Source organism: Dermacentor albipictus, chromosome 3 (genome assembly GCF_038994185.2).
Source record: "Dermacentor albipictus isolate Rhodes 1998 colony chromosome 3, USDA_Dalb.pri_finalv2, whole genome shotgun sequence".
Lineage (NCBI taxonomy): Eukaryota > Metazoa > Arthropoda > Arachnida > Ixodida > Ixodidae > Dermacentor > Dermacentor albipictus.
The window spans coordinates 38,106,688-38,217,628 of record NC_091823.1 but is presented as its reverse complement, the minus strand read 5'-3'; the positions used below and the strand labels follow the sequence as shown (position 1 = coordinate 38,217,628).

Below are 110,941 nucleotides of genomic sequence, written 5' to 3'. Positions count from 1 at the left end.
TTGCATTTTCTTGCCTGAGTTTTGAATCTATTTGTAAATTTAGAGTTACTTGCGCTGCCGCGCAGCCCTGGCGCTTCGAAGTTTGCGCGGGCGTCTTGTGGTTTGTTCAGAGCCTGAGATTTGGCGTCTCTGCATGTATTTCGGAAGACGCAGCAAGCAATAGTTAACCGGACGAAGGAGGATTTGCGCTTGAAGAAACGTCAGTAGCCGCTGTGCATGAGAGCTTGTTCCCGCCGCAGTAAACAATTTCACAACTGGAAGGATCGGTATAATATGCTGTCTTTTTTGTTTTTTCCGGTTTAGTTCACGGTTTGTCTACGTGGCACTCGCATATGCTGACAGGAAAACCTCGCGACATAATGCGGACGTTCACGTCTGCATTGTGCGATAGGTTTCAGAAAAAAATCATTAATGCGAACCGGCAGGCTCAATTTCAGAGACAGATAACCTTAGTTAAGGCTTTGTTACTACGTACACCACTGAACTACCGCTGAATTACCACTAAACCTGCTGATTATGTGCATTATAACTTCATTTGACAGATCACATCGTATTGGAAACCTCACCAAGCCCCTAGCAGACCGTCTGCTTGTCTGCAGGTAGCTGCGACAGCAGAACTAATGTTCTTGAGAGAGAAGGAACAAAAAAAGATTATGCAGAAACTATCGACGATACAGTTGCCAATTTAAGTGAATAGCATAGCCGTTCTAGAAATCTGTTCGCTTTATTAAAGGAGCGATGCGCTTGAAGGTAAATATGTGTTGCAGTGATGATATTTAGATACCATTCCTTTGATTCATAGCATAATTCCGTAGAGAACAAAGCCGTTAACCAACACCCACACGTGTTCATATATACGGCCGCGTCGGGGCTGCGTTGCAGGCTGCGTTGTTGGCGGCTCCTTGATTAACATTTGATGCCCACAACGCCGTCAAGTTTGGCCACCGAAACCTTAAAACGGTATCTATCTCATCTCTACCACGGGAGACAATAAAACGCGACGGGACAAAAGAAAATTGCGGATTACTGCCTAAAATGAACCGCTCAAGGAAGTTCTTTCTTTATGCGAGTAAGGTATACGCGAGGTAACTTTTTATTATTCGTGGCTCCGACTGCACGTCGCCGTAGGCCGGCCTTTACCAGCAGATTTCGGCGCACGAGAACATCAGACTTTTGCGGTTTTCGTGCATCTGTTTTTGCGTATATTATACATATACCTTTACGTATATTTTACAGATTCGCTGTGAAATATATGTAACTACTGAAAGGTTGATAGTTATTAGGCGACGGTGTCTGCGTAGCGATGCTCGAGAACTATGACGTATATGTTACAACGCAGTTGCGCAAGAAGTGAATAACTCAGCGCCATCCTCATTTGTAGTTATCAGATGAACGCCAGCTGCTCTCGCAAAGAATAATTATTGAAAGCGCATTATCATCTTCAGCGAAAACATCGAGGATGACAGAATTGTTATGAAGTGTTGTGCATCAAAGGGTCTATTTTTTGACGTTGTAACAACATGATATCCAGTTCCTCGCGTTATCCGCCGCGAAATCTCAGTAGCCATGGTGCCGCACTGCTATGATCTCGAGGTAGCAGGTTTGATGCCGGCTGCGGTAGGCGCACTTCAACGGAGGAGAAATGCGAAAACGCTCGGAAGGTCGGTTTTAGGAAAAGTCACGCTATATGTAAAGAAAACTGAACGACAGGATGTGGTGTTGGCCCCTCACCTACCCGAGATCCGCGTACCGCGAAAGCCCACACGGCTAGGAGCCGGCCGTGGACTGCCTTTCTCTCGATGAACTCGACCATCTTACAATTAAGCCCACGCTCATTCTCAACACGAAAGTGCACGTGATCCCGTGCAACAGGGGCCACACTTTGACCTGCCCGGAGTAAGTCCCACCACCTCCCAGAAGCCAGGGCGCGAGCATTCGCCACACGACCAGTCTTGCGGTGATTGCAAGAGGTGTGATGAGAGGCTAAGCATGTGCAGGTACTCTGAGGCAAAAAGAAAACGAAAAAAAACTGGCTGTGGCTTAGCTAAGGTTAAGCCCAGGATGCGAAGCATGCTAGCCTTTATTTTAACGCGACAGCGTTAAGGAGCTCGTGTCGCAGAAAAGCCGGTGTCGTCGGCGTCGGCTCAGGCGTGCGGCGCTTGCTCAGGCGCACATTTCGTTGTCGCGCCGAACGCTGCGTTGCTCGACGCTCACCGCGTCCGATGCGGGGCGCGTAGTCGCTGCGTCGTAGCAAAGCCACCTAGAAACAGTCTCTGTAGCACGCCGCAACCTTCGCTTCTCATTCCAACGAGCAGCTCTGTCTCCAGGAGGCATCTCACCTCGTGAGTGTCTAGCAGAGGCAAGCGCAGCTGCTTATATACCGCCGCGACGCCGCGAGCGACGGCGTGAGTTGGAGCCCCGTTTCTCCTCTGTCGTGACGTCACGGTGTCACGTGGTATTGAAGGCGACACCGCCGCGCCTGAGGAGCTGGGTTGAGCTCTAGTAATATGCTTCGCATAAAAAGAATATTGCGACAGAATCACGATGACTGTAGACGGCAATGCGCTTAGCATTGAATCAATACAGCGACACAACACATTGCCAGCGTCGGAAACTAGTTATGTATGATGCGTCTACTGCAGTGGGATTACTCTTTCGCGCTTCTCTAAGAACACTCGGCGCCATCTAGAGCCGCCACCGCGAAGCCTGCGCGTGGCCTCCCAAATGCATGGCGCTTCGGTGCGTGGAGAACGCTGCGAAACGCGCCATGCGGCAACCGGGCTCCACTCTCGCGCGCTTCTCTCTGTGCACACGGCGCCATTAGGGGACTGCCAGTGCCTTCGAACGCTAAGAATATTTTCCTCGGTTGCAGCGCACTCAGTGGCACATAATCAGTGACCCAAGTTGTCGACAGGTTTATTGGAGAACGGCACACACCCAGTGAATTCATGGCACAGCTCGCTAAAGCGTTAACGTGAAATGCGTTCATTGAAGAGTGGCATATCCCCAGTGAAATTTTGGAGCATCCTGCTACTGCGTTGCGTTGCTGCCCTTGAGCAGCCCTTGTCCTAAAATAACGTTTTCTTGAGTTAGCACAGCTCACAATGGGGGCAAAGAAACAAGATACATAGAAAAGGACTCATAAGAAACAAATTCACGCAGAAACTCCTCTGGTAGTTTGGCTAAGCTAAGTATGGCTAAATATTGTACTACTTCTTCATCGCCACGCAACCCGGTGTCATTATTAATGTTACGAAACTTGATACGATCGGTATAAACGGCAGTGCTGCGGCAACACGAACTGCTGTGGATGGCGGCGCAAGGTGAATTGATGAGGCAAGCAAACTACTGCAGGTTGTGGCGCCAGGCGTATACTGATTATCATTATGCGCTGGTATCGCTCTTTAGCGCCTCATCCATTCGCATCGAACCATTTCGCGCCGCACGGACCATATCTTGAGCGCAATTTGCGAAGCAAACTGAGAGTGCTGACTGCTGTTAACTTCGCACGCTGTGTTTTAGCCACTTCGTGTTGAAGAAAGATGCGCGGGCCCATTTGTTGAAAGCGATCTGCGAAATGAGCAGGGTGCGGTGCATGTTGAAAGATTTGTGAGCGCTTTGTTCTCACCGTTTAGTTCGCGCGGAAGCGACAGGCAGCACGAACGTAAAGCCACTCGCCTCTGCGGGCTCTATCCATATCTTATGCATGATTCCAAAGAATGTACGCACTTTTCACTTCACTTTGCTGAGTGCTTGAAGCCTGCTTCATCTCCGCTGCGAGTGGGCCCGGTATTTCACAATCTCCGAGATCGACCCACATTTTTGTCTTACTTGACGGACGGCTTTCTCGTTGGATAAGCAAAGAAATGCCTGCGCATTTAAAACAGGAGACAGGCAGACGCTGTCTCCTGTTTTTCTTATGTATAATTACTAATGTATCGCCCGTATCTCTCATGTATCGCAGGTCAATGGGTGTTAACAGTGGTCAGCTACTGGTTTCTAGGACTTCTTTTCTTGGCGGCCGACACGAGCAAAGCACTTTCGTGGATGAGGAGGTACAAGGTACAAGCTATGGAGACTAAGGTGAGTTCTGCGTTTACAGATAATTTTAGCCATTGGGGATCAGGTACGTGGAAAGTTTGGAAGTTCAATCTTTCTGCTACACTGTTTCACTTATACATGGGCTAAGGAGTCAGGAGTGATGAAAGTTACTTACAAAGAAATTCTGATTAGCAGAATAAAAAAGAAAGTAAATTAAGAAGAAACAAGAAATAAACAAATAGTGGGTGGCGCCATGTAACAATTAAGCGAGAGGTTGAAAATAAAAATAAAAAAAGTCGCAGTTCCATCCGAAAGGCGAAGCATCAATTGCGATGCCATCTAGACTGCTATGCGAACAACGCATAGTAGTGTAATCGGCCGTGAAACCTCGTAAACTTTCGCTTACTAACTAAATTAAGAGGCATGGTGTCACGCAGGCAGAGTCACACGTGAAACATTACCCTCAATGACCGCGGACACTCGCTGTCAAAACGCTGGCTTGAGGAATAGCGGCAGCAGCAGTGGGCGAATCGACCTTCGTGTTTGCCTCTCGCTTCAACGCGAACTAAGAAGCGAGAAAACAGCGCACGTGAAGCTATCATCCCTCGTCACTGCTAGGCTCTTTATCCATCGGAGATCACCTTCGAGATGGGGCCGGCGCGGCCACGCTCTGCCGTGCCATACGCAGCCGCCGCCGTAGTAGACCACATGCACCTTCGGTGCTTTGAGCGCGAATGAAGATGGCGGGTTTCCTCTCCGCCTTCCTTACTTGCGCACAAGAACGAGCCACCATCCTCGGCTCACCCTCGCAAGCTTTCACTCGCGCCCATACCCTACGGCGCGCGACCACGATGTTATCCCCCCAACTGAACTTTATATGGAACATCACGGCGACGGCGGAAATACACTTGGGGCGTCCACATTGCAAAAAAAATTAAGTTGGAAAAAATGCGCGTTGTCCGTACATTCAAGCAAGGTTGCGCAATATATATATATATATATATATATATATATATATATATATATATATATATATATATATATATATATATATATATATATATATATATATATATATATATATATATGTATATATATATATATATATATATATGTGTGTGTGTGTGTGTGTGTGTGTGTATGACGTAATAGTTCTGCGGGAGCCCGCAAGGCGGAGAGGTGTAATTAATTAAGGGACACTACGACATCCACCCATTCGTAGCAATTGTTACGAAGGAAACATACGGGTTCCTCGAAAGAAAAGCCTCGCAGTTGAAGAAAAATTCGTCCTGGTCCGAGCCGAGGGAGTAAGGGAAGTTATCATATTTGACTATGCCTCCGCCCTGTTGTCAGACTAAACGCTGCACGCAACGGCCGCGTCACATCAGGGAAAAGATTTGCGCAGATCCAAGAGAGAGAGAGACAAAGAGGAGGAAAGACAGGGAGGTTAGCCAGTGTAAGTACTGGCTGGCTACCCTGTGCTGGGGAAAGGGGTAAAGGGAGTAAAAGGAGAAAGAAGAAGAAGAGGAGAAAAAAAAATTAAGGAAATTCACGCAGTACCGCGATACTACACGATACAACACTCAAAGGCGATCGCACAATTCGCAAGTCCTTAGATACTTCAGCAAAGCCTTTAAGGCCTTGAGTGCCGAAGCCCGTCTGGACCAGTGTCCTAGAGCCTTCTCCTCTGTAAAGGGGCGATTGTCCAGTTTTTCGAGCGCGGTTACGAGCACTGTTCTTGGCACTTTGTAGCTGGGACAGTCACAAAGGAGGTGCTGAATCGTCTCCTCGCAGTCGCAGGTTCCGCAAGTAGGGCTGTCGGCCATTCCAATACGGAATGAATAGGAGTTCGTGAAAGCGACGCCGAGCCACAGGCGGCACAGAAGTGTTGCTTCCGCTCGTGGTAACCCTGGTGGTAGCCGGAGTTGCAGACATGGATCCAGTCTGTGGAGACGTTCGTTCGTGAACTCACTGGTGTTCCACAGATTCTGCGTAAGCTCGCGGGCGAGAGAGCGAAGACTTGTGGCTGCGTCTGTTCGTGACAGTGGTAGTGGTACAACGCGGGCACCGTCGTGGGCCGATCGGGCGGCGTCATCCGCATGATGATTGCCCGCAATTCCGCAATGACCCGGTATCCACTGGTAGATGACGTTGTGCCCTTTGTTGATTGCTTGATGGTGGAGTAGTCGGATGTCTGCCACTAGTTGCATATTTGGTCCGTGGTTGAAAGGGGACATCAGACACTGGAGAGCTGCCTTCGAGTCACATAAGAGGGACCATGACTGTGACGATTTGTGACTAATAAACTCTAAAGCAGCACGGATAGCTGCGAGTTCTGCAGCCGTCGATGATGTTACGTGAGACGTCTTGAACTTGAGGGTGACAGACTCTGCGGGAATAACCACTGCTCCAGCTGAGCTATTAGAGCAGACAGAACCATCCGTGTAAACGTGGATGCGTTCTTTGTGTTTGTCATGAAGGAATGAAAGCACGGTTTGTTTGAGGGCAAAAGATGACATCTCCGTTTTCTTTTTGATACCGGGAATATGAAGAAGAGCCTGGAGTGGATGAAGGCACCACAGCGGTAAAGATGGTCGTGCTGCAGGCGTGAAGCTTGATGGTAAAGTTCCGTGGTTGGCGGCAATAATCCTGCTAAACGCTGAACGAGGTCGAGTGGCAGGAAGGGAGGCGAGATGATGCGATGGAAGTCGCGCGAAGTGTCTGATATGCATCCTTAAAGCGTCGACTTGAAGATACGTATCGATGGGGTGGTCGTGCGCGATGGCTATTGTTGCTGCCGTGGATGCACATCTGGGAAGTCCAAGGCAAATTCGCAGAGCTTGAGCTTGTACAGACTGGAGGGCACGGAGGTTGGTCTTACTGGTCCCACCCAGTACAGGTAAGCTATAGCGCAGGAAACCGAGGAACAGTGCATTATAGAGTTGGAGCATCGCACTCACAGACGCACCCCACGACTTTCCTGCAAGAAATCTGAGCACGTGAGTCATCATGAGTAATTTCCTTTTTAGGTACGAGACATGAGGACTCCAGGAGAGGTCTCGATCTATTATCACCCCTAGAAAGCGGTGCGTCTTCTCGTAGGCAATCGGATGTCCATTAATTTTGACAACGTACGGTTTCATTGCTTTGCGCGTGAAAGCGACCATAGAGCACTTCTCGGAGCACACCTCCAGGCCTCGCGCTCGAAGATAGCCTGATGTTAGTGTGGCCGCTTTTTGAAGTCTGGCGCGCACCTGGGGACGCGTCGCTCCTGATGACCAAATGCATATATCGTCTGCATAGATCGACACATGGACGGACTGCGGAAGGATGTGAACCAGGTCGATGAGCACGAGGTTAAATAGAGTGGGGCTCAAGACTCCACCTTGTGGTACGCCACGGCAGGTGTTGTGTTGTGATGACGCACCATCCTCTGTTTGCACAAAGAAAGACCTGTCCTTCAAGAAGCTGAGTATCCACCGAAAAACAAGGCCGCCTAGGCCGACATTGCCCAGAGCGTCTAGGATGGCTCGATGGGTTACGTTATCATAAGCGCCTTTAACATCCAGGAACATTGCCGCTGACAGCCTCCTTAGGCTTTTTTCGTGCTGAACAGACGTGACAAGGTCGATGACGTTGTCTATAGAAGAGCGTCCGCGTCGAAAGCCTGCCATAGCGTCAGGGTATAACCGGTAGTGTTCTAGATACCACTCTAGCCGCGTCAGCACCATCCTCTCCATCACCTTTCCGAGACAACTGGCCAGAGCAATGGGACGATAAGACGCCACGTCTAGGGGTGATTTACCTGGTTTGAGCAGAGGCACAAGGCGGCTGGACTTCCATGCAGCAGGAACCAGTCCTTCACGCCATGAATTATTGTACACGCCTAGAAGAGCATGCCGGGCTGTTTGACCGAGGTGTCCGAGAGCTGCGTATGTCACCCCGTCAGGCCCAGGCGATGAGGAACGTCTGCACGCTGCCAACGCCGCCTGCAATTCCTCGATGGTAAACGGATTGTCCATACGTGAATCCCGCGAGATTGGAACATCACCGGGATCACGTGTAACGAACGATGGCGGCAGACCAGCAACCTTGACACAGAAGTCCTCCGCTACGTCGATCTCTCGGCGACCTTGGTAGAGAGCCAGACATTTGAAGGGGTGGCGTTGTTGCGGTGACGTTCGAAGACCACGCACCGTTCTCCAGATATGTGACAGGGGTTTATGCGGATCAAGGGAATCGCAGAAGGTTTTCCATCTGAGAGACTGCAGGGAGTTGATCCGACGCTGGATCTTCTTCTGTATTCGTCTCGCCTCCCTTAGGTCGTAGATGGACTTGGTGCGCCTGTACCTTCGTTCCGCGCGACGGCGGATTGCTCGAAGCCGCTCCAATTCTGCTTCGAAATGAGAAAACATGGGAATAGGCCTAGAAGCTCTGGTGGCTTCTTGAGCAGCGGCGTTAATTAGCTTTTCGATGTTGCCAGGTAGACAGTCCTGAATCTCTTGGCAATTCTTCTCCATGAGCAGCGTGTATTGAGGCCAGTCAATGTGACGAAGAACTGTGGTCGACTGTGTCTTGCGTATGCCGTCAATTTTAACATATGTTGGGACGTGGTCACTACCATGCGTTTCGTTGTCCGTGAACCATTTCACACTGGCGCTGAGGCATCTTGAAACAAAAGTCAAGTCCAGGCAGCTGCTGTATGTCAATCCCCGCAGAAAAGTAGGACTGCCATCATTTAGGCAGCAGAGCTCATGGTCCGACGCGAAGGATAGTAGGCGTCTTCCTCGGCAATCCATCTTTAAGCTTCCCCATAGCGGATGATGCGCATTGAAGTCGCCGGTAATAATCCATGGTCCAGCTGTCGCTGTTAAAATTGCACTTAGTCTCGCGTTGTCAAATCGACTCGAAGGTGAAATGTAGGCACCTACGAGCGTGAGTGCGACGTTCTTGCATTTTATCGTCAAACATACGTACTGATTGTCGTCATCAGGTGCGACTGGGTGTGAAACATACGTCAAATCGCATCTGATATAAACGATGACTTTGCTGCGTTCGCTACAGGTAGCAGACATGAAAGCTTCATATCCTGATAGGCGGATGGCGTTGTCAATGTTTGGTTCACAAATGACGATTATTGGAAATTTGTACTTAAAGACAAACGGACGAAAGTCCGAGATGCGCAGATCCAAACTCTCTTGCATACGTAATCATGCGAACGACAATTAAATATCCGACGATTACGATACTCCCTAATGCGAAATTTGAGCGCAGCTCTATACGTGTTTCCATTTCGCGATATTTTGAAGCAAAGAATTTGAGAGAGACATGTAGCAGAGTCGGTAATGGTCGAAAATCTGATCTGCGGATCAAGCGAGCCGGCGTTTATACATGACTCGTCAAAGGTTCCAGTGCGATCGCTGGTGCCGCATGGCTTCCAGAAAGTACTATACAATTCGCATAGCGCATACAATCAGATTAAGAAACAATCTCACACAATAACAACCAAAACAAGCGCGAACGAGACCGACCCAACAGAACCAAACAGGCGCGGGCGAGAGCTGTGGCGCGAGCAGACGATAGTACGAAACGAGCGGATCGGCTGAGACCAGACACGAGTGCGCATCGAGCCGTAAGGAGGGTCCGCATGACACCAGCATCGCGCGCGCACGTCACTGAAGGGGCCGCTCTCATTGGTCTCCGCCATTCGCGGCTCGCGTCCTTCGTCTCCCACTCCAGCGAAGGGGGGCGGAGCTGGTTACGAGGCCGACGACAACGCCGACGACGACGCGAAACCCAGGAACGGACGCCAAAGAGCTGCGCTCTAAAATTGGAGTCGGATGTCACGGAGCACCGACACGCCGGAAGAATTACTCCAACTGATACTGTGTAGAAACACGACTGCTTCTAACCTTTCACGACAAATATACCCGTTTACTGCAGTCAAGAAAAAAATTATTTTTCAATCTTGGTTAATTGGGCTGCTGACAGCGATAATTATCATTTCACTTTGCCCCCCTGACCACATAACTTATTTGCACAGGTGGTCTTCGCGTGTCTCCCAGTGCCTAATTTTAAGAAAACCATAAAGCTCAATTTTGAACACACAGGTTATATACGCTCAGCTCAGCTCCAGCGTCTACAAGAGCAGGGAGCTGTCCTATTTCGTCGACGCGGAGCCGCAGCATTGGAAGCGACCGTGTTGGATCGCGAATGGCCTGGGATCGAGCTTGCGGGCTGTTTTCCTACCCATGTCCCAGGCGCCCGCACGAGAAGCATCCACGGACTGAGGGAGTAAGCTCCTGCGCAGTAAGGGCCGCACGCCGCCTTGCGGTATCCAGCAACCCCACCGCTCACCAAATAAAAGGCTGGAAATCATGGTCGACAGGCTGCACAGACTGTATGACTGCGTGCGTCGAGTCATGCATGCCGTCGACGACATGTTCCGTCGTATGAATGCCGTCGAGTCATGCATGCCGTCTGGCGTCGGGATGAACCCACGCCAGGCAGCGTGCTCCCAGAAGTCGTACTTTTCCGCAGTTGTAGATTGCGACGACCTCGCTCTTGTCCTGCCGGCGCGGCCTCATTTCCATGAAACGAGCGTCATAAGCCCCCGGTAGCGCTGCAAATGCAGATGTCAGCCCGGCACTCCAGTTTAGCCATATTTAGCCATAGTAACGATGCCAGGCTTGAGCTGCTCTTCGGAGGCTCTTTTGCTTGAGGCACTTTTTGAGAGTCTTTGGCCATGATTGTGGAAGGGCAACAGAATCCACGATGCGGACTCCAATGTTAGGGTCTTCCGGGAAACCGTGGAACTCGGGAAGCTCTGTCTCGGCATAAGGTGTAAGTGCGGCGCACCTGATGCCGGAGGTGGAGCGGCTTGCCATATTCCGTAGCTGTTGTGAAAGCATGGCGATGACCCAAGCAAGATCGCCGGTGTTGATAGGCCCTCAAGCCACCATGGAGTCCTGGACGCCGTCCACGGATGGTGCGATGTGTACTTGCGTCTCTGGTCGGGCAGCGGGACTGCGGGTGGCATTTCTTCGCAACTCGGATGTTGAGGCAGTCCCAGGTAACGTACCCTTGACAAGGGAAGCTTGGAAAGCGCTCCCTGGCAGGAGGGACCCGGGGCGGCGAGGACTCATGAGGACTGCACTCAAGGATGTATCACCTTAAGGCTCGTTCTTTGTAGACTACGCCATCGAAAAGAAATAGACAGCCGGCCATCAGCCAGAACGTTCATGATGATAATGATGATCCCTTATTTTATGACACAAACCAATGCGGGGGGATAGGCCACGAAATGGGTAGTAGTATAATGAAACAAGAGGAAAAGTAATGGAAGATGTGAAAGAAACCTGAACGTCTGTTTGTTTATTTACTTCGTCTTCTTTCATTTTAGTCACAGTCGCAGTTATTTGGTAGTTTAATGATGAAATAGGCTGAACGATGCTGTATTGTTTCTAGGGACTGTATGAGGGTATCATGTCCAGGGTCCCATACTGATGATGCGTATTCAAGCTGTGGACGAATGTAAGCTGCATACAATAATAGTTTTAGTGACGATGGCGCTAGGGAAATTTTACGGCAAAAGTATCCTACTGCACGAGTAGCATTAGAGGTTATGCGGTCAGTACAAGTTTTTCAGGATAGGTTACTGGCAATGTGAACCCCCAGGTATCGGTATGATGTGGCACGTTCTGGCGGAGTGTTATTAAGAAAATATATCTTCCTTCCCACTGAAATGTGCGGTGTACTCTCTGAAGGAAGCGTCCTGCGGTTAATATACACATTTAGTGAACATCTAACGGCACGAAACCGGACAAGACGAGCGAAACGCGCGAACACATGGCTGTGTTCCTGGGTAGTTACAAGAAGTTGTACTGTCGCGAGGCACTTTTGAAACCTTTACGCCCTAGTTACGATACAGAGCTGTGAACTGTAAAAAGCAGCGTGTGCAGTAAGTTCTGCTGACCGGGTGGCATACCGGTCTCCGCACACCTGTTTAGAAAGTTTAGGGGATGTACTGCAGAACAAGGACTCAAAATGTCAGGAACTAACTGCTCAGTTGGGCTTGCGAGGTTCAGGGTAATGCGGCTTGTAGGACCATGTGGCTGCGACTGCGCAGATAGATAGATAGATAGATAGATAGATAGATAGATAGATAGATAGATAGATAGATAGATAGATAGATAGATAGATAGATAGATAGATAGATAGATAGATAGATAGATAGATAGATAGATAGAGAGAGAGAGAGAGAGAGAGAGAGGGAGGGAAATACAGCGTGGTTAGTCAAACGTAGGCCCGGTTTTCAACTTCGCAGCGGAAAAATCGCGCAATTACATCTGAAACCTAGCACCTGCATTCAAATATCGCCTTTCTTGCTCTGCAGCACCGCGCAAGCTGAAGTGCTCCGTGCAGAGTTGGGGACCTCCACACTCCATGCTCTGTCTGTTTTGATAGTTCAAGTTTTTGCGTGATTTTCCTAAAAAAGGCACACAGGAAGTAAATAAAGTTACCCTGGTGTGGCGCACATATTACTAGACACAACTACTTGCGGCAGCTGCGCAGTTTCGCGAATTCGAAAAGGTAACCTATAAAGGAACGTGCTGCTCGGATAGTTCTATTCATTTTTGCAGCTTTAAACAAGCGTTCGCCTTGAACGAAGACAAAATAAAGACTGAGGTCTTCATTTTGCCATCTTTATTTGTCGTCGTTTAAGGTGTGCGCTTATTTAAACCTGCAATACGCAAAAGTAACATATTACCGGCAGAAGAGGGACGAATAATTTAAAGCTCTCCGTAGCTTTTCAGAGTTGGTATATAGCCCTCTTTAAGCGCGACAGAGAACGCATTCAAATCACGTCTCTTTCTTTTTTTCGCGTCTTTTCTTTCAGCCAACCGCTCAAAGTTTGGTTCCAGTGGTGCGGCAGGTGGTGTTCAATCAAGTCTTCGTTCAGCTGCCCATTAACGTCCTCTTCTACTGGGTGAAGGACTTGCGCGGCTTCGACCAAAGCCTGAGCCTGCCACCCTTGTCTCGAGCCGTGGCACACTTCGCCTGTTTTGTCGCGATCGAAGAGGCGCTGTTCTACTACTCGCACAGGTGGGGAACACGGTTCCTTTCGACGAAATTGATCGTTGTTTTAATAGCGAAACTTTCTCTGGCTGCGGACGCGAAACCGGGGTGATTGGGCAAAGAAAGGTTAGCTCTAAAGAAAGGCGCAGAAAAAGGGCAGTCCTGCGACTGAGTGCCGTAAAAACACGCGGCATGAATATATTCACGATAAAGGACAATATGAGGTCTAGCAAAGGCACCGAAAAGTAGTGATGCAATAGGTAAAGGCAGTGTGCACTACGTGAACGCGCTAACACAGATGCTTCATTAGGTAGCAAACATCAAGCAACCGTGCTTATGTGGCGGGTAATATCCCAGGATCTTGGTGAATGAATAAGTTCCTGTGCACAAGAAGCGCCAAACAAGCAGTAAGGTTTACGGATAAAGTTTACGCTTATTAAATATACATCATTTCATTTTTGCCGCACATATATACATAAAGAATATCACAAATAAACAGACAGGTAGAAGAAGAAAACGACACATCCGCTATCTTCAACAAATTATGACATTCAAAAAGCATATATAACATTCGCACACCAACGGATATTCAGAATTATAGTTTCTTTTTCTGTAAAAGAAAGGAGGGAATATTCAAAACTGCAAACCCAGGCATTCAACCTCTATAGCTTCAGTTTTCGATCTTGTAGGCTGATCTTCGTTTTTAGACAAAGCGGAACATGTCTGTGAAAGAGCAGCTGCATCCGCACGTGTTGCAGTGCACAGAAGCTAAACATCGCGTCCACTTTTTAAACTTTTACTAAACTCTCTGTCACTTAGACAACATCCCACTTGACCCGCGAAATATTTACCACAGAAAAGAAAAGAATTTCATGCACGGCACCTTCTCTGCAGTCTACAAAGCTATTCTTGTGCCCTTTCAGGCCACCTTGCCTATTCTAGCCAATAAGCCTGCCGACTTGCATAGCCTGGAAAATTTGCGGGAATCTGGGAACGCCGCATTTACATTAGCACGTTCCGCGGCCTTCATAGAGGTGTGCGAAATTTTGTGCACGTATGGTTATAACAGCCATTCTTTTCCGTCCACTGAGAAGACTGAAAACGTTGACATGGTTACGAACAAGCGGATGTCTCGGCAAAATATTATTCGGTAAACGACAGTTGAATGTACAGGTGGTAACCAGTACGCAAGAGGCGATTTGATTGTGCAAACAAACTATCTGTCGCACCGTGGCAGCAACATTTTCTCACAACATTATCTAAGCACACTCTGACAGATTTCTTCCTTAATCTGCTGACTTGAAGGGTAGAGGGTACTTGTTCTCTCGCAGAGTGGGTGGACCGAATGAGTGCACCAGCGACGTAGTCTTATCTCTTTCAAGAAAGTAGGGTGGGCTGCTGGTCACTGGAAGAAAGACTGCACAGGCTTCTGGGTCAGCAGCTGCTCGAGAGAGTCTCGAGGAAACAGCAGAGCGGCGGCCTGCCAGCCATTTAGCACGTGGCTCAATCAAGGCAGCAGAGCAATCTCGAACACGAGTTCTGCTCCGAACCATTCCTTCCAGCCTCGGTGCCACTGTACGACGAGGCGAAATGGGAGTCCGCCGCCGCTGATGGAGCACTTCGAGGACCATTACACAGCCGACTCTCCTGCAGCGCCGGGCCGGGATTAAGAAGGCTGACGTCCCGCGAAGAAAAAACGAACCTTCGCAGGGAAAACTTACGAACAGCGTCCATCTGGAGTGTGAGAGGCTCGCATCAGTGGTGCGCCGGTCTTTGCGCGTCGCGTAATGAGCGCACGAGGACGAAAAGGGGCGCACAATCAGGGCGGCTTCTTCGCGCGATGAAGTACTTTGCAAATCGTGGGAAGCTGTCGGTAAGGGCTTTGACTAATCGCGCGACAAATAGAAACGCAGGAGTCGGCCAGTGCTTTTACTTTCCGGCGTCCGTATGTCGGCGAAGCGCGTGGAAACTATTTTGATTTGTGTGTGAATGTCACCTTGCTGTTATTACAGTGGCTTGGCCTATTATACGCGCTTTACCTTGTAAAGTGGAGAATGTACTGTGTCGTTGTCGCACAAGCACAAAAGTGACAGAACGGGACACACAGTATGCTGTGGTGTATGCAAAAAAAGAGGACCCATCCCCCCCCCCCCCCCACCTCCTTCGCTCCCCCCACACGCAGAAAGCGAAAGAAAGAAAAGAAAGGCAAGAGAAAGGACCAGCTTCATGGAGCTCTTCGTAATTGCATTGCTCTGCTCACCTTCTAGGTGGATGTAGGTGGACGATTTACAAGTCAGTAGCCAAGCTGACGTCGACGGAAAATGTCTTGCAGGTTTATGGGGACGGTTATCCCAACTGTTCTCAGGCTGCCGTTGCGAAATTTGGAGGTCTGTATCTGTACATAACGGACATCAAAGAAACACCGAAGAAATGTTTGAAATGCTTTGAACGAGGTTTATGGAGGAGGCACTGAACAAGTTTTTTGAGTCGTACACAAGTTTTTGAGTGGATTGGGCGGTTCGAAGAGGATGAATGAGTGTAAATTACATTATCATCTCCGCCAACCTTCAACCAGTCGTACACAATTGCAAAGATTCAACACAAACCCAGCGAGAGTTGCCGCTACAGAATTGAAATGATTTCAGACGCTGCTAAAATGAGGTGAACTCTTGTGAGTAGATTTTAAGTGTGGAAATAGGCATGACGTGGGTTATCCGCTATGTTTGTTTCCCAGTGCTCACAAAGAAAAAAATATAAAAAAGCATAACTTGTTTGATTTTGTGCCAGAATATAAAAAAAAACGAAACAGAAAAAGACCCACACCTATTTCGATGATAATCATAGATCACGAAAGCTGGTGCTATGTGTATGAACCCGAAGCCAAGCAAGGTTTGAATCTGTTGAACAGTACGCTCGTGTGCGGATGATGATCATGGTTTCCTCCTTTTCTTTTCATCGTTTTCGGTATTGCGCAGGCAATATTTGCGTCTCCTGGATAGAGTGCTATACAGCTATTTTTTAAAGAAAATATCAAGGTGACTAAGAATGAACGTGCTAGGGAAACGGGAAAAATTGTGGAATGCGTGCGATTGGTTTATCCATCACGACAGCGCCACAGTCCACGCTGCTTTGGTAATGATATGCTATTTAGCCCGCGAGTTTTTGGTCAGTGTTCGTCATGTGCTCTATTTATCAAGCTCTGCTCCCTGTGATTTTTTTATCTTTCTTTAAGAAAAGGAAGAAACGTCCATGAAGAAAGACATGACGCTATGCATGAGGTGAAGACAACTTCGCAGGGGCCACTCTACAGTATTGAGCTTGAGCAGCTCCAGAGCTGCTTCGAACAGTGGGAGGAAAGGTTTGACGTGTGTATTGACTTCAATGGGAAATATTTTGAAGGCAGTTAAGAATTCTTTGTCATAAATTAAAGCAATTTTTCTTTTCTTTTGGAGACAGTCCGCTTCATTTTGGGTTCACCTTTCTACACAAAAGTGATATCTTGTATACACCGCAGCATGTTGTGTGTCCTGGTCATATCAAAAGTACACTTTGTATACTTTTGATCTGTACACTTCGAAGTGCACTTTGTATATTTTTCGCTCGCTCGCTCGCTCGCTCATTTACTCGCTCGCTCGCTCACTCACTCACTCACTCACTCACTCACTCACTCACTCACTCACTCACTCACTCACTCACTCACTCACTCACTCACTCACTCACTCACTCACTCACTCACTCACTCACTCACTCACTCACTCACTCACTCACTCACTCACTCACTCACTCACTCACTCACTCACTCACTCACTCACTCACTCACTCACCTACTCACTCACTCACTTAAATAAATAAATAAGTATATATATATATATATATATATATATATGTATATATATATATATATGAGATAGAATAAGATAGATATAAGAGATAAGATAGAATTCGCGGAGCTGTCCAAACTGATCACCAAGGCGAAAATGAGTGATAGTTGAAATTATAACGTGAGGACGACTGAAGAAGCCGTAAGAAATGGATGCAGCCTGAAATCACTGAAAAAGAAACTTGGCATAGGACAAACCAAGATGTATGCACTGAAAGATAAGCAGGGTAATATCATCAGCAATCTCGAACGTATAGTAAAAAGAGCGGAAGAATTTCATACTGACATGTACACTACCCAGAGGACTCAGGATAACCCCATTCGAAACAGCAATGAACAGGATACATAATCTACTCCTATAACTAGCAATGAGGTCAGAAGGGCCTTGCAAAACATGAAACGGGGAAGAGCGGCAGGAGAAAATGGAGCAACGGTCGATTTAATTAAAAAAAATGAAGGATATATAATGCTTAGAAAACTGGTGACTCTTTATGCGAAGTGTCTATTGACTGCAAGCGTCCCCCCCCCCCCCCACCCTAAAAAAAATATACGTGAGAAATGCAAAACATTATACTAATCCACAAAAAGGGAGACCTTAAAAAAATTGAAATATTATTTGCCTGTTAGCTTACTCCCAGTATTATATAAAATATTCACAAGATTATCTCCAATAGAATAAGGGCAACACTGAACTTTAGTCAACCAAGAGAACAGGCATGTTTCAAGAACGGATGCTCTACAATGGATCATATGTCATCATTCAGGTAATCGAGAAATCCGCAGAGTATAATCAGCCTCTATATATGGCTTTCATAGGTTATGAAAAGGCATTTGATTCCCTTGAGATACCAGCAGTCATAGATGCATTACGTAATCAAGGAGTACAGACCACTTACGTAAATATTCTGGAAAATATCTATAGAGATTCCAAAGCTACCTTAATTCTCCACAAGAAATGTTGGAACATACCTATAATGAAATGGGTCAGACAAGGAGACACATTCTCCCCAATGCTATTCACTGCGTGCCTGGAAGAAATATTCAAGCTATTAAACTGGGAGGGCTTAGGAGTAAGGATTGACGGTGAATACCTCGGCAACCTTCGGTTTGCCGATGACATAGTTCTATTCAGCAACACTGCAGATGAGTTAAAACAAATGATTGAGGACATTAACAGAGATAGTGTAAGAGTGGGGCTGAAGATTAATATGCAGAAGACAAAGATAATGATTAATAACCGGGCAAAGGAAAAAGAGTTCAAGATCGCCAGTCAGCCTCTAGAGTATGTGTAGGAGTGCGTTTACCTAGGTCAATTAGTCACGGAGAACCATGATCATAAGAAGGAAATTCATAAAAGAATAAAAATGGGTTGGATCGCATACGGCAGACATTGTCAGCTCCTGACTGGAAGCTTACCATTATCGTTGAAAAGGAAGGTGTATAATTAGTGCATTTTACCGTTGCTCGCATATGGGGCAGAGACTTGGAGACTGACAAAGAAGCATGAGAACAAGTTAAGGACCGCACAAAGAGCGATGGAACGAAGAATGCTATGCCTAACTTTGAGAGACAGTAAGAAAGCGGTTTGGAGCAGAGAGCAAACGGGTATAGCCGATACTCTAATTGACATTAAGAGAAAAAAAATGGCACTGGGCAGGTCATGTCATGCGCAGATTAGATAAGCGTTAGACCACCAAGGCTACAGAATGGGTACCAAGAGAAGGGAAGCGCAGTAGAGGAAGGCAGGAGACTAGGTGGTGCGATGAAATTAGGAAATTCGCGTGTGCTGGTTGGGATAGGTTGGCGCAGGACAAGGGTAATTGAAGATCGCAGGTAGAGGCCTTCATCCTGCAGTGAAGATAAAATAGGCTGATGATGATGATTATCACGACAGGGTGTCCCACATAACTTGAGCCATTAATTTAAAAATGAAAGGGGCGTGAGAAGCGAATCGAAGCGAACGCATACTATTCGCAATAGCCTATAGTAACTCAGACAGTTTTTTGTTTTCCCCATAACTTCCTAATTAATTATGCCTAATTACCCATCTTTTTAATTATTGGCTGAGGACCCCAAGTATGACGCAGATTTGTAGAGCACCTACAGAAACAACCGATCGAGCTGTTTCCTTCACGATACGTCTCACGTAGTCTTTTCTTCCGGGTTGCAAAGAAAGCCCGCGAAATATGAAAAAAATCCACGTGACGGAGTGCTTGCGCAGTGTTGTCGTGCTTCTCTCAAGCGTGCGTTCAGTGAACGAGGTCGGCTTCCGTCGGATGACGGTGAAAATGCATGCTGCTGGCCGATCGCTGCCGATGAGATACGGAACGCCTTGTCGCTTCCGCGTCGCCAGTCACGATGCATCCGATCTTGTTCACCGTCCATCAGCCTATCTTATGTCCACTTCAGGACGAAGGCATCTCCCTGCGATCTCCAATCAGCCCTGTCCTGCGCCAACTGATTATAGGAATCACGAGGGAAGTAGTGGACGTATACTGCAACAGGGACGTCAATTCCTGTTCTGGTTGTTGAAGCTTAGTGGGCCTCCCTAATTTGGTTTTACCTGGATTGATTAGTATAGCCCCACTCGCTTTCGGCATCTTATGCCGGTGACAGGCGCCACTCCAAGCCTGGATATATATATAGCGCAGCCGGACAAGTGTGCATCGATTAACGATACCGGGAACCAAACGTTCTCGGTATAGGTCGCGTGATGGGCCGATACTGGTACGGAAACTGCGAGGGAAATAAATGGCTTCACGGAAAGACTTCACTTGCCTATAGGTTGGCTGCGTGACGCAATGCTCTCTCCTAATTTATTTCGTGCCTCTATGTCGCTCGGTGCGTTGATGCGTCGTTCCCACAGTTGCAACACCTCGCCCCATGCCTGCGCGATAACTTCATCATCATCATCATCATCATCATCATCATCATCATCATCATCATCATCATCATCATCATCATCATCATCAGCCTGGTTACGCCCACTGCAGGGCAAAGGCCTCTCCTATATTTCTCCAACAACCCCGGTCATGTACTAATTGTGGCCATGCCGTCCCTGCAAATTTCTTAATCTCATCCGCCCACCTAACTTTCTGCCGTCCCCTGCTACGCTTCCCTTCCCTTGGAATCCAGTCCGTCACCCTTAATGACCATCGGTTATCTTCCCTCCTCATTACATGTCCTGCCCATGCCCATTTCCTTTTCTTGATTTCAACTAAGATGTCATTAACTCTCGTTTGTTCCCTCACCCAATCTGCTCTTTTCTTATCCCTTAACGTTACACCTATCATTCTTCTTTCCATAGCTCGTTGCGTCGTCCTCAATTTGAGTAGAACCCTTTTCGTAAGCCTCCAGGTTTCTGCCCCGTAGGTGAGTACTGGTAAGACACAGCTATTATACACTTTTCTCTTGAGGGATAATGGCAACCTGCTGTTCATGATCTGAGAATGCCTGCCAAACGCACCCCAGCCCATTCTTATTCTTCTGATTATTTCTGTCTCATGATCCGGATCCGCAGTCACTACCTGCCCTAAGTAGATGTATTCCCTTACGACTTCCAGTGCCTCGCTGCCTATTGTAAACTGCTGTTCTCGTCCGACACTGTTAAACATTACTTTAGTTTTCTGCAGATTAATTTTTAGACCCACTCTTCTGCTTTGCCTCTCCAGGTCAGTGAGCATGCATTGCAATTGGTCCCCTGAGTTACTAAGCAAGGCAATATCATCAGCGAATCGCAAGTTACTAAGGTATTCTCCATTAACTTTTATCCCCAATTCTTCCCAATCCAGGTCTCTGAATACCTCCTGTAAACACGCTGTGAATAGCATTGGAGAGATCGTATCTCCCTGCCTGACGCCTTTCCTTATTGGGATTTTGTTGCTTTCTTTATGGAGGACTATGGTGGTTGTGGAGGCGCTATATATATTTTCCAGTATTTTTACATATGGCTCGTCTACACCCTGATTCCGTAATGCCTCCATGACTGCTGAGGTTTCGACAGAATCAAACGCTTTCTCGTAATCAATGAAAGCTATATATAAGGGTTGGTTATATTCCGCACATTTCTCTATCACCTGATTGATAGCGTGAATATGATCTATTGTTGAGTAGCCTTTACGGAATCCTGCCTGGTCCTTTGCTTGAGAGAAGTCTAAGGTGTTCCTGATTCTATTTGCGATTACCTTAGTAAATAGTTTGTAGGCAACGGACAATCCGTTTAACGCTAGAACGTTATCTAGTGAGGCGAGTCTAGCAGTGCTATTGGAGGAATTAGAGGGAAGTAAATGGGATATAATAGGGCTCAGTGAAGTTAGGAGGCCAAAAGAAGCATATACAGTGTTGAAAAGCGGGCACGTCCTGTGCTACCGGGGCTTAGCGGAGAGAAGAGAACTAGGAGTCGGATTCCTGTTTAATAAGAATATAGCTGGTAACATACAGGAATTCTATAGCATTAACGAGAGGGTGGCAGGTCTTGTTGTGAAACTTAATAAGAGGTACAAAATGAAGATTGTACAGGTTTACGCCCCTACATCCAATCATGATGACCAGGAAGTCGAAAGCTTCTATGAAGACGTGGAATCGGCGATGGGTGGAGTGAAAACTAAATACACTATACTAATGGGCGACTTTAATGCCAAGGTAGGCAAGAAGCAGGCTGGAGACAAGGCAGTGGGCGAATATGGCATAGGCACTAGGAATAGCAGGGGAGAGTTATTAGTAGAGTTTGCGGAACAGAATAATATGAGGATAATGAATACCTTCTTCCGCAAGCGGGGTAGCCGAAAGTGGACGTGGAGGAGCCCGAACGGAGAGACTAGAAATGAAATAGACTTCATACTCTGCGCTAACCCTGGCATCATACAAGATGTGGACGTTCTCGGCAAGGTGCGCTGCAGTGACCACAGGATGGTAAGAACTCGAATTAGCCTAGACCTGAGGAGGGAACGGAAGAAACTGATACATAAGAAGCCGATTAATGAGTTAGCGGTAAGAGGGAAAATAGAGGAATTCCAGATCAAGCTACAGAACAGGTATTCGGCTTTAACTCAGGAAGAGGACCTTAGTGTTGAAGCAATGAACGACAATCTTGTGGGCATCATTAAGGAGTGTGCAATGGAAGTCGGTGGTAACTCCGTTAGGCAGGATACCAGCAAACTATCGCAGGAGACCAAAGATCTGATCAAGAAACGCCAATGTATGAAAGCATCTAACCCTACAGCTAGAATAGAACTGGCAGAACTTTCGAAGTTGATCAACAAGCGTAAGACAGCTGACATAAGGAAGTATAATATGGATAGAATTGAACATGCTCTCAGGAATGGAGGAAGCCTAAAAACAGTGAAGAAGAAACTAGGAATTGGCAAGAATCAGATGTATGCGTTAAGAGACAAAGCCGGCAATATCATTACGAATATGGATGAGATAGTTCAAGTGGCTGAGGAGTTCTATAGAGATTTATACAGTACCAGTGGCACCCCACGACGATAATGGAAGAGAAAATAGTCTACAGGAATTCGAAATACCGAAGGTAACGCCGGAAGAAGTAAAGAAAGCCTTAGGAGATATGCAAAGGGGGAAGGCAGCTGGGGAGGATCAGGTAACAGCAGATTTCTTGAAGGATGGTGGACAGATTGTTCTAGAGAAACTGGCCACCCTGTATACGCAATGCCTCATGACCTCGAGCGTACCGGAATCATGGAAGAACGCGAACATAATCCTAATCTATAAGAAAGGGGACGCCAAAGACTTGAAAAATTATAGACCGATCAGCTTACTGTCCGTTGCCTACAAAGTATTTACTAAGGTAATTGCGAATAGAATCAGGAACACCTTAGACTTCTGTCAACCAAAGGACCAGGCAGGATTCCGTAAAGGCTACTCAACAATAGACCATATTCACACTATCAATCAAGTGATAGAGAAATGTGCAGAATATAACCAACCCTTATATATAGCTTTCATTGATTACGAGAAAGCGTTTGATTCAGTCGAAACCTCAGCAGTCATGGAGGCATTAAGGAATCAGGGTGTAGATGAGCCATATGTAAAAATACTGGAAGATATCTATAGCGGCTCCACAGCCGCCGTGGTCCTCCATAAAGCAAGCAACAAAATCCCAATAAATAAAGGCATCAGGCAGGGAGATACGATATCTCCAATGCTATTCACAGCGTGTTTACAGGAGGTATTCAGAGACCTGGATTGGGAAGAATTGGGGATAAAAGTTAATGGAGAATACCTTAGTAACTTGCGATTCGCTGATGATATTGCCTTGCTTAGTAACTCAGGGGACCAATTGCAATGCATGCTCACTGACCTGGAGAGGCAAAGCAGAAGAGTGGGTCTGCAGAAAACTAAGTAATTAATCTGCAGAAAACTAAAGTAATGCTTAACAGTCTCGGGAGAGAACAGCAATGTACAATAGGCAGCAAGGCACTGGAAGTCGTAAGGGAATACATCTACTTAGGGCAGGTAGTGACGGCGGATCCGGATCATGAGACGGAAATAATCAGAAGAATAAGAATGGGCTGGGGTGCGTTTGGCAGGCATTCCCAAATCATGAACAGCAGGTTGCCATTATCCCTCAAGAGAAAAGTATATAATAGCTGTGTCTTACCAGTACTCACCTACGGGGCAGAAACCTGGAGGCTTACGAAAAGAGTTCTACTCAAATTGAGGACGACACAACGAGCTATGGAAAGAAGAATGATAGGTGTAACGTTAAGGGATAAGAAAAGAGCAGATTGGGTGAGGGAACAAACGCGAGTTAATGACATCTTAGTTTAAATCAAGAAAAAGAAATGGGCATGGGCAGGACATGTAATGAGGAGGGAAGATAACCGATGGTCATTAAGGGTTACGGACTGGATCCCGAGGGAAGGGAAGCGTAGCAGGGGGCGGCAGGAAGTTAGGTGGGCGGATGAGATTAAGAAGTTTGCAGGCACGGCATGGCCACAATTAGTACATGACCGGGGTTGTTGGAGAAGCATGGGAGAGGCCTTTGCCCTGCAGTGGGCGCAACCAGGCTGATGATGATGATGATGATGATGATGAGGCAACGGACAGTAAGCTGATCGGTCTATAATTTTTCAAGTCTTTGGCGTCCCCTTTCTTATGGATTAGCATTATGTTAGCGTTTTTACAAGATTCCGGTACGCTCGACGTTATGAGGCATTGCGTATACAGGGTGGACAGTTTCTCTAGAGGAGGAGGAGGAGGAAGTAAACTTTATTACTCTAGAAAGAGTAATTCAGCGGTCGTGCCGGATGTCTTGATCTTCTTGGTTGATGAAGATCTCCGGCCTGAATGGTTGGCGCCCCTATTCCAGGGCACCACTGAGCGTGGCTGCTCGTCGGGCATGATCCACCAGCTTCCGTTGGAGGCTAGGGTCGCCGCTGGAGAGCACGCTCTCCCACTGCTCCGCACTCGGATTTTCTATTTTGTGGAATTCCTTATTTGTATTGCACTCCCATGTGATGTGATAAAGTGTGGGTATTGCACCACACCACGGGCATTTGTCCCTGTATTGACTTGGGAACATTTTGCATAGTATATGTAAATTTGGGAAAGTTCCTGTCTGCAGCTGTCGCCAGTAAACTGCCTGTTGTTGAGTGAGTGTATTGTGGGGCGGGGGATATCTGATTCTCGTCCCTCTATGGTAATTTAGTATGTCAGAGTACGTTGGGATCACTGTCATGAAATCCTCAGGATCTCTATTTAGGTCCGCTCGGTTTGCATGCTCGCGAGCGATCCTATCAACCCTTTGGTTGCCCTCAATCTCAGTGTGCCCAGGTACCCAAAAGATGGTGTGTCTGATACGTTTATTCTGTTGGCCAGCGCGGAGGAAGATTTGGAGCGCTTTTTGACCGATTCTGCCATTAATGTAGTTTCGGCATGCTTCCTTGGAGTCGGTTAGTATTATAAGGGATCTATTTGTGCGGTAGCCCTCCACAGCTGCTAGAGCAACAGCCATTTCCTCTCCCTCGGTTACCGTACAATCCCGTGCCGACGCGCAAGCGATTTCCCTATAGTCCGAGTCTATTACTGCCGCGACAACTCTTTGTTGTGTTTCCCGTCGTTCTCGAGGATACACCGCGGCGTCCGTGTATACCGTGTTCGCTTTTGTTGCTAGGTTTTTTTCCACATATTCTGCCCTAGCGTTCCGCCTGGCTGTGTGTAAATTTGGGTCCATGTTTCTTGGTAGGGACCCTACCTTGATGGTGCTGCGATACACATCGGGTAGGTTTGCCGTTCTTTGTTCTTGCCTTTCAATTTCTTTGTGCCCCAGTTTTTTTAGGAGCTTTCTGCCCGTGGTAGTCTGCTGGAGTCTGAGTAGCTGCGACCCTAATTGTGCTTCTCTGAGCTCCTCGAACGTGTTGTGGAGTCCGAGGGCCAGGAGCTTCTCTGTCGAGGTGTTGGCCGGCAGGTGAAGCGCTGTTTTGAATGCTTTTCTTATGATGGCGTCGGCCTGATCCCGTTCGCCTTTGTTTGTGTTGTAATATGGGAGGGCGTACGTAATCCGGCTGATTATGAGGCTTTTAACCAGCTTGACTGTATCTTCCTCCTTCATTCCGCTTCTTTTTTGCGAGACGCGGGTGATCATACGTGCCACCTGTGTCGTCGCTTGCTTGAGTAGGTTTATGGCGTGTGTGCAGCGTTGATTGCTCTGCACCCACATTCCCAGAATCCTGACGGCTTCTTTTTCTGGTATCTTTTGTCCTTGTAGGGTGACGCTGATTTGTTCTTCCGAGCGTTTTCCTCTTCTGACTCTCAGGAGCTCTGATTTCTCCGTGGAGCAGGCGAGGCCTCTTTCCCTAACACATTCTTCCACGCATGTTGCTGCGGCTTGTAGTCGTTCTTCTTTTTGGCTGAGCGAGCCTTGGTTAGTCCAGACGGTGATATCGTCGGCATAAATGGCGTGATGTATGCCGTCGATTTCTTCCAGCTTCCGGGCTATCCCTATCATGGCAATGTTGAAAAGGATCGGTGAGATCACGGATCCCTGCGGGGTTCCTTTGTTAGGCGTGTGGAACTTGTCTGTCCGCAGGTCTCCTAACCCCACCGTGGCTGTTCTGTTTGATAGAAACGCTGTCACGTAGCCGTGGATTCTTCTTCCGCTGTTGAGATCACCCAGTCCCTTGAGGATGGACGCGTGGCTGACGTTGTCGAACGCCCCTTTGACATCGAGTGCCATTATTATGTTTTCTCCGTTGTAGGGGATGTTGCTTAGAACCCCCTCTTTAATTTGTAGTAGGACGTCTTGGGTTGATAATTTGGTGCGAAAGCCGAACATACTGTGGGGATACAGATCTTCATCTTCCATGTATTGTTGTAGCCTCCTTGTCACGATTCGCTCGAACAACTTGCCAAGGCACGAAGTGAGTGATATCGGCCGTAGGTTTTCTACTAGTAGCTTTTTCCCTGGCTTGGGGATCATAACTACTTCTGCATGTTTCCATTCCTCTGGCAGTGTCCCCGCTTCCCAATGTGTATTGAGGAAGTTCGTCAGCTGTGTGACCGCCTCATCACTTAGGTTTCGGATTAGGGCATTTCTAATCTTGTCCGCGCCTGCTGCTGTGTTCCGGGTCGATGCCTTAACTGCTGCGAAAACTTCCTCCTTGGTGATGGGTCTGTCTAGGTCGGGGTTTTCTTCGCCTCGGTATCTCTCCGTGTACGCTTCGGGTTTATCTTGTCCGTAGCACTTTACACGGACTTTTTCTAGTAGCTCTTCTTCTGTCCCTTCAAATTGGTGTACTAGTCTTTGGATGGCCTTGTTACTTTCTGACTTGGTCTTGGTTGGGTCCATTAGAGCCTTGAGGATACGCCAGGTCTTTGCGGTGCTGAGGGTTCTATTCAGCGAGTCGCTAAACTTTTGCCAACTTTGTCGTGTGAGTTGGGCTGCGTATTCCTCTGCCTCCTTGGTAACCTCTGCTATCTTCTTCTTTAGCTTCTTATTTAGCCGTTGTTTTTTCCACCGTTTGGTTAGTCCACGCCTTGCCTCCCATAACCTGAGGAGTCGCGAGTCCACCTCCGGTGTTTGCTCTGACCTTTCGACCTCCTGGGTGTAATGTTGTTGTATTTCCTTAAGTTGTTTGCACCATTCCTCTATGGAAGTTATCCCACCCTCCATGTGCTTGCATTCTTTGCGAAAAGCGTTCCAGTCCGTTATTTTGGCTGTTCCTATCTTGCGCTTGACGTTCTCTGCTGACACTTGCGTTCTTATAATGAAATGGTCGCTACCAAGGTTCTCCAGCAGGTTCTCCCACGTGGCTTGCCTAGCTCCCCTGACGTATGTCAGGTCTGGGCATGTGTCGGGACTAACGCTGTTGCCTAGGCGCGTTGGTTGGTTTGCGTCCGTTAAGAGGGTGCAGGTTGTGATTTCTGCTGCGTCGCTAACTTGCGTACCCTTCTTAGTGTCTTTTTTATATCCCCAGCTCTGTCCCCTGGCATTAAAGTCGCCCATTATAAGCAGAGTGTTGGATTTTGCTAGCTTGCTGGCTCCTATGAAAAGTTTCTGAAAATCCCCATCATTTTGTCGTGGTGGACTGTATAAGTTTATGATAAAAGTGCTTTTTTGTTTTCCCTTTTTCTTTGGAATTATCTCTGTCACGATGTGTTCTATCCGCGTGTCCGGAATTTCATCGTGTGCTATGGCGACTAGATTTTTACTAATTAAGGTGGCTGTGCGATCTTTTTCTTGGCACGTGTATCCCTTGAGTGTCGGCACGGTGTTTGTCTCCTGCAGCGCGATTATGTCAGGAGGATTTAACTGTGAATTTATGAATTGCTGCAGCGGGCCTTGCTTTTTGCGGTAGCCCCTGCAGTTCCACTGCCATATATCTAATGTGTTGTGTCTAGCCATGTTGGTTTATCGTTGGTTGTTGTTATACTTTGGTTTTCGGTGCCGAATCTTTTTTCGTGATAGAGTCTATCTCTAGCCTCATTTGTTATCTTTTGCGTATTTTGATTTTTTATGTAGTTGCGAAAACTTTGATCTTGCATTGCGATTTTTTGTTGTATCAAATTCATTTGCTCCTGCATTTTTTGCATAAAGGATTGCATTTGCATTTCTACGGTTCCCTTTTCCGGCTGCTGTGGCTGTTGCTCCATAGCTAAAGGTGGAGTCTGTTGTCGCGGCAGGCTACCCACCCTTTGCTCTCGCAGTTCCCTGATTAGTTCTTTGATTCTCTCCTCTAGTTGTTCTGTTTTCTTCGTACTCTGCTCTAGTTCTCGCCTTAGAGCCTTATTTTCTTCCCTTAGTTGTTTAAGTTCGTTGTCGTTATTGTTATTATCCGAGTGCGGAAACAGTGATTTGGGAGGGCCTGCCCCCCAGCTTACCTTAACTCCGCCCTTCTTTTGTTGTTGTTGTTCTTGTGGTGGTTTTGGCTGCTGTTTCCCCTGCCCTTGGGCTGCAGGTGGTGGCCTCAGCGGTGGGAAGGAGCTGTCCCTGGACTGGCTCCGGTCCCGGCTCCGCGTTTGGCTGCGGCCCCGGCTCCGCGAGCGGCTCTGCTCTCCTTCCGAGCTCAGCCACCTGGGACGGCGCCTACGGCTCCGGCTCCGCCCTCGGCTTTTCTGCGGGGCTCGTCCTCGCAGCTCGTCCATGTTCTTGAGGCGCATCCGACAGTCCCTGGTACCGGCGGCGTGTTCGCCTCCACATACCAGGCACTTTGGTTGGCACTGGTGTCCTTCAATTGGGTTGTTTGCTCCGCACTGCCTGCAGGTTCTCGCTCCCGGCGTTGGGCAGACGTCCGAGCGGTGTCCTTGCGTGCCGCATACGTAGCAAAACTGTCTGGTTGGTCTATAGGGGTATGTCTTGTATTCTACTGCGCTGAAGATGACCCACTTGGGAATGATGGGGCCGTCGAAGGTGATTAGCGCCGTCTCTGACTTGCCCAGCATCCTTGCCGCTAGGATCTCCACCCCTTGAGTGCGTAGTCGCAGCTTGGATTCCAGTATTTCAGATGGTAGTCCTATCGGTAGCCCGTGGATTACCGCCCGCTTTACGTCCCCAGGCATGGCCACGTAAGCGTTTACTTCGTAATTGATGCCGCTGTATGGGAGGTACTTGATCTTCCTGATGACGTCCGCAACTTCTTCCTTCGAAGCGCTTGCGATGACGATGTTGGACCCTGGTCGGAGCCTGACCAGAAAGTCTTCTTCCTTGAATTTCATTCCGCAGGCCTCTATGATGGCTTGCGTTGCTTGGTATGGTTTCATGTCCTTGATTTTCAGCCCCCCCCTGGGCCGGATGATGATCTTCGCGTCGTCCGTCGGTAGCGGTGGCAGCCTCTGCCTCGGCTGCCGCGGCGCTCCCCCCTTTTGTTGTTGTTGTTGCGCCGGTGCTCCCGTCGCGCCGTCTTGCGTGATGCCGCTGCCAGCTGTGGCTGCCGGCGTCATCTTGCTATTCTCCGTGGCTTGGGGTCCTCTAGACTTCAAAATGACGTCGCTCCGTGTAGCGCGCTTGAGATTCTTTTTCTGGCGCCTGGAATGGTAGATTTGCCAGTTTTTTTCCCCGTCTTGCTGCCGGCTCGCCTCGCCCGTGGCGTCCTGTTGCATGAGGTGCTCTTCTGCGGCTCCGGTGCCTGCTTCCTCCATGCTCGAGTGCGTGGTGACGGGCGCCTCCTCCATATCTTGGAATTCTGCCGGGTTTTGGGCTGGCCCGGCCATAAAAGTGCTTGTCGCAGGGTTGGTAGCGCCCCGGGGATCCATTTCGGTCGATTCCTTGTCGCTCCGACCTACTCGGTGCCCGCCCGGGTGTCGGGTGTGGCTAAGCCTAGCGCGAGACTTAGCTCCCCGGCCACGTCGGAGATCTTCGAAGTCCGATAAAAAGTCCAAAAATGGGCCTACCGGCTCGAAGGTGGTATCCTCGTGGTCCTGACGATCAGCTGCGTTGATGTTGCCAAAAAATTTGGTGGCCCAATGAAATTGTCCTGCCGAAAACTTCGTAAATTTGCTGAGCCCATGCGACGTGCGTCCGCTCGCTTCGGCACTTCTTCTTCTCCGTTTCTCTAGAACAATCTGCCCACCATCCTTCAATAAATCTGCTGTTACCTGATCCTCCCCAGCTGCCTTCCCCCTTTGCATATCTCCCAAGGCTTTCTTTACTTCTTGGGGCGCTTTCTTTACTTCGCGATAACTTAAAATGGTTTTAAAACGTAATGCCGTAGTTTTGCCGCAGTACTCGCCTTATGGTGCGAATGTAAATCGCTGATGACACATTCAACCAGTGATGGTAGCGCCACTCTGCTGTGTCGCGTTCTGCTGATGAAGTACACGATATCGTCACACCGAGGCGCAATGCCATCGATGCCGCTCAACAGGCTCACCCTGGCACGTTACAATGCCTCTTTAAGAATGTCCCTCGTGCAAGCCAGTGCTTGAGACGCTGGGCGCGTGAGGCGCATCGCATAGCAACAAGTTATTGTAAAAAGTGAGCGCGAGCATGGCACCCATAGCACACTGCTTCTAGCTGACGACGAAGAAAAAAGTTACGGGACCCGCTCGGCCCCCCGAAATTCACACTGCGTCTCTGTCGTGGCACTGTGGTGCGTTTCTACGAAGCGAGGTACGTCGTGTCTCGTTATTCGACACTTTTTGATGCTTAATAAAAGTGCCGCTTTCTCTGCAAGGTCCGTCGTGGCGGCTGAGGAACACGTTCGTCACCGTAATATGCGGCGCGTCCCTTGTCGTAATGTGCGAGCCATTGTTTACAAAGATAACCCAAGGTTGGTGTCTGCCAGAAATTTTTCTTTTTCGATTTCCGCTGCTCTGTCGCCTTCATCTCTCTTTTCTCTTTCTTTCTTTCTTTGGATCCATTAACGACCTTTCCCCCGCGTAGGGTAGCAAACCGGAGGCGTGTCAGGTTGACCTCCGTACCTTTTCTTTCTGTCCTCCCACATTTCTTCCTATGCTGCTCTAGGAAGCGTGTGCTTGGATGCCCCTCTCGTGGACGACATTGTGCTTCTAGGCCGACAAAATAAATACCCCTTCTTCCTCCAAACAGACGCAGACGCACACACAAGCGACGCGACGCATTACGGCGGTGTTGTGTATAGTCTGACGGGACGAACTGGGCGACGGCTTCTTCTATTCGGGGCACGTGCATCTTTCGTCCGCCGCGTTCCCCCCCATCGAATCTTCCGCGTCATCAATAATGAGTCACTGTCGCCTGGAGCAGCAGGACAGACCAAAATATTAGCGGGGAACGGAGCGAGATTAGGACATCAACATGAATAACGTTAGCGCGGCGTCGTATCGGCGCGCCCGGTCCTAAGAAAGACGCTAACATCAATCGTCATCGTCAGTCGCGCAGCCCTTTTAGTTCACTGTGGCCTAGAAGGCTTGTACGTGCTCGGAATGAGAAGTAAGAACCACAACGAATGAAGGCTTCTCTGAGAATGTCGCGTTCGGTAGAGTTCTTTTACCCCTCTGTGTGGTGCCCATCGCGGCAGTGGAGTTCACATGTCTCCTTGAGTGTGAGACCCCCTCCCTAGGAAGAGAAACCATTCTTGCTTTGCGGGGTAAGGTCTCTGTGGCTCTCCATCAAACGACGCATTTTGTTCCTCGCGTTTTCCTAACGCTGCAGTTCGGTGATCTGGTTTTGATCCGCCTGACGATGGCACCCTTCCAAGCCAATCAAAGGAACATTAAGCTTTAACAGCAAGATGACCTAAGCGTCCCAATGGTTCGAAGTGGCTTTGGAAAAGATGTCACTGCGCCTAAAGTCAGCCCAGTCAATGAAGTTAAGAACACTACAGCAGGCGCCGAAATGGAAGCCGTGTGGGTCAGCGCTACGGAGGTGCCTTTTGCCGAGGCGACCGACGCGAGTAGGCACATCTCAAAATTTTGTCAGACGCTCTTTTGTCTCCAAAATTTATTTTCTAGGCTGAGTGCAAATGCGTAAAATAACAAATCGCGTCGAAATAGGTTGATTCTTAATGGTCTCCAAGGAGCGTCTATAATTTCAAGGCGGAAGCTAGTGTTCTTCCTGCAGCTTGGAAGTGTGCAGCTAAGGTCCCTGCTGCCACCCTCCTTCTGCGAGAAAAAGAATAATAAAAGAAGAAGAAAAAAGAAAAAGAAGTAGGCTTTAGGAGACTGTGTGACGTCGTATCTGCCTGTGTATTTCGCGCACATACAGCATACACAATAAAATGGGCATGTGTATTTTTACAGTATATGTGGCACAGCTTCGTATACACGCCGAACCGCCCGACCCCTTAGAGCCTTCGCATTCAGTCCTTTTAGTTATGCGACGTTGTCGCAGTAGTGCACAATGCTTTCACTCGGCATTGAACGAATGACGCTGAAATATATCATTATTGAAGACAGATGATGATGATATTCGCGGGCATTTGTAGAACGTGCTACATTAAATTTCCGCTAAAAGCGACAAATAAAAAAAATGGCTGTGGCTTAGGTAAGGTTAAGCCCAGGATGCGAAGCATACTAGCCTTTATTTTAGTTGTTGAACCACTGTTTAGCCTGGTGAACTGCTGTTGCTTGGCTATATTTGGTTCGGCTAGACGAAGAAACAACTCATGCATTACTTCTTCGCCTTCAAGAGTGGAACGCGACAGCGTTCCCGTCGACCCGCCAAGGGGTGTAAGACAATGGGCTACAGGGCAGCGACTACGCGCCCCGCATTGGACGCGGTGAGCGTCGAGCAAAGCAGCGTTCGGCGCGGCAACGAAATGTGCGCCTGAGCAAGAGACGCACGCCTTAGAAACAGCGCGTTTCTAAGGCAACACCGCATTCACTAGAGGCGCTTTTGTACCGCTTTGAAGCGTTGTACTCGTGGCTCAGTGGTAGCGTCTCCGTCCCACACTCCGGAGACCCTGGTTCGATTCCCACCCAGCCCGTCTTGCAAGAGTTGAGCCAAAGCCACTTCTCCTCTGTCGTGACGTCACGGTGTCACGTGATTTCATGGTCACCGCCGCGCCTGAGGAGCTGGGTTGAGCCCTCGTAATATGCTTCGCATAAAAAAAAATTGGAGGACGCTTAAGCTTCGCCTTCAAGAGTGGAACGCGACAGCGTTCCTGTCGACCCGCCAAGGGGTGTTAGACAATGGGCCACAGGGCAGCCATCATTTACGAGGCGCCCTGCATCGGACGCGGTGAGCGTCGAGCCATATGGTCGAGCAACGCGGCGTGCGACGCAGCAACGAAACGTGCGCCTGAGCAAGCGGAACGAACCAAAGAACTCGGTATCTCGGAGGGGGAAATGATGCACGCCAGCCAAACGTTGTGATCGGCACCAGAGAGATAGACAGATAGTGATCTAAAGAAAGGAAGGACGCTTGATTCTGTAGAGGGAGCAAGGCGAAGCGTTGTCAGGGGAGAGAGAGTCCGGGAGCGACCCGCCTCGCACAGCTGCAATGCGCGCGTGGCGCGCCATCTGTCGGGGCAGCGCCGTACATGGAGAGGAGGGGGTCTTCTGTGTTTGCCGCAAGATGGCTCTGCGTGTGCGGAAAGCGCAGAAGAAATGCAGCGGAAACGCACTTCGCTACTCGTGTAATTGCGACTTCTGTAAGTTACATGGTCATAATTTCCGATATACACCACAGTATAACCTTCCACGGCTCGTTTCGAAGGCAACACCGCATTCACTAGAGGCGCGTTTGTACTGCTTGGAAGCATCGAACTCGTGGCTGAGTGGTAGCGTCTCCGTCTCACACTCCGGAGACCCTGGTTCGATTCCCACCCAGCCCCTCTTGGAAGTTGCTTTTTATTTATGACGTGCCTGCCGTGATTTATCGCTCACGGTCAACGCCGCGGACGCCGACACCGACGCCGACGACACCGGCTTTTCTGCGACACGAGCTCCTTAACGCTATCGCGTTAAAATTATATTCGAACGCATCCCCAGGCGTTACCATATGCGGTTAGCCATACGCTCTCATGTCGCACATTCGTATACGCTTGAATCCTGCTCTGTTCCTCTGATCTTCCTAAGGAAGCAATGCAAGCTGCATAAGCCGCAGTTTGAGAGCCGCATGCTTCATCTACCAGTTTTTTTTTACGCTTTAGATGGTCGTTTTGGCGGCCAGGACTGCGCACTGATTTCCCGTGGATCTTGAATGATCCCGCGTAGCGAAGCGAACTCTGACAGTTGGCTAGCCTTACTTCGAAATGTTGCACGTTCTGCCGACGTTATGTGAGTGTAGACGCCGGATCACATAAGTCGGAGAGGAGGAAAGCGGCTCCACAGCGCACGTGACGGCGTTCAGCGCGCGGAGTTCGCGAGCAATTCCCTCATCGCTGTGAAAAAGCCTACATACTCAACATTCTGTGGCTACGAAGGGAAAGCCGTGGACGCACAGCTGCTGCACGTGTGTTACCGCGCCGAGTAGTCCGTCAGCGTTCGACAGCGCCTTTGGTTGCTCGGAACAGACGCTGGATCGACGCAGCTTCCATGTGCGACTGTTTCGCGCTTGCCCAGACGCGGAAGGGAAATGCCGTAGAACAAGCAAACCTTTACACTCAACCGTGTGTTCGGTCTTATTAAACTGTTGCCAAAAGGTGTTTAGGTTTTCTCTTCCCCAGCCTATAAACTAACGTGTATTAAAACGTGAGACTCTTTTCAGAAGCGCTCTCTTTTGTGCGACTTTGCCTCCGTAGCTTTCCCTTCATAGCCACAGAAAGTTGTCCGCGAGTGTAGTAAACGTAACAAGAGGCACATCGTATCTGATGTTTTGAAACCTTGTGTAGCGAACATAGTGCGCTCGCGCGTAGTGCTTGTTGAGACAGTTAAAAAAAATGTGGGACCTACCGTTCCAAAATTTTCCGGCACTCGGGTGAAAGGGACGCCGTTGATGGAGCGCTCCGGATTGACTTTGCCCACCTACCGGGTTTTCTCAACGTGCACCTAAATCCAAGTACACGAGCGTTTTCGCATTTCGCTCTCATCAATATGCAGCCATGCAAATGACACCCAAATATCTCAAAATGGATCCCGGCATATGTATGGGGGAAGTAACCACAGAAGACACGAGGAGTCCTCCCAACCTCAACGGGAAGGCCCACCGAGCCGCGCGAGAACTAACCCACCGCGGTTCGGACAGTGACGGCCCAACACCCCGCACCACCCGCGGAAAGAGTGGCGGAGGCAATGGAGAACACGGAGGAGGCGACGACGACGAAGTAGCGATACAAAACGACAGGGACAGATTGGTCGCGTACCACGACATATTGACACACTATACGAAACAAAGAGAAACATGCCCACAACCGCACAAACAACTCCACAGGTCTCAAGATACAGATTGGAGAAGGTTGCAAAGCAGAACCGTCTGAAACCCAGCACACTTAAACAGAGCACATTCTAAACAATACTCAGACGCGAGCGGCAAGCTTTGCAAGCACGAACACGCAGACATGGCGCACATCTTATCGAAATGCACGTAGATCAGAGCGATATACGTAGAGGACAACATGAAACCGGACTTTGTCGAGGAGCGATGGCTAAGCACTCTGACTAGCTCTGATCTACACGACCAACTATGCGCAATCCAGCGGGCGCGGGACGCGGTGGAAAGGCTATGCCTCACCGCACATAATGATGGGGTGGGCTGAACCCGGGCTGGCAACCTCGCAGGTGCTTTTCCCAATAACGTTTTTTCCGCTTGTTCTGTTCAGCAGCACTGGGGATGAATTTCAACAAAAGAATGAGGACCTTATCCGAGAAACTGTGAGTAGGGTTGAAGATTAATATGGAGGAGACGAAGGTAATGTCCAATAGCCCGGCAAGGAAATAGGAATTCACGATCGCCAGTCAGGCTCTGCAGCCTGTGTAGGAGTAAGTTTATCTAGATCAATTACTCACTTAGGACAGTGATCATGAGTAGAAAACTTACAAAGGAATAAAATGGGTTGCGCATGGTAGGCATTGCCAAACGCTGACTGGACCTTAGCACTGTCGTTGAAAGAAAAAAGAAACGTGTCCAATGATTGCATTTTACCAGTGCTAATATGTGAAGCAGAAACTTGGAAGTTAACAAGGAAGCTCCAACACAAGTTAAATACCACGCAAAGAGCGATGGAACGAAGAATGTTAGGCGTGAAATTAAGAGACAGGAAGAGAGCGGTGTGGATCAGAGAGCGAACGGGGATAGCCGATATACTAGTTGGCATTAAGAGTAAAAAAATGGTGCTGGGCAGGTCATGCAGTGCGCCCGGCAGATAACCGGTGTACCATTAGAGTTACAGAATGGGTGCCCAGGGAAGGGGAGCGCAGTCGAGGATGGCAGAAAACTATGGGGGGTGATGAAAGTAGGCAATTTGCAGGCCCAAGTTGGAATTGGCTAGCGCAAGACAGGGGTAACTGGATATCGCTGGGAGAGGCCTTCATCGTGTGGAGGACATGCCAATATGCTGATGATGACGAATATGCGGACCCCGCAGCAGGTAATCTAACCTGCGGTCTCGGTAATCAGGAGCAGAACACCATAGCCACTAAACCACTGCGACGGGTCGTTGAGACACACCGGATGGAGATGCAGCGTCCAAATTTGGCCGGTAGGTTCGAGGCACGCGATCTAAACGATCTCGTCTCCGTGCGCCGTCTTTTCTATCCCAGGCTGCTGCACCACCGGTTGCTGTACCAACGCTTCCACAAGAAGCACCACGAGTGGACCGCTCCGGTGGCCATCACGGCGGTGTACTGCACGCCGCTCGAGCACCTGCTCTCCAACGTTCTGCCCGTGGTGGTGGGGCCCGTGGTTCTCGGCTCGCACCTTAGCGTGCACTGGCTCTGGGCCGTGCTCACGGCGCCCTACGGCGTCATCGTGCACTCGGGATACCACCTGCCACTGCTTCCGTCGCCGCAGATGCACGACTTTCACCACCTAACGTGAGTTTCATTAGTGATCACTGGAGAGGTCACTAAGTAAAGGGGGAGGGAGGGATGCAATGACATCATCGAGACCACTGTATTGTTGTACAGCCAGGGCGGTGAAAAGCTGCGCCTTATCTCGATACGCTTAGGTGCAGCAGCACAGTGTACGCTGCGAATAGGATTACAAAATGGCGTACTCTGTTATATGGAGTCTATACGTTGCGTCGCCGTATGCCATATTGTAGAGGGAGCATTTTTCGTGGCGTCACCATAGCCTTACGTCAAGAGAGGCTAATTTCATACGCAGAAATCAGTTAGAATAAAACCTGGCTTTTACGCGATAATAGCTTGTCTCAATTTTTGATTTTCTCAGAACCTACATTTTTTCGCAATTCTTCCATATGCCAACAGGCATAACCCTTTTTCTAATAAAGATTTTGAAGTGAAACATTGCAAACCTATTTCTTAATAGTAGGGAGTGCGATGAACTTCCAGAACTAGGATCATACGACAACATTTGATATGTCTTTATGTTATAGTAAAGATATCTGTGAGAAGAGCATGCGTTCTTGGTCATTTCACCATTACACTCTCAGTATATTTTGGATATCGATGGTTTTGGTTCATTGCACAGATAAACGTCTCTTCTAGTGGACTACCAGCCGTCATTTCGTTATTGTAAGCTAACCTCAAGTTAGAAGTGCTAGCGCGAGGCTCACATTTACAACAATTTCTAAAATAAAATTTTTAGAAAAATTTACAGGTTAGATAGCACTTTGATTTGCCCCAAAAAATGTTGCTCTATAAAATATACCTATAACATGTATTCTTACACTTGTCCAAAAGCTTTTGTCTGAACTTAGCGTCATCGCTTAAATTAGAAATTATAGTTGATGGGTTTACTTGAAGTAGAACAGGAGTTATCTGAGGCAGGCTTTTGTAGTGTACCGGAATCGACCAAGACAATGACTACAGGGGACGTGTCGACATATGTTCTCTAACCTACTCTCTGACTATAATATCAAAATATTGATAACAGCTCTCTTCGTTCAGGGTGCATCACTGCAGTTACGACACACGAGCAGAAATGAACTGCTCTGCCAAATGTACTCACTGTCTCGGGCCTGGCGTTGCTGTCAAGCTGCGACAATGCTGCTCGAACTCCTGCCTTGATTAAACCTCGCGGATATATTTAGACGCTAGCTATGCCGTACGAGCGTTCCACCACGTCCCCCCAAGAGAACAAAGCTTAATGGAAACCCTGATGCCACATTGCACGGCTATCCATTTGTATTGCCGCCTTGCGAGGTTGTTTACGCAATCATCGCTGCGATTTCTTCACCTCCGGCGAAACGGGAATGAAGGCCGACGTTGTAGGGAACAGGCTGATCGCAGAACGGTGCCTGTCTGCCTTGCCAGATAGAACGTACGTGAGGCTAGTGGAAAAGTAGCCCTGCACTACTATAGTATCGCCGCTTTCCTTCGTAGACAGGAAAGATTCATCTATAGTGAGATGCATCGGGCGTTGCTTCGAAGGCTGCATTTGTTACCGGCGATGGAGGCAAGACTCTTCTCCTGCGAGGCAGCTACGAGTTCGTATCCGCTTCAGTGCGCGACTTCTCCGAGCGGGGTAATCTCTCGGGCACGAAGAGCCAACCAGACGGAATGTTGGTTCTAAAGGCACTCCTGGAGCAGACGAAGTTGACGTCTGCATCCGGAAGGGCCGTTGTAGCAGAGGAGTGCTTGCTTTTTGTCAGATGTGTTTGTGAATTTGTCTGCGGTGAACACGAGCCAAGGTTACTTTGAGCGATATTTTCCAGAGCACTTTGAGTCTTCCGTTCCTTGGTTCCCGTGGGACTTCTGCTTCACAGATTGCCACGCGCGACTTAGGCGATCTCGTATGCGCGTCAACTTTGCTGTGCCATTGAAATGGATGGAAAGCCCCGGAAGTCGAGTATTTCGTGAACGCTGTATATACTGACAGTGATCAAAATGGTAAAAGCAGAATGGCAATGCTTCCGTTGGTTCATTATCGTAACGTTCTTCTTTCGCAGCAAATATCTGAACGCTGTTGCCGTATCGTATATACACATCCGTTAATCTCCCTGACGATTTTTTCATCACCTTCTATCGAATGGCAAAGCAATGTGAACAGAACTTCAAACGTCCACCATAGCTCATCATAAATTAGAACCAGCCAAGGCGTACTCTGTAAAAAACCTCGCTCTTTTATATTGTGTGTGGTTGGCTACATAAGAAAGGAACGAGCAAGCTTTCGTCCGATGCCGTCTCGCGCAGAGGAGTATGCTACTAATGTAAAATAACAGCTTAATTATATTTAGCGTGTTATGTTAGTTTACTGGACATATGTAAAGCGTACTTATTGTATAAAGAGCGCTTATAAGTAGCGAACGGTCAAATTGTATGGCGTAATGACACTCAGATGCAGATTCCGGTAAGATACTGCCGTTCCTCAAGCGCTTGCCAAGTTGAACTAAAATTGAAAAAAAAAAATACGCCGTGAGCAACTAGCTCGTGAGCGTCGCTATATGCTGTGTTTGATACTGCACGCTTGCACAGTCAATTGACCAACAGAAAAAGCAAATTGCTTGCTTTTTTCAAATCTCTTTAATATGTAACTGGGATGTTTCAAAATATTGTTGCAATGCAGAACATGACGTGCAGACAAGAGAGGATGCCGAAGAAGTGTTCGTTCCGTTTGCTGCGCAATACTATTTTACAAAGGACAAAAAAGACAGATACACAGTGCGACACACAGACATACAGAACGATGCCATACCAACTAGCCCAAGTCGAAGCTTTATGGAAGAAGTGTTGTTGTTGCTGGCACGCTTTGACCGCCATGTTCTACGGTCAGCTGGTGCCTCCAGCATTCGCCTTGCATAGACAACATTCGTGCTTGTCTCCGCATCGCAGCAATATATATAGCCATGGAACAAATAATGCGCGAGTATAGCGTTTATTTGTTTGTATTTCTAAACTATTGCATCAAATAAATGTTAAAATGCGCTTAAAACAAAGTGGAAACTTATACGGAAGCTGTAGAACATCACCATCAAATATGCCGATGTACCAGTTTAGTGAGGTGGGGCATAGATAATCTTTGTGATCGGTGCATTCTGTAACGGGCGAGATATGCTGTTTTGTGAGTTCAATAGAAATACGTATACCGTGAGAACAATTCCAAGAATATGCATAAATCATTTTCTCTCTGTACAGCCATTGCATTCTAGAAAATTGGAGGTTTAACAAAGAAGCTCGAGAAGAAGATAAGGACGATGGAACGAAAAATGTTAGGCGTAACGTTAAGAGGCAGGAAAAGAGCGGTGTGGATCAGAAAGTAAACGGGGATAGCCAATATTGTAGTTTACATTAAGAGAAAAAGCTAGAACTGGGCAGGCTATATGTAATGCCTAAGGTAGACAATCGGTGGGCCATTAGATTTACAGAGTGGTTGCCAAGGGAAGGGAAGCGCAGTTGAGGACGGCAGAAAATTAGGCGGGGGGATCAAATTAAACAATTTTCAGGCGCAAGTTGGAATCAGCTAGCGCAAGACAGGAGTAATTTGAGATCGCTGGCAGAGGCCGTCCTCCTGCCGTGGACATAAAGATAGAATGATGATTATGATTTTCTGCTGGACTTGTCGAAGAGTGAAGGAAAAGAAGGCAGCGTATTCTTAAAGCGCCACTATTATTCTGCCCTTCCAGAATGGAATTGAAGTTGCCGGAGTAAACCACCATGTGTAGGCTAGAAAAACTAAATATAGAGATACATATTCAAATGTATAAGGTTACATGTTGCGTCTTTGTTTCTAGAGCATAGGAAAAAAACAAGTGGAAGGTAGAGAGGCTAACCAGACTAATTGTTCGCTTGGCTACCCTCCACTGGGCGTAGAGGAAAGGGCAGTAAAGATGAGAAACGATGTGAAAAGAATCTGAAAAGATTGTGCTTCATAGGATTATTATTGCTTCTACAAGTTTCTACAATGTTGCTGAGGCGCCGATTGAAGGGTAACAGCACTTGTTTATACGTGTATTTGTCACGCACGGTTATGTTTGTTTGGAACTGCCTGTTGTGTAAGTTGGAACGACTACTGGAGCGACGCATTACATGTAGTAAACAGGCGTAACATTCGGGGAAACACAGACCCAAGCCTAGAATAGGATTATTAGGCCGTTACCCTTATACGGCTCCCGCTGTAATTATCCTCCGAGTCGCCAAAGCCTCATTGGTTCCCGGCGCTACACATTGTTCCCTTCCACCGACGCGTGCACCCAGCGGGTGGGCGGCCAATGAGGCGCTCAAAAGACATCCGCTCCGATTAGTCACCACGTGGGGAAAGAAAAAAAAAAACAACTAGAGGTAGAACCCAAAGCGAAGCCACGAAAAAAAAAAAGAGAAAAAAAAGAACCGTACTTTTCCGGCTTTTCTCCCGAGGCACGCAGGTTCCGCGGAAACTACGGCATTCTGGGAATCCTGGACTGGCTGCATGGCACGGACCGGGCCTTCAGACAGAGCGAAGCCTTCCCGAGGCATCGGGTGCTGCTGTCATTGAGGCCCGTCCACGAGCTGTATCCGGACACAGGGGCAGCCAGACGCGACTCCCGGGCTGAAGGGCGATCAACGACGCAGCCGCGCGGCTGACGCAGAAGCGAGCTCGTGTATATATTTTCTCTTTCTTTGTCCATTTGTGATACCACTGCATCTCGTACCCATGAGAGTGGCTCGAAGACCTGGTAGGACAGCCTGCGGCATGATGCTTGAGATGGCTTTTTGATAAGAGAAAAGAGAAGGAGGAGAAAGAGAAAGGGATCGCTGGGTGCGATAGAACACAGGGTGTTCGCTCGTGGTCACCACTCTCATTTGTGTGTTGATGCACTTTCATTTGAGCTCGTTCATGTGCGTTAAATTACTGTTAAGGTACCAGAACTAGTCAAGCAATCAGGAATGCCAGCAACTGTTAAAATCAATCAATCAATCAATCAATCAATCAATCAATCAATCAATCAATCAATCAATCAATCAATCAATCAATCAATCAATCAATCAATCAATCACCACGACGGCCATGGGTTTGTTTACTGTCAAAAGTGTGGCTGCACATGTTTGTTTAATGACTATGATTTTTGTCAGACAGAGAAAGGACGCACGTGAAATTATGGTGGCACAATCTATCAGGCGCACTGCTTAAAGATGCGTTAGCACTGCTTCTGTCAATATTTTTTTTTATAAAGAAACGGCCTCTTTTGTAAGGGGCAGCACGACGTTTTGAGCAGGAGTGGCGCGGTTGCGCATCTTGTATACATGTATAAGTTCTCCCTGGTATAAACTGTGCAAATCAGCGCATCGTGGTCTATACTTCTCTATTTTGTGCTTGTCTGCTGGCGTTATAAAAGAAAGAGAGAGAGAGCCTGAAGAAGGCAGGAAGGTTAACCAGAAGGCAAAATCTGGTTTACTGCCCTAAACTGAGGAAGGGGGATGGGGAGGCAAATTGATAGGAAAGTAGAAATGCTACCCAAGTTCGTATATACCAAAGAGCCCAATACGCAGCAGTGCTACAAGTCTTCACTTGCTTACACCACCCTAGTAAATAGGTTTAGATTTGCAACGCCTTCGCTGTAAGGAACACATCATACGAGGACAAATCAGAAAGTCTTTGCCCCTATTTTTCTTTGCCGGATCACGGCTGCAAATGCCAAATCAACATATTCATTCCCAGCGGTGGACTTTTCTTGGATCCGCCCGGCCTTAGCTCCGCGGCATGGCGCTGCTATAAGTTGTTGAAGATGGCGGTTATGCTTCACACGTCCAAGGTGAACGAGCAACAAAGTGTGATTCGTTTTCTATGGAGCAAGGGACGAATGCCCATTGCAGTTCACAGCGAAATGCAGTCCACGTATGGGGAAAGGTGTCTCGCTTTCAGAAGTGTGAGGTGTTGTTGTTGTTAGTTCGTAAAAGGCCGTGAAGACTTGCACGACAATGAGCGTTCGGGGAGGCCACGTCTGACTGACAACAATATTTACCGTGTGGATGCAATGGTGAAAGCGGATCGGCGTGTGTGCCTCAAGGACATTACCCGGGAACTTGGCATTTCGTGTCGGAGTGTTTACGGCATCGTTCACGAGTACTCAGGGTACCGGAAGGTTTCATGCCGGTGAGCACCTAAGCAGTTGGATTACACGATGAAAGGCAATCGAATGATTGTTTCACTGAATCATCGCAACGGTATGCCGGGTAGGATGGAAGTTTAGTGTACCGTATTGTTACTGGCGATGAAATGTGGATACTGCATTCCATGCCGGAATCCAGGCAGCAGAGTATTGTTGCGTCTCATCACGGCCATAGGCGTTTGCCACGAGCAACCCGCACCTATCCTACAGCGACTACGAAAAAGTCAACGCCACGTTGACACCGACGGCTGACGAGTCCACAAAAGGCACCCACCCCCACCACTACCTGACAGACCGAACTAACGATGGAAAGGGCCAATGTCAAATGCCACCAAAGCCCGGCGTCGACCGTGGATTCCCAGGTTACTATCCTGTCCCCTATTCTATGCTTCGGGTGAGAACGCTACCGAAGCTCGGCGCCGAAGGTGGATTCCCAGGTTACTATCATGTCCCCTATGCTATGCTGCGGGTGAGCATGCTACTGAACCCCGCTGCCGACAGGGAATTCCCACGTTGCTGTCCTGTCCCCTATACTATGCTTCAGGTGAGCATGCTACCAAGCCCCGTGCCAACCGTGGATTCCCAGGTTGCTATCCTGTCCCCTATTCTATGCTTCGGGTGAGCATGCTACCGAAGCCCGGCTCCGACCGTGGATTCCCAGGTTGCTATCCTGTCCCCTATTCTATACTTCGGGTGAGAATGCTACAAAGCCCCGTGCCGATCGTGGATTCCCAGGTTGCTATCCTGTCCCCTATTCTATGCTTCTAGTGAGCATGCTACCGAAGCCCGGTGCCGACCGTGGATTTCTTGGTTGCAAGGGTGCCGACCGTGGATTGTCAGGTTGCTGTCCTGCCCCCTATTGTATGCTTCGAGTGAGCATGCTACCAAAGCCTGGTGCAGACCATGGATTTCTTGGTTGCTATTCTGTCCCCAATTCTGTGCGTCGGGTGAGCGGAAGCTTCGGAGAGGGGGATGCTGCGGAACGATGTAATAGCATGGGCGTCGTATCGCAGCCGATTCGACGATTGAGATTGGCTGCGATACAGTCCTCAAACTACTCAGTCAACTGGTCTAGGATATTAGGGGCCTAGAGACGATGGTGTTAAACGCGGAGACTTTTCATGTAGTAGCGCCGCCTTGTCCTGGTGTGAACTCGGACATTTAACATGCTCCGGCATGGAGAGGGCTTCCTTAACTGGAGCTGTGTAACTAACGTCAAACAAATCCTTGTTCCTTCATTCCTACAACTGGACGTATTCATCGATGGGCTTAGTGGATTTCTTGCCCTAGCGCCACCTCGAGCCGCAACAGTATGGCGTGAAAACATTCGGGTTCGCCTGTGAGAAAAAAAAATTCCATTCACTACCATCTGTTGGGAGAGTGATGTTAATGGTCTTCTTGGATCGCCGAGGACCGCTCCTGCTGGATTTCATGCCACAAAATGCAGCCATCAATTCCAACAGTTGTTGTTCCGCGCTTTCACGTCTGATGGTTGCTATCAGGCGAAAATGCTGAGGGATTCTCAATGTGGGCAACGCGGTTATACTCCACGACAATGCGAGGCCACATGTGGCAATCAGAACCGCCAACAAGCTCCGGTCATTTCACTGGGAGAGTTTGGACCATCCACCATGCAGTCCGGACCTCGCCCCTAGTGATTTCTATGATTTCGGTCCGCTGAAGAAGTTCCTGGTGGGACAGTGATTCAAATGCAACGATTAAGCCAAGACAGCAGTTCATCGGTGGTTCCACAGTCAGCAGGACGAATTCTACCGCAGAGTCATCTGAAATTAATTGCTGCCATGGGACAAATGTCTGAACCGGTGTGGGGACTGTGCGGAAAAATAGTGCGAAGTACGTAGAATAGTACGTATATTTCTAAGTACCTCTATGTACCTTATCTTGGCTAATCAAAAATAGGGGTAAAGAGTTTCTAATTCGTTTTCGTATTTTGCGATTTAGATATGTATGAGACAATGGTATATCGAATTTCATGACTCATTCCTATATCTTTCTTTTATATGCGATGCATGTTTTTTTGGTCGCGAATGCAATCAGTGAGAATACTCTCGTTAGCTTTTGCAGAATTACATGTTATGCATGAAACAAAGTGTATGTACAATACTCATGCGCGTCCTTAGTCAATACTGTAATAAAAAGTTGAAACCAGTAAGTCTATGGAGTGCCCAAGAAGCCAATGGACGTAGTACGAGCTTATAGACTTGTATAACGAACAGAATGCCTCTATACAGATCACGTACGGTATATATAAAAGACTATTGTACTTCGACTTGATGCAGCCTGGTTATAAATTAGATGTTGACAGAATGCGAACATCAGGGTTCGTGCCAAATGTGTTTTTCACAAAATTTCCGCCACCTTGCGGATTCCTGCTTCCCTATTGGCTTGATCAATGCGCATCGCTTCGAGTAACTTGTTGATTCTAATGATCCTGTATATGCTCCCGCAGAGAGCAGAGTTGCGCAGAACTTTTCCGGCGCCACACGCACCACTATTCGCCGAGCGCTATCACGTGGTACAAAAATGACGTCGTATGTTCAACTGCACCGCTGCGAAGCCAACTTTACGGGCGCGGCGCCGACTCGTTTCTGTCAGTGCCATCGAAATTGCAGTCAGCGGACCGTCGAGCGTGCGTTGCACCGATCGGCTCCGTGTTGCAGGTACGGTGGTCGACGATATTAAGTTAATGACTTTGGCGAAGTGGTACTAAACACATCATTTTGAAACTTGCATTTCAGTATGACGGGGTGCAGCGCACCAAACTCTACAAATCGCATGGAAGGTGGCAAAGCTTTTAACGCGGTGCCGTGCGGACGGACGAGACCGGCCAGCTACGGAAGGGACCAGGATATGCGAGGTGCGTTCGCCTTGTTTACACAGCTCAGTTCGGCTTGTTTACACTGAAGCAGCATTTATCTCGAGTAACACTCCTGTAAACGCTGAAACGCCTACGTCTGGCATGAGAGGTTGTTCACTTGTGCAATTTTTGGAATGTATATGCAGCACGACACAGACGCGGGACAAAGAATGGACGACACGCCTGTGTCGCGCTGCACATATACGCGAAGAATGTTAACTTATCAACTCGCCCTTGTTGTGATTGGCGCCTTGTTGTGTCGCTTGTGGTTGGGAGTGGCGTTCACGAACGCATACTCCTACCGTATAGGAATGGCCGAGAGCATGATGTGCGACTCCTGTGGGTGCGAGGAGTCCATCGAGCACCTATTGTGTACCTGCCCTCGCTACGATGTCCAGCGCCTCTCTCTGCGGGCAACTTTACACAGACTAGACTCGAGACCGTTCACCGAGTCAAAGATACTCGGACCGTGGCCACAACCGTCACTGGCTCGAAAAGCGATTCGTGCACTAGTGCGGTACTTGATGTGCACGGGCTTAAGAGACCGCTTATAGTGTCATTGTGTAAGGTGTCCCTACCACATGTACTCAGTGCTGACTCTCTCCCTTTCTTCCCCTTTCTATTCCCCTTTCCCCCACCCCCAGTGTAGGGTAGCAAACCGGATGTTGTTCTGGTTGACCTCCCTGCCTTCCCTACCCTTGCTTTCTCTTCTCTCTTCTCTCTTCTCTATCAACTCGCCCAATTCGCTGTGTAGCTTGCACGATTGTTCTGACTACGCGGCTCTATAACAGTGTGTTCAAAACAGAGTAAATACTCTACTTTTTCTACTGTTTCCTTTCTCTACTGTTTCTTTTTTTGTTTTAAGTTCTGATTTTTTATGTAAGGTCAATTAATGTACTCGTGTTCATTGTTTTGTAGTATGCGAAGACATCGTGCGCTCCCGCTGATGAGACAGCTGTTATAGCTTCAGCATTTACCGCCCGGCATATATGTTGCTTGTTCGATCAGCCTTAGTCGACGTGAGGAATGTGAAATTATTTTTTTATGTTTAATAAGTGCTATGTTATACTGAATTGACCTGAATAGTATGAAGAGATAAAGAAAAATGTGTTGTCATATTACAGTCTGCAATGTGTGAATAATTACTTTGCAAGTTTGCCATCTTATGTGATTAGTGCAATAAAAATAACCTGTTGTTATTCTTAATAACTTGTTGCCTTTCCAGTGGCTTTGAATTCTGCCCCCAAGGCTCCAAGAACCAGCACTCATCCCCTGCTGCTACCAGTCATTGCTCATCCATTCCCTTGTACGAAATAAATTTGATCTAGAAGCTCGTGCATCTTTAATCTTTTTCCACTCGCAGATTTGCTGCTACGAAGCAGCTGTCAAGTTTGCGGTAGGAATCGTAAAAGTAAGCTTTACATATAATGTGCGTATGTGAACATTTGAAATTAGTTTAAATCTACGTGTCTGTACCGCATATATCAAAAACGTGCAGCACCTGTGAATGACGGTTAGTGATCAATGACGGTCACGGATAACGGTCACTGACATAACTGCAGGCACGATAGTTCTCTTGGCCACGATCATTATTCGTCTGGTTTCGGTAGCCAAAATTTGCTCACAAAATTGTCCACCACACATGTGCAAAATTTTCTTTAAACACCCTTTAAAAGATTTCTTGCCTTCCGGCCTCCACGAGAAAACTTCAAATGCCGCTGAAAAACATTGCACGACTTTTTGTTGCAAGATAATGTGCGTTTGCACGCGAACTTTTGAGCGGTTCGAGCCACGGGCGTAGTCAGGCTTTCATTTCGAGGGATCGAGGAGGGTTCTACTCCTTATATGTACCTTCGTGCATGTGTTTGTATATGTGCGTGTATATATGTACATGCAAACTAAAAAGTTCAGAAGGTTGGCACCCCTCTGGCTACGTCAATCGTTGGAGCGTAGCCTGCAATAAAAAGTGTCATCTGGCTCAGCGCTCGCGAACAATTGTTATGTGTTGCTCGCGACCAGCAAACAAAAAAGCAATTGGAACGCCGTGCGGCATTTGCCTCCTGCGCGCTCGAGGAGTTGCTTCACTGCAGAGCTGGAACACAACGGCGGACCTATGCGCAACTCAGCTCCCTGCGGGAGCATACACAGGGACACTAGTTAATTAGTCATTGTCGTGCCGTCTGCTGGCCTTGGGCTGGGATAAGTCGGTATACAGACTGCAACTGAAAAATGATGGGGCAGGTTTCTTCCCTGTACCAGGACAAATTGTGCTTCAACTCCGAAACTTTCCTTTCTGTGGAACCCGTGTAGGTTTCTTTTGTTGTTTCATATTACTTGCAGTCCACTTGCTTCCAACATTGACACCTGATCCCACGGCTAAATAAAATAAATAAATAAATAAATAAAATAAATAAATACGAGGAAAATAAACAAACAAAAAATAAATAAATACCGTTATAAGGCCGGTAAACAGGCATAACGATGTTCTTACACGCCCTTCGTTTTAGCACGCGTGCTTTAAACGTAGCAAAGCATTGATGCAGAAAAACAACTTTTTAGTTTTTGCTATCTATCTATCTATCTATCTATCTATCTATCTATCTATCTATCTATCTATCTATCTATCTATCTATCTATCTATCTATCTATCTATCTATCTATCTATCTATCTATCTATCTATCTATCTATCTATCTATCTATCTATCTATCTATCTATGTCAAAAAGAATATATTCTAAGGGCCATATATAACGTACACGATGCTAAAGGATAATTTTATTTACTTACTGCAGAGAAAATGTCGCCTCGCACAAATACTCGGGCTTCTGAAGCAAGGTGGGAGCAGCTCATTTAAAGTGGCACGTCCCCCTCGCGAGTGGTTCCGTTCGTTATTTCCCTCTTACGTGTGCTGAATTGCGAACGCTTGGGTGACGACAGCCGGGAAATGCGCTACCCGCTGTACAGTCCTCCATGCCGATGGTCACGTACGGCCCTGGGGTGCTGAAGGGAAAAGGACGAGGAGGAAAACAACGTACAAGAAAGGCGAATACCGCCGGGAGCGTTTAGCGAAAGTTCTCGAGCTGCTGCAGACGGCTTCTGTGGTCGCTCCAGTGCTTCGCATCGGAAACTCTGTATGTGATTCAGTCGGCGTGCTTTGGGCGGGCAGTCGACTGAGATAATTATAGAATGTAAAGGGCGCAATTAATACTTGTTACTTTAATGAGTGAGTGTGCGTTGAACAAGCCAATTTTGAGACATGCAGAACTTCCGCACGTGCTTTGTTGTGACAGCTGCGGCTTTGTTTTGGTTCTATATACATTCATTTAAAATGATCGTGAATATGTCTTATATGTTAAAGTGCAGTAAAACATCAAAGGAATGTTTTGCTTAAGTTTCTGCAAGCGGTCGACGGTTAAATCACCTGAATTTTTATTGACGTTGATGCTTGTTCTTGTTCCATCGGTGTAACAAGAAACCCGTACGGGTGGGTCTGGACATCATGGTTATATACATTACAACTAATAACAACTGGTCAATGACTAAGTATTACTTTAAACAGCGCTTCTGTGTTAATTTACATAGGAGTTTGCTGCACGCTGTGTTTTAAACCATCCTGAAAGACGCTGGTTTTATAATGACACTTCAATTACTCTTGTTCTGTGTTGGGGTGAATTTTGCGTATGCTGTGTGTTTGTGAGGTGACCGATGCGCATTATTGAAATTGTCATTTCTCTCTCAGCATAAAATGTAGATAGGCTAGCAACCATGCACGTTTATGAATGTGAGTGACAGCGCGCTTCGGAGTTGCGCGTTATTGCGGAATTAGGATGTATATTCAGGCATTATTGTTGCTGAGGTCTTTCCGATGACGTTCTGTATTTTGCATTGTGGTTCAGTCTTTCTAGAGTTCTTGCCATCCGTGCTGTGAAAACCCCGTATTATCCATAACTCCCACATCAAATACAATCATATGACATATGGGAAAAACGGGTTTTGATAAGGGATCCTGCAAGTTTCATATCGGCTTATCGGATATGGGATTTATGAGGCATATGGTTTTTTTTTGAAAGGGCGATTGCAGTGTGTAATACAGAGTTGTGAAGTGCATCGTAAGGGTGCACTTTAGTACCGCTGCACTACGATGAAATACGATGCTTGATGCGTGAGATTGCACTACGCGTTTCATGGCGTAGTGCGCGTCGGCGAAGTGGATTCTTCGGTCATTTCTGCATGATTGCGGATAACGATAAAAGCGAGCAAAAGTAAAGAATAAAGGACTTAGTACGAAATTTTTTTTTCTGTCACCTTCGTCGTTCACGTTGAATCTGTGCTTTTTCTCTTGCGTGCATTGAGCGAAGAGCGTTGAGCTGCGTAGAAGTGAAGGAGGATAAGTGCGGACGTTTCCGTAAACATAAAACAAAAGCGAAGCTCCGCTTCTAAAAGATTCCCAGATATAACGTGGGATTCACCAAATTTTTCTTTTTTCCTTTTTCACGTTTTGTTTAAGTGTTCTGTAGACGTCGTTGTTCGCCGCCGTATCCCCGCCCACTCCCACAGGGCCGCCTATCACGCCTTTTTATTTTATGGCTCAGTAGTTTAGTATCACTCACTGGCGCGTGCGTGTGTGTGCGTTTATTGATATTGATGGTATATTATTTTTTCTCACACCTGTTCTTTTTGCCCACAGCCAAGTGACCAGCTGTCCAAAGGCTGTGCATACAGCCTTTCGACAGCTGGTCCTGTGGTTCCCTGTGAGACACGCTGCGTTAACTTAGTTGCTATGGTGTTGCAATGCACTGTTGAACTCGACGTTGCATGTTTGATCCCGGCTGCGTTGGCTCCATTATGATGGGGAACGTGCGCAAAACGCTCATGCACTTAGGTTTTAGTGCGCGTTAAAAAAATACCCGTGTGGTTAGACTTAACTCGGAACTACGGACGTGGCTCATAATAAAACGGGAATTTTTGGCACGTAAAATCCCAGACTTCAATTTTTAACGCGACAGCGTTAAGGAGCTCGTGTCGCAGAAAAGCCGGTGTCGTCGGCGTCGGTGTCGGTGGCGTTGGTTGTGAGCGATAAATCCCAGCAGGCACTTCACGAATACCACGAGCTCCTCAACGCTATCGCGTTAAAAAACAACTTGCAAGATGGGAATCAAACCAGGGTCTCCGGAGTGTGAGACGGAGACGCTACCACTGAGCCACGAGTTCGATGCTTCAAAGAAGTACAAAAGCGCCTCTAGTGAATGCGGTGTTGCCTTAGAAACGAGCTGTTTCTAAGGCTCAGGCGTGCGTTGCTTGCTCAGGCGCACATTTCGCTGCCGCGCCGAACGCTGCGTTGCTCGACGCTCACCGTGTCCGATGCGGGGCGCGTAGTCACTGCGCCGTAGCCCATTGTCTTACACCCCTTGGCGGGTCGACGGGAACGCTGTCGCGTTCCACTCTTGAAGGCGAAGCTTAAGCGTCCTCCAATTTTTTTTTTTTGCGAGAAGGCAAATTATGTTGCAACAATAGTACTGACATCTGGATGAGTTGGTGGCCGCAAGTCTCCAAGTCGGCAGGGAGGAGTACCAGCAAGTCTACGATCAAGACCAAAGCACGATTTCTAAAAGCTTAGGCAGTAGACTTACTTTTGCATTTTTTTTGTTCTTTCTATCCATCTTTGTCTTCCTGAATGTTATCAGATGCACCGGCAGTTGAGCGGTTGTGGAAATTGAACAAATAAATATAAATATGAAGACTCGCATTACGGGCACAGTATGGAGCTCCTCTTAGTCAATCGAAAACAATGCGTAATTTCTTCTCTGCTCACTAAATCCTTCCTAACTGTACTATAACTTGAAGCTAGGCAAGAAATCTACCACCACGATCAAATAATTGGCTTGGGAATGATCGAGGAGAATCCTGCACGGAGGATAACGTGATTCATTCTGTATTCTTTTTTGTTCTTCCTATGTTCTTCCCCTCCCATTCCCTTCTCCCTGTTTTGCTGCTTGATGTTTTGTTTGCGACAACCCCGCAGCTATTCATTGCATCTTTACAATCAACCACGATATTGTTGGTCAGCGCCTTGTGTTGTATCGTGCTTTTTTATCGTATGCGGGTTTAAAAAGAAATGGCCCTTATGTTGCAAATAACGCTTTGCCTTTTGAGAGACGTTTCAGTTATTAAACACAATTAAATTATAAAGTGTTTCCCCCTACCCCCACTCCGCCCTCTCTGCTAGCTCGGTGATTCGAGGTTCGCGTGCAACTATCTCGAGTGCATTAGGGAATGGTTTAAACAGCCTTAAGGAAATGACGGTTAGAGTGCATGATAATAATAATAAATAAACTTGAATATTATTTATGTTTCTATGCTATTCAATTGCCAGCTCCCTTTCAACACAACCGTAATATATTAAATTCAGCTCCTAACTTGTTAGCGCGGGCTTTAATTTCGGGAACGCAGCAAAGTGTTTGCGAAGCTTGGGCACTCAGGTCTGTGCATAGGCTTTAAAGTGACCTGTGTAAAGCTCGCTGCCACTGGGACTCGAGACTAACGCGACGTTACGTGACTTGATGGCAGATGTGCGCTAGTTCATATGCAAATTGTCCCGCGAAGAAAAAAAGAAAAAGCTTTACGAAAGAAACGTTTGCTTTTAAGTTTCACGATGACTGCAAAAGAAAAAGAAAATGGCAGTTCGATTTCAAGAAGGAAAGTGGGGAATGAGGTGTAGGGAAGCCTAAGGCTGCTCTTATTGACACTTCTCGAAGTTCGCAAATTGAATCTTTGCCTTTGCTCGGCGCATGTCCACGATATCTAATTTTCGTCAAGTTGACAGTTTTGACAACCCTGCAGCTGATTGAATTTTCGAGTTGTCACCATACGAAGAGCTCTCTCGACAGACGTACGTGTCACCTCGCAAGCGAGGTGAACGTCAGTGATGCGGATTCATACGGAATTTTTGTGAAATTCGAATCGAGTCGTCTCTGAGTGAAAATCACGATCGTCGTATCACTTGAACGGTGGCAGCTTCGTGCAAACTTCGCGTTACGTAGGAGAGAAATAGCCGAGTTTTCGGATGACAAATCTTATCGGATCTCGTCATGTCTTCATCAACTCCTGTTTCAAGTGCCTTTCTTTTTTTCCCCTCGTATTTGAACAGCTGCGCCAATTTCGCGCGAACTTGGCGGGATGTAGAATGAAGATAGCTGAGTTCTCGCATGGCAAATGCTATTGTCTGCCGTCATCAACTTCTGTTTCAATTACTTTTCTTTTTCGAGATTTGAACATCAGCTCACGCGACTTACACACGCGGTTCGTGAATTCCAACTCGCTGCCTGGCACTCAGCTTTCCATTTTCTAACGATGGAGATGCACATCAATTTGACTGAGAAAGCCTGCAAGATATGGCCAAACAAAGATGCGACGCCTACTACCATTGTGCCGCTTTAGCACGTTCACAGATAGTGAAGGTTAGAGGAACTAGGGAAAATAACTCGCGCAAAAATTTATTCGTTAATCTCTGGAGCTTACGGGCATTATTTACCTATATATAAAAATTATCGCTGTTACTACCGCTTTGTGATTTTGACACCATGATTTGCATAGATAGATAGATAGATAGATAGATAGATAGATAGATAGATAGATAGATAGATAGATAGATAGATAGATAGATAGATAGACAGACAGACAGACAGACAGACAGACAGACAGACAGACAGACAGACAGTAGTTAATTAGTTAGTTAGATGGACAGATAGATAGATAGATAGATAGATAGATAGATAGATAGATAGATAGATAGATAGATAGAACACAATGCGCATTGTGTTGTCGTCTCCCTTCCATCCTTGTTTGCTGGCACTAAATATGCTTTCAGTTTACCAACACGCCCAACAAATGGCAAGTCTCAAGCGCACATTAGTTAACTTTTATTGTCTTACGTCGGGGGCTCCTGGTTACGACACTATTGTAAAAATAAATTACTTTGCTTTCGGGGTGGTTCACTCGGACTACTGGTGAAAATATCAAGAACGAGCTTTGCCCTTTTCTTGCTTCTTAGAAGTATGCATGAAATACTTCAAAAATACCTAGGCCTGTGTTAAAATTTAGGACACAGAGAAGCAGTAAGAAACGAGAAAAATATTCACGCAGAGACTCCTCTGGGAATTGCCTAAGTATATGCGCAATTGTGTGTTGTGCCACTTGCTCATCTCCACGCAGCTCGGTGTCATTATCAATGTTATGAAACCTGATTTGGCTGCTGCAAACCCTTATCGGTCATTATCAGCCTTATCGGACTAGATCCGGCCCTTATCAACCGTTATCTGTCCTTATCAAACGTATCGGACTTGATGCGATGTTTATAAGCACTTATTGGCACCTACTAACATTATCATAATTGATCCGACCATTGTAAGCCCTTATCGCTTTAGTGCCTTATTCATCCACGTCGAACCATTATCAACGGCATTGAGATTTATATAACCCCTCATAAATTCTTGTCATCCTTATCAACTCATTGACTGCTTATCTGTCTGCGTGGCGCGACGTGAAGCGTATGAGCCCTCAGAGATCGACGACACTTCGCTCGGGGAAGGAACGCCCCAGCGGAGGGCGCATCCCGCGACCACCAAAACGCATAGGGAATGTGACGTGTATGCGTAACGCGACGTGTATTATGGGTTCGCAAAATCGGAATTTTCCTGATGTCTACAATGCTCCAAATCTACCCTACGCGGGGTCCTATAGAGATGGCCTTTATTCCACCATCTCTATATCTTTCAGCAAAGCCTTCATAGAAAGTGTTCTCCATTGACATTTGTTTTGTGCCGCCGGTACAACACATTCGTGTGGTTCAGATATATTCACCTTCTGCAAGCACCGGTGTTTCGCCCAGTGGAATACTCGGCTTCTCAGTGTGGGGTCGTAAGTTCTATACTCACCAGCGCCAACGTTTTTCCTTTCGAATTTATTGTGTTGCATATATATATATATATATATATATATATATATATATATATATATATATATATGCGATTCGTATTGTGTGACAGAAAGACGGGTTTCCTCGCTGGGTAGGCATAGAAATGCTTACGCATCTGAAACATATACAGAATGGGGCGTCGCTCTGCCAGCTGACTGCTTTCATTTCCTACACGTACATGACCTAAAGCCTTCTCAGTGACGCGTACTCCACCTCACGTATCATGCCAACAGCCTGAGAGGCGCACCTTCATGCCCTACGGCTCTCAACACCGGCAGCTGGCCGTTTCACGCGTAAGTATGCGTCAGAACGATAAGCCGAGTCAAAGTACACACTAAGAAAAAAAAGAGTATCCCTTACTCTTTTCGAAGAGTCTGGACTCGTCACGTATACGACTCACTTTGTGGGAGACACCCGAACTCTCTTTTGGCAAAGAGTCCCGAGACTATCTGCTCAATACAAGGTGTTTGCGTGACTCCGCACACAATAGTCATGCATACTCTGTTGTAATAGTCACCTATACCCTCTCAAAAGGGTCACAAGACTAGTGCCGAGGGAGTCCGTTAACAATTCTAAATGAGTCCAACGACTCTAGATAAAGTGTCTCATGAACACTGCAAGAATGACTGACCAAACTATTCTAGATGAGTCTGATGACTCCAGCAGTGTGTCAAGTTACCCTTAGTGCGTGGTGCCGGCCTCTTGCAAATAAAGTAAGGTAACTAATCTATGTAAGTCGTTTCACTCTTGGATGGCAGTGTCGAGCCGCTTTTCAAAATGTGTCAACAACTCTTGCTGTAAGTACACACGACTACGGCTAGTTCTCAAGAAGACTACTATGAAAAGACAACATAGGATAACAAAGAATCCACAGTAAACTTGACAAAAAGCACATGGCAGGTTAGCAAGAAAAAGTTAATATTTCATCAATCTTTGTTATTGTCTTCTGGAAAATTCAAATGTATAAGTCAGCACAGAATCACTATGAAAGCAAGACAGTTCTCTTTACCATTAAACTGGAATCAATAGCCAACTAAGCAAAACAGTCTTAAATAAATATCCAATATGTAGCCTGCAGCTGCATATGCATGACACTGCAATGCCACTCAGAACCATAATGAGACCCCAAAATATTATGTAACTCATGTAGAAGGTTAATTCACCACCGCACAAGTCTCTTATAATATGTCAAAAGATTCATAAGTTCCACCTATTTCCCTGTTCTAAAAGACTTAACTTACGACTTAACATTCTAAGCAAGTAAGCTACACATAACAAATAAGAGAGGCTGCACTTATGTATAAAGGAGACCTGTATAAGGAAGTGCAATAAAAACAATATTCCAACTTAGATTACATTACCTATGCATTATGCTATGCTTGCTGAAAACAACTGGTTGGCAATTGATAATCCAGTCTAATAGTAAAAACAGCTGTCTTACCTTATGGTACTCTTGTTGGCACTTTTTCCCACACAATTTGTGCATGTTAGCGTGAGATGAAAATTGATCTGAAAAACACATTAAAAAGTTGTGCATCAATTTTATTCTGTCATACAACATGCAACAGTGTATAAAAATCTCATAACTGACAAAATTACAAAAATAAATACAGCAACACTTATACTGATCATTTATTTATGTTGAGAAACATACTTTTGCAAGACTAAGTAAAATAGCTGACACAGACAATTTCACAGGTCGAAATAACCGCTAATACAAAACTTTCCATAATGCAAACACGTTGACAAAATAAGTAGCACAGGCAGCTGTATTTTGTTACGGCAAAGATAGCGCATGAATGATGAGGACAAGAAAGGAAGCAGAACACATAAACAAACTATACCCAGCTGCATGCACGCAGCTGTAACAATACTCATAGTGCACAAAGATCCAAAAGAAACAAAGAGGAAGATGTGAGGAAGGCTTCTTTTACTCATCACAAGTCATCCTGTAAGAGCACATTATGCACTGGCTGTAATCTATCCTCAGGACATACATGAATAAGTTACTTTAGGTGCCACATCTATAAATCACTCATACAATGTTCTTGTGATTTTCCTTATTCCAATCTTTAGCTTAGCAAGCATGACTGAGTTACGTAAAGCCTCCCTACGGCTTGGCACATATACACAAAGAAGTGTTTCTATAAACACTGGAAGTCACGGACGGATGACTGACACATACCTCTTTTATTTGTTTTGTCTTTGTCATTATGATTACCTACCACAGTAGTCTTTTGTAGAGTGAAACACATCCAAATAACACACTGTGGGCAACCAAGTGTGAATACCTGTTCTCGATTTCTACCTTTCTCTGGTGTCCCGCTAAGGTAACAATGGTGCGAAGGATTGTCTTCCCAACGTATGCATTCCCATACAACAGGAGCAGATGATAAGCCACATTAATGGTGCATGAAATAAAGCATCTGTGCTTGACTTTCCACTGCCGTTCCAATCTGGATTGACCTTTTTTTTTTGCTTTGTATACACTAGTACAGGTGCTACGTAGTCCCCTTGGCACCCAGAGCAATTCTCACACCACAGGAGGATGTCAATTTTTTTTAAAATTCTAAGCAGAACTCTCGTTATGGGGGACAATTGCGAACTTATATTTTTGCTTTGTATCTTAATTATGTTGTTGACCTTTAAATTTAGCCACTTTACTACTTTTCTGCAGACAGGCCATTGCACCAATGCTAGGTTTTGAAAACACCAGAGCAGGGTAGAAAGCAAGAACAGATATTTATAATTTGGGTGCCCTCTCTGCATTGCATGGATATGTTTCAATGCACGATAAGACTACTTGGTAGCTAAACATATAAAAGTTAAGAGAATTAAGATCAAAGCCTACCAAATTAGTAACTGGGAACTGGGAATTTCATATGTAAATTAAATTTCCTGATTCCCAGTGATGAAACAGTTTTGAGAATATGTGCGAAGGCAACCAAGTCACTCATGCTCACAAAGGAAACAAAATAAAAACAAGCAAGATTACAAGAACTTCGAACTTGCAACCCAAAGTAAGACACCTGACATGACTGATTTATGTATTTACTGAGCATAAATTACAGCTAGCGCATAATCTGCTTGAACAAGATGACAAACAATGAGTTACTGTTGCTTTCTCTCTGGGGCATTTGGCTCTTCTGAACACATGCACATTGTATGGCACAGCTGCGTGGATGTAGCTGGGCATAGTTATGAGTCAGCATCACTTTGTTATTATGGTCCTTCACTATTATTGTTATGATTTATATTTGGCAAGCAGCCTAACTATCGGATTGATCAGCTGTATTTTAAACAAAACATACTGACAGATTTCCGTTTCTAGCTAACATAAGGAGGCGGGTACATCCTTTCAGATTTCAAGAAACAGCTGTGCAACAGAAAGTCTACAATGACCAGTACCTTTATTATTAAGTGCCATGTACTAGATCTTTCTGCAATGAATACCTCTATTACCAAAAATTGTAGTCTGAAAAACTAATTGGAAAATATTTACAAGTGACAGATACTAGAACTGCATTACAATTGCAAATTTTTTCGTAAACAATATCACAATAATTGAAGTTTTATTAATTTCAGCAAAATGGCTGACATCCTATTATTGAGGCTAGTCAGTGCTGAAGGTATTGTTAGTTTGTAGGAGTCCTCAGACTGACAGCTCTGAAATATTTATCGCCATACTTGGTGGAACATGCTTTGCTGTTGCAGATATTACTTAGCCACAAAACATTTTGTAAGCCTTATGGGACAATTCTGTGTGGAAGATAAACCTATCTGATCATGTCTTTTTGGGTTGTGTATCTCGGAACTGGTGCTAGTCTGAGTTCTTACAAACTAGACGTTATTGAGTACTGTAATTATAATGCCTGCCACTGCTATAAATTTCTGTTAGCGAAAATTGTCGCATTGTCATGAAGCAGATATGTTCAATTTTTAGCGGCAGTCACTGCTGAAACACTCAGTACAAAGCACAAAACAAAGATATGGAGTCAAAATGTAAATGTCGAACAAAGTTATAGTCAATTCCTCATTTCACAGAACTGTCTTTTTTTTTGTTAGTTTGCCAATACCAATTGCATATCCACAAACATTTTAGTATTGCACTTCTGGTAAATGCAGGAAATTTCAGTGTTTAACGGAAGCCCTTGGGAAGACAGCCCAGAGTCGCTTTAACAAAAAGACTTGCATTCAATCTGCGTTTCTATGTTGTAGGTCACTATAGCAAGGGGCATGTTTTGCTGATTGAATATTACTCGAAACAGTCTTATTATTCGTACTAGAGGCTTTGAAAGAGAGCAAATTGTAGAGTTCTTCATGCAGATTTCATATATGTCATTAGTATTTCTTTAGCTGCTTCTTGAGTTATGTCCCACACAATGGGAAAATACACTGATCTTTGCGGGCACTTTCTTGTGTACTAAATTTTCACAAAAAGCAGTGTGCTGTAGCTACCTCAGCTCTTCGTAGACTACAAAGTACCGATATCTATTCAAACAGCATGTAAAGTTACTAGAAGTATGCAAGATTAGTAGGCAGGCAGAGAGGCCTGCCTACTAATCTTGCATACTTCTCATGCTATTGTGAAAAAAAGCTATTGAATATACTTCAAAAACATTTTCTCACAATAGCATGAGAATAACCTTATGCACTTATAGTTGTCCTATACTAACGAAATTTGGCATACGTACTCTTCAAGATATGCAGAATGCTCATATCTAATTGAAATTGCAATCTGTAAAATTATTTAATGTGGCCTAATATATTCTTGCATAGTTCCAGTAATTGTACAAGCCGTTTGGATAGGTATCACCACTTTGCAGTATACGAATAGCTAAATAAGATACAGCATGAAGCTATTTCTGAAAACTTTATACACAGGAAAGTGCCCCCCAAAATATTTTGCCACTGTGTAGGACATAACTAAAAAACAGCAGCTACACAAAAATAAATGACAATTCAAATCTAATAAAACACTTTATGAATGACAGTATATTCAAATCTCTAGTACAAATATATAAAAAAGTTGTTTCGAGGAGTTAATAAGTGGGTGTCAGTGTATTCTACCGAAGTGTTAGAAAATGCCTTCAGGCATACCATGGGGAGCTTTATAAATAGCACACGCACGCATCTGCCTAAAAAGCCCCATGCCCTGCTTGAATTCATTAGTCATTTTTGCATTCTGTTGTATGTCACCATTTGCATCCCTTAACATAGAGTGCACAAAACCAAAAACAGCCTATTACCGTATTTACTCGCATAATGATTGCACTCGCGTAATGATCGCACCCCTAAATTTTGTCGTTTTAATTCGATTTTTTTTATTTCCCACGTAATGATTTCACCCCGAACTTGCCGCAGCGATGTGTCACATGCCAAATCTAGCTAATAATGATCGCGCTTACCATCTGTCGACTGCTATGCGAACGACTCTTCAAGACAAACCAAGCAGTCTGCACGCAAAAAACTTTCTTAAGCAGATGCCCCATTTCATTGCTTTCATCACTTTCCGCACTTCTACGACAAAAAAAAGCTACAACCAAACTTTCCTTTATTATGTGTAGGCTTTATAATGGTTGTGGTCAATAAAAACAACAAAAAAAAAGGCGTCTTTCGATTCTTCTCATCTGCACTTGTGGGCACGCAACAAATCGCGAGCGGCAATGATAGCAGCCACGTTTACACTGATAGGTTAGAAGTGTACCCTATTCATTCGCCGACGTTTGTAACGCAGCTAAGATATTCACCCACCCTTAGCGGAAACGTGCCACGTTAGGATAGTGGTGAAGACAAATGCCGCAGTTTCCGCAGCATTTGTTCCTATGTCACTGGCAGCTAAGTGCGCCCATCTGTTTCTGTCCCCTCAAAGTGGGCATGGCTATGTTATTGCCGCAAACTTGCAAATACTTTTCATTACTAATATGGAAGAAACTGTTTGAATGCACTGTAATGTACTCACGAGAAGAAAAATGCATTCGGCGCGTTCGGCTTGCTCTGCCGGCCACCATTTTTTTTCGTGTCCTGCACTACATACAGCAGCAGCCGCCTATTTGTTGACCTATTGTCATCCCGTAGTAAATGCCAGATAATATATTTTTTTCTTTTTGCGGGAAAATTAACCAGTGTAATGACCGCACCCCTGAATTTGAGTCAATTTTTTTTGCAAAAAAGTGTGATCATTATGCGAGTAAATAGGGTAACACACGGAATTTTTAGCCTGTAAAGGGGTTGTATACAAATGGGGCAGCCCACTCTAGTGTGACAACAAATATTTGTACTCACAATATTGAAACCAGTCATAACATATATCCTCACAAATTTGGAAATGAATAACCAAAGAACCTTGCTGATTGTCTCATTAGTGTCCTAAACAAGATCTTTTGATGTTTATAATTTCTAGTTTAATTCACTTTCTCTAGTAAATGGACTTTGACCTAGACTACTCAGAGTAGGAGACTAACCCAGACCTGGAAGCCAATATTTAAATCTGAAATAAAGACATTCATCCCACGACCACGTCACTGCTATGTCATCAGAAGCGTGCATCCATGGACTGTAAAATAATTTTTACATGATCTGTACTGTTACTCTTGCACTAATAAATTAGGAAATGCACTTGCTATTTAAAGCACTGCTGTAAACCTTTGTGTTTGAGAAATGAAATACTCAAAAGTGTAACACAACCAATGTGTGCATATAACCTACGATGCCTTTGACATTCGTCAGTGTGACAAATGGGCACCGAGAAATGCAAAGGGCATCATAGCTTTCTTGTTTGAAACCTTGTGTGCGAGTATATTACTGGTATCCTTGCAGTGAAAGGAAGTGAATTATCAGACTTATGAGGGGAACTTATGTTTCTCTAGTTTAATATTTTCTTTTTTGTGCTCCTATATTCTTGACTTTTCCAAGAATAATGGGTGTTTGAAATAAGTACTCTATATTGCTCTTAAATTTTTCCTGCACAAGAGCTCACGTTAGGTTACATTTCTTGAACACTTTGCATGCTGTAGATAATCAAAAGAAAGAAAAAAATGCTGTAAGTTTGCATTTTAGCCTTCTCTATAACAAGTATGAATCTATCAATTACATACACAAGTACAAAAGAACTACGAAAAACTGGGCATAAAGACATACATTATAGTAATAGCAGGAATCGATGGTGAGAATTCTAATAGAAAGGAACCATTAAAAACTAGGCACTAAAGACACATATTAATTATAATAACACAAGTATTTGCTAAGAATTTGAAGAGACAAATAGAATGTCTCTTCAAATCACTCCACCCTAACATTCATCCATGGTTTGACGAGTGACCACAGTTGGTGATGCTGTTTGGATAAGTTGCAGCTGAGGTGCAGCTGTGAAATAGGCGGAACATGTAGAGAGGTCACCAAAGGTTGCACGCTGGTCGCACAGCAGGTTGCCTTGATCTCCGGACTCACTCGACACTCATGTGTTGAGCCTGGTTATACGCCGTTTGCAAGAGGCCTGGCCCGTGTGTGGTACGGCTTTGGTAAAATTTCGAGGCAACCTGAAAAACACAGATCGATATCTATAAGCACCACAATACTCTTCACCATAGGGCAAACCTGAAGTTTACCATGGGCACATAGCAGATAATGAAAACAGACACAAGCCACCAGACTTCAGGTATAAAGATGTGCAAAAGTGTAAATAAGTGTTAAGAGCTGTTTATAGGATGGAATGTTTCATTTTGTCTTTTGTAGATGAATAATAGTATCTTAACATAAAGTCAAGTGTACTTGGCCCTCCCTAAAAAAATTTAAATTATGGGGTTTTACTTGCTAAAACCACTTTCTTATCATGAGGCACGCCGTAGTGGAGGACTTCGGAAAGTTCGACCACCTGGGGTTCTTTAATGTGCACCTAAATCTAAGTACACGGGTGTTTTCGCATTTCGCCCCTCTCGAAATGCGGCCGCCGTGGCCGGGGTTCAATCCTGCGACCTCGTGCTCAGCAGCCCAACACCATAGCCACTGAGCAACCACGGAGGGCATGGCCCTCCCTATTTGTGTAAGTAGGCAATTCCATGCGAGCTGTACCGACCTGGCACACGACCACTTGAAATTTTTTTTTGAAGAACTGGAGGCCCTTCAATATAGCGCAAATGTTAATTTCAAAAAATACTTAACTTAAAAAGTTTTTTTACTGGCGCAAGCACTAAGTGAGATTTTGTGTAATGCACCAATCTATGCATCATAAAAGGCATAGCAGAAAAATTGGTTCCTTCATTAAAGGGGCCAAATTTTTCGGGACTATAAAAAGAGACCTTACACCAAAAATTGAACTGCTTATTAGCCACTGCTCAGTTTATTATGGGTCATTAAACATGGACAAAATGGCCAATTAACATTATTTTCATGAATCTGGCTTACAGCAAAAGCTGCAAATTTATGTAATCCACATATTTAGGAGTTGTGCTGCATGCAAAAACTGGTTTCAGGAACATAAATTATACAGCAGTGCACAGAGATGCGGATGAACTAGCAAAAAAAAGTCAGTTTTGGTATGTTTATCGGCATACTTACTATTGAGGCAGTCCTAGTAAATTTATGCCCAATACCATGTATGAGTGTACACCGTATTCTTTTTAGATTGCTAAAGCTTTATCAAAGCAGTTTTTTGTTAAGCAAGAAAAAAATGTACAAGTGGTCTCCTACTGGTTTCAAAATTTGCAGCGCGTTTCGTCTAATCCACAGAGCCTTTTGGCGGCTAAGGCAAACTGCATGGACTTGAGCATTCCTGCACCGATAGCAGGGAGTCTAAACTGCTTTGAAGTTAACTCTTTCATTGCTGAGTGGCTACAAGCCACTTCACTCAAAAAGTTGCCACTTAATCACATGTATTTACATTAATCTTTCTGTTGGCTTCCAGCCTGCTTGGCATCATCACGAAGGCTGCCAACTCCCTAGTGGACGTAGTCAGGACATGGTGGTGGCAGGACGCAGCGGCAGGAGCCGCCAAAGGCTTCAAACTCCCTAGTGGACGTAGTCAGGACACAGTGGTGGTAGGATGCAGGGGCGGGAGCCACCAGAGTGTACCTGCAGCAAATTTGCACAAATGCTCTTAGTCCTACCATGTCACAATTTACAAGAAAAATTAAGCAGTCTGTGGAACATGGATACCAATACAAATAAATGTAAACAGTTAGGTCCCACAACACAACTAGAACATTGACAAAGAAGAAATGGTACTTATGCTTATGAAAATCCAAGCAATGAAAAAAAGAGAATGTGCATCCGATTTGTGCACGGAAGCTCAGTGGAAACCTGAGCTCATACCATCAAGTGATCTGCTAGTCAACTGCAAGCCTCTTAAAATGTCATTGTATATTTTTTACACACACTATGTTAAGCTGCATTAAAACAAGTTCAGCATCTCTAAATATAAGTAATCACGAAGCAATTCAATTAATGAATTCCAGTGGTCGATAATGCAACAAAGTGCACGCTCTGATGAAGCTGGCCAAACTGGGTAGTGACAAGTAACAGCGTGGTTCTCTACATCTTGTTTTTCTGGCTTTCGCTGTAGCATTAAAATACACAAGAAATATCACATTCCTGACATTTAACCCTGCCAATTTTTATTCCATAATGCATAATACTTCAGCAAGAGCAATAATGCTGTCTTTTAATCATAAATAGTGATAGAACAAGAAATTTTACTGGAGCTAATGTTTTGACAAGAAAACTTATCTCCTTCTCTTTGTCGAAACATTGGCTCCAGCGATGCTCCTTGTTCTACGGCTCTTCATCATTTCAAGTCTCTGTCTTCCTGTGTACCTCTGTACTTTCAATGTTGTATCAATGAAATTGTAATAACGGAGAATTAGTAAATGTAGCTGATGAAGAACTTGGGCTTGTTGGTAGACAATGACAGAGTAACGGCGCAACATAGAGATACGGACAAAGGAGGCTCATGTGTGCCGTCTCCTCCAGCTATGTCTCTCCTTTGGACAATTACTCTATCTCGATGTAAAAGTATTACCCTTGCACAATAATGCTGAAATGAATAAAGGCCAGGAAAGTGGACACAAAAATTACAACAAATAGCATCTTATGCTAATGAGATATGGGAAAGTCCCTGCTACGATCTGTCTCACCAATAACGTGCTGGATAAGATGGCGTCTTCTTCTGGATGTTGGCATTTCTTGAATACCTAAAATAAAGTACATTTCAAAATTACAAAAATACACAGAACAGCCGTAGCAGAGGAGATAACGCATTGTTTAGTAAAAGAAAGTAAACTAATCTCTGATGCAGTGCAGACGAAATTTCCTTTATTAAATTAGCAGAATAATACATCACACTTCATTTCATTTAATGCTGTGAGCGTTTCTTGGTACAACAAAGAAAGGTATTTATGCATGAAAACAGTAAAATAATCATAGCCTTCTACTTTTACAAAATACGCGACAGCGACTAAGCCAACTACAGCAGTATATACTTAAAATTGTTATATGCACATTACAATAGCCAAGACAGGAGAAACTTGGGTTTATATGTAGCTCACCAAGAGGTACCACCTTGGAATCGATTCATTTCTGCTTGCCAAATATCTGCACTAACATAAGACTACAAATAAAAAGACCCTCGTTTTCATAAAATACCGGACTCAAAATAGAAAATCCAGTAGGAATACCACAATTTCTGTGCATAACACAGCCAGGTTTTGTGCGCCTAGTAGGATTTACTATATAAAGGTTGCAGCAAATTCATGCTTTTAAATATTTACCACCATGAAAATAAAGATTACATAAAAAATAATAACATTATACATCGGCTTAGATTGTCAGCTAACGTATTTTGTGTTTTCTACTTACAGCCAAATGCACATAAAATTTGTTCCGTTTCAGCGCTTTTAAAGCGCTGTGTCTGTTCGCTTGTGCATGCAGCCGCTTTACCGCTCTTAAGATATCTGTGCTGCCACATCGCCTGACACTGCCATACAGCGTTGTAGCGCTTTTATTATTCGCGGTAATATACCTAAAGCGCTAGTAAATCTTCAGAATACACAAGCTGTCTTTTCGACTACCTGTCTTCGCCAGCGAAAGTTACACTGGTACTAGTATTGTATCTACACTTCAAGTTACGCAGGACAGTACTTGATATTCTACGGATCTTTCGATGCGACAGGCCACTCGTCACCGGAGTCGTTAAGAACGGTGTTTCTCCTGGCAGTACAGCCTTGCAATAATTTCAGATGCTCTCCTGAGGCTTCCGTCTGCCAGTAGTATTTTCGCATACATACGCGCACGCATGCCCAAGAAACGTCTGTGAACTGCCAAGAGAAACGTGGCGCAAAATGTAGCCATACCGGAAGGACCGAGTCCGCGCCGTTTGTAAACTCGGAACAAAAGCTGATATGCTTACCTGAGACGTTAAGAGAAATATGGCACAGGTCACAGGTCACAGGTCCCCGCTGGTAGTGGTTCGTATGCATCTGGTCGTCTCTGTCCGTTGCGATCTCCCATATCACAATGAAAGATGCAGTGCAAACCGCAGCACTTCGGACGCTTCCGGCGAGCGCACTTGCTCGATGTCGGCAAAGACGAAATCGGCGAAACGCTGCTGCTGGCGGCGGTCCCCTCGTCGCAATCACACAGCACGGACAGAAGCTCCCACCGTAACTTGTCGCAACGCTTGGTTGCAGTCGTCCCTAGCGCAGCGATTTCAGAACCACTCAACGACAATGTATACTCGTGCATGATGCAGCGCAACTTTAAAATGGCGTCATGCTATTGACGGCTTCGGCTTTGGATCATTTTGTAGCTGCACAACTGAGCAGAACAGTTGCGCTAGTTTCGGTTTTGTTTACTCGCGTTGAAATAAAAACTGTTTTGCTCACTGATAATTTTACGTCACTTAAGTAATGTTCACGAATGAAACAGCCATGAATTTAATACGCGTGTTGAAATACCCGCTACGTTCACTTGGCAGAAGCAAAATTTGCTCGTCCGAGCGTGGTTGCGTTTGAAATATCTATCGGTGGGCTGTCGGAGCATGCTCGAAGTGTGAAGACGCGGCGTAATTGTCCTTAATTTCCTTAGATATAACGGTGCGGCTGCCCTTGATTTCCGTCTAGTGCAGTTTGCTCTGATGTGAGGTAGAACTACAAAGCCGCCCATGTTGCTGAATGATCTAGTGCACCTGAAGCTGCCAGAACTCCGGCATTTCCTCCACAAGTTCTTGCGACTGTGTGCCGCGATCACCAAATGCGAGCGTAGTCATTTGGCGGAGATTTAGCAGCACATTTTCTAGAACTATCGTTCACCGCTCTCTCACGACATGGAGAAGCAGTGTGGTTGGTCCTTGGTAAAAATTTCTATTTATTGCGAATTTTGCGATAGCAATTATATGGACACAACCGTCAAAATATATCTGTCGGTGTTACCGTGAGCTTTCGTATAAAGTCAAGTGCGATAAGATCCTATCCCGCGCCGTTGGCTGTGCGCGTTAAAGGAAGTGTTCGAGGCTGAGCCGGGCTCGATGGGCGCCCCAAGTATCTATAGGAGGTCACGTGATAAAACGCGCGCAAGCCGGGAGAGGGATGCGGGATGCGCTAGTTTAGCCAACGCCACCTAGACTAATGTTAGTCTAGGTGGCGTTGGTTTAGCGCGCTTCTCCTCCTCTAGCCGTTGCTCTAGCCCGGTCTTGCGCCACCCTCGCTCTGTCTTGGTGATAATTTCCGATGGACGCAAAGCTGGGGGGGAGGGGGGGGGGCGCTCAGATAACGCAATTTTGCGGAGACGCTTTGACGGAAGAGGCAGCAGAAGCGTTCTGTCCGCTCTGTTCGCGCCCTTCGTCAAGCCAACGCTGTGACAGCGAGTGTTCGCCGTCATTGAGTGAGATCTGTTGTATGCACGTACGCGCGTGACCCAGTGCTTCCTAATTTAAGGAGTAAGCGAATGTTTACTGCAGTTTATTCAGCCGATGAAACAACGAACATTGGTTCCAGCAGTAGTTCGTGCAGTGGTTCAGGCAGCATTGGGGCGAAACTGCCGTATTTTTGTTTTTATATTTCTAGGGGGTTCCAAAGCAGTGTTGCGTACGTTAATATTTGTTTGTGGCCGCGGAACGCAACGCACAGTAGCCCAGTGGCTTTGGTGTTGCACTGCTGAGCTCGAGGTGACGGGTCCAATCACAACCGCGGCAGTCGCATTCCAACGGGGGCAGAATGCGAAAACGCGCGTATACCGTGCATTCCGTACACGTTAAATAACCCGAGCTGCTGAAAATAAATCTGCAGCTTTCCATTACCGTGCGCCTCATAACAAGATATTGATTTTGGAACCTAAACCTTCGAAATTTAGTTTAAGTCGCGGGATTACATTTACAATCGACACTGTTGACTGCACCTACTGAACTTATCTCTTTGCTGTGCTCTCTTTAGTAGCCAATACTTTTTTTTAGATTTACTTATGGTCAGAACCAGTGTGACAAATCCAAGTCTTCCTTATCATAGGAATCCAGCTATGGCTTAAGCGTGTGAGGTATCAACAAACATGGTCAAGAAAAATCAATATATAGAGTTCGAAGTAATTGCAGAATATGACAAGGATGAAAGAATGATACACGGCGGCATTACAACCAGGACAGAAACCCGAGGGCCTGCCTAAAACAGAAGAGTTTATCTGGTATTTCTTCTCCTGCATTAAATCTTTCTCTCGCCAGACTCATCTCCAATATCAGAGGAATGGCGATCTTCCATGACTCTTAGCGTGCTATTGAGAGTCAAACGACCCATGCGGGAATGTTGACTCTTCTTTTTGACTCTACTCGCGCAAAAGTGGGTCTTCGGAAGAAAAAAGAGAGTCAAGTTGCTGTGACTCACTTTTTACTCTCTTTTTTCTTAGAGTGTAGGAAAGAAGGCTAACAGATTATATTTATGGCGCTCTTTGCGGGCCGCCTTTCCGAGCAGCTGACATTGCGTTGGCTCGTAAAGAAGCGAGTGGTCGTTCTCGTAATCCCGCAGGCGCTGCGGTCGCAACCGAAGCGGTGGGACAATAGTGCAGGACGTGCCACCTTTTCCTCGCCTGCAGCGCGGCCCTGGAGCAAGCAGACTGCTCCAAGCAAGGCAGACCCCTGCACAAGGCAGGCTACAAGGCCGAGCGAGATGATATCGCGTGCTGCTTCATGTTTTATTAAAGCCAGCACTGAGCTCTTCTGCTCATGAAGCGAAGCTTAACTCAGCTCGCGGCGCGTTCTGTAGTAAACAAGCGTGGACGCTAAATAGGGACAACTGGGAAATCGGTTTGCGTTTGCTGTGGCGAGTATGCATGGCAAAGAATGCGTAGGCGAGGATCTGTAGGGCCGCCAGAAAAGGAATCGGGGCGTATGAACCGCGTACAGGTGTTAAGGACTCATTTACATGTTCGTGCAATTTCTGCCGAGGAGATCAGAGGATGCCCGCTTCTCGCCTAAAGGAAGATGCGTACCGGCCCGGTTTCGGTAAAGACAGTGCGCGAGGCGCACATCAAGGAATGATCAAGCCCAACATTTCGAAATTAGAATTATTTATTGCGAAATTGCAAAAGCAAGTGTACAGGCAGAGCTTAGCATTGCAACAAAGCTGAAAAAGCCATACACTTATATGAGAACGAATTCTATAAACAAAGACAAGCAAATTTTTTGATGGTATAGTGTACTCCAGGTATTGAAGGCATATAAAGTTAAATGTCTCTGTGTCCACTCCTATTCCCCGCCTCCTTTATTTTTTCGTGATGTGCTTCTTCTTGTGCTCATTAATTATGTCTACCCTTATCACTCAGAAAGTAAAATAAAAAAAAGTCTCTAATATGTATTTTACACATGTACGAAAGGCGAGTCAAGAGCGGTTGGTATCGAAGCAAGACAATGTTTTCCAGGGTGCATTAGTGTACCATGTGGTTTGCTGTTTCATGTTTTTCCATGTTTGTTATTCTTCCATGTGTGTGTTTCTTTCTTCGATGTCAACTGAGCTCTTCTGCGTCGCTTCAACTTCACTAACGCCAGGTTACCCTGCTTCCATACCATATCACTCTTACATAGAGCCCTTTAATGAACGTTTACCTTTATTTGCATTACTTTGTTTTTCTTTTCAGTCTGCACTATCTTTGGGATGGGACAGCATACTTAAACAGCACTATATATGGGATAGGCCGAAATCTTTTTTGTTGAGCGATGTCATAGTTCCTGTTAGAGCTTTAAGCGTGCGCAACCTTAACGATCACATCAGGGTTTAATGCCGGCCTTTTTTTCCTCGCTAATTACACATTATTACTGCTCCGTACATAGCTCCGTACACGCTAATTTGAAAGGTATTTTTTATTCCAAGCTTCAGTTCGACGAGTTTTTCGTTGTCCTGCGGGCATTGGGAGGTCTGAAACCGTCCTACTTACGAGACGAAAGTTATTAGATGCCCGAATCTCATGAACCCCAGATCAATCTGTACTCAACAAAGAAGGGCTCAGCTTCAGCAATTCAAAGTAATAAGCAAGCATTCTATACAGCCTAGTAGCCAACCTGATTAGAAAGTAACAAACAACTAGCTAATTTATCCGCATATATATTTACATGCCACGGGGAAAACATATTACATATCTGATTGCACATCTCTGGTTAAGGTTCACTATATCATTTTATTGCCTCTGCTTTGCCTTCCTTGACGTCGTTGGGGTGAGCTGTATTGCTTTATTTCATTTTGTTATTCGCTTGCGCAGCAACCACTATGAAACGGCGCATCGTGGACAACTCGTATGGCCGGTGTTGCGTCAACTGCTCGAACGCAGCCAAAATCCTGTGGCGCAACATTGTTGGTAGTGAGAGAGACAGAGAAAACATGTGTGCTTGTGCAATGCCGCCGACGAGGACCTAGGCTGCTTCTGTGCAGAAGTGACCCCCGTACATCTTGGAAGACATGCACGAGAAGTTACCGCGGGAGAGTTGGAAAGCTGTCTGCATTGTAGAAGTGCCAGCTTGTTACACGTGTAGTGATCGCGAAACCACTACTGATGACAGGCAGTATAGGGGGCTTATAGTTAATCAGAATGCCTTGAGGGGCTAGTTTGTTCATTCTAATGACTGATTGCTAAATGCGCAAAATTGGGAAACAGGACGCAAGTAGAGACACACAGATGAATCGAGCGCAGACTACCAACTGGTTTATTGCAACGTTGGCCGTTACAATATATAGCATTACACGACAGCTCGAATGCACAGGCGCATACAAATCGAAAGATAGATAGATACCTTTATCGGAATAGATACCTAGTCATTAAAATAAACCTGCTCTCACCTTGAGACATTCTAATTAACTATGCTTCTTCTACACCGGGCTCCTTCCTTCGAATACCTCCCTTTATTCTCCAGGTAACAAAAACAAAACAAAACAAAACACACACATACACACGCACGTACAAAAAAAGAAACAGGAGCAGCAATAGAAGGAGCCAGACGACTTGCGTGGAAAAAAAAAAAAACCGCAGTCGTTTCTGACTTACCCACGTACGCATAACCTGAAGAAGGTTGCGAAACGTCACGGTAAAAGCAGTTTGAGTGTCAGTTTATTATTTTTTCAATTCAACGAATGGGTAAGAGACAATATACAGACGAGGGTCCCAATGTCAAAGACTGCAACGGGACCATCGGTTAATATTAATAATAGATAGACGTATGAAAGACGAGCAAGCTAAGTAAAAGAAACAAATAAAATTGCGAGAGATGCGACATATAAAATTAAATAAACAAAAAATTATTGTCAGTACACAGGCCTATATAGTGCGTAAAAAAAACTGTCAACACAAACAAACGGCAAATGTAGTGTAATGAAAGATAGAACCTTAGTTATACATCTAAAAAAAGCTTAAGGGCATGACTAAATGCATGAAAACATGAAGATTTGATGGTGTTGGGTAAACCATTCCACAGTTTCATAGCAGCGAATGATGATGTCATCTTTCTATAGAATGAACCACAGGCAGTAGAAAGTGGGAGTTACGTGCAAACCTGGTAATATTACTGTTGATGAGGTACCTGGAATCAACAAATTCATATGAAATGTGTTTAGTAAGTAATTTATAAAACCTAATTGTAAGATTATAGTTGAAGTTCGTTACAACAATGATGTTATTTTCACGGTGTAATAGAGTAGCACTCGGGACAAATCCGCTGTTAGTGACAATGCGTATTGCTTGGTCTTGTAAGTGCTGAATAGACGAGATATGACATAATATGTGTTTCTCTAGGAATATAATGCTGTAATTAATGTGATTGTGAATGAAAGCAAAGTATAGTGCTAATAGTGCGTCTTTGGAGCAATCTTCTCTCGATTTGTATAATGATCTAATACCAAAGGAGCACCTTTGCTTAATGAAGGCAATGTGTTAAGAAAACTTTAGGTTAGAACCTAATTTGATGCCCGAAAATGATACACAGTAGGAAACGAACGGGAATGTGGCGACCGTGTGGAGTTATCTCAGGTATACCAGGTAGTATTCTTTGGCTAGATCGGAAAAACATGAATTGAGTTTTGGTAGGATTGATAATTAAATGATTGAAAGAACACCATGAAACAATATGTTCAAGCTCGTTGTTTAGTTTAAGGATTAAGGTTGGTAAAGAATTGTCAGACAAGGAGATAGTGGTATCGTTTGCGTATAGTATATAACGTGCAGATTTAAGACACGTGGGTAAATCATTAATATAAATTGGAATAGTAACGGATCTAGTATTGGAGCCTTCTGGTACACCCTGGTTAATAACCTTAGTATCAGAATAAGCACAGCCAGAAAAAACTGTTTGTTCTCTATCCTGCAGGTAACTTTTTAGGAGTTTTAGTACTGGACCGGTAATTCGCAGAGCTTCTACCTTAGTAAAAAAGTACGTTATTTATTTATTTATTTCAAAGTACCTTACAGGCCCCAAGGGGAGCATTGAGTAAGGGGGGCGTCATTGAACAAATGACAAGAGAAAACATATATATGAGCGCTAAAAAATGTGAGCTAAAAATGTTTGTAATGATCACATGCTTCCAAACAGTGTTTAAAAAAAAACGCTAAATCAATACAAAGCGTTATCGGGAAAGGAATGAAAAGGGCAATTCACTCTAACATAAAAGGCAATGTAACACTTGCGCGAAATAACGTACATAGCGCGAGTACATAAAGCAAACAAAATTGAAACCACAATAACAAGAAAGTCACGTATTATATGACATGACATATGTACAGATGAATATATTTGTTATGATGAAGACTGTAGGTTCAGTAGTTGTCTGAATTTATCATTGCTCATTTGAGCGACAGTGCTATTAGGAAGCGAATTCCATAACCGAATCGCTCGTGGTAAAGCCGAGAAGTTAAATGCGTTAGTGTTGCCATAAATGCGAGTGAGGCTTAAATCATTATAAAGTCGTCGTGATGTGCAAGACGCGCGTTCCAGAGGCAAGTTTGGTGGCTTGACTTGGTGAACATATCTATGGAGCAAGGACAGGAGGGCTATGTCACGTCGGCTACTCAGTGATTGAAGGGAAAGGTCGAGTTTTATTTGAGTAATGCTTGACTGGTAGCTGTAATTTCGGGAAATAAATCGACTAGCTCGGTTTTGGATGGCTTCTAACATGTGGATTAGGTATTCATGGTAGGGAGACCATATAGGGGACGCGAATTCGAGCTGAGGGCGTACAAATGATACGAATGCTAATTTACGGATGTTAGACGGGCAATTACGCAAGTTGCGGCGAATATACCCAAGAGATTTGGAAGCGTTTGCGCATATGGTTGCAATGTGAAAGGCCCAGGAAAGGCTCGGTGTAAGATTTACGCCTAGATATTTATATGCTGATGCCTGAGATACTATATTTGAGTTGATATAATAGGAAAACCTATGAGTTGTTGTTTTTCGCGTGAATGTCATTAGTTGGCATTTAGATGAGTTAAGTTTCATTTGCCAGTCTTCACACCATTTGGTAACGAGATGAAGGTCCTCTTGAAGAATGCGATGGTCATCAAGGCTGCGAATGGGTCGATATATTATACAATCATCGGCGAAAACACGCATGCAGGATGAGATGTTATTGGGCAGATCATTGATGTAAATAAGAAAAAGCAAGGGTCCTAGTACGCTACCCTGCGGTACACCGGAACTGACATATGCAAGGGGTGACGTAAAATTATTAACGACTGTAAATTGCTGACGATTTGTGAGGAAGTTACGAATCCAGGAGAGCGTTAAGCAATCTAATTTGAGAACGGATAACTTGGAAATTAAACGACAGTGAGCCACACGGTCGAAGGCTTTGGAGAAGTCGAGAAAAAAGCAATCTGTTTGAAGATTATGGTCCATGTTAAAATGCAAGTCTGTAGTGAATTCTAGTAACTGCGTCTCACATGACAAACCTTTCCTAAACCCATGTTGGTTAATAAAGAAAAAATTATTTGATTCCAGATGATGATATATGTGAGATGCAATGATATGTTCAAGCATTTTGCAGCAAATACTTGTCAATGATATCGGCCGATAGTTTTCGGGGGAATTCTTGCTGCCATTTTTGTGAACTGGTATCACTTTTGCAATTTTCCAGTCTAAGGGAAGCTGGCCTGATGACAATGACTGGCGGAATATATTGCATAAGAATTTGCTAGATAACGTGACTGTATTCTTTAAAATTTTTGAGTTAATATTATCGACACCCGAAGAAGTAGTCAACTTAAGGTTATTTATGAGACCTGCGATACCATCCTCTGTTACATCGATGGATTGCATGTACTGGTAATCTAGATCAGTGACTTCCGGCAGATTAGAATGGTCTTCTATTGTGAATATGGATGAAACAAATTCATTAAAGACGACTGAGCATTCCTTGGCACTGATTGGAGCTTGATTCCTATCATTTAGTGAAATGTGATGTGAGCCACTATTGGGTGAAATCACCTGCCAGAATTTTCGGGGATTAATCATAATTAATCATAATTAATTATGATTAATCGTATCAAATGCTTTAGTGAAGTCCAAAAATACCGAACCAACGAAGTTGCCCGTATAACTCGAGTGACGAATGTCGTCGGTTAGGGTTATTAAAGCTAAGTTAGTCGAGCTGCCAGCGCGAAAACTAAATTGAGAAGAGTGCAACGAATTAAAATTTTAAAGTAAATATTCAGGTGCTTACAAAATAACTTCTCAGAAACTTTACTAATCGACGAGAGAATAGAAATAGGACGATAGGTTAACACCTCCGTTTATCGCCTTTTTTTATGCCAAGGAATAATCTTAGCCCTTTAAAGCGAAGTGGGAAAATACCACATTAAAAAATATTAGTTATAATACTAAGTGTATCAGAAATAAGTTGTGCAACAAGCAGAATCAGTACGAGTTTTATTGTTGTAATGTATTTTGTCAGTAGTACTTAAGTAAATTCATGAGCGCATTATGAAGTTGATATTTTTTTGAAATTGTTGTTGTGTTTTGCAAATTCATTTTCATAATACTGTTGTTTAGAGTTTTTTAGCAATTTATTCAAAATATAACAATAATTTTTATAGCGTGCCGCTAAGCATGCATTAAAAGGTTTCTATTTAGTATTTCTGTATAAGTTTTCTTTCTTTCTCATACTAGTCAGCAAACCTTTCGTTACCCAAGAATTACCGGCAAAATTAAAATATTTCCTACATCTGACAGTAGTAGTGTTAGGGCGAACGGCTTCTAGAAAGATGGAACAAAAACTTTCAAGAGCGTGGGATCGGGATCATGCAGGGAGTTAATTACAGACCAATCAGTATTTGTTATAGTGTTAACAAAACTACCTCGGTCAAAACAGGAGGAAAAGTACCGAGTCTCGGACTGAGCTACCTCGGCCTGAAAGGAGACGAATATTGGAAAATGGTCTGTGATCTGAGTATCTATGACACCAGAGCATGCAGTTGGAGCAATGTTAGTTAGAGCATGGTCAAGAAGCGTGTTGGTACCACGAGTAGGACACCAAGCGGGAGAGATAACTAATGATTCGAGTCCAAAAAAAAAGTCTGTACAAACTGCTACACTTCCGTTATCGAGGTCAAGTAGGTTGATGTTAATATCAGCGACAATTAAGACTTGCTTATTTTGAAGAGAAATTTTTTGCTAAACCGTGCAGAGTTCACCTAGAAAATAAGGAATAGATGAAGGAGGGGAGCGATAGACACAACCATGAATAAAACTGTTACGATTATGAGAATTCAGCTGTAAGTCAGTTTCAATCCATATCAATTCACAGTAATTTACGTTAAGAAAAAGATCAGGGTGTCCAGCTGGGGGTTCTACCGGTCGTCGACGGCATGAAACCCCGCACTGCGCCGCACCGCACCGGAGAGCCCGCGACCCACGTCGCGGGCTGGGTCGCGGGGGTCGTGACCCAGCCCGCGACCCCCGCGACCCCCGCGACCCCACGTCCCGCGCCCCATGCACGTCCTCATCTGCTACTGTCCTTTACACAATCCTCTAATCCCCACCATATCAAGAGAGAGAGAGACAGAGGAAAGGGGAAAGGCAAGGAGGTTAACCAGAGGGGAAGATCCGGTTTGCTACCCTACGCTGGGGAAAGAGAGGAGAGGGAGGTAAAGGGATAAGAAAGTAGAGATAGAGAAAGAAAGGAGCATAGACTCACAATCACAATCGGTCACTGTCACCGCATACTGTCACCGCACAGCACAGTAACACTTGCAGCACTATCAACATCTGTTCAGGCTACAGCCGCTTGTCTAATTCTGTTGCCCTTAAAAACTGCAACAGTGCCCTCGTCGCCCTCTGCTGCGGTGGCTTGTGATGACGGCATTTTAAGATAAGTTCCTCTGTTAGAAGTCTTCGTTCAAAGCGCGCTATCGCGGTTGCGAGCGATCGTCTCTGTAAATCATAGCGAGGACAGCCACAGAGAAGGGGCTGAAGAGTCTCCTCGTTACCACAGTCATCACACGAGGCGTCGTCGGCCCATCCAATTCGGAAAGCAAAAGACTTGGTGAATGTCAAGGGTTTTCCTTAGTAGCATTGTGCTGCCTTTCGGTTGGATGATACCTTTCCATTTCATGCAAAGCAGCACATAAAGCTCACGAGGTTAGCGATATGCTGTAGCAGTTATTCCTGAATTATGAATTTATACGACCTCTCAAATAAGGTTGAACAAATCTCGGCGTCGTAATCTACATGAAGTCAACATTCATTCGGGCCTGTACCATCAAGAGCTCGCGTGGAAGACCAACCAAGAAGGCGGACGCTTTCGATCGTTGCTCGTGCAACGATCGGGGGGCAGTTTCTTTGATGAAAGCGAGAGCTGTATACTCTAGAGGTTTTGCACGCACTGACGACGCTGCGATACAAGAAAACCTCAGTGAGTCGTTTGGCAGTGAATGCGCTCCCAAAAGGAACCGCTGGGGAACAAGAAGGAAGGGATTTGCATTCCTAAACAGGGTGGAAAGACTAGCTTCCCGTTACCTGTGCCGCTATACTAGTGCTATTTCCTTTACTAGGTCGTCATTTCTGCATCCAAAGAAAGCAGAAAAACTGCCGCGGATTGCGCCTCCCCGTTGCCTTGGTACAGTGTGAGATCAACTATTACTGTGCCACTCGAGTAAAGTGCAGTTCTTGTTCTGTAGAAAACCATGGAAGCAGTCGTAAATGTTCTCGAAGGGCAACTACACTTCGTTATGCGCTCTTGCTGTTACTCAGTGGCAATTCCAATTACGATTGGAAACATGTTCGTTATTTCGTTCACGTTTATTTAAATTTGGTTGCACGTGTCTTCGATCATTCGCTTGCAACCAGACATACGGGAGCACGCCACTACACCCATTATCGGAGCTTATCCATGACAGCGCCGCCCAGAAAAAACGAAAGCAGCGAAAGAAAAAAAAAGACGGGACACACGCTGTTCCGTCTTTCTCTACTATTTCTGTGTGTACGTTAATCCATGCGCTGCTACTAAGGATAAGCTACAACTTGTCTGATTCGCCATTCTTTTGCAGATTATTGGAGCCTGCGTCCGGAAAGGCGCATGCAAGCTGTCCTTGTACTCGGAGCATTTTCTTTGTTAAGCCAGTAAAAACGGAGGCACCCGGTAGACACGCTCGTTATAGCTAGCAAGGCAAGAAACTCAATTTGCTAGCGCTTTCGCACAGTTACCTGCAGTGACATATCTAACGAGGCTTTACTCGTAGACACCGCGATGGTTTATCGCACTGCTTAAAGTACAAGGTAGATAGAAAAGTTTTGAGGAAGAGAAAAGAAATATTAAGGTTATGTATGCAGAAATGCTAGAATGAAAAGCATGTTTAACTCAAGCAGGCTAGGCGACCACTTCCCACCGCCCCGTGTCAATAATAATAATAATAATAATAATAATAATAATAATAATAATAATAATAATAATAATAATAATAATAATAATAATAATAATAATAATAATAATAATAATAATAATAATAATAATAATCGAGCCTGCTTTCACATCATTCCAGGCATACACAATGGCTAGCTGAGTCCATCTGACTATAGACCACCCTCTCCAGAACTCAATTCGGGGTAATTAATCTTTCATTTTTTTTTATTCGTTTACCGTCTATCTATATTCCAATGAATAGTCTAACTTCACCTAATTACTCTCCGCTGGCTAGACCAACTGAAAAAGATAAACTTGAAAGGATGAGTCCAGCCGACAACGAGAAGAAACACGCGCAAAACATTAATTATCTGTTCATAACTCTAGGTAGGCGTTCCGTGCTTTTGTAATGCGCACCTCTTTCGTGACTGCTATTTCGTAATGACCACGCTGCCGAGCTTCACGAAAGCATGAACAAGTTACAGGCACTCTCTAAACGTATCGCGCGGACTGCGTGCGAGTCTCTTTTACTTTTTCCTTCCGTTTGCTTCAACAGATTCCCGAGCCGGAAGCGTCGTACGATAGTCAAGTTTCACTCGTTGCTGTGGAGCATCTGCGACGGCACTTCGCGTACATTAGAACCTTCGGTAAAATTCGGATACGGTGTTCCCGAGTTGTGAGCGATAAACGAGATTTAAACTCGTTAAGAAACGGGGCCGATGAAGACAGAATGCTGTGAACAGCTTCGCCGTAGATGCGTACACCGATGTGCGTCGTCGAGCGCTAATGCAACGGGCTCCGTCGCCTGCTCAGCTCGTAAACCGAGCGCTTATATCGAGTGCTAAGAAGATAAGCGGATCGCCTGACGACGCGGAAGCGATGATCTATTAATGTCTCGGTGTATAGCGTTACGTGTTTTGGATACGGTACGAGGAGAGAAGATAGCGCGACATAGCGCCACGGGAGAATATGGGATGTATAGCGAGGATTTACGCGTATACACCGTGAGACAAGACAAGCTTGTCCTTCAGTGCCTCCGGATCTCAGCAGTGAGTGACGTATAAATCTGGTCGCCGAATGACTCGAGGTGCCGAGCTTCCGCTTCAATTACCGGGAAACAAGTTAGCGTCTGCTGCAGCTTAGACACATCAAACAGACACTGCAGCCTGATGGTATGTGCATCTTCAACAAGGCAGGAGCTTCTATGGTTTCAAGTAGCCGAAGAAGTTGAACTACTGTTGCCTTTGATATTTTGCGACCCTCTATAGAAGCTCCGGTATTGCCAAGTAGAAAAAGCAGTAAACTGTCATGACGAAGGTGCCAATTCTTATAACGGTGTTTAAATATGTAAAACTCAAGTAACGAGTGGAATATTCATAGTCTAAATTTCTGTTGAATGTAGCCAATACTGTTCAGATATTTACGAATGTTTTGAATTAGTGGGTAGAATCGAAATTTAATTAAAAACAGCGCAATAATAATGATCCTGGGCACAGCGAAGAACTGAAACATGCGCAAGAAGTGCCACGTAATAGCGCATCCCACGCTCCACATGACGCGTTTGCAAGCGTTGGCACGTAGCGGCGCACCCAAGGAGGTTTAAGAAGAAGAATGCTGGAGTGGAGATGGTGCCCTGAAGGAGAACCCGGGCGCCGCCATCTTACTAAGGGAATCGATTAATGTTAGGATGGGGGGGAGTAGCGGAAGCGTTTCCTTTTCGCTTTCAGCGGTTTTGACACGGCCAATTTTGTCGCACAGATGATTCCTGATGTGTCTGTCGGTGTCACTCGTTTTAGGATTAAGATTGAACGCTTTGAAAACTTGTATGGGAGATCGTGGTAAGGCGACTAAACCAGTGGCAATATTCTAGCCCGAAGGAACAAGATTTTATTTTTCAATCACTCGAGAATCAATTACCACAGAGCAAGAGCAGCTGCACTGCCACTCTTCTCCGCCTAGTTCAGCACGCTTTTAACGACGAAGTAAGGGAAAGCGCTGGCTTCACCTCTGCTGGTACGAATCTGCGGGAGTTTCCACTCTAGGATTTTCCGTAAAACCTCCTTGGGCGCGCCATGCATTTAGGAGGCCACGCGCATGCTTCGCGGTAGCTGCAGTAAGCGCCTCAACTACAACTCGTTTCGGCGGTGGCAATACCTTGAGTCGCTATATTGATTCAATGCTTTCGTAGTACTGTCGATGACCATCGTGAGCTGGGTTCTGACGAATTTTAAAAAAATCTCCCATCGCTTAGCGTTTCTCCGCACCTTGTTTCTAGGCGTGCACCTTTTATATCCCAACCAATATGCTTTTGTTCTTTAAGCTGGTAGAAGCAAGCATGGTATTGTAATTTTTGTTCATGAAAACAGCTCTATAAGAAGCATAAGGCAGAGAAAAACACGAGACGAGCTTCCGCTCTTCTTCGCACTCTTTCTGTCTTCTAGCGCTGTTTGTTTTGTTTTGTTTGTTTATTGAATATGAAAGCGCACCAGCTCAATAGTTTTTTTTCCACCATTCGTCGTTCTGGTGCGTTATGTTTACAAACTTACACCACCACTTTCAAAACGCTCCCAAAACAGGGCTCTGTCAATGAGCTCGACGATGAACGTTGACAGCGCGGCGTACCAGCTCCACGAGCGGGGATAGAGCTCCACGACGATATTTTTCTAACGCTAACTGAAGGTGATAAGCGCCAGAACGGTAGTGAATGCGTGCTCTGTGACCTCGTGTCGTGCGATATGCTCTCGACGTAACGACGAAATTGTATTGTTATACGTGATCGCCCGGGCGAGAACAACACCTGCACGCTGAGATGTTCCAATCAAAATACGAGGTACATTGAAATTCTGAACAGGTTGACGACTGACGGAAAAATAACAGTGCTGTTCACTAGGGAACCGAGTGGAAGCCTTGTAAGCAGCCCGACTGCGCACGCCGCGTTTTACGCACGCTCGAAGAGACATTTTACGCCAGAATGAATGCATCGTATGGGCGTTCCTAAACTCTGCCTTAAGCGATCATTATTAACTGCAGCGCGACTGGAAGACAACAGGGACGAAGTGAACACAGAGCTTTGACTACCAAATGACTTTTATTTAAAGGAACCAAAAATAAAGGACAAAATGACACGCATGCGTGGACTTTCGTGCTTGCTTCAATATACCCCCACAGGGCTCAACAGACACGCGTTATGCAAAAAATCCTGCAGTTTGCTATTTCTCCTTTTCCTCTTTTTTCTCGCAATTGCGCATTTCAACACAGAGAACACAAAACTAAATGTGAAAACAAATGTGAATGCTGTGGTGCGCTCTCGTTGCCACCATCTTCCGTTGTTTGCCTAACACGTCTAGCTTGAGCCCAGGGGCGGTATCTCTCTCTCTCTCTCTCTCTCACACACACACACACACACACACACACACACACACACACACACACACACACACACACACACACACACACACACACACACACACGCACACGCACACGCACACACACACACACACACACACACACGCACACACACACACACACACGCACACACACACACACCGCAAATGAACACAGACAGACAAGCTCTGCTTTCAGTGGAGAGTAACTAGGCCCTCGGCAAGTCATTTTAAGACATGTAAAAATAACGATCTTGTTTGCTACAATGTGCTTCTAAATAGCCAGCACACTATGACAGCTCAAAGTGCAATGCAGGTATATATACTCGATACACGGAGCGCAGTGCGGGCATTCCTCGACTAGCGTAATGCTTCTCAAGCTACCATTATTTCGCGTGCAAAAGAAGCTATTACAAAACTGGTCTCACCGATCCTCAGTACAGATGATGGCGCTGTTCCTTAATTCTAACAGCTGGTCTGTGCAAACGACCGCTGCACTTCAGCGTGCTTTCGGTTTCGCGTATGCGTTATACTAGCTCTTATGGTGTTGCTCTCCTCCTCTACAATAGCCATTCACCTTCCCTCTATATCCTACCTTGCCAAGTGTAAGGTAGCAAACCAGATATTCCCCTGCGGTTTTCCCTTCTTTTCTTTCCCTTTATTTAATTCTCTCTCTCTCGCTCTCTCTCTTTTAAAACCGAGCCTTTCCTTTCAGTTGGTGGTGTCATTGACGACGACAGAGGGTAGAAATAAAGCCCTCCCAATTATACCCAATGTTGTGCAATTTTGTTTAATCTCTCCAACCTCCTTGTAGGCTTATACCTTCCACGCCTCCCCGGTGAAGAGCACTTTCATCTGTGATGTCATATTGGACTGAGTGAACGTTCGGCTGTCCCTTGTATAGTTGAGCCATCCTATGCATAAAAATTAGTTTGTTTTTGGTGCTTGCCCTATCCGTATACAGTAGACTGAAGTTTGTGTCGAGCCATTTGTGACCTCTATGAGGGCAAGCAGAATTCCGGCGAAACGGATGCGTCTGTGGGCTAACTGTTTGCCTGCGTAAACGACCGCCAGCGACGAATTCCCATGCCCATGTAACGAAAGTTACATGGACAAGGCACACAAATTTAGCTCTCTTTTAGAGTTCGCTGGGGTCAAATGTAGTTAACTTTCGTGAGACTTAGCGTCAGGTCATAACCGCATCTTTCTTTCTTTTCTTTCTGTCGTAGTTCTAACTCGCCTTTTTTCTCAGACGACAATCCTGGTCCTCTTCATATTTCTTTCTTACACAACAATTTTTATACCCTGTATCCGCATACTTTCGCAAGCGCATGCGGCTGGAATGGAAGGGCATATCTGTAACATGAGCAGGCTAGTCACGTTGGTAGCGGCAGAGACACACCCTTGTCAGCGACCTTCACGTATAGCAACGACGCTGGAGCGCGTGGGGAGGAGATCAAGGCATTGCAAGTGTCCCGAATCTGCTAAAAGGATTCGTGATGTCTTGCACAGCGGGTGGATTAGGAGCGACCTACGCGGTTTTCTGGAAGGGCTTTTCTTTGCGTCGGACGCAAACACGCCGTCGACGAGTCGTTTTTAGCCACGTAATAAGCCAACTTGTTGATCGCGCGAATATCGTTTATAAAAGAAACCGAATTGGCAAAGAAACGAGAAAGTGTTGTTTGACGAGGTTGTCAGAGCTTGTGTGTGCTTTATTTGTGTGCTTTATTTGGTGCCTTGTGCGTGCGTGTTCAGTTTGCATGATGCGACAATGTCATTCGGTGTATAGCTAAATTGCGTGCAGCATTTAAGCCTCTTTCATTTATGTGTTGCGTTGGTTTTGTTGGATAAGCTTCAGACTAAGAGTATTTTTTTTAGTGCGGAAGATATATGCATTTCCTGTAAATACATATATTACCTTCCCCTGCTGCATGATCCAAGATGAAAGACACGCAATGCACTTGTGCTCATGAGCATTTCATTTCTTGTGCCTGTTAATACAAATGAAACTGAAGTTAAATAAGGTTTAGCTTAAGCCTGAGCGGATTTTTGTTTTAGTGTTTTTTATTCAGCGCCTGCCTAACGTAATCGGAGTTTAACTTTCTTTTCTTTGCATTAAACTTGTGGGTGGTAATAGCGGGGGTCTATATATATAAACCCTTGGCGCCTCCAGGCTCCAGGATGCTCAACACCAGAGCCATGCTGCGCTACTGGCGGCCCGGCATTGCCGCCGGGTCAGCGCTACCGTCTTTGTCTTCTGCACCGTGCGCAGCTTATGCCCCCGAAGTTTTGCCGGTGCTGTAGGGAACATGGTTTGAGCTTTATTACAGAGTAACGAGGTGGTACTGGCTTTGGTGTTCCGTGAGAACACCAAACACATCCAGGCAGTATGACACTTACTGATGATTTTGGAGAACTGAAACAGAGAAAACAAGAAATATCTTTCAGGTGTTGGAACGTATTATTTGTTAGTAGTAAAATAACAAACAAAACTGAGGTTTAAGGAAGCAAGAAAAAAAATTGTCGAGTAGCTTTGAAAAAGCTTTCTGTCTTTTCCTTCAAGAACAGGACTGTAAGTACATTTTGCTCCGCTAAGCAGTTACGAGCTGGATATATATCGGGGTATCCTGATAACATCACAGTTCCTTGTAACGCGGCTGTTTGTAACATCACGGTTTCCTGTAACATCATGGCTCATTGTAACATCACGGTTGTTTGTAACATCACCGTCTTCTAAACATAACGGCTACAGACTTCTGACTTCACGGTTCATTTTAACATCACGGCTGCTTTTAACATCACGGCACTTCGTAACAGCACGCTCGAAACCTCGGAAAGTAAATAAAGCTTAGGATGAATTTGCCAGCTTGCAGGGACAGAAAGTGACAGCGGTGCACAGTGGCATTCATGCGAGCAGCAGTCTAAGCATTCAAAAACAGCGGGGCTTTATGTTACGAAACTGCACGATGGACTGGCTATGAGGGGTGGCCTAGTGGAGAACTGCGGATGAATTTTGACCACCTGAGGTTCTTCAATGCGCACCCAGCGCACAGCAGACAAGCGGTTTCGCAACATCTTTGAGCAAGGCAGCGCTGAAAAACGGATTATGGCGAGTGGAAAAAAATTGGAGGGCGCTTAAGCTTCGCCTTCAAGAGTGGAACGCGACAGCGTTCCCGTCGACCCGCCAAGGGGTGTAAGACAGTGGTCTACGGCGCAGGGACTACGCGCCCCGCATCGGACGCGGTGAGCGTCGAGCAGCGCCGCGTTCGGCGCGGCAACGAAATGTGCGCCTGAGCAAGCGACGCACGCCTGAGCCTTAGAAACAGCCAGTTTCTAAGGCAACACCGCATTCACTAGAGACGCTTCTGTACAGCTTTGAAGCATTGAACTCGTGGCTGAGTGTTCGTATGTTGCGTGTGCGGTTTTCCATGGAATATCTATGCTCTGTGACAAGAAAAACACTGTATAAAGACTTAGTTGATACAATGTTGCCAATACCATTGTACAGGTCTGTAAACTGGGGAGGCCAAGGAGATGATGTACTGAAACGGGTGAAAAAAATGCCAGTTAGACCCTCTCAAAAAACGTTTTTCTTTAAGCTACACACAAACACGCTACCCGTAAAAACATGGTTAGACGAAAAAGGAATATATGTGCCATGGACAGTAAACTGCTTACTTTGTAAAAAGCCAGAGACCATTGAACACGTTTTCATCGATTGCTGGGATCCAATATTTCATTGGGATGTCTTACAACGTACACTTAAAAAAGAACTACCGATTACACCTCTTGGTATTCGATATTTGCCAACCGATAACGAAGGAGGAGTTCCGTACGATATGTTTATGCTCCTTGGCCTCCACAGTCTGTGGAAAACGAGAATGGCAGTGCGACACTCGGATGTCGATACCCGTCCGTCGAGAATAAACTTCATCGAAAGTGTCGCGTATATTCGGGAAATATATCGTGCCCAGAGTGAGCCTCCCGAGTGGGTGGCTATTCTTGATGAACTGATCAAGCTGAAGCGATTTTAATATATAATGTTAGCCAAAGTGTGGTTGACATGTTTTAGCGTTTGAATGTGTTATTGGTTTGTGCTGCAAACAGGCAATAAAGAAAAAAAAAACTCGTGGCTGAGTGGTAGGGCCTCCGTCTCACACTCCGGAGACCCTGGTTCGATTCCCACCCAGGCCATCTTGCAAGTTGTTTTTTATTCATGAAGTGCCTGCTGGGATTTATCGCTCACGGCCAACGCCGACGACATCGGCTTTTCTGCGACACGAGCTCCTTAACGCTGTCGCATTAATAAACATACAAAGCGCTTGCGTTCCGCCTCCATCAGATGGGGACGCCGTGGAAGGGACTGAACCCGCGACCTCGTGTTCAGCTGCGCAGTTCAACGCCGTAGCCACTTAGCGCGGTGGGTGAATCAAACCATTGCCAATGTAGACAGCCGTTCGGTTGTATGACTGAGTTTGCTATGTCATGTGAAGGGACACATTGCAATGGAAATGCTTAGTGCAGTTATAAAGTCGGGGCTGCTAAGTCATTGTCTCTTTTAAACTTTGATCATGCATTTATGTTACACGCAGATACGCGTTTCTGTTCTTTCTTACGGCAAAAAAAAGAAAAGAAAAGAAAAACATTTATAGGCAGACAGAGGAACATAACAATTAAGAACCTTTCTCTTTCTTTTTAGGAGGTCATTCTAAGAGCGCACACCGAGTAATCAAAAGCAAAAAAAAATAAAAGAAAAAAAATAAAAAGCTTTTCGCAGAGCGTGTCGTAATACCAAGGAAATGAGCAAAAGAGCCACTTTTTTCTCAGTTGCTAAATTCCAACCTAAACGGTCGTAACTCTTCAACAGATCGAAAGAGACAGGAGGAGGAAGGCGTGACTGTAGAGCATCTGTCAAACCAAAGCGCAATCGAGGAGAGCAGTTTTGGGGCGGCTTCTAATTTCCGGTGCTGGTCAAGAAAAACAATACGCTCGCCGGACGTGGATCCGAAGTGTCTCCGTTCCGCCACGACGTGTCTACGCCTGAAAATCACGGCGGACGGAAAGGGGAAGGCGGGCGTGCTTTCGGTAGTCCGAGAGATCGACTGCTCGTCGGAAGCCTGCCACGCGGTGGGACCCACGAAACAAAGGAGCTGTTTTCTTTGCTTCTGTATTTAAGTACGCCCTTCTATCCTTGTCAGACATGAACGCAGCTCGGCAACATAGAAGTCGGATTTCAAGTCGACCCTTATTATCGACTCGTATGTCGAGAGCATAGAAACCCGATGGTCTACCTCCACTCCACACCGCCGCCCCTGGAATCAGCTGGCGCAAGACAGGGGCAATTGGAGATTTCTTGGGATGCCTTTACTCTTGAGTGGACCTAATGATGATGACGTTGATTATGAGAACACGAAAAAGTGATTTGTCGTTTAGGCATCACGGTTAGATGTTGAAGGCAGCATCTCCATCTATACGTGTAGAGAGTAAGCGTCTCTTTATGTTTGTTTTTGCAAGAACCACTGCCTTTTGCGTGAAAACAGAGATTGATGAATGAATGAATGAATGAATGAATGAATGAATGAATGAATGAATGAATGAATGAATGAATGAATGAATGAATAGAATTTATTGACAGGAAAGACAGAGAGGTCGACCTGAGCTAGTGCGCTCTAGTCTGCTACTCTGTACTGGGGAAGAGGGAAGGGGAGTGAAAGTATTGGGATGGATGATGATGATAAGAGAAGTGGTGAGTGCTTATGTACATGAGACAGTTGCCTCGCTAGAGCCGCTCGTCGAGCTTGGTATCCTGCAGGAACTTCAACAATACTTTTGTGGCACGCATTGAAATTGCAGTGTCAGGCCATGGGCCGAGAATAGCTTCCTCCGACAGTAGTTGTCTGCCAACGCTGGCTAGGAAACTGTCTAACGTCCTTCGCTCCAGCATATATGCTGGGCAGTCGCACAGTACGTGTTGCAGTGTTTCGGGCATCTGGCAGTATACACAATCAGATGCAATGAAACCATGCTGTAGGCTGACATGTCAGCGCTGTCTTCTGAATTCCTACGTAAACTCGTGGTACTGAAAACGAAACTTTCAGGTCTTTTACGCGGGCGAATCAGAAAGTCATTGCCCCTATTATTTACTAGTCGCAATAAGGTACATACAGGTAATTACAAATATTAAGCACTATTCTAGGTACCTTACACTTTTTTCCACATAGTCCCCACGCCGGTTCAAACATTTGTCCGATCGCAGCCCTAAAGTTGAGATGCCCTGTCCCACGTTGTCAATCAGTCAGCGACGCACGAGGCCTCCCCAAACGCTCATTGTCGTGCAAGTCTTCAAGGCCTTTTGCGAATGCTCAGCACCACCGCCTCACACTTCTCAAAGCGACACATATTTCCCCATACGTGAGCTGCATTTCGCTGCAAATTTTGATCGGCGTTCGTCCGCAGTTGCTCCACAGAAAACGAATCGTACTTTGTTGCTCGTACGCCGTGAACGTGTGAAGCACAACCGCCATCTTCAAACAACTGTTAGCAGCGCCACGCCGCGGTGCTACGGGCAGTTAAGGCTACGGGCCGGTCCAAGAAGGGTCCGCCGCTGGGAACGGACACGTTGACTTCGCATTTACAGCCGTACTTTCTCTAAAAAAATAGGAGCAAAGACCTTCTGATTCGCCCTCGTACGTTCTTTGAGACGATGCAGTGGTCCAAATCAAATTAGTGTAAATTTTCCCGAAAGCTGACGACAAGAATATACTTAAACCACACTAAAGTACTGCATGCATCCGGCTTTACCAAGGATGAATATGTTATGCATCGCTTTTGAGTTAATTTTCAGAGAAATCGAAGGCAATGGTAATTATAACGTACAAAGTGTCCGTAGAGGTACATAATCAATGTTGGTATATGAGTTGCAGGAAGATCGAGTCAATGTCACAGATGTGACAGTACTGTGGTTTGTATTCCTTCGATACAGCGTTCAGTGATACTGCGCACCCTTCTAGCGAGCGTTGTCGACAAGATGGCCTCCTTTCTGAAAGAAAAAAAAACAGTATGAAATTAAATAAAGGATTTGATGTCGCGTTTGCTCGTGGTGTATACTCCTTTTCACAAGGATATTTATTTATTGAGTTATTTATTAGTTTTTTCACTGGTACTGCTGTCCTTAGGGAGAGACTTTGCGGGAGTGGTGCAAAAATTTTAATACGCAGCAAAAACAGTAATAAGAAGAACGTCCACAATATAATTGTTAGGGGAAACCATTGTTCATCACCTCTCTCGCGAATCGATAACACGACAGATTACGCAAGGATCCGTCGTCTAGGCTATTCCAAATTTAAACTGCGATGAGGGCGGGGGGGGGGGGGATATTTAACGTATAGGAAAGCAGACCTAAATGCAACAATATTAAGTAGCACGATGAATGAAATGGCTGCTTCGATACGGATGCCACCATCCATAATCTCATGTAAGGTACAACTGCGTTCGCGTGCGCCTTTGCAACAACGAGGGAAGCGATAAATTTTGAGCATGTGATGAAGCTGACAATGGCCTGTCATAACGAGTTCCAATGAACTGCATCGCTTCTTTCTGCAGAATATCGAGCTTAGCAATGTTGTATTCACGTTGCGGAGGCTAAACGACCGCGGCATATTTTAGGAGAGACATAATTAAGGATTTCTAAATTGTTACTTTGCTCACTTTTCTTGCGTGTTTGAAGGTTCGTTTTAGAAACCCGTTTAGAAGGTTCGTTTGCACACTGCCTTGGAACATATCAGATTGATGTGTCTGCACTATCTAATATCAGAAATAAACAGGTCACCGAGGTACTTGAATTCATTGAAGTGAGCAAGGCCGTGACCATCACTTTGTATGAATAACTTCAGGGCTTTCTTCATAATAGTAAGTGTATTACATTTCCCACGAGTTACACCACAATCAGGTACTTCACCGTTACCGTCTTGTGTGTTCTAATTGGGTCACAGGGCTGTTACGGCCTTTCTGATTGGCTCAGAACGCCGCCATTGAAGAATTTGGCAACATAGCGTAATTTGACAATGGAGAAAGGAGACTGCTCCGCGCGCACGCTGATGATTTGCTCCAGCCGATACCAAACGAAACAGTGCAATATTTACCACGCATAACATTGCGTCAGCTATTGCGTCACTGCTTCGTATTGTGGGCGATACTGCAGCTTTTACCTGTGTACGCCTGTTATCTCACACCTGTATCATCATAACCTCTGTATTTATTTGTATTCATTGCAGGCAGTTTTCTTCGTTGGTATCTGTATGTGTGCTTGATCTGTGCGTCTGTCCATTTCGGACATGTCGCCACTTCATGCGCCTCTTCGGCTCTCTGAAACTCAGCGTCGTGCATAGTGGTGCCTGTTCTCGGAACCTCGTTAAAGCGTAATTGGCCGGCGCTCGGAAAAAGTATGTACTAAACGGTAGTACTGCTTAATCGAAATAGCATGAGATCGTGCACTTAACTGTCCAAATGCAACTCGGAGATAGTGTGATGAAAAGGGAAAAATACATGCAGTATTTATTCACGTCGCGTGACAGAAGTGTTATTTTCGATTGATGCCGCGGCGGCCTAGTAGCGACGACAGCGGCCTCAAACTTACTGAAGCTGCGAGCCAGCTTTTCAGCCAACCCCTCTTCTCGGCAAACGCTCGCGTTGAAGATTCCTCGTTGGCGTTGCATATTCTCCTTGCACGGGCGCGGTAGCGTTGCTGAAGTCGCGGGGCTCCTTTTTCATTGAGGGGTGCTGTTTTCGTCGCGACAATTGCATTCGTGAGGCTTACGTAACGCGCAGCTTCTGCCACTGTCGTGCCTGAATCGCCCGTGCTGTCACTTCCCGTGTCGTCCTCATCACTGTCGCTAGCCGACAATTCGGCAACAGAGGCAACGATGGCGAAAAGTTGAACCTCGTAGCCGACATCTCTTCGCGGTCACAGCAACGCTGCCGAGCAACTTCTTCGCGTTCCAAATGCCACACACTGTAAATAACAGTAGAAGACATGTCTCGTGCCAGTGCCGACTTCTTCGTGTCACGCTCAATAGCACGAACGATGTCTAACTTTTCTTATTTATTGAGCACCCGCAGTCTTTTTTTTATCCGAGCTTCGGCAATAACGCGAGCTCTTGCTTGCACGACGCCACAGCGCTCTCTGGCACGGCACCGAAATGATGTTGGTGTGGCTTCACGCACAAACGTAAAGAGCGCTTGGGCGCTGATCTCTGAGGCTCATTGTTCTACCGGGCCACCCGATGGAGACGACTTACCACCGTGTTTGCGCGACGAAAAGTGGAAACACTACGTGTTAACCGATACGTACGCAATAAGCTGGTACGGTTTATGCGGATACAAAACACATTGTGTTCAATGGCCGCTCAGTGATGGTTTGACTTTGACTTTTAAAACGAAACTACTGTTTAAGCGGGTACGGCTTAACGAGGTTCTATTGTATATGATATTGATATCGCATATCCCGGAATACATCGGAAGGTCTCGTTTACTCTTATTAGCATGCTTCGTGGTTGACTTTCCGATATTGGAGGTGCTGTATATTGCGAATAATTCTTTGCCTTATTTCAGGCACCTTGCTATAGGTAGCTACAATCCTTCCTGGTATTGTTTCGGGTCACCTCAGTTTAAAAGAAATAATACGTGTCCGCGTTCCATTGGAGGCCTTCGCTGTTATCTCTAAGTTGCGTTGATAGATTTTCTCAAATATGCGATTTATCAAATGTCAAAACCATAACGCTCGATTCGAGGAATGCAGGGGTGAGCAGGGAGCACATACCCTCCCCATTCCCCCCCCCCACACACAGACACCATCCAGCACAAGCCATCAAGATCAACGCCAAGCGAAGTAAAGTCGGTTCCTACACTGTAATGTAACTCATACCCCTCAAAATGAATAAAGCTGTGAAAGGGCCGCACACAACCTTACACCTCAGAGTGTGAATCATAGACCGATTTAGGCCCTTATTTAATTTTAGAGGTGTAGTTATTTTAGGGGTGTAAAGCAATATCAACATTGAAGTCACAAAGCATCCAGAACTAAACGAAAGGAGGAAGGAAACAGAAAAGTAGAAGGCAGGCAGGTTAACCAGAATAACGTGCGGTTGGCTACCCTACACCGGGGGAATGGGAAAGGGGAAAAGAAAGATCACAGGGAGAGAGAGGAGGGAAGAAAAGGAGGAAATTGCGGCAAGTTCACTGACGCGTGTGGTTTTACAGAACTAAACGAAACGCGCTCAAAAGACACACAAACTAAGTGTCAGTGACAATATGTACAGCATCGCTTTCATTCTTGGGGAAGCGCAAGAAAGAAAGGAGCGCGCAACAACTTGGCGGGGAAATGGGGGAGCGAGAAGGGAAAGCGAGCGAAGGGGAGGAGGAGCACGCGATCGCCGCGACATCCGGTGTTTGAGCGCCGCGTCCGCGGCCGGCGCGCCCGATATGAGTTGGGCGTTCAGCATCGGTTCTGGTGAGTCGCCCGGCAGACGCCGAAGCGGTAGCATCGGGCTGCTCTCGGAGACCGTACCTGTCTTCGCCGCCGCCAATCGCGTTGCCCTCCTCCCCGGAGCGTCTTGAAGACAGTAGGCCTGTCGTCCTTGTTCCGACATGGCTATCCTGCGATCGTGCTGTTGCTTCTTCTCCGTGCGCAAGGGAAGCTTCGTGTGCGGAGTCTACACTTTGGTGAGTCCAGAAAAAAAAAGTCGTTCACACGTGCACGCGGCCCGGAGGCGCACCGTCGAGTGTCTGCAGTGCTAATCGTAACTAAGACAGGAGGGTAAAAAAGGTACACGAGCACTGAAAAAAAAAATGACAACCATTCCACTCTGTGAAGATGGAATGACAGCGAAAGCTGACGACAGTCAAAGCTCTCAAACAAAAAGCAAAGTTCTTTCGTTGCCATTCCATCTTCACAGAGTGGAATGGTTGTGTTTTTTTTTTTAAGAAGGGGGGGGGGGAGGTGGCGAGTCTGGCGTCGCTGTTCGTTCAGAGGTGCCCGGGCTCGCGATTGTAGTTTTCGTTCAGCATCGCGCGAACGTTCTTCGTCGGTGGTGCTATCGCGCCGGCGCCGTTTACATTCTCGTTGCTGTTCTCTCCGGCGCTCCTCGTACGCATGTTGTTCTTCGGGTGTACGAACGGTACGTGTCCGCCCGATCGATAACGTAGCTGTTTTAGTGCCGGTACCTCTCCTGCTTATGTACTGCGATAACCTTGACGTCACGCTATTCTTCATGGCAAGTTTTCTAATCTGTTCCGCACACTGACATGTGCGCCGCCGCACTGCACCCTGTTGGGTCTTTTCGAAATCGCTAAGTCCGTTATTGTTGCCGGACGCCGAAAAAGCTACGGAAGGTTAGTCATACAGAGCTTTCGCTGAAAAAGAAGAAAGCCAACATCTGTTAGTTCTTACCCGTTGAAGTACGTAGCTAAGTTACTATGAAGTTGCCCTGCTGATTTCAAAGTGATGGGTTCGATATAAGCCACGGTGGTCGCACTCCGACAGGGGCGGAATTAAAAAAAAAAAAACGCTTGAGTACGGTGCGTTGGGAGCCCGTTAAAAAATCCCACGTGGTCAATATTAATCCCGAGTCCTGCACCGTGGTTTGCCTCATAACCAGGTGGCAGTTCTGGCACGTAAAGCCCTAGGATTTAATTATTGAAGGCATAGCTTCTCGGCACTGCTTATCGAAGGACCACATGCTAAGTCGTCTAGCGTGCTGTTTCGAATATGCAAACTCGCGCTTACCTTTTGTTCAGATGAAACAGACGGAGTTCGGTGTCGTCTGCAGCTCAACGAGAACATGCCTTTGGCACCGTATTTGTATTGTATTCAGTCGTTCTATACATTTAACATTGAGATATGGTGGGGCGTAGTGGTATTACAGTAGTTGCAAGAGGTGTATTTAGGTCAGATATTTAAAAAAAATTTGGCTTTCACTCAGGTATTATAACCTGCACTGCTGCGGGGCGTCGCGCGCATAAAAAATCTCGCAGTTCTGCGATGTATTTTTTTCTGAACTATGACGTGAAAGCTCAGTACAGGGTATACCTTTTTTTTAATTGTAACATTGTAATATAGATTTTAGTGAGTGCGATAGCCTGGATTACTTCCGAGAAAAAGCAATAAAGCAGGTCAGGCTAATTCTTCTCATTCTAGTTGATGTGAGGGAAAGCAATTAGGTGAGGCACTTTAGCTTCAAATAGCGTGAAAATATTTTGAGTGTCGTGTATGCAAAGAGGTTTTTCTATTCTGGTTATTGCTTAATTTTTTCTACTTATCTATTTTCATTCATTCTCTATCTATCTCTTGAGGGCAAAAGTTATTCTTCACATGTGTTGCTAATCGGTAGCTCATGAAATGTAACGTTTTCTGGCACTTATGGGCATAACTTAACATTGTGACCGTAACTTAACGTAGCCGTACTTTAGCATAACACCAGCCAACATATTTTGGTGCATTGACTCGCATCGTCAAGCGTAAATCTCAAGTCATCAGTGTGTTGTATAGGCAGAGTATAAATAAATTGACTTCTTCTATTTCGATTTAACACTTCGGATGAATATGTGCTGTAGGTGCAAGACACCGAACGCTAGGTTTCCAAGCTTCTCATTGTTAAAATTACTGCCGTATACTGGTAAATTCTCACACTCAAAGAGAGTAGAGTTCTTACAGTAAAATACAGCGTTTATATCTATATCTTAACAAAATTCATGAGTGTTCACTTCCTCTAAGTTCAAGATTATTCCATTCAGCGTTTCTTGTTTATAGATAGATAGATAGATAGATAGATAGATAGATAGATAGATAGATAGATAGATAGATAGATAGATAGATAGATAGATAGATAGATAGATAGATAGATAGATAGATAGATAGATAGATAGATAGATAGATAGATAGATAGATAGATAGATAGATAGATAGCCGGGAACTGAATACGGTGACCTCATGATGAACAGAGCGCCTTAGCCACTGCATCACCACGTAGGATGCTACGTATTTCAATATATCGATTTTCTTTATTGGCAACTTGATTTACGCTCTGCGTTTCGCGAGCGCCCGCTTTTCTCGCTATGTAAAGTGTGTAGAATCGTCGTATATATCCTCAGGCGTCACGTCTGGTATTCACGAGCGTTTCTTCGGGTTTCCTACAAAAAGCTGGGAATTCTTTCGGTTGGCTAAATTGAATGATGTCTCACTATCTACAGTATTTTATCAGACACTTTAACTGACCTAGTCTTGCAGAGTGCATACTTTTACGCTAGGATACTAGGTAAATTTAGACTGGAACGTAAAGGCAAAAAGAAAAATCGAAACTGATAATACACTGATAGCTGTTATAGACTGCTGATCACTATGCTGTGTTCGGGATCGTCGTCCCCAATATAGCCATCAATGGCGTCAGTCATATAACAAACGTTCAATGCATGCAAGTTCGCGCTGGTATGTAAGTTTATTTGTACTTTTTACTAAAACCATCCGGTCCTAAGGCACTACAGAGGCGAATGGTTACATTTGACTCAGTATATTACTGTACAATGTTAGCTCGGGCGAAACAAAACAATTTATGGTCGTTTCAAAGAATGAAGGTGGTTTCAGTCGAGCGAAGTTCTGGCATAGAAAATTCATTGCAAGATTTGGTTAGACCTTGCGCATCCCCGACTTTTCCTATGTAGTCAATTCTAGCCGAGACGTATGAAAGTGGAATGATGAGACATTCGCAGAGAGAAGGAATGTGCTAGTAGATTTGGTGAAATAGCCGCAGGTGGAAATATTTTCGATGTGAAGCAAGAGAACAGAGCTGCAGTGAGGTTTTCATGGTGCGAATGCTTGCGTGGCGGCTGCAGTATTGTATACGTATAATGAATCAAACGGACTTAGTTTTCCCAAATTCTAGAGCCCTGATATTGTTGTTGGGGGTATGGCTCGATAACGCTGCGGCATATCTTGAGTTTGCTACGTATAACCGTAGTTTAACGGTACGTGTGCGGATAGAAGTTACGGCACAGAGTACAGAGGAGAACCCTTGTCACCTATCTTTTACACCGGAACCACCTTCCCAATTTGCCAAACATGAGGGAGTTCGCTGTCGTTAATGGATTGCTGAAACATCAGGTGATTTTTACGACCGCTTTATCATACAGATATGGAATGGCCGACAGCCCGACCTGCGACACCTGTAGGTGCGAAGAAACCATTGAGAACCTGTTTTGTACCTGTCTTCGGTACGATCGATGCTTAACGCCTCTTTCTCCGGACAACTTTCAACCGGCTGGACTCGAGACCATATTCTGAATCAAAGATACTCGTACCGTGGCCGCATTCGTCGCCGGCGCAGAAAGCTATTCGTGCGCTGGTGCCGTATAAAGTGCACCCGCCTGAGTGACCTATTGTAGTCCCCATGCGCGTCCTACTGCATGGACGCATGCTCACTCTCTCGCTCTTTTCCCTCTCCCTTTCACTTTCTTTCTGTATAGGGCGGTAAATGTGACACTCGTATTGCTGACCTCCCTGCCGTTCACCTCCCTGCTTTCTCTCTCGCTTTCTCAAACAAGAACAGCAGCTGCGTTGGCCCGAAGCCGAAAGCATTTCCTCGCTTCCCTGACCGGTCTTTGTTTCACAGACAGAAGCTTTGACTCCCAAACCCCCGCGTAACTTAGCGTCCTCCTTGGCTTGGGTTGTTTCGGGTAAACAGACCCTAAGCTCCCCGTTGACTCTGCCTGGAAAGGAAACTCAACCAAGCTTTCTTTTGGGTTGAACTCCAGCCGTCTGCCTAAGGATGCTCGTCTACTCGAAACCAAGGAGCTATAGAAAACGGCGCGAGGCGGTTTCTCAGTGTCTATGCTCTATTTGTTTATTTCTTGAAATAGGGATGACTTAAAATTGCGAGGAACGCGTAAATAGGGCACGGAGAATTTCTAGAGCTCACAAGCGCACTGAGCTCCGCTGAACCGAGTTGCTACAAGAACAGCTTTTTTAATGTGCGAGTATGGAATCTGTGCGCGCTCATATGTCTGTGCGCGCTGCTGTCTGAGGCTGGAGGAAACCTTCGCTGGCGACAGCTGCGACGCCAACTTCCTGCCGGATAAATGCGAATAAATCAAAGTCACTGCCTGCATAAATCTGAATCAGTTATGAAGCTGTAAAGAATTCAAGCATACGAAGGGTCTGGGTTGAAGCAGGGTACGACTTGACAAAAGCTGTCGCGACACGACAGACCCAAGTTTTCTAAGAGCCCGTAGCTTTGGTTTGGTCGCTGAAACGAAGCAACGCTCGACAGTGGTTTTGTCGACAACAAAAAATGGCTCGACAGTGGTATTGCAAACAAACAAACAAACAAGCAAACAAACAAACAAACAAACAAACAAACAAACAAACAAACAAACAAACAAACAAACAGACAGACAGACAGACGGATGGACGGACGGACGGACGGACGGACGGACGGACGGACGGACGGACGGACGGACGGACGGACGGACGGACGGACGGACGGACGGACGGACAGACAGACAGACAGACAGACAGACAGACAGACGGACAGACGGAGAGACGGACAGACAGACAGACAGATGGACAGATGGACAGACGGACAGACGAACAGACAGACAGACGGACGGACGGACGGATGGACAATGGAGAGAAAAAATTATCGAGTCATGGTGTTTAACGTCCAAGGTAACTCGCGGGCTACGAGATATGCAGTAGTGGGAACCATATTATATTTAACCAATTGCAGTTTCTTAACATAACCAAAATGTACTATACAAGCGTGGTTATGGGACGCCCGCACTGGAGTAGAAAAGCAACGTTGGTGTTTTCTTTTAATTTATGCTGAAGAGTTTTCATTTGATCATACTCAAAATAGACAGCTGATGCGTGTTCTATCTTTTAAAATTTTTAATTGCAATCTTAATTGACACGAGCAAATGACTAATTCTTGGAAAGTGAACAAGAAACTCCACATGATGTCCCAGATATACTCCTGTATACCATAGCTTATATCACAGCCTATACTGAAATATCCGATTCAGAGCGTGCAGACACTTCTTCCTTTACACGTCTTTCTTTAGACCGTCGGCTTCATTATATTTTATAGGAAAAAGAGCGAGAGAGAGAGAGAATGAAAGGCAGGAAGGTTATAGCCAGGTTGCATTGGGTTTGCTACCCTGGACTGGTGGAGTGAGGAGCTGGCAGACGAGGAAGAAAGAAACGAAAGGAAAAAGACACGAAGAACAAATGATGCGCGCGCACGCACACAAATTGGCAGAATTTACCGTGAAATCACAGATAGTCTTAGATCAGTGGAGCAAAGGTCTTGGGAAACTCGCCCCACTAACTCGTGAGCCCAGAAATACGCGCGAGTTTTTCCACAGTACCCGAAGGCGATGGACTTGAGCGCCCGGCTTTGGACACGCTACGGCTTGTATAGTGTACGTGATTGACATGATGTCATTTCTTCTCTCTCTCATTCCCTCTTCCCCTCCTCACGTGCAGGGTAGCAAACCAGAAAAAGTCTAATTAACCTCTCTGCCTTTCATTCAGCCCTTCACCATGCATCTCTCTCTCGCTCTCTCTATTCGAATCACAAGTACGACCAAGAACCTCGCCATTTGTGCTGGGTGCCTCTTGTTGTCATGGCAACAGTGCGAGCGTGGGGACATTTGCATCACCCAAAATGTTCTCAAGCACTTACACATGCGTTCGTCAGGCGGCCTGAATTAGCAGCACCGCCAAAACAATAATCGTGCTTAACAACATTTTCTTCAGGAAAAAAAAACCTCCGTAGATTCTCACGCTTAACAGCCGCCATTATTGGCTTTCTCCGTCATCTGCCCATTTCCCCATAGCACGCTTCGGGCGCTCAGAAAAATAACCGCTTTCTTCAAAGCTGTTTAAAAATGTATGAATATGCGGGCGACGCCCTCAGGTTTTGTAAGTTTACTAAATGTAACTGCGAGACGATTCGCATGGAATTCTCCAAACGTGAATAACATGTGCTGCGCCGTGGGAATGGACATGTACTACTTCGCTGGCTTGCAAATATCACGCAATCACGCGATCGTTAATGCGGTTGCAGCGGGATATGTTGCGAGTACTCTCGTGGACTGCGTTGGGAAACTAGTGGGCTGCTTCCAAGTAACACGGCTTTCAGCAGTGCCATTACGACGTCTTCCATTCTGTATGGTGGGAGAAATTTCCACGCAAGATTTTAAGAAGTAATGATAAAAATAAGAAGGTGTGAGCATGTGCACGTTTCATACCATCGCATTAGCTTGTGTTGTATTACCTCTAACATATTATTAAGCGTGGTACCTAATAAACTGATAAAAAAAAAGAGTAAGGCGTGAAGGAAACGTGACAAAAGAATACTAAGGGCCAGACAATGAAATCTTCCTTACCTCAGTAAGGAAGCCTTCATTGCAGTGAGGCTACCTTATGTCACTCTGAAAGGTTCCTTACTGAGGCGCCCTCGGTGAAGGCTTCCTTGGTGCTTCCTTGGTACTTCCTCAGCATAAGAAGCCAAACAATGAAATCTTCCTTACCTCACTAAGGAAGCCTTCATTGGGGTGAGGCTACCTTTTGTCACTCTGAAAGCTTCCTTACTGAGGGGCCCTCGGTGAAGGCTTCCTTCGTGCTTCCTCAGCATAAGGTAGCTCCAAAGCTACCTTCATGCGTCCTTACGCCGCTCCTGGCCCTGAACGAGCGCTTCACCTCACTGCTTAACCACGTGGCATTCGCTTGCGCATGCGCACTGTCGCCCACGTGCGTAGAAGCGCGAGCACGGTACGTCTTGCCAGGCATGTTCGTTTCAGTCACGCGTGCGGCATGCAAGCATTGCTAGGCGTTGCTAGGCGTTGCAAGACGCCGGCGTGCCAGCGTTGCTGGAGCACATCAAGTTTTGCACTGTAATGCGCAACTATTTTTTAACTTTAGTAAACGGAACTAGAAGAAAGCGTCCATGCTTCTCTATATTAGCTATTCACTTTAAAGATTGTGCGACGATACAACATTTTTAATAGAATAATGGTGTTCGCGGAAAGATTTGAAGAGATAATCTCGAACCAAGGCACGCGGCAACGGCTCCTTAGGTGAGGACGGGTGAAGGGAGCTTTCAGAGTACGCTTGCTTCCTCCATCGGTCCTTCGCTGTAAGGAGGCCTCACGTAAGGTTAGGAAGCGCTCGAAGGAAAGGAACTAGGGGTGTGCAAATATTCGGAATTTCGAATACGAATCGAATATTTTCCATATTCGAAGCGCATTCGATTCGAGAAATGCATGTTCGGAAATTCACGAATATCCGAGGACGGCCGAATAACGGTGGAAACGGCGAATATCCGGATAGACTGCGAATAATTGAGCAATTAACCAATTGTATGCTTGCTCCGCATTCTCCTAAGAACATGTTTATTAACTGAGAACTTCGCATGATCCGCTCATTATCTGTATGCTCTGTTTCAGTCTATCTGCTTCAGGCATTTGAGACATGATCAGTTTCGGTTTCTTTTTCACCAAGCTTTATAATTCCAGTTATTTTTCGAATGCCCCATTGCCTTGAAGGTTGCAAAGGCAACTCAGGGTTTGCTAACATTGATTCAAAATGTATCAAGGCTCTTTGTGCGGAGTGGAAATTTGATGAAGTGGCCAGCCTAGGCATGTTTCTTGATCCGCGCTTTATGGCCACAGTTCATCAGGCATCTGGTCAGATGATCTGGCTGAAAAATCTTGTGACAAGGGAGCTCCAGGAAGCCGTCGTGGAACACCGTGGGGACACCACCGTGCCAGCGTCGACTTCGTGTCCACTGGTGGCATCGAGTGTATGGAATGCTTTTGACGATCTAGTGATGAACAAAGAGAAGACACATTTGGCATCTGCCCCTGAGAGGGAAGTAACAGACTACGCGCAAAAGCCTCTTCTGGAAAGGGGCATGAATCCTTGTGAGTGGTGGCAGTCCATTGGCCGCTTCAGGTATCCGCTTTTAAGTGCACTCGCCCGGAAGTACTTGGCGATCCCTGCCACTTCAGTTCCTAGTGAAAGAGTCCTTTCTACCGGTAGAAATGTGACAGTGCATAGAGAGCGTTTACTTTCTGGCCATATTGAGCAGTTAATTTTCCTTCACGTGACGACAATCTGTAACAAGCGTTTTACCTGACTGAATGCATTACCTGAGTCCATTATCTATAATTGAGTACCTCTTTAATTCGAAGCAACCTTGTAAAATGCAATGTTATTTTTAAAAGGGTAATAAAGCTATTGTTACCTCTCTTGCAATTTTTTAATACTACACATGTATTCGATATTCGATTCGATATTCGAAGAGAGTTCTTCGCCTTATTCGTGTTCGATTCGTAATCGAAAATTTCAATATTCGCACACCCCTAAAAGGAACGTTTTATTGTTTGGGCCAAGCTACCTTCATGCGTCCTTACGCCGCTCCTGGCCCTGAACCAGCGCTTCGCCTCACTGCTTAACCACGTGACGTTTGCTTGCGCGTGCGTGCTGTCGCCCACCTTCGGAGAAGCGCGAGCACGGTACGTTTTGCCAGGCACGTTCGTTTCAGTCAAGCGTGCGGCATGGAAGCGTTGCTAGGCGTTGCACGACGCCGGCGTGCCAGCGTTGCTGGAGCACATCAAGTTTCGCACTGTAATGCACTGCTTCTTTAGATTTAGTAAACAAAACTAAAAAATAGCGTCCACGCTTCTCTATATTAGCTCATCAACTTAGAGATTGTGCGACGATACAACCTTTTTTATTGAATAGTGGTGTTCTGGTGTTGGCCTAAAGCTTTTAAGAGATAATCTCGAACCCAGGCATGGCGGCAACCGCTCCTTACGTGAGGACGGGTGAAGGGAGCTTTCAGAGTATGCTTGCTTCCTCCATCGGTCCTTCGCTGTAAGGAGGCCTCACGTAAGGTTAGGAAGCGCTCGAAGGAAAGGAACGTTTCATTGTTTGGGCCTATGGCTCACTTTAAACGGGTAAATTGTAGTCCTGCAGCAGCAAATCAATGAGCTGTGCCCAGAACAAATGTTTCTCCCGCCCTGAAGCGAAGTAAAATTACAAGACGTGTGGTGAAACACCCCATCCTGGATTCTTAAGCCAAGTTACTTACTTGTCGTATTTTAACGCTGCGAAATCCCATGTGTGTACCCCCGACGCACATAGTTGATCCCATAAAAAAATATCCACATAAAGGGGAGAAATATTAAAAAAATGAAAGCAAGAGAAACATCACATAGTACATTAAAGTTGAACCTGGCGACTTTCTTAGTGTTTCTTGCTTACGAATTGCTCACAGTAGTAGCAAATGGTTGTCAGCCGCACTCTAATTGTCTAACATTGGCAGTGACGCGTTGTTTCGTGGCCGCGTTCTTATTTACTGTTCATTCAGGTTCTGAAAAAGTGCTTTAATGCTGGAATGCTTTCACATGACGACGTGTTACCATCCTTTAGTCATATAACGATTTATCGTTACTGGAGAAAATTTCCAATTACATATAAATATCAATCAATCAATCAATCAATCAATCAATCAATCAATCAATCAATCAATCAATCAATCAATCAATCAATCAATCAATCAATCAATCAATCAATCAATCAGACACCTGAACGATGGGCACCTGAAGAAAATGAGAAAGAGGGAACAAAAGGAGAGCGGGGAAAGACGGGGAGAAGCGAGGCAACAGAAGTCGCAAACAAAGCCAATTTACGAGACGTACTATCACGCTCAGCTTGGGCTACAACGCGGGACCACTTCGCCACGCACTTTCACATTGCAGCTCGTGCTAAAGTGCGATAGTACAGTTTGCGTGTCTATCGCACGATTTACAAGATGTACATACACAATGTGGTATCTCGTATATACGACATAGTCGCAAGACATACATTGTACTAACATGTCAGAGATCGCCATATTTCACGCGCTTTGTAAGAGGACTCTATACGCCGTCATTGATCCGAGAGCCTGCCGACATGTGAATCTATCAGGGATGCAGATATGACTGCAATGTAAGAAGACTGGCGGCAGCGTCGCCGTTCTTGCTCGATAAAATAGTTGCCGGCTGATCTTCAGATGTAAATATTGCGGTAAGCGCTAATATAAGTTTTCTCATTTGTCGTTCATAGAACAGGTAATGAGAGCCCGAGAAATGAGAAAGTTACGTTGCTAGTCAAGCCTCACCTATCACTTGTCCTGAATGTTACTTCAGCATTCAATTTTAAACCTTGCTTATTCCTCCTCACTCACCCCCCCCCCCCCCTGTCCCCTATCTTTTCTAAGAGATCGACAGAGGAATAAAGAGAGAACAACAAATGCAGTGACGTCGATTCTATCTGTATTCAATTGATTTATTAAACATTTGGGTTTTTCATTCCTTGTCGGATTGTAGAAGATGAACAGGCGAAAAGTGTGGTATCCTTGTTTCATTCCAGCCCCCTCCTTTGCGCTTTGACACTGACAATGTCGAGGGTGTGTTTTAGTTTCGTAGGCTGCATGGAGCGTAATCACAAAACTAGTGCGGCTTCTCCAGTATGCGTAGAAGAAGGTCAGATGTAGAAGGTCAGGCAGCCCGATGCTGTTCGTGACTGAGCTCAATAAATGTTGAGAAAGCCTAGTCAGGTTTGGACTTTCGTGCAAACCACACAGACTCAAATTCTCACCCGTTGCGCAAGGAGTTCTTCTCCGAGTCAGCGATGGGTTTTGTTTAGGTGCCGGGCACGTCGTAGTTACTGCCCAAGGGACGAAACGCGGAAGAGCTTTTCAGTAAGCGGGAACAAATGCCTGATGATTGTCTCGCACACTTGAAACCATTTTCCAACGAGTGAGAATTCACGTCCACCTAATTTGGAAAAGGTTTACTGCGAAATCACGCCTCCGAAGCGGCGTTAACTAAATGGCGGAAGAATGCAGCAAAACACTCGTCAATATTTTACCCTGATAACATTTTCTTGTTCTGACGAAAGTCTCCTTGCTAGAACAGCCGTGGGCACTACCTAACGGCCCCGCTTCATTGTGGGTAGCTAGGAGAGAGAGAGAGAGAGAGAAAGGCAAAGGAAAGACAGGGAGGTTAACCAGAGATTATCTCCGGTTGGCTACCCTGTACTGGGGGAGGGGAAAGGGGAAGCGATAGGTGAGAGGGAGAAGGATTAAAAAAAAAGAAGAAACTACACACACACGCACGTACACACAAACTGTTTCTGTGGGCACTGTCACGCAGCCCGCAAAGGCGTTCCTACTGTGATGCAGTGCACCGTATAATCCTGAGTCACACAGTGAAGTCACAATCTACCAGAAAGTCCAGTGTCTTTTAAATACCGCAGCAGTGCCTTCATAGCCGATCGCGCTGATGTTCGCGTAGGCCAGTGTCCAAGGATCTTGTTTTCTGACAGTGGGCGCTTGTCCAGTTTGTCTAGGGTGGCTGAGAGGACTGCTCTTTGCGGGTTGAAACGAGAGCACTCACAAAGAAGGTGCGCGATTGTTTCATTGCACCCGCAGAAGTCACAAAGTGGGTTGTCGGACATTCCGATAAGAAAGGAGTACGCATTTGAAAATGCTACTCCAAGCCATAGACGCTAGGAGACATTTGCATAAGGTAGCTAGCTAGCTAGGAGACATTTGCATAAGAAAAGGCCATTGTTACGCATTATCTGATTGAAAGTAAGCATGAAATTACAGAGTCCTACAGTTTAGCATATCGTGGACCTTTTTAATATGTCGAATAGAAGCATTGATTCGACAGCGTGGGATTTAAAGGTAGGGAAACAAAAAGTATAAAAGAAAGAGAGTGCCAGAAATCTTTTATAAGATTTCAAACTGACATTAAAGGGGAAAAAGGGGGGGGGGGAGGAGGGGAGTTTAGACTGCATAAAGCAGCAGTAAGATCAGCATGATCTCACCCCTCTCCTGCCAGTTAGTGTGTTTGAAAAAATAACGTTTTATAACGTAATAGTACAGCTCAAGTTTTGCTTACCTAATATAAACTGTCCTAACGAACCAAAAAAGTGGCCGCAGAACTGCAGAAAACGAATCATTATGAGAGAATTGAAACATGCTCATTTTTCTTCCAACTTGCTCTTTACACTAGTACGCTTTCGGCAACCTACGGGCCTGCAAGACAGGCTGTGAATGGGACGCGTGACGCTTCAATTTTGCGCGCCAGTTTACGTTTCGGTACTCGTCTCATTCTTATCTCTCTAAATCCTTCTTATCCCATGGCGGGTAGCAAGCAGGACATTTTTGGCTAACCTCACTGCCATTTATTCGATTTTTTCTCTTCACTAGCTTGCAGTATTATTAATCATGGCGAATTTGCGAGCGCAGGCAAAAAATGACACAAGAACGTAATAAAAGAAAGTTCTGCAATGAAATTACGGAACGCACCCAAAAGAAGAAATAATGGCATCATAATTACCGATGGGCGCCATTAGCACACGATCCACCCTAATAAACATAAATGATCTTTTTTTTCTCTCTGACGCAAAAAAAATTAATTACAAGCTTGCAAATCTACGTTCACTGTGAGGCGTGCTTACCCAAAGTAAAAGCAAGTTTACAAAAAGTGACACCATCACACATTAAACGACCCCGTTGCGAAATTCCAGTGAATTTCTTAATTTGTATGGTTTATTACCGCTTCTCGGAATAGTAATGTGAAGATATTAAAGCAAAGGTCACCTCTACAGCGTTGGATACAAGTCCGCTGCCACAGGAAGGAGAAATTAAGGCAGCCGATGTGGCAACTTCGAAATGACTAAATAGGGTGCGGTTTTTCACCTCACTATTCTTTATGCCCGCAGGCTATGTCATCAAAGAAATTTAAAAGATAAAAACTGCTATAATACGGTTGCATAATAAAGAGGGTTGTGAAACCTACAGACATCTTAAAAAAGAAAGGATGCCATTCCCCTTTAGGTGGATGACCAGCGAATCTGTGTATGAGGGCCCCTTAATGGCGAACTGTCCATTGCCCGGCGTGGAGCATATGGAGCCCGCAAAAAAAAGAACAAAGAAAAAAAAAACATTTAAATGGAAACAATAAAAAAACGAAACGTGGAGAAAAGGGTCAAACTTCATTTTTTCCGAACACGTTGCGCGTGGGGACGCAACTGTGCGCCTTTCATCAGCGGAGGTGCTGCGGCCTGCGTGCGAACGGCGAAATCACGCACCTTATCTCGGGAGCGATTTCGCCCTTCTGCTCACGTTCTGCACTACGTGCGATGAACCAGAAGCGATTTAGGAAGGGGAACAACGGCGGCAGCGAAACTACGTTACAATGCGCTTACTATACGAAGCCTTGTTTCGAGGGCGTCCCTTGGCTGCTTGTTTAGGGAGAGCGTCACTTGAAAGAGTCTCCATTTGTTACGCTGACGGCATTCGACACAATGAGATGAAAAATTGGGTCCCCGAAAAATCAACGAGAGGGGACTAAAGCAGCAGGAGGACACAATTCGACGGTAGCATTAGCAGAACGGGAAAGCTATGCTCTGGATGGCACAGTTGCACAGAATACCTCTAGAAGTAAAATGTATAAAATAACTCGGTTTGTTTAGCGGAGGAGGATTTTTCGAGGGCTTGATAGAAAGCTAACCTAACCTAACCTAACCTAAGTTAACTTAATCATAACACTATTCTCTGTTGAAGAGACTGATGATCCAAGATTGAGATTCAGAATCAGATTCAAGGTCAGTAAGGACTTCGGCGGATACTCCGAAATATATTTCTGAAAATTATTCTCGACACTTTTATTTCTTTCCACACGCTTTCCAAAACACACACACACACACACACACACACACACACACACACACACACACACACACACACACACACACACACACACACACACACACACACACACACACACACACACACACACACGCACACGCACACGCACACGCACACACACACACACACACGACATCGTTTTTGTTCGTATTTCGCGGACTGTCCATCGGGCGTAATTGATTAAAAAAAACTTTTATGTAGAACACATGGAGCAACAGAAAGCTGGATTAGGAATTTTTCGGAATTATCTACAATTTTCTTATTGACACATTGGCTCTGTATATAATATCTAACTACTAGTAACTGATTATGTAATTAGGCGAAATACAAAAAAAGTCTGATCTGCTCCAATCGACGGTAAACAACATTACATTGGTTCTGTTCAGCTACGTGGCACTTAACATATTTTTTAAAATTCTGGCACAAGTTATGTGGGACAGCTGGTACATAACACGCAACTTCCAAGCTTTCTGTTGCTATCACGTCACACTTGTGTGCAGAATTTCTACCGACAATTTGACACTTGTGTACCAGACTGGCGGCAGTTGCTGTGCGCATCGCATTATAGCGAAGAAGTAGCGAAAAAATTGGCCTGGTTTTACTTTTAGGGCATAAGTTGCCACAAGTTACCTCTTTAAAGAAGCCACTGGGCAATGTAAACGTATCGCAGCGTCGTTTATTAGGAGCCAGCACAGCAGGTCATCTCAGTTTATCTCCTTTTCTCACTCTCTGTTTTTTTTGACAGTCGATTTCTATTTTTTTTTTCGTTTTGCGTGTCGTCTGCGCCACAAGTAGGTCGGTATAAGCAAGCACCTTCCTGTTTTCAGCCTGTTCCGCTCGATTTGCAGGAAAATGTCGGGCCACCGGTTATTATACTTGCGGGTTCCAATTGACGACTGTAAATGTCGACATGAGTTTGCACTCTGACAAGTTTTAAGGGCACCGCTGAGGGGTCCACGCGAAGAAAAATAAAGGCCGGCTGAAGACAGACGACTTTTTTTTCAGATAGAGCGTCTCTCTATCTGCAGAGAAAGACGGAAACGGCGCTCAAGCAGCGAGATGACGAGAAAGGCGTCTTCCCCACTCGATAGAGCCACTTGGGCCGCCGCATTGGCTTCGATCAGATAACGACGCGCCCGCTCTCCGCAAACTTTGGGGAAGCACAAAGAGGCCCCTTCCGGGTTTTCGCGAGAAAAGCTGACCGACTCTGCTCGAATCGCAGCCCTGCCGTGGTCGTAATAGCATCGCCGTCCCAATTTTGACGTATAACAAGTGAACCAGGCTCCGGACAACGCTGCCAAAGTTGGAGAAAGCGGCAAATATGATTTGGTTCTTCCGGGTATGCTATCACACAGCTCATGCGTCACTCAGCACATTGCAACGTTTATTTGTAGAGGGTATGCTGCGACGTCTACTCGATGTCTTTCTGATAAATAGAAAGACGAGAAGTTAGTGTTCACTCTGCTCGTTACTGTAGTCCCCAGAATGGAAATAGTGTTAACTTTGTAGCTAGGCTGGTGATGCCGCATGAATAAAGAGCAGTTTTAAGGGTATCGTTGCGAGACACTTGCAAGCCATGTAAAACTTAAGGCACCTCTTACAGTATGATACTAAGCGTAAAGGTGCAAATAAAGTTTTCTACTAACTACCTATAATAATCTTTCCCCTCTGCAGTGTAGCAACTTCGCTGCCATCACATCTTCAATTATTTGCCTATTAGCCTAATGTAATAACAGTACGGTAGCATCATGCAGCTGTGATAACAGAACTCCAAATGATAGCATATCACCAAGGAGCCAAGAATCTGTTTTTGCTTTCCTAATAAAGCTGAAGTCTGATGTTATTTGGTTATATCGTTTTGTGATTAATGTTCATATTGTGCTTGATTTGGCCAGTCGCAAAGTACGAAGTATGCTGCAATGTCACGTTGCCGCGACAGCAGACACGACGTAACGTTGCCGAAACTGTGTTGCTCTAAAGTTTGATGCGTTTGCAGAATGATGTAGAATAATCAAAGCGATTGTCGACTTTTCCTCACAGCGTCAATCCACAATGCCGAAAAGACACTTGATCGTATCAGGCACTTGATTATATACTGAGGCCATTTTGGTCATTTATGTTGGAGCACACTTCTGTGTACTTAGTTAAACACGTTTAGTATCTTCCGCAGCCATGAGAGTGCAATGTGTTGTAGCAGTGTTCATATAACAACTCTTTGCGCAGTGACCTGTTGTTTCCCCGAAGGCCCTTTTTCTTTTGTTTTTTAAGTCAGCCAGTGTTTCGTAAACGCACGAAATGAGAACAGGTTTCCAGTCTTCAAATATAGAAAAATGAAAGCGTTCCAGCGTTGCGTTATCGGCTAGAGCTTTGTGTAGGTGCAATTTCTAATATAAATGAAATTATGAATTCAGGAGCTTACGAAACATGACTGGCTTCAGTATGTTTATTTAATTTTGCTTGGATGTCTTACGCACGGGCTACGTTATCAGTGGAGTTCGTCATGCGAAAGGTCAATGCCTTAGGTCTGACAAACTTGTTGTTCATATTCAAAGACGCGAGAAGGTATTTCGCGCAGGCTTATATGAATTGATTAGATTAGATTAAGCGTTCGTTCAAGTTATGTAAGCAGAGGCGCAGGTGTTTCTGAAATGCGCACGTTGCCTGCAAAGCGAAGAGCGCATCAGTAATTTGATTGAAGTTGTTCGAACCTTTACAATAGCGGAGTAAGCGGTATACGCTAGCAATATAAAAGTAAAACAAAAGCTAAGAGGAAATATATTACAATGCTAAAAAAAGGAGGGAACCACTTTCTTTCACGTACAACACGTTCGATGACCCGTCACCGATGCATCGCATTTTATTGTACTGTTGATATCGGCATAAAATAACAAAGTGGATTTCATCCCTTAACAATGAAATCGCTATGCAGAAAAATAGATGGATTGAGAGGGAGACGGCAACAAACTTTAAGAACTTGACCCAGCCTCCGTACCTCATAGCGCATGCATTAACCCTACACCTAAAGACAATTTCACGCAGATTCAACTAAGCTTAAGTACACCGCTGTGAAATAGTGGAGAAAACAAAGTAATATTTTCGCTACATGTTGTTTAAGGTTTCCAAAGCCTAGAAACCTCAATTCAACATATCGATCTACTAGACTGCATCAGTGTTTCGAAAACAGTTTGAAGTGTTACAACGTCCGTGAGAGTGAGCAACGTATACACTGATGTATACACGTATACACTGAAGCTAGTCGGCAATGATGGCTTCGTGACGTTCTTTATTCATTCTTCAGGTAGTAAAAAAATGTAACGATAACTATACAGAGCAAGAAGGCTGGTCTTGTTTCATATTGCAGATTTACAAGTGGGCTAGGCACAAGAGAGAAGTTTTCGCGTTATAGTATCATTGAATTCATGCTCCTGCGAAGCGTGCACCTCTGCAATAAAACTAATACTGCCAAAAAGCCAGCAGTGCAACTGCAGGGGGCAACTGTTTGCTAGAAACGACTGTGTAACCGTCGCAGCCTTCCTTGTTGCTTTTGTAAAGTCTCAAAAACAGGAACGCTACCTCCCGGAATCATTTCAGTACCCACGAGCATCTGTACCCTTCTATTTCATCACGTAACGCACTCAGTTTAGCCTCTGTTTCTGACGCCCCACCAGGACTGGACAAGAAGTAGCGATAGCCACGCGTTGAACAAGAGGGTTGACGCTATAGACAGTGGGCCGCTGTCCTTGTAGTGTCTGCAGCCTGTCCATGCATCGCGGTCGCTTCGAATGGGAAAGAGATAGAGCAAGGCGATTCTGAATGGGTGCTTCAAATCCAAATGGATGGAGCTCTGCGTCACGTTTATCGCACCCGTGTTCGCGTGGCGGAAAGCACCTGTCGTAGCGAATGTTCGAGAGCGAAGCGCGTTCATAAAGCGCTATCTCCACGACGTCGGAAAGGCCGCCGACTCCGGACGAAAGCGGTCGGCAATCCCAACTCCTGCGACGAGATCCGTGCAGCCTTGCCAAAGGGGAAACTCCGGTTGGAAGCCGAACTAAGGGCGCACGAACGAAATGATTGTGAAGGCTAGAGAGAGCGAAGGCAAAGAGAGGAAAGGCAGGGAGGTCAAACAGACGAGCGTCCGGTTAGCTACCGTACACGAGAAGTAAGGGAAAGGAGTAATAGGTAGAATTACTAGGTATCCCAATTAACCTCCACTGTTTCTATACCTGGCAATCACGAATTCGCGTGACGTGTGAGGAACTGCACATTGTGAATACAACCGTCGATTAGCCGATGCCTGCTGTGTAGCTTTCACAGTGGTGCACGGATGTAGGCTGGTGGAGCTCGGAAGCGCTCTTAGCAGCCAGACAAGCGCGCCGCCGGAGTTGGCCATCAGCAGCGCGGGTCGCGAGGTTGTTTGTGTGCGTCGTCCCGAAAGAGCGGGGAGAAAAAAAAAAGAAAAAAAAGCAAGGGTCATATTCGGTGGCGATGGGACGCTCGCCTCGCGCGTTGCC

General features: G+C 45.6%; 2 protein-coding genes and 1 long non-coding RNA gene across 4 annotated transcripts in view; 2 read left to right on the top strand and 1 right to left on the bottom strand.

Moving 5' to 3' along the window:
• The first annotated feature begins 1,566 nt into the window (after window positions 1-1,566).
• Window positions 1,567-42,764, top strand: LOC135914206 (fatty acid hydroxylase domain-containing protein 2-like). Its single transcript, XM_065446954.2, has 5 exons — window positions 1,567-1,600; window positions 3,965-4,083; window positions 12,941-13,146; window positions 36,575-36,847; window positions 41,299-42,764. The coding sequence occupies exons 1-5, from the start codon at window positions 1,567-1,569 to the stop codon at window positions 41,495-41,497; spliced, it is 831 nt and encodes a 276-aa protein (XP_065303026.1). The 3' UTR covers window positions 41,498-42,764.
• Window positions 42,765-56,396: 13,632 nt separating this feature from the next.
• Window positions 56,397-66,629, bottom strand: LOC135914211 (uncharacterized). 2 transcript variants are annotated; one of them, XR_010568250.2, is made up of 5 exons: window positions 66,277-66,629; window positions 65,006-65,062; window positions 63,754-63,944; window positions 59,522-62,413; window positions 56,397-59,450 (listed from the first exon to the last, which is right to left on the bottom strand). It is a non-coding gene; the product is annotated as an uncharacterized lncRNA (long non-coding RNA). The 2 variants fall into 2 exon arrangements; XR_010568249.2 differs by having other exon boundaries at window positions 56,397-62,413; window positions 66,277-66,625.
• A 25,478-nt stretch (window positions 66,630-92,107) lies between these two features.
• LOC135914212 (uncharacterized) overlaps window positions 92,108-110,941 on the top strand; it is a 58,921-nt gene continuing 40,087 nt past the window's right edge. Inside the window, exon 1 of the mRNA XM_065446963.1 lies at window positions 92,108-92,328. Coding sequence (XP_065303035.1) covers window positions 92,254-92,328 — 75 coding nt within the window. The 5' untranslated portion in view covers window positions 92,108-92,253. The remainder of the gene's footprint in view (window positions 92,329-110,941) is intronic.

Excerpts from the sequence above, each read along its gene's own strand:
- LOC135914206 (XM_065446954.2), top strand. The coding sequence starts at position 1,567 with ATGGTGCCGCACTGCTATGATCTCGAGGTAGCAG. Across the intron at positions 13,147-36,574 it reads CTGTTCTACTACTCGCACAG|GCTGCTGCACCACCGGTTGC; the intron begins GTGGGGAACACG and ends TTTCTATCCCAG. Across the intron at positions 36,848-41,298 it reads CACGACTTTCACCACCTAAC|GTTCCGCGGAAACTACGGCA; the intron begins GTGAGTTTCATT and ends CGAGGCACGCAG.